Source organism: Dendropsophus ebraccatus, chromosome 2 (genome assembly GCF_027789765.1).
Source record: "Dendropsophus ebraccatus isolate aDenEbr1 chromosome 2, aDenEbr1.pat, whole genome shotgun sequence".
Lineage (NCBI taxonomy): Eukaryota > Metazoa > Chordata > Amphibia > Anura > Hylidae > Dendropsophus > Dendropsophus ebraccatus.
In genome coordinates, this window is record NC_091455.1 from 34832176 (window position 1) to 34965409 (window position 133234).

A 133234-nucleotide genomic window follows, 5' to 3' on the forward strand; every position below is an offset into this window, starting at 1 on the left:
TAGGTATATTTCCATATGAGCACACAATGAGAATTTACGATTGACTACCAAGAAACCAGGACAACGCTAAAGCAGATTACGCCTTTAATCTCCAGACAGTTTAAAATCAGCCGTGGTATATTATTGGATTAGTGTGTTGTTTATAGACAAGATCATAATATACAGACTGGTATTGTAGGTCAGGGCCGGGCAACCAGCTCACCATGGTGACTTGCAAAATCTGCCTTGGCAACTTGTTTGCCTCCCTTTTGCTTTAGCCAACCAATGCCAGAACTCAGGGCACCACTCACTTTATCAGATTTAGTCTCTTGGCAAAAGCAGATAGAGACTGGACTGGAGTAATTTATAGAGATGATCGAACAAGGCCAAAGATCAGGTTCGTACGAACCCGTACCATTGGCATTTGACTCCCGCTGTCTTCCCGTTCCCTGAGGAAGGCGGGGAAAGCCCGAGTACCGCCTGGAAAACGGATACAGCCTATGACCTAGGCTGTATACCTGTTTCTAGGCGGGACTTGTTGCTGTCTCCACCTTTCCCAAGAAATGGACAGCCAATGGTTAAGGTTCGTACCTGAACCTCGGCCCTGTTCGATCATCACTAGTAATGTATAGCAAAACTGCCAGCAGACTGCATTATGTGGGCTGGATGGGAAGAAGTTGTCCCTGCTGTCACTTGTTCCAATTTCCCTGGCAGCCCAAGGGCGTCATCCAACTTCTCCATCTGCCGGGAGTCAAACGCCAAGCGATCGGTTTCAGAGAAAATTGCCGAACCTGAACAGTCTGGCAAGTCTGCCCAACACTTGTTATCACTAGAAGGACGCATCATCTTGCAATCAATAGGAGTTCTCGGAGACTCCTAGACTTTAAAGGAAACCAATCGTGCGAAAATCGCCATTACAGACATATAAATAAATTTTGGTTTTCCGTTTCACAACATATTTTATGGAAAAATTAAGTCTGTTATTACAAAGTAAAATTGGTGTCACAAAAACAGACATATGGGTCTGTAGGTGAACAAATGAAAGTGCTGTGGCCTTTTAAACGAGAAAATAAAAAAAGCTGAAAAAGATTAAATCATTTTTTTTTCTCCCAAAGTGATATTATAATATTTTTTCCTCTATTTGATAGGGAAGAATGTTTAATACATTGAAATCATTTACTTCCATGTGATTATAGAATGTTCCACCACTGCTTTGTGTCATTTGTGAATTGTTTAGTTACTACTTAGTATAGGAAGCTATGGGACCATCCTGTGGTGTGGTGGTGTTTAGCAGGTGTTACACCCGATCCAGAGCCCAGCACACACACTTATCGTTACATGCTTATTATCGATAAGGAGAGTGACCATAGTGAAGTCCTTGCATCCAACTCTCTCTAGCATCAAAGGACAGATGCTAAAAATGATTCTTTAATCCCAATCTTTTTATTTTTTTACTGTAATTTTTTTTTTATTTTGTTTTATACATTGTTATGGGGGCTGCTATCTTACCTCTGCTGTTCTTAACAGCATTTAGTGAGATGCTTTACAGCAAAACATAGATGACAATGGTAATGTCTAAATCCCATACCGTAAAGGGACCTCGATGGGTGTGCGCTCACAGCTCTCCAGGCAAGCCCCGCCCTGGCCGGATTTCATTGGCTGCTCCACTCCTGGCTTCCTAGCAGCTAAAATCAGACCCTGCCGGAACCCCAACCCTAATCAGAACCTTTAGTGTTAGAGTTGAGGGTCGGATTAGGGTTACGTCCCCCGATTTCTCATGTGCTAACCCTCCCTACAGCCCCAACCTTAACCCTAACCTTCCTGATTAGCACAAACCCCGAGGGTTAGGGTTGTCATGTGGGCAGGGTATAGTTAAGTAGTTTGGTAGTAACCCTATTCCCACCCCCAACCCTAACCCTAAAACTTAACGACGTTAGGATTAGGGTCGGGAGTCTGACTTTGGCTGCTAGGAAGCCTGGAATGGAGCAGCCAATGAAATCCAGCCGGGGCGGGGCTTGCCTGAAGAGCTGTGTGCACGCACCCAGCGAGATCCCTTTAAGGTATAGGATTTAGTCACTACCAGATGACAATAGACATATAGTAGTGAAACATTACTGAGTGCGCTCTGTGACCTATGAAGAGGTTATTCCACAGGGAGGTCATTGGTTATTGGTTATTGTTCCGGAACCTACACAGTCACTACTCCATCCATTTTCCCTTTCTGTGGGTGGTGGTACCGATAGTCCGGATGGGTCACAGCTCCACTCCGGACCACCGTGATAAGTACCCAAGGGATCCCCCCTCACCACCTGGCAAGTCACCGACCACAGGGGAAAGGACATAGCCAGCCCCCTTGAGCTAAAAGCAGGTGTGCTGCCATACCTGTGTGCCCCACTGGCACTGGTGTCTCAACAATCTACCATCTGGCTGAGCTATATCCGACCACCCACTACATCAGTGGCGTTACACATCACCATCTGGCAAATGACCGTTCGTCCATAAGCAGGCTATACCACCACTACAACTAGGATCAGGAATCCTGGGCACTTGCCCTGCTTGCAGGTGAAAGCTGATGGAGCACGACCTCTGGGCCCATCCATGGCTCACTCACAATGGCTACACTTGTCATGCATGTGCCTGTAGTCAGCAGAGAGAGAAGCGCCTGTCCTGCCAGTGTCCTAGCAGTTTTATTATTTTTTGCTGGGTGCTCTGTCTACCTACAGGGGAACAACTAACTATTGGGGGCACCTATCTACTAGGGGCACCAGCAACCTACTAGAAGGGGCACGGGGCTATCTACTGGAGGGCATATAACTACTGGGGGCACCAGCAACCTACTAGGAGGGGCACCTGGCTACCTACTAGGAGGCATATAGCTACTGGGGGCACCAGCAACCTACTAAGGGGTACTACCCCTTGGGGGCACTTATCTACCTATGGGAGGGGCATCTGACTATCTACAGGGTGCATATACCTAATGAGGGTGCCAGCTACTTATAAGGAGGGGCACCTGGCTTCCTACTGGGGGGCACCCGACTATCTCTTTGGTGCATATACTTACCAGGGGCACCAGCAACCTACTAGGAGGGGCACCCGACTATCTCCTCGGTGCATATACCTACCAGGGGCACCAGCAACCTACTAGGAGGGGCACCCGGCTACCTTTTGGGTGCATATATTTACTGGGAGCACCGTCTATCTACTGAGGGGCACTTATATACCTATGAGGGGACACCTGGTTAACTACAGGGGGTCAACCTACCTACTGAGGGTGGTAGGGGGGCATCTGTCTGGAGCACCAAAATGCCTTGTCCTAACCCTGACAGTGAAGCCTCTTAAAAAAGACCACCCCTCCAGAAGACACTCCCCCTTTCACGGTGACCATTTTCAAGTCCCTCATACAGTATGCAAAACGACTATTTTAATGCAATACTAGGTTGTCTTTTCGAAGACGTTTCACTGTAATATATATAAGCAAGTGGACAATACCTCCACGCTTGTCTCTTCTTTCCGTTATTTTTATGCGTTTTTTTTAGGCTATACCCTTACAACGTTTGCTTTGCGGACGTCTTTTCGGAAAGAGCCACGTTTTATTAATAACAGACACAAATAATGGTTCAAAAAGACGCAAAATGACATTGTGTGAACATAGCCTTAAAGTGGGAGCCTAATTGATGACGAGGAGCGCTCTTTTAGATATGAAGCTACAGACACTGTCCAGTATGCAGCTCTTATGATATGGTCGATCATTCCTGCACTGCTGGATCTAACGCTTTTCCTTTCATTCTATCTCAGTGCAAGGTCTCCTAATCCTGAAGTGATCAGCGTGACGCACCATCATACAGCCTCCTCTCCACTAGGGGGTACTGGCACACAGCTTTCAGGGGATCCCTAGGATCTGCTAATCTCCTCTTATAGACGGTAGTGGCAGTCTGGATGGGAAAAGCCTGCAGTTGTGACCAGTGATGCTGTCTGCCTATGTAATCCTTGTCTGTGGTGCTGAAGCTTCGCCGAGCATTCCCATGCATTGAAGGAGCCTGGATATCTGCCACTCAGCAAGAAACAGCTCTCGTCTCCTGAAGACTCTACTTCCTGGCACTGAATTCTTTTCCTAAAAATCCCAAGACATGAAGATGCATTCACCATGGGCTCGATTTTACTCGAACAGCTGTTGCTTGTGTTGCCATGTCCGCACCGGAACAATTATCCTTGGTGTTTGGAACCTGGTAAGCAGCCTCTCATTTTCCTATCCCTTGAGTCGCATCATGTACCGGATGCAGATTTTGGGAATACCTGGACTATGACGAGACAAAAATGTCCTTGTATCGTCTTCAGACCCCCATCTCTATTACTCTGTTTGCGCCATCATTAGTATTTTGTATCACTTTAGTTGGTATTGTGTTGACTTTTGACATATGTTGTATATTATATTACGGTACATTATAATATCCCTCCATGTTTAAGGCGGACTGTATCTTAAATTGTCAGCCTAATAACTTAACACTGAAGGCGACTTCTTTGAGATCTAAAATTGGTGATATAGGTTGGTTATTGGTTTGTAGGCTAGATTTTCTAGGATGTTTCTAGTATAAAAGCTTAGTATGCTCTTCCACTTCAGTCAGCACAGTTGTTTACGAGCACAATCTCATATATTGTTAGTCTGTTGTGTTTTTTTTATAGAAGGCCTGTGATGGTTCTCCGTTGTCCTGTGTCCTTATTAGGGTCCTTAGATCATGCTTAGAGGGTCCCCAGAAGAAAGCAGCAATAGTTGCCGTGAGACAGTTCAAGGGGTTACTTGGGAAGGAAATATTCTTTAAGGTTTCTGTTTTGGTGCAATGACTGCTCTGGAGGCTTCTAAATGAGGCATTACATGTAGTTATTACATTACCAGCCATGACAGATTCTGAAAGAGGTTTTTAAGTACCTATTCACAGAAAAAGACCGGACACAATAGCGGTGGTCCTGACACATTCAAAGTGCTGTTAACACTCAGTAGTCAGTAGTCCTGAAACCATAGCAGTGGTCCTGACACCATCTCAGTTGTCATGACATAATCACAGTGCTATCGGCAGAAGTAGACCAGACACCATAGCAGTGGTCCTGACACCATCTCAGTTGTTATGACACAATCACAGTGCTATCGACAGAAGTAGACCAGACACCATAGCAGTGGTCCTGACACCATCTCAGTTGTCGTGACACAATCACAGTGCTATCGACAGAAGTAGACCAGATACCATAGCAGTGGTCCTGACACCATCTCAGTTGTCATGACACAATCACAGTGCTATAGACAGAAGTACACCAGATACCATAGCAGTGGTCTTGACACATTCAAATTACTGTTAACACTATCTCAGTTGTCCTGACACCATCTCAGTTGTCACGACATGATCACAGTGTCCCTGACACTATCTCAGATCTCCTGACACCATCTAAGCGGTCCAGATACCATCTCAGTTGTCATGACACAATCACAGTGCTATCGACAGAAGAAGACCAGACACCATAGCAGTGGCCCTGACACAATGAAATTGCTGTTAAAACTATCTCAGTTGTCCTGACACCATAGCAGTGGCCCTGACACCATTTCAGTTGTCACGACATGATCACAGTGCTCTTGACACTATCTCAGATCTCCTGACACCATCTAAGTGGTCCTGACACGATCTCAGTTGTCATGACATAATCACAGTGCTATTGACACTATCTTAGATATCCCGAGAGTACCATACAATTGTTCCTGATACCATCTTAGTGATCCTAACACCATCTCAGTTGTCATGACACCATGTTTCTGATCTGGACATGTAAGTGTTCGTGACAGCACCTCACTAGTTTTGACAACATATCAGTGCTCCTGACATTATCACCACGGTCCTAACACAAGCTCAATGGCCCTGACATCACCTTATGGTCTTGACACCATCTTACTGGTTCTAACACCATCTCCTGGTCCTAAAATAATTGTTTAAACACCTGTATGGGTCTCAAATATCAGTATTTTGTTTACAATTCTACAGGTCATAGGCATAGAGCACAGAGATAACTTGGACACATGGGTCCCAATATCCCCTCTGCCACAGTATTATAATTGGCATGTCTTAAGAGGGGACCCTGTTAGAACCTTCTATAAGCATTAATTTCCAAAATCTAAAATTAAAGACAATGGGGGAGATTTCTTAAACTAGTGTAAAATAAAATTGTCTTAGTTGCCCCTAGCAACCAATCAGATTCCACCTTTCATTTCATTCCTCACAGTCTCTTTGAAAAATAAAAGATGGAATCTGGTTGCCGGGGGCAACTAAGACAATTCTACTTTATACCAGTTTGATAAATCTCCCCCAATATACTTATTCGCTGCTCCTCACAGAACAAAAAAAATGTATATTTAAGTATGTACAGTATTTGACTAAAAAGTAGTTTAACCTTCTGTTCAACTGTTTCTTGGTTATATGTGTTTCTGTACTTACCAATCTGATCATGACCGGGGAGACACCCAGCTTTTCCTGCTTGCTGCCTAGTTTCACAACAATGCAAAGGACAGTTATGGATGGCTGCAGAACTGTGTGTATTTGGAGAATAGGAAAATTGGGTGACGCCCCTGAGGATGCAGAAATGAGCAGTATTGCTATATTAGCGGTCACCTAGCTCACCTAGAAATTGAGAAGTAAACAAAAACCTATCAGGCTAATATTTATGACATTTGCTTTGTCATTTCACCTTTTCACTTAGGTGAGGACTTAAAATTAACTAGTTTATCTGCTTTGGCCCTGATAGAGAACAATCTTCTGCTTTATAGCAGTAAATAAATTAGTATTTTCTTATGCAAGTCATGTACAGGGAGTACAATTATTTTATGTTCTATCACTATATATTACAGTATATGCAGCTCCATTATCATCCATGCTTCATTCATACCAGGGATCCATCTGTGCAGATAGGCAATGTCCAAGGTCCAGCCCCTCCCCCACTCGCTGAGTACTGTCCTTTAGTCATAGCTTTTGACACCTGGCCAGCCTATAATCCGAGCGCCTCACATCACCCCATGACTTGACCTACTACAGCCTAGTGCAATCTCAGTTCATCCCTACAAGGGACAGTTTTCTCTAGGGCGGATTAATCCTAAGCATCTCACATGGTCCAGGAAGTCCTTCTATATTACAAGCCTTGTAGTGACATTCTTATTGTTGAATAATACTGACGAAGGTTTAACATTATGTTTTGTATTAAATAACAATGGGATAGAAATGATAGTTAATATGCATATATTAACATACCTACTATGCCACTCTTTACTGTCATTTTCTGGTATCACATTTACATTTTAAGTGAATAGATCTGGGCTGCAATACCTGACAAATCCTGTAGTCAAGAGTGGCGCTGTTTTTGGAGAAGAAAATACTAGTTTTTTTTAGTTTTTTTCCCTCTTTTTTGCTCTTTAAAGGGAAACTCTCGTTAAGAAACTCTGGTTTGACAGTGTATAATCCTCACAATCTAAGATTGTTTGTAATAGGTTTCTATTACATGAATTGGGCCATTTTTCTGCAGCACACCCTGACTCACACCCTGAAGCTGTTGAAAATTCTCACTTCCTGGTCCACTCTGTCTCTACTCATCGGTCCTCCCCCTCCCTTTCTGAGACAGATCACATGATCTCTGTCTTTTCTGTTGTCAGGCAAGGTATAACTCCCCATCTGTAACCCCGCCCACCACTGACATCATACAGTGATCACCTGGCCAAGGGAAGGAAAACCGCAGCCTCTCCTGAGTAGTATAGCGGACAAGATACTGTTGTTTCATCTTTCTCTTTTTCTAATCTATCTATGTAGATGAATAGATAGATAGATAGATAGATAGATAGATAGATAGATAGGAGATAGGTAGATAGATAGATAGATAGATAGATAGATAGATAGATAGATAGATAGATAGGAGATAGATAGGAGATAGATAGACAGAAGCAGATTGAGCAGTGCTGGGCACATACTACAAGACAGGGCAGGTAACCAGCAGTTGGTTCTGAGGTGCAGTGCATGCTGGGAGATTAGTTTACTGTCCAAGTGCCATTATGTAAAATTGGCATCATTTGTAAAAGTTTGAATCTGGGTCTAGGAGCAGTGTAGACAAGTGGGAAAGGTGTCAATCAGTGGGTCCAACAATCAGGTGAGTGCACCTATATGCTTTATGTGCATTTTATTTTTATGGGATCATAAGAGTTCCCCTTTAAGGCCTCCTAAACACACTTTTGGAGAATTTATTAAGACCATCATAGTATGCATTGGTCATAACTTAAAGTGCATTGGGAAAAGATGTGTGAGATTTATTTAACGGTGTAAAAAAAATCAGCAAAATAAGAATGCTTTCATTAAGAGAAGTGTTAATAGGTTTTTTTTATCAAATAAAATGGAAGCATCACATCACATGATTTCAGCACCCTTTGCCTTCAAAAAAATCATTTGTCCTGGGGGACCAGGTATATCCATAAATTACACTACCAGCCCACTAATTCAGAAACTACTTACACTTACAGTAAGGTTCCTCCACCAAATATGTTTTATACCTTTTATTTTTTTATTTTTTACAAGATACAGCAACAAAAAAACTACAACATCTAAAACTAGTATTGTTCTCCTATACACTCCTACTCTCCTTCACAATGGAGTTGGCAAAATGCCTGGCTAGAGTGTACAGCAGGGGCAGGAAATCTGTTAAGGCTGTGCAGAAGACCGAATGTTGGGCTATTAAGAACAATAGAGTAGACAGTTTGCATCAGCATGATACGCCTTAGAAAGGCAGTAAAATATTTAGAATATTTCCCAATATTTGCACGATTTTTTTTAACATTTTTTGTTAATGCACATTCACCATTACTTTTGCTGCAGTACCATTTTTCCATCCAAGCTCTTCTGCATCCATACATTTAATTTCTCTAGCAGTGTCATGTGACCTCTGATCAGCCACCATTTTTTTCAGTTTTCAAACTTTGTTCTCTCCCTTTCAAATCTGCTATCAATCCCATAATGCATCAGCACCGAATCATATGGGCAGCTACAGCCAGTGCCATCTCTGCCTGCCTAAATTGTCATCAGATCCAATGTAACTGTCTGACAGAAGCTGTGTGGTCAGCATCAGTAACTCTAGACTAGAGGGATCCAATGGTTGGATGGTGTCTCTGTCCAAACCTTGATCCAGGCATCTGTGAGCTCTTGGAACCCTATAGCTTATGGTATAGCTATATGGAATACTTCATGGGAAAAAAGTAGAGAAAGTTGCTCAGTGACCTTGCTAAGTGGCAACTACTGGAGGCAAATCAATCTTAAAGGGGTACTCTGGCTAAAGGCCGTATTCAACTATTGTATTGCCCTACAAAAGTTATATAACATCTAAATATTTTTCTGTATACCAGATGCATAGTGCTATATTATCTGCACTTACCACGACCAGAACTCTTGTAGTCCATAGAAAAGTCACGCTGGTTAGTATCGAGTGCCAACTTGAGGCCTTGACGTGTCCGGTGGTCTGCTTGGTGGGCCTGGTCCTAGCGCCGTGGAATGCTAGAGGCTAGGAGGCTGCCTTTCCCCACCCTACTTCCAATGTCTTGCAAGACTTGGTAACTCGCAAGACACAGGAAGTAGGGCAGCGATAAGGCGGCCTCCTAGCCTCTTACACACCCTAAGGCTAAGACCAGGACCACCAAGCAGACGTCACACTGGACAGATCAAGGCCCCCAAGATTACTGTATTTTATGAGTACTCTTAGCCTTGCCACCTCTCAAATATTTTCGGAACTGTAAGCGTACGATCGAACACTACGGCTATCGTATGAGGAAAAAAACACACCCACAAGTGTGGCCAATGGCTGCACAATTTACTAGTGAAATTGGGGTTCAGCCTGCAAAATTGACTTCTTATTGGTCACCACCACATGTACTATAGCTTTAATGTTTTACTGTAAAAAAAATATCTAAAACACATAATAATTTTAAGGTAGGGGTATTTATTTGCAGTAAATACCCGACAAAGAAACCAGGTTCTTGGTTAATGGTGCAAAAGAGACACAGCCCTTTGGGTAGAGTCGTTGCTATAGGCTGGGATGGGACTTCTTTCTGCGGATCCCAGGTAAATGATGGACAATTACATGGACTTTCTTGCCTCCCTATTGCAGATGGGCCAGCTGTATTTATTGAGGAGGTCAACAGTTTGAGCAGGAATGGCTAGCAATGGGGAATGGACACTGAGAACACCAGAGCCTGTTTTGTTAAAGTGTCATCCTCCTGAAAAACTCAATGCTGGGAGCCAAGCAATCAGACAATCAGAAGAACAGGGAGTTCCATGTCCCCGATTTACAAGGAATGGTGGTCAGACACACCCACTATTTCTCCTTTCGGCTCTTGGTTATCTCCCTCAATTCCATAGAGTTGCATGGGGCAGCAGTGCACATGCCTGACCACTGTCCTATTCAAACAGGAGGCACGGGACCCCCATTATTAAATCATTGGGGGGAGCTCCTTATCATACTCTTCATACATATCCTGTGGATAGGTGATAAGTGTTGTTTGGGAAACATCTAATTCTGAATAAGTTAGCCATATATGTAGGAGGGGGAATATAACATTTCCAGAGAGTAAAATCTTCCTGCCTAATAGACTTCACAAGTGAGCGCTCCTTGGGTGACACTTTATCAGTATTTATGTAGAGTCGCGCCCGCTCCTATCATTACTGGATCAAGTTCTGTATTCAGTTTCTAGAATTACTGAGCAGCCATTGTTCTGATGTTGCCGTTGGCTACAGGGTATATGACATTACACTTGACCCTGTCACATTTTCTGTCTGCTATAGATTTGTCACAAAGGTATTCAGCACAGAAAACACTTATAAGATAAAGGGAATGTCAACTCTTCTTGGCCTAAAGCAAACATTTTTTGTTTGACATTTTTAGTTCTCTGTTTTTTAAACTACATTAAGAGGTTGTCCAGACAAAACTAAAGCCCCTATTACATAGGACAATCTCCTGTTAGGTCAGCACTTACTTTCTCCTCATTCCCCGGTCGCTGCCGGCGCTATCACATGCAAGTAAGCGGGACAGCAAGCGCAGGGGAAGGGGTTGTGTGGGGAGCTGCAGGGGGGGGGGGGGGGGTGTCTAAAGATCGTCTGAGGAGCCCATGGGAGAGAGTGGTGGTCTGCTGCTGCCTCTCCTGATACACCTCTGCAAACCCCCCCCCCCTTCAAGCACACCGATCTCTGGATCAGCCCCCAGCTCCTTTGTTATGAATACAGGCGTGGGTACAGCATGTGACCCGTGGCTCTATTCATTCATATGGAGCTGCCGGAAAGATCTTAGTGCTGTACTCGGCTCTCTCTGGCAGCTCCATTCCTGCTCTATGGAGCCACCAGAGAGAGCCTTTGGATAGTGGACGAGTTAATTTTGCCTGGACAGCCTCTTTAAGTACTGGGCAGAACTATGAACATGGAGTCCATATGGTCCTTATGCATCCCTGCCATATGTACTATATAGCTGTAGACAGCATATAGTCTAACATATAGCCTCTGGCTGTATCCATGTTTTCCCAGACTCCCAAGGGCTTTTCCCAGCTTCTTTAGCCACCGGTATTTAAATGCTGAACAATCGGACTCGAGCATGCTCAAGCTGTGCTCATCTCTACTAGGGACTAGGGATGGTCCGAACCTGCTTCGGTTTGGGTTCGTACGAACCCGAACTCTTGGAAATGATTCCCTCTTGTTAAATGAGGGAATTGTTAAATGACTAGAGATGAGCGAACCGGGTTCGGGTTCGAGTCCATCCGAACCCGAACGTTCGGCATCTGATTAGCGGGGGCTGCTGAACTTGGATAAAGCTCTAAGGTTGTCTGGAAAATATGGATACAGCCAATGACTATATCCATGTTTTCCACATAGCCTTAGGGCTTTATTCAACTTCAGCAGCCACCGCTAATCAGATGCCGAAAGTTCGGGTTCGGATGGACTCGAGCATGCTCCAGGTTCGCTCATCTCTATAAATGACCCATAACCTTAAAATCTTCCAATTTTCATTCTGACCACATAACCTTACAATACAGTTCTCTACAGATGACTTTCCACTAGTTACCTCCTGACCATCACAGGGAGGATTACAACAAAACGTGCGCTGGAAAATAGATAAGATGTGATCAGACCAATCACAATAAGTTTTGGCCACAGCTCCCCTCCTCATCCCTGTACAATGACCTTTGCACTGGTCACAGAGCTTGCCTAGAAAACTGTACTATAGAGGTATAATGTAAAAATTATGTGTAATATATTTTTATTAACAATCTGAACACGTAAAAAGTAATAAAATGTAAAAATACAATAAAAAAAATTTGTACTGCTGGCAATGGGGGGTCGAGACTGTAACTACCTTCTACAGGGATAAAAACTCTTACTAAAGTGGCCATACCCCTTCCACAACTGACGTTCGAACGATCGTTCAGCCATCAGTTATCTTCCCTCTCCTTACACAGGAACGTTTGGCCTGGATGAGCATTCCTGTGTCCTCTATGGGGAGGAGAGGGCTAAGCCACAGCCAGAGAGCTCTGACAGCGGCTTATTTCCCCCAGAACAAAGGGGCCAGGTGGTGATTTTTCATATTTTTCACCAAAATCATCTGTCGGTGGATGGTCGGGAACATACCAAACACCTTATACCGACGGCCAAACCTTTAGTCATATCATGTCCTATCATTGGAATAAGTTGGATGACATGAATGATTAAAATCTAATCAGGTACCATAATATGCATGAAACTTTAGTGCAAGAAAATGGCTACCAAGCATTGTCTGCCCTTTAGAACTTGTTGCAGATTTATTTTTGGATAAAGCTACGTTTTAATTATGACATTATTGATTACAGTTTTATACGTCCTAATAAGATTTAGATTCCAGTGCGCAGATCTTCCGATGGCCTGAGGTTCTCTGGCTTCGTTCACTTTGATCCCTTATTATTATTACTACGCCGATTTGTCCTGACTTGCAGTTTCATCCATACTACAGAACATGCTGATTTCCAGGAACTCAGGGCCTCTGCAATCGACTCAGACACATCTTCAGGAGATGAGATGAAGTCACCCTGGATGCTATTAAGATAATTATCTCTGTAGATACCACAACCAAATTGTTATTCTGGCAGCTCGATCTTTACCAGAAGCGTTTAAGGAACTTGCAGCATGTAATAAGTCAGTGGGTAACATTTGTTTCTGCCAGTGACTGTCTAGAATATAAAGTTTATAGCACAAGTTACAATAAATGGTTCCAGGAAGACAACTGTAAGTCTTAAAGAGTTATTGTCATTTAAATTTTTCAGAGATCAATAAATATCAATAGTACAAGTGATTTAAAAAAAAATCTGTAATAGGTTTTCCTTCTGTACTCAAAAAGCTGTTTTGCAGCTTCCTCCCCTCACTTCAGAAAAAGCAGATTTTCTGTGTCCATTATGGAGGGGGAAAGGGCCGAGGGGGATGAGTGAACATGAAAAGGAGAAAAGGCAGCTCTGCACAACACAACATCCTGCAATCTTTTCTCACCAAGTTCCCAGATCTGCATTGACCTTTCTGACCTCTGATTTCAGCATTTTTTGTGCCCATACAGCCTCCAGACTGTACAGCTGCTTGTCTCCTCTTCCTACTCACTCATCCCCCTTAGCCCCTCCCCCCTCCATAATGGACACAGCAAAACCCGTCTTCACTTTGCTTCTTTGTAATAAAGACGACGTTGCCTGATAATAAAAAGATAAGAAGGAAGGGGGGAAGGCTGCAAAACAGCTACTTTTTTGCCCAATAAAACCTATTACAAAGTTTCTTAAAATCACCTGTACTATTGATTTCTGCAAAAATATTTTAAATGACAGCTACACTTTAAATACTGTATCATAGTATCAAAACTCTTTGAAAACTGGTAATTGGTTCTGAAGCCCCCAAAATGTCAACTTAAAATAAGAAAAAACTGAAGTTAAACTAAAATAAGCACATAACTAACACAGGTAAAAGACCAGTGTATCTTCCTGATGCCAGTCATTTTGGCAAAGCAGAAAATTGCCATTTTACTATTTAGATTTTAAAATAATCTTGTAGTCCTTATTCTGGCCACTAGGCCTAAAAGCCATGTTGTCATTTGGTAATATACAGGTTTTTAGTGGTGGAGTCTACATTCATAAAGCTGTACCGTTTACGTGTCATGAGTCACTCAGCAAACATAGGAGCATGCCCACAGCAGCCCACAAGTCATGGGGGGGATGAACTGGCCAACTATTTACTTAGTGGGTGTTAAAGTCTCTATAACTAAGTTATAAGTTGCCAGAGTTGTTTTTAAAGGGACAATAACTTTTAGCAATGTTAAAATATATACACATATGGGGGGACATTTGGGAACGGTCCACCAGAGGTTTACGCCAGGGATAAGGCACAGATTGGCCCCTTCTGCCTGGCGTACACCTGCAGATAGGACCCACATTCCTGGTGATTAAATAATTAGAGTGTATATCTGTAATATTAGATTGTCTGTATATGACCCTAATATCCATAGTGTATGGAAGAGTATGAAAGCTTCTCTTTGGGTAAGACTAGGTTCACACAATGTTGCTTCATGTGTATTTTAGGGACGACTACAAGTGTAATATGCCTACAAATAATACTACCAACTAAGCCAACACTGTGCAGCCCCCTAAGCAACTGGACCAGCCCACCAACAGTGGGATTAAAGGGAACCTGTCTACTCCTGACCTGCCTGTTTTATCAAATCCTTGTATTCCCCATGAAATAACAATTCTGGAATATCTTCTTTTATAGCTCTGTGATGTGCCGTTCCTCTGTTATTCTTATTAGAAATGTATTAACCAATAACCAACTGGGTGTTACCAGTTGGGGGGCGTGTCCCTACTCTACCTGGCAATGTCAGCTCTGATTGGATAGTTTCAGACAGTGTAGGTACACGCCCCCAACTGGTAACACCCAGTTGGCTATAGAGTCATAAATTTCTAGTAAGAATAACAGCAACGGCACGTTACAGAGCTATAAGAGAAGATGAGCCAGAATTGTTATTTTATGGGCATTACATTTATTTGCTAAAGCAGACAGGTCACCGGGGGTGACAGGTTCTCTTTAATCTGCAGCATAAGCCCTGCCAGCCCACAGGCTCTGACCCTTACTAAGCACCCCCTGGGCTGTGCACCAAAGGAATAAAATGTTTTCACCAAGATACATCATAACCATTCCATTATACAATGTTGTGGGACACACTGTATGTGAAATTAGAAGAAATAAATACTTGGCCACTATCTGAACAATTATTGTATAGGGAAATTAATCGTCAATGTAACTGCAGTGATCTGTAGTGCTGACCATAGTGTCTGATGTAATTCTCTTAAACTCTGTGAAGTGACCTTTTGTCTTGTCTTGTATAACACTGAAGTTACAAAATCCTTAAGAAGATTACTGTGTGTCTCATATTTCCCACCAAGGTCTGTGTGGATAAGTCCGGATAATGTGGTAGAGAGGGATGTTAGCCACCGGTGTAAATATTGGATGTTACAAAGGACCTTTGGTTGATGACTATTCTTATATATTACATCACTTATTTCTTCGGGTTTATTTGACCCTTGTTTTCTTTTATACTTCATGTGCAGCTCAATTTAGATTTAGATATGGACTACAATGAGCCATTCCAACAACTCTACCGATCCCAACAAACCTACCAATAATGACCACCCTACTAATTCCAACCACTCTACCAATCCCTACAACCCTACCAATCTCAACTACTTTACCAATCCCAACCACTCTACCAATCCCTACCACCCTATTAATCCAAACCACTTAACCATTCCCAACCACCCTACTATTCCTAACCACTCTACTAATCCAAACCACTTTACTAATCTCAACCAGTTTACCAGTCCCAACCACTCTACCAATGCCTACCAACCTATTAATCCTAACCACTCTACCAATCCCAACCACCCTACTATTGCCAACCACTCTACTAATCCTAACCCTTTATCTATCCCAACCGCCATACTAATCCCAACCACCCTATTAATCCCAACCACTTTAACAATCCCAACCACTCTACCAATCCTACAATCCTGTTAATCCAAAGCACTCTACAAATCCCAACCTACCTACTAATCCCAGCCAATGTACCAATCCCAACCACTCTACCACCCTACTAATCCCAACCACTCTACCAACCCCAACCATTCTACCATTCCCAACCACTCTACCAATCTCAATCCTTAATGTTAAAAAGGTTATCCCATGATTAAATGGGCACTGTCATTAAAAAAAAGTGCATGATGTAGGGTGCTGGGATCTACAGGTGTTGGATGATGTAGGGTATTCGATGTTGGACATTGCTGGGGTCCGCAGGTGCTCAATAATGAAGGGTGCTGGTTGTGGGGTCTGTAGGTGTAGGATTCTGGAGGGTGATGGCTGTGGGAATATAGGGTGCTGAGGTCTGCTGGTGCTTGATGAAATAGAGTTCTAGCAGTGAAATCTGCAGATGCTGGATGATGAAGGGTGCTGGTTGTTGGGTCTACGGGTTCTGAATGGTGGAGAATGCTGTCTGTGGGATATTAGGATGGAGGATGCTGGCTGTGGGGTCTGTGGGTGCTGTTGAATTATGCTGAGGTCTGTGTTTAGAGTAATAATCCTGTATACCAAAGGGAGGGGTTACCTATGGAGCCAAAGAGAAGGTACCTGACAGCACACCTTCCAACATACAGCCGGTCATGGTGCCTGCACCCCACCACCCGGACACCACCAGCCTGTGTATCTCAGCCACACTATGTTAGGAAGAACCACTAACATTATGTATTCTGAATTTAATAGCATCTGATTCACCTTCTATATTACTATTCATACACTGCCTAATGGAGTGCTGTGTCAGCTCCGGGGCTTGGTTTGTCCTCTAGATGTCTCTTGTACCTTTTCATTTATCCTTACATCAAAGAGATAACCTATAAAAAGCAAAACCCCCGAGAGAGCTCTTGTCTTTTTTGTTTTTTTTCCCCTGTTCTAACTATGTCATTTAGTGCAGCGCAATAGAAGAACATCTTTCTGTGGATTCATTATCAATGTGACATTCTATAAAAGAGCAAAGTCATGTGTTTTGTGTATTTACCCATAAGGTAAATCTTCTGCTTATAGTTTATTTTTGTATGTTTTATAAAACAATTTGTTGTGTTCTATGGTTGGGGCTGTGATACGGGCTGGATAAAGCCACATTTGTTGGGATCACTAAGCATAACCGTTCTGGCCTTAGTGTCTGGTTTAACTCAATGGACATATGTCTTGTATCAGAGTAACTAATTCATTAACCATTTACTATAAATTCCTGGCCTTAGGATATATATACTAACATTGCAGTTGCCAAATGAGGACAAAATCATGAGCACAAGTGGTGGCCAATGGCCATATGGTTATTCCATGGGCCATTGCATGTGGTCATGGTTTTGTATACTGCAACTGCAAGGTTAGAAGCTACCCGCAGGCGAGAAGGACATTGCATTGTGTAGTGCCAAGTTGATTTTTTTTACTCTCTGATTTAAAGAAGGCTCTTGCACTTAGATGGTGCCAATGCTAGCACCATTATACTAGCTAGCAGTCTGTGTCTCTGACCTTAGACTGTCTGACCTTAGATTGTCTTATCCCTTATTTTTTTTTATGTATTTATATATATATATATATATATATATATATATATTTTTTTTTTAGAAAAAGAACATAATTATAGTATTGTACCTTTACAATTACAATTCATATAACAGCTCCCCCCAAGTCACCCACCCCCATAACTCCCCACCCGACCTAAAACCCTCCCCCATTAAGAGAGTGATGGGAGAGAGAGGGAGGGGATTTTAATAATAATAATAATAACCCCTTAGTGACCGCCGATACGGCTTTTTACGGCGGTCACTAATGGTCCTTATTCTGCTGCCATCAGCTTTTTACGGCGATGGCAGAGAATAAGGCTGCGGGGCCGGGACGGCCCCCACCCCATCCCCCCGGCTACCAGAGGTAGCTGAGGGGTTGGGGCAGTGTGTGGGGTCCGTCCCGGCCCCCCCCCCTTACCGACGATCGCCGCTATTAACGTCATAGCGGTGGCCGTCGGTAAAGAGGATTACCGGTGCTGCCGCCGCCTTTCATCTCCCCCCGCCGTGAATCTACGGCGGGGGGAGATGAAATAAATGTCCCCCAGGCCTCAGATCAGCCCCCCCTAGTAGGGCGATCACTAACCCCCCTCCCCCGGCAGCCATCATTTCCAAGATGGCCGCCGCCATCGCTGTGAACCGACTAATGTCGGTTCACAGCGATGGAAAAGTTAAAATGAATGAAAGCCCCATGCTCTCCGCCACCGGAGGTAGCGGAGAGCATGGGGCCGTCATCGGGGACCCCCCTGTTGGGTCCCGGTACAAGCGTTCAGCGCTATATACTATATACCGCTGACCGCTTGCACCATGTGCTCCCCGCACTTTTTATCCCCTGTCACCATGAATGATTGGTGACAGGGGATAAAAAGTGATGTCCCCCCACCCCCCAAGTCGCCCCCCACCCCCCCTGTCACCCCCGTCCCCCAGTCACCCCCCCCTTCCCCATATACTCACCTGATCCTGGAGCTCCTTTCTCCTCGACGTCCTGGCTGGTTATGAAGTGCGCATGCGCTTCACAACCAGCCAAGCTCTGAAAATTTAAAGTGACAGAGACCAATTTGGTCTCTGTCACTGAACTATGATTACTGTGATAGAAAATATCACAGTAATCATAGTAATACAGTGAAAATAAATATGTAAAGTACAAAAAGTGACAAACATACAAAAAAATAAAACACACACTTTTTATTATAGTAATAATTGCAGTTTACTCCCAAATTACCCCTAACCCCTCCCCAGATTACCCGTAACCACCGCACGTTGCCCGAAATCACCGCACGTTGCCCGTAACCACCGCACGTTGCCTGTAACCACTGCACGTTGCCCGTAACCACCGCACGTTGCCTGTAACCACCGCACGTTGCCCGTAACCACCGCACGTTGCCCGTAACCACCGCAAATTGCCAGAGACCCCTCCAGATTGCCCGTAACCACCCCAAATTACATGTACCAACCCCAGATTACCTATAAGCACTTCATTTCATCAGTAACAATCCCAGATTGTCTGTAACCCTTCCAGGTTGCACATAACCCCCCCAGGTTCCCCGTAATCATGCCAGATTACATGTAACCCCCCCAGATTGCACGTAACCACCGCGCGTTGCCTCTGACCACGCCACGATGCCTCTGACCACGCCACGATGCCTCTGACCACCACACGTCGCCTCTGACCACGCCACGATGCCTCTGACCACCACACGTCGCCTCTGACCACCACACGTCGCCTCTGACCACCACACGTCGCCTCTGATCACCACACGTCGCCTCTGACCACCCCAAATTGCCAATGACCCCCTCCAGATTGCGGTGCCCATGTCAGATTACAGGTACCCCTCCAGATTGCCTATAAGAACTTCAGTTTATCTGTAACCACCCCACGTTGCCTGTGACCACAGCAGGTTGCCCATAACCACCCCACGTTGCCCGTAACCACCCCACGTTGCCTGTAACCACCCCAGGTTGCCCGTGACCACCCCATGTTGTCCGTAACCACCCCAGATTAGCTGTAACCACCTCAGGTTGCCCATAACCACCCCAGGCTGTCCGTAACCACCCCACATTACCTGTAATCTAATTTTTTTTATCTTATATTAGTAACTGCGCTTTCTAATAACCATTACTAGCTGCGGTTTTGCTCCTGTAAATTGGCGCTCCTTCCCTTCTGAGCCCTGCTGTGTGCCCATACAGTGGTTTATGCCCACATATGAGGTACTGTTGTACTCAGGAGAACCTGCGTTACAGATTTTGGGGTACGTTTTCTCTCCTGTTCCTCGTCAAATTGAGAAATTTCAAACTAAACCAACATATTATTGGAAAAATTCGAGTTTTTCATTTTTACTGGCCAATTTTGAATACTTTCCTCTAATACCTGTGGGGTAAAAATGGTCACCACACCCCAAGATGAATTCTTTGAGGGGTGCACTTTCCAAAATGGGGTGACTTTTGGGGGGAATCTATTCTGCTGACACTACAGGGGCTCTGCAAATGCACCTGGCGCTCAGAAACTTCTTCAGAAAAATCTGCACTAAAAATGCTAATTGGCGCTCCTTCCCTTCTGAGCCCGGCTGTGTGCCCATGCAGTGGTTTATGCCCACATATGGGGTACCATTCTACTCAGGAGAACCTGCTTTACATATATTGGGGTGACATTTCTCTCCTGTTCCTCGTGAAATTGAGAAATTTCAAACTAAAGGAACATATTATTGGAAAAATTCGAGTTTTTCATTTTTACTGTCTACTTTTGAATACTTTCCTCAAAAACCTGTGGGGTCAAAATGCTCACCACACCCCAAAATAAATTCTTTGAGGGGTGCACTTTCCAAAATGGAGTGACTAATTGGGAGATTTTACTCTGCGGACACTACAGGGGCACTGCAAACGCACCTGTCGCTTGGAAACTTCTGCAGCAAAATCTGCATTGAAAAAGCTAATTGGCGCTCCTTCCCTTCTGAGCCCTCCTGTGTGCCCATTCAGTGGTTTACGCCCACATATGGGACACCATTGTACTCAGGAAAACCTGCGTTACAAATTTTGGGGTACTTTTTTCCTCTTGTTCCTCGTGAAATTGAGAAATTTCAAACTAAACGAACATATTATTGGAAGAATTCGAGTTTTTCATTTTTACTGTCTTCTTTTGAATACTTTCCTGTAATACCTGTGGGGTCAAAATGGTCACCACACACCAAGATGTATTCTTTGAGGGGTGCACTTTCCAAAATGGGGTGACTTATGGGGGGTTTTCTCTCTGCTGACACTACAGGGGCACTGCAAACGCACCTGGCGCTCAGAAACTTCTGCAGCAAAATTTGCATTGGAAAAGCTAATTGGCGCTCCCTTCCTTCTGAGCCCTGCTGTGTGCCCATACAGTGGTTTACGCCCACATATGGGGTACCGTTGTACTCAAGAGAACCTGCATTACAAATTTTGGGGTACTTTTTCTCTCATATTCCTTTTGAAAATGAGAAACTTTAATCTAAACGTATATATTATTGGAAAATTAAAATTTTCCATTTTTTTTACTGTTTAATTGTGAATACTTTCCTCCAGCCCCTGTAGGGTTAAAATGCTCATTATACCCCTAGATTAATTCTTTTAGGTGTGTAGTTTCCAAAATGGGGTCACTTATGGGGGTTTTCAGGATACCAGACTTCTAAATCCATTTAAAAAAATAACTGGTCCCTAAAAAAATCAGTTTCACAAAAATGTGATAATTTGCTGATAAATTTCTAAGCCCCATAACACCCTAAAAAAGTAAAATATGTTTACCAAATTATGCCAGAATAAAGAAGACATATTGGTAATGTGATTTAGTAACTAATTTATGTGCTACGACTTTCTTTTTTTAGAAGCAGAAAATTTCAAAGTTCATAAAATGCAATTTTTTTTTAATTTTTCATGATATTTTGATGTTTTTCACAAAAAACACACAAAGTAGTGACCAAATTTTGCCATTAACATAAAGTGCCATATGTGACGAAAAAACAATCTCAGAATCGCTAGCATACGTTAAAGCATCACTGAGCTATAAGAGTATAAAGTGAGACAGGTCAGATTTTGAAAAATTAGCCTGGTCATTAAGGCCCAAACTAGCTGCAGCACGAAGGGGATAATAATAATAATAATAATAATAATAATAATAATAATAATAATAATATTATTATTATTATTATTATTATTATTATTATTATTATTATTATATATCTATAACTAGACACCAGAATACAGAACAGTTTCAGAGCTGTTCTTCTGTATCAAGCCAAGCCCCCATATAGAGTCAAACACTTTTAGTCCTCTCTTCTTATTCTTCTTATTCTTATAGTGTAAAAAACTAATAACCTGTAACCCCATCTATAACATCTAACCTTATTAATGGCTGAATGGATCATATTATCTTTGGCATTAGTGGAATCAAATTATTATCATCCAAGATATATCTACACTGTATTCCAGTCTCATTCTCTTCTCCACTCTCATATTGAGTATAGGGCTGAACTCTCACCTAGTAATTTCTTGACCTCCAAAATGGTGGATGACTGGAAGTCCTAATATGGTCGTGTCTAAATGGTCACGTGGGTAATGTATGGATCATAGTGAGATATAGCTACGTGTCCAGCTTGACCAATCCACTTGGAGCTTTGCCAGTATACCATTTTTGGGATATAAGTTGTACTGGGTGTAACCATATTTGGGCATAAGTGTATATATTTTCCCGGTCAGGAGAGTATATAGACTTAGAAGGTTAGTTGGTTGGGTGGTCTTTTGGTATACCATCTTTCAAGAGAAGCCTCCACGCACATCTGGGGTTTGTTAGCCCCCACCTCAGGAATTCACCCAAGGAAGTTCTTTGTTCTCTAGCCAAATCTTCAGTCACCAATGATCATCCCCATCATTTTTGGGACTCTGAGACTTGAACCACAGAGACATTCTAAGACATTTGTAAGACTATTGCCTTATTTCTCTTATGATTGGTATCCTGCTTATATGATATTTGTACCTCTTTTGGTGAAGAATTAAACCCACCATATTTTTACCAACAAGTTTTCTTCTGCCGTCTTGGATCATTCAAATTTCCCTCCAAAGCACACTTTTCCTTTTTTTTTTAAACCTCATCCTTATTACATATAGTAACTCTCCACATTAATCATAATTTTCCTAAGTAAGTTTAAAGGAGAAGTCCGGCGAAAATTTTTATTAAAGTATTGTATTGCCTCCCAAAAGTTATACAAATCCCCAATATACACTTATTACTGGAAATGCTTATTAAGTTTTTTTTCCCTGCACTTACTACTGCATCAAGGCTTCACTTCCTGGATAAAATGGTGATGTCACTTCCTGGATAAAATAGTGATGTCACGACCTGACTCCCAGAGCTGTGCGGGCTGTGGCTGCTGGAGAGGATGATGGCAGGGGGATGCTCAGTGTCCCTCCAGTGCCCTGTGTCCCTCAGTGTCCCCCTGCCATCATCCTCTCCAACAGCCACAGCCCGCACAGCTCTGGGAGTCCGGTCGTGACATCACCATTTTATCCAGTAAGTGATATCCCCATGTTATCCAGGAAGTGACATCACCATGTTATCCAGGAAGTGAAGCCTTGATGCAGTAGTTAGTGCAGGGGAAAAACACTTCATGTGCATTTCATGTAATAAGTAAATATTGGTGATTTGTATAACTTTTGGGGGGCAATACAATACTATATTAAAAAAAAAAATTCGGACTTCTCCTTTAACCATTGTTCTACAGAAGGGGGGATGGTTTTATCCAATTTTATAATATTAATAATCTTGCTGTCTTGTCCCTTATTTTTTGGAACATATTGTTGGCACATTTATGACTAAATGCTGTCACCTAAGCGTTGGTTATGCTTCCATGTTGTTAGAAATTGTCAACCAAGACAACCTCTGCCATCCTCCAGTTTTCTGCCATGTCGATGAACCAGCCAAAAGACTGCTCACATCTTATGGGGTAGTGCCTTCTGCTTTGTTTAATTCACTAAGGGTCCCCATACACTCATTGATGACTTCAGCAGGGTCACCCAACTTTCTAAAATTTCTAGTGGCCTCCCAGCTTTTTAGGAGCCTGGGAACTCCTCTTTGTACCAGAGAATAAAAACATTTTTCTTCGCAATGAAAGCAAATACAGATATATGAAAGGTTCAATGTGTTTCCTTGACCTTACAACTATCTTACAGTGTCAGCAGTTGTTTGAAATATAAATTGCAGAGGACAGATTCCCTTTAAGCCTTAAAATAGCCACTTTGCACGTGAGATTTATTTTTTATCATAAGCCGCAGCTTATACATTGGTTATAATTTTAATAAAAAACATAATAATTTTAGTACTTTTCTGATATTACCATAATTTATCGAATACCAAAAAAATTAAAGTATACCTCCATCCAGAGGTGATCGGGTACAGCCGCGATAATGGGTGGTCTAGGTGTCTAGGCCACTGTATGAAGCTGAGCACCCCTGGGTGACAACTATTAGCAGTAACAACCAAATTTCTCGTAAGGCATCATCCATATATTTTTCTTTATTTTTCATCGTGTGAACATACCCTAAGCCAATCCTGCTCGCAACAGCACTCTAGTACAAAGACTGGAAGAATCCAATCACTCGTAGTTAATTCCTATTGATATGAAATGATAGTCATAAATAACTAGTAAATATCATTTGTGCTGTCCTTGTTCTATTCACACATTCTAGACAGTTTTTCATTAGCAGTAAGTACCCATTGGCCGTCAGTGCAGTTCCATTAGAGCCGCTGAACACAATTTAATGCACACTCCTCATTAACAAAGCCGGGAAACTGTAAATCATACTTACTGCAAGTTCCTGAAACCTACATTTATAAAGAAGGGTGAAGGTGATAAATTTCTGTGCGTGTGAATGAGATTCAGATCTACGCTATAAAAAGCTCCGAGCCATCTTTTTGTAGAATGGATGTACTGGAAAGCCATTAAAGTCAAAAGAATCCCTTTTAGCTGAAAACACAGAATTGTCCTGAGGTGGTTTTGAAGGGATGGGCAAGGTGGTAAGGGTCAGTGCTAGTGTGTGGCTTGTATTGAAGTAACAGGGACCCCCTGTTACCACTAAAATGTCTTCATATGTGGCAAAAAGGCCTTTGGGAGATCTGCATCTCTGCAATCGAACTGAATCCAACATGAGGCAAGATGAGTTTCTTGCCTCAGGTGGCAGAAAGCGTATTAGTATGTTGGTCTGGTCCACATACTAATAGGTGGTGAGAACCTGCACAATGTGTGTCTTCTTTCAACCATACTATGTTGAGGGTGGTTAAGAGTATAGTGTTACCTAGCAGCCCTACAATATGTCCTCATTTTTACCCTTACTCTTTGCCTACCTCCCGCCCATCCTCTACCATGGGTCTCCAAACTGCGCCCCTCCAACTGTTGCAAAACCACAATTCCCATCATGCCCTGTCAGCTAAAGCTTTGGGTTTGGCAGTTCAGGCATGATGGGAAATATAGTATTGCAACAACTGAGGAGCCGCAGTTTGGTCTAAACCCACCACAGTCACCAGGGGGACCCTGCTGAATCAGGGCCCTTAGCACTGACCATCCAAAAACTAACGCGTTACCTAAGCCCATCAGTATTTCACTCTTGTTCCAGATATTTCGGTGTTGCGGCATATTTGTCCTTTAACGGCAGAAATTCTTTTGTTGTTTGTCATTTATGGGATGAGCAGTTTGTTTACAGGCTCCGCAAGTGAGATTAATGCTCCTGACTCATGAGGAAGGTGACGGTTCAGCTTTTCTTAGTATCTCTGGATGGTCTTGTCTCACCTGCCTGTAAACACATTCTGGGCTCAATTAACTGCAGCTAATGGTGCGATGCTTCATACTGATGTGAAGCTGCTGACAGGAGCAATGCTTCACCATCAGACTTCTTTATAAGATATATGTATATATGTATATATATATATGTATATATATATATATATATATATATATATATATATATATAACATCTATCTATGTCTCTTTCTTTCTTTTTTTTAACCAAATAATAATATAAGTGAAATACTTTGCCATAAACCAACCTTACTATGCTTTTTACAAAAAATTTGGATTTGTCCACAATTTTTGTGACTGACTTAATGTAAATTGCTGACAGGAGCAGGGACTCCTTTCAAAGACAAGGGTACCTGCCTTGGTACATTTAGAGGCAAGGCACACTTTGTCTTGCTGCTCAGCATGTGTATATGATTTGAGATGCCAAAAGATGAATGGTGATGCTCAATGTTAAATTTGCTGAGTAAGCAACAGGGGCAGAGACATCTGCCATTTGATAGAAGTCCCTGCTCCTGTACATACTTTCCTTGGCACTCTGCACTATTGGATGGTTTGTCACTCTATTAACATTCACTGGCAAATGTATGTGTCTGGCAAAAGGTGAACAGTCTAGCGAATGTTAACTAAGCAACAAGGCATGTAGTGTGTGTCTCACAGCTAATTGTACATTAGTTGTTACTCTTACCGTTTGACAAGAGTTCCTATACCTGCATGAATCATAAATATAACCCTAAATTTAACTAAACACCTATATTAAAATCAAACTTCTGACCAAAGATTAGATCCCTATGTTAATTTCAAACTCCAGACCAGAGCAATAACTTAGGGCCCTTTTACACAGCCCTATGCAAAGCCATTTGTGGCCACAGACGCACGCCAATCAGCGAGATCTACGCTTATTTGCAGTGCCAATCAAGCCGGACTGCACGATCGATCCCTCTATCATTTGTGCGGCCATTAACATTCATTCTGAGTTTTAGCCGGAGTGCCCCTTTAATGACATGAATATTATCTGTGGCCCACTCCTCTCAGTGCTTCGTCAGAACATGTTTCATCCATAACCCTTATTGCCCTATACAATGTATAATGTTTACACTGCAGGCTAAGTCCACATCTGCATTAGAGCTCCTTTCGCTGGGAAAGAAAACACTATCTTACTTAGAGATGAGCGAGTAATGAAATATTCGACTTTCGAGAATTCGAATCGAATAGGCACCGATATTCGACTATTCGAACGAGTATTCAATCCCATTATAGTCTATGGGGGAAAAAAATCGCGGCACTTGGAAATCAAATGAAACCTCCCTAAACGATGCAAACACCTCCGGAATGACACTGGGACATTAGGGGGAGCATGCCTGGGTTCACCCAACATCCCAAAATCGCAGTATAATGCCACTCTCGACAGTTGCAAAGGAAATATTTGCGAACGCTTTACGAACATTTATGGCAATGTTCACACATTTCGTTCGTATTTCTTGCGCAGTGTTACATAAATAATTCCAATGTGCGTCCGCAGAGCGTCATGTTATTTGCGCGTATCACACGTAATGCTGTACGAACGTTACTGGAACAGTATGTATGACGTGCCTTTTTTTGGGCTACTGAAACAATATGTATCACGTGCCTTTTACTGGGCAACTGAAACAGTATATATCAGGTGCCCTTAGTGGGCTACTGGAACAGTATGTATAACGTTAACGTGCCCTTAGTGGTGTTAAACAGGGACACTATAAGTCACTTGTACACACAGGGTACTAGAATGAATACACCTGCTGATGCTGTTGTTATATCATCTATGTCTTAGCACTGAGAAGAGCTTTGGATTCAGAGATGACTTTTTCGCTGGATCTTAGCCCTGAAAAGGACTTTTGGGTTCTGTAGTAATCCTGCCTAACCAAAACTACTACTAAACTACTAAAACCTATGTCTCCCTGCTGCAAGATCTCTCCCTGACTAGGTTGAAAGCGCATCTGCGTTTAAGAGAGGCGGGAGCCAAGTATATTAAGATTCGAGGTCATGTGGTTCAGCCATCCAATGAGGGTAGACGCCGTTTTCGCGCTGTGTGTGTACTCCCAGGGTCCCTCACGGCCTCCCTGCATGGTCATTGGATTATAAAAAGCGCTAACTGCGATGGGAGGGCTTTCGAATGTTTCCTGCGCATTCGCCTCACTACTCGATTGAATTCGAATCTTTCGAATACCGCAATATTCAATCGAATACCTACTCAATCTAATCATATTCGCTCATCTCTAATCTAACTGAAAAATATTTCAGCAAGAACGTACTGTATGTATGTCTTATGGGGATAGGGGGGCGCTAACATCCAGCTTTAGTTTTCTTCATTCATTGTTATAATTGAGTAACTGAATAATAATGTCATAATTAAAAACAAATCACATGATGACTCTGCTAGATTGTAAGCATCCCTCCTGTATCTGTAGTTACTAGTGGTCTCTATCTTATATTTTATATCTTATATCTATCATATATCTTATAACCATCTTTGTATTTGTATCTGTTGCAATGCACTCATCTAGTGCATTAGTGCATTAGTCCCTCTACCTCAGGGATAGGGAACCAGTTGTTGCAAAACTACAACTCCCATCATGAACCTTGAAGGGCCAAAGTTCCATACCCCTGCTTTAGCTGTTTCAAAACTACAACTCCCATCATGAACCTTGGAGGGCCAAAGTTCCATACCCCTGCTTTAGCTGTTTCAAAACTACAATTCCCATCATGCCCGGCAGGGCTGAAGGTTCCCCATGCCTGATGTACTTGGCTCCTATTGTGGATTCTATAACTTTGTTTGGGCCCTGACATCCTCTCTCCTTTGCAGTTCTGCGCATTATGCTGACTTTGCTAAATTCAAAAATAACAAGAACAATGAAATATATTTAAGCACTTGGTTCGGATTTTCTTCTTCTTGCCCCGCTGAGTCCACAATGTCCTCTTTAGGTCTCAAACCTCTGAAATTATTTATAGCTTAATTCTCTGAAATGTCCGAACCATGAAGATGTTTATCTTGTTTTATAATCTGAAAGAGGATTAATAATCTGGATTGGAAAGGTGACCTCTGTGGGGCTGGTTACATGCATCTCTCTGGAGGCTGGCCAAGTTTATCATGAGACGCTATGGTGCATTATACCTGGCTATTACATGATGCGTACAGTAGAATGATGGATACTGAATAGGAATGGATGGCTCTGACAGTCACTTATTATTTATATAGGTTACATTATTTCAATATTTTTCACTTCTAAGCATTTTTTTTCATTATGATACCGAGCCTCCTGATTCATGAATATAAAGTCAGAACAAGAGTGAAGACTGACACTTAGGCCCAATTACAACTCTGTGTCCCATACGGAGCTGTAATAAGGCCTCCATAGTAGTATAAACTGTCTTACTTCATATGGAGTTCCAAATTAAAAAAAAGAAAATTGAAGCGTGCTCCTTTAGTTGTTATATTAAGGCCTCGTTCACACGCTATATACTTTCAATAAATAACGGTCTTTGTTGCAGATGATTCCTATGGAATCCTGGCCGAAGTGTAAACACTCTGGCTGGGATTCCATGCGGCTGCACAGAAAACTGACATGTCAATAGCGGCTGCACCAAATTGACTGTGCAGACAATGTAAAGTGTGGCTCTGGCCGCACTTTACATTGTCTCCTATGGTTAATTGGAAAGCGGGCACACCTAAATGTCTTGTATTCCAATTCAAAAGAAGTGATGTTCACCCGGCCTATACTGCAGTAAACTTCGCAGACAACGGCTGTCATATAGCGTCTGAACATGGCCTTACAGAGCAATTCTCCCCTCCTGCATTACTTCTATGGGGAAATCCCACCCACCTAGGCACCTATCAGTACAATGTATGGTGGCACATGGAATCCCTTGGCTTTATAGTATGAAACCACAAGGAACTCTGCAGCCACCTGCACAAGGATTTCAACATTATCCCATAGGATGGGTTATAACTAGCTGTTTGATGGGAATGGAGGTCCTTGTCACCTGAGTGAATGGAGCAGCAATGTGCATACTCAACCACCACTCTATTCAATGTCCATGGGACTAGTGGCCATAACTGTTAGAAAACGCTTGGACGTTCAATAGGGTGTGAAGGGAGTGGTAGTTGAGCATAGGTGCTGCCACTCCCTTAAAGGGGTACTTCAGAGACAATATTTTTCTTTCAAATCAACTGGTTTCAGAAAGTTATGTAGATTTTCAATTTAGATCTATTTAAAAATCACAGGTCTTCCCATACTAATTAGCTGCTGTATGTCCTGCAGCCAGGTGTTTTTTTGTTTTGTTTTTTCAGTCTGACACAGTACTCTCTGCTGTCCGATACAGAAACTGTCCAGAGCAGTAGCAAATCCCCATAAAAAACCTCTTCTGCTCTGCAAAGTTCCTGTCTCGGTCAGGGGTGGCAGCAGAGAGCACTGTGTCAGACTGGAAAGAATACACCACTTTCTGCAGGGCATAAAGCAGCTGATAAGTACTGGAAGACTTGAGATTTTAATTACAAATCTATATAACTTTCTGAAACCAGTTGATTTGAAAGAGAATAAAAATTCACTGGTGTACCCCTTTAATTCAGAGGACCATTTACCTCCATTCTTGGGATCAGGGAGGTCCCAGGAGTCGGACCCCCACCAATTAGGTAGTTATCCTCTATCCTATGAATTCTAGATGACTTTTAATCTTGGGATAGCCCCTTTAACTACCTATACAGGTTGCAGAAATCGAAGTTGCACCCAGGACCCTCCGTTTGACGAAGCCCAAGAACCCTTTGCCCCTCGTAAGTGTGAACTGTACTATAAATTATATGTGTGTTGCCGGGCCCTGCTCCAGATTTTGCATTGGGGTCCAGTAGATTCTAGTCACTTCTCTGCTCCTGCACTGCAATGAATTGAGCTCCAACAGAGGCAGATAAACAGGACGAGGCACCGAGCGAATGAATTATACCCCACTGAGGACAATGTAATGACTTCATTAGTTGTTGTCAACCATTATCTGACCCCATGTAGGATGGCGGATCTATTTAGAAACAACATAAATAATAGAGATATTGGTCACTGGTTCATAAGATAAAACTCTACCATCCCAAGTGTATATTATAACGCTTCACGTTTTATCCTTTACAGATAATAAATTCTGTGGTCCTTCTTATTCTATTGAGTGCCCTTGCTAACCCGGACCTGTACCACCTACCAAACAGTGAACTGAGGAATGACTTTGACTTCATGGATGATGCCAGTGAGTAAATGGCTCTTGTCTGCCGGCTGCTTAGTGATGGCGGCTTCTAATGTTTATGTTTGTCAGAAAGAGTATATGATAAGGATTACCTTGGGATCAGGGGTGTAACTACCACTACAGCAGCCATAGCGGCTGCTATGGGGCCCGCCGCATCAGGGGGCCCCATGGCCTGCTCCTGCAATACACTGGGCCCCCTGAGCCGTCATCATTTGCAGCATCGGGTGGCCCTGTTGGTCTCCTCGGTTTTGCAAATGTCCCTTTAACTGCAAGCACTCCTGACCAGAGCTAGCAGTTATGTAGTTATGACTTCACTTGACCGTTAAGTGGTCAGTCGGGGGGAGGGGGGCAATCAAAAGTTTGCTATGGGGCCCAGCCATGTCTAGTTACGCCCCTGCTTGGGATCACATTGTACTTAGACAGTACATCCAAGGTGTTTGTCATGATGCTAATTTCGGAACCTTTTTTTTTTAATGGACCAAATATAGTCTAGTAGTGTCTACATTAAGTAGTTTCTTCAATGTATTCCTCCATTTTTGAGGACCCAAAAGTGTCTGGTTGTATTTTAAGTCCTACAAAGTAAAAACATACATTTGGCAATTGACCAAACAGAGTTACTAGTAGAGTCAGAGGTGCGCTCACAAGCATAGGATCCGCTGGAGATCTGCTGCAGATCCTGTACGTGTGAACGTACCCTTAAAGGGGTTGTCCAGCGAAAATCTTTTTCTTTCAAATCAACTGGTGTCAGTAACTTATTTAGATTTGTAATTTACTTCTATTAAAAAATCTCAAGTCTTCCCTTACTTATCAGCTGCTGTATGTCCTGCAGGGAATTTTGTTTTATTTTCAGTCTGACACAATGCTCTCTGCTGACATTTCTGGCAGAGACAGGAACTCTGAATCCCCATAGAAAACCTCTCCTGCTCTGGACAGTTCCTGTCAGCAGATGTCAGCAGAGAGCACTGTGTCAGACTGAATATAAAACACTTCCTGCAGGACATACAGCAGCTAATAAGTATGGGAAGACTTGAGATTTTTTTTAATAGAAGTAAATTACAAATCTATATAACTTTCTGACACCAGTTGATTTGAAAGAAAAAGATTTTCGCTGGAAAACCCCTTAGATGGGTCACTGAGACTTTATAATAGACCGTCACTTGACCATAGGTCAATTAACCACCCTGATGCTATTTTCACACAACATCCAAAAGTGACTTTAGCTTTCGCTGTCCAGGGAGATTTATCAAACATGGTGTAAAGTGAAACTGACTCAGTTGCCCCTAGCAACCAATCAGATTCCACCTTTCATTTTCCAAAGAGTCTGTGAGGAATGAAAGGTGGAATCTGATTGGTTGCTAGGGGCAACTGAGCCAGTCTCACTTTACACCAAGTTTGATAAATCTCCTCCATAGTCCTTTGGTCTCCATATATAAGAAAGCATTGCTTCTAGGGCATAACATCCCCTATGTACCCCAACCAATGGAGTCTGTGCACAGTACCTGCTTCATGCTTGACCTGACCTCTTATTTTCTTGTTCTTTTTCAGACATGTGCATTGCTACTTCCATTTCCCTCTTAATGATTCTTATCTGTGCAATGGCCACATACGGTGCCTACAAGGTAAATAAAGAGTCTTGCTTTACCAGTGTACTGCTGTGAGCTTTCCTTCTTTCCTTCTTCAGGATAGTGTCTTTGGCACTGTTAGGGTCCTATTACATGGAGCGATTTTTAACGATTAACAACTAACGATAAATGATTTTAAACAATTAACGATAATTTTAGGTTCAGATCTAAATCAACGATCAACGACATACGAACGATTTTTTGATCGTTGCCTGCAATTACACAGAGCGATTATCGTTTAAGTTCGAACGATATGACAATTTTTCGCACGATAATCGTCCCGTGTAATAGGGCCCTTAAAGCGATACTATCATACAGTATAAAAACTATTTGACCTGTCTTACTTTTGATTCTCTCATATCTTTAAGCATAGCTGGAAGAAGTACACGACAGCGCGCTTCACTCTCAGCTCAACTCTTAGTCCACCTTATTGGGCTCCATTGTTATGGGGCCCGTCTTCTGTAATCAGTTGGAATGAGTGGTGAGCCAGGGAGTGAAGCATGCTGCCACGTGCTTCTTCTATGTGCAATATATATACTGATTGGAGGGTGTCTCAGCATTAACACCCAAACCAATCTCAATTTTAGAAGTGTTTGTGCAGCATGTTAAAAGTTTATTTATACAACACTAACACTTTAAAGGGGTATTCCACTTAACTTTTGATATGTTGCTGCCCCTGGTAAGATTAAGGCCCCATTCACACGTCCGTGTCAGTTTTTACTGTCAGGAAATCCTGATCAGGAGACCTCAAATGTCATCAGGAAAGTATCAGGATTTCCTGACAGTAATCCGTTACCATCAGGAAAACATCAGGAAACCATCAGGAAAAACCTTCAGGATTTCCTGATGAGATAATATAGTCTAGTATGCCATCATAAATCACAGGTACCCACACTGTCCGGGACGAGTTCGAGGCGGGGTGCTGTCTGGAACGGGGCGGTTGCTGATCGGGCGGCTGGTAGCAGAGCGATTGGGCGGCTGCTTTGCATCAGGAAGGTGCCCGTGATTCCGACGCTCCCGTAGACTTCTATGGGGGCGTCCGGGCCGGAATTCCGGATAATAATAGGACATGTCCTATTTTTTCCAGATCTATTTTCCGGAACGGACACCCTTCCGGAAAAATCCGGAAGGGTGTCGGTGACCAATTAAAGTGTATGGGTCCGGAAATCCGTCCAGATTTCCTGATAGGAAATCCGGATGTTTTTTCCGGACGTGTGAAGTGGGCCTAACAATTCCTTTCATATTTGTTATTATCTATTTATTCTTCTTCCCCCAGTTCTGAGCTGATGCTTTCTGCTGAAGACACAAAAATCTGTGTCAGAGCTTTTCTGTCTGTCTCCCCCTCCTCCTCCCTCCCTTCTGACACGGCTGATGTTAACAAGTCCCTGGCAGACTATATCTGCAACATTGTAGCTTCTTTGTAATGCTGGGAGGGGTATTCTGAGGTCAAGTTGCTGATGAACTCACTGTGATTAACAAAGAAGCAGTACAAGGAAGCCACAATGTTGCATATAAAGCTAGTCAGGGACTTGTTTACATCAGCTGTCTCAGAAGGGAGGGGGTGGAGGAGGAGACCGAGAAAAGCTCTCACACTGTTTTTTGTGAGTTCAGCAGAAAGCAGCGTCTCAGAATTGGGGAAAGGAGACTGAATAGATAATAACAAGTATGGGATGAATTGTTAGTCTCACCATGAAAGTGATGACAGATTCCCTTTAATAAAACCTATACAACTACAGTACATGGCTGGTGGCAATGCAGTGAATACATCAATTATAATAAAAGCGTCTGGTTATAACTGTCTCTCTCTAGCCACAGTCTAAATATATATATTTGTATATATATTATACTTTAACCACTTTCTTTTTTATTCCCTGTAGCAACATGCGGCTTGGATTATCCCATTTTTTTGCTACCAAATATTTGACTTTGCTCTCAATTCCCTGGTTGCTGTGAGCGTGCTTGTCTACCCAAACACAATTCAAGACTACCTGCGACAACTGGTAAGTATGTCACCTTCTGTACACTTTCTTCTTTGGTAACATTTCCCAGTGTACAGTAGAATATAACCATTGGGCTCTGTTTAGAAGGTTAAAGTATTCCTATCAATGCATACAGTAAATACTGCATACTCTGTTTCTTGACTGCTAGATCAGACTACATAGAGAGCTTTTTTGTAGTCTGTAACCATGGAGACGTGGATGTGTAAACCTTCCTTTCCGGTAAAATACAGTCTTAGTTTTGCAAAGCTGAGTAAAAGTCGAAGTCCTCCAGTGGTTCCAGATGCTTTATTGAGTACCTGAGCATAGGAGAACGTGATATACATATTTTCTTTACTTTTTTTTAAGTTTTCAATGCTTATATCAACATTCCTGGTCGTCCTACAGCAGCACTGAATGGGTTAAAGTTTCCTTCTAGAAAAGAGGCAGAAGACATGTTAATTAGCATAGATTAGTTTAAACAGCACCACATGTATTAAGGCTGGCAGGAAGAACCCAACACTTGAGTTTTTTTCTTCTGCAAAAATAGAGGTAGTTGACAATTGTGTTCCACTTTGAAAAAAGTGGGAAGTTTTTTATTTTTTTATTTTTATTTGTTTTTTGCTTATGTGTGGTCTTCCTTACCAGTGGTAACCTGTTATGGGGTCGCCTAGGTCTGGGCCTTGGAGCAGTGAGTATCCTGCCAGCCTTTCCCGTCCCTGCCTCACATGAGATAGTTAACAGCATCATGATTATAAAGAATAGTAAAGGTCTGCTACACCTAACCCCTACGAATGGAGTCCACCCCCTTCGAGTGCACCATTTGTCATTTATAGCACCTTATCTCACCCAAAGTGTATGATCTGAAAGTAAGCTGTCTCACTAGGACACTAATATAATTATTCCAACGGCCATCCAGCGATACGAGCCTATGTCAGACTTCTTGATTCGGGACTACTGCTAAATACATCTAGGTGAGCTGCCTGCGCTGGGCCCGGCGCAGGCAACCTCACTAGGCTCCATATACACACAATTTTTATTTTATCTTATAGATTTTATCCATTTTTATCTTTATACTAGTTAGGCATTTATATGTGATTTTTATGTATTTCCTATGCATATAGACTGCTTTCTACTATTAGGTTTACCTTACTAGGTTTTTTACAGCGATGACCTACTATCAATATGATATATAGATTCAAGCAATAAATGTTGACGTACAATTTATACAGGTGCACAAATCATATGTCTTTACAGTGTTTGTAACACACCACCTGCTTCTAGAGAGCCCTCTATATTGGTACAGCATCATGATTATGCAGTTAGACGGTGGTATCCGTCTAAGGCTCTGACCAGGCTTATACGTGCGACCACTAGGCGTCTCCCTTTCTGTCAAACTGTGGTCCATGCTCCGTGACAATATTTAGTCTTTTCCCTGTTAAAAAAAGAGACCAAACACAAGAAGGCCCAGTCCTTTTCACGCTCATGCAAGAAAAGACACCTGTTCATTGTGCAGGTTGTATATCAACTGAGGGCAATTAACTTAATTAACTTAATTATACTTAATGCTGCGTTTACACGAAAACGATAATTGGCTCGATCGTACGATTAACGATGTTGGAGTAACAATTTTTTTTCGTAACGATCATCTTTAGATGGTACAATATATCGTACGGAACATTTGTTTTGCGATCGTTTAAGTCTATCTCACACATTGGTTAAATCGGCGAACGACTGTTCACACGGAACGATCTGGGAATTTTTTGCGAACGATCGACGATTTGAGAACATGAGAACAAAGATCAAAATTAAATTTCTCGCTCGTCGTTTGATCGTTTGCTGCGTTTACACGTACGATTATTGTCCGAATTTGATCGTTATCGCGCAAATTTGCACGATAATTGTTACGTGTAAACGCTCCATTTCAGGAGACAATGCTCTTTGTTATGCAACAGTTCAATCAATATAATGTCACTGTGTGGTTACAGAGGTTTTGGTGCTGTGTGATAGGAGAGCTGACCATACAATGCGAGCACCCCCAGGATTCTCTGCTACTAAATGTGATCATGCAGCAGCTGTACACATGCGCAGTGAAGACTTGTCCCACTCCGTGCATGCTCAGGAATAGCTGTAAATCAATACCTTGCCATGCCTGTGAGCGCGGAAAGCACTGGGACTTTCGACACAGAGGGAATATGGACCACCATTTGAAAGGAAGGGAGACACCTAGTGGCCATATGTAAAACATTGATTTAAACATACAAAACTTAAAAAAATAAATAAAGAGAGTATATTGCAAAACTGCTCGCGATCACAACCCCTGTTGTTTGCCAAAAGTTTTGAGTCAAACATATCAGATTGCTTTTCAATTCAACCAAAATCAGCAGGTTCGGCCAATTTACTATGAGAGCATGCTGGGAGTTTTTGTAGCCTCACAACGGCTGGAGAGCCACATGCTACAGATCCCTCCATTTAGCCGTGAAATGTTTCCTCTGTTGCCGGAATTCTTCTTTATGGGTATAAACCCACACACCGTATATGCAGCGTATTTACTGCTGCGATACGCAGCAAACTCGCAGATTAGATCTAAATAACTGAACACAGCATCAAATCTGTACCAACAAATCTGCTGTGTATTTGTTGCGTATCTGCTGCGTATACGGTGTGTGGGTTTATACCCTATACCAAACACAAGGCAATGCACGCTTTTAGCTGTGGTGACCTTTATGACCAGGCATCACGTGGTCATGTACAGTTAGGCTACAAACCCACTTGGCGGGTCTGCAGCGAGTCCCCTTGCTGCGTATTTGCAGCGAGACTCGCTGCAGATCCCGACCCTATACTTTTAATGGCAGACAAACACGCAGCAGGGATGTACATCCCTGCTGCGAGTTTGTCTGCAGCCCACCCCATTAACCCCGCCGGAGCTGATACTTCACCTGATCCCGGCTCCGGCGGTTCCCGTTGTCTTCAGCAAGCCGGAGCGGGGACCAGGTGAAGTATATGCTCCAGCCAGCCGCCCGCAGCCCCGGCCGCCCGGCCGCCCGATCGCCCCCCCCCCCCCCCCGCAGCACCGATCGCACGCCCTCCCGCAGCACCGATCGCACGCCCCCCCGCAGCACCGATCGCTTGCACGCCCCGCCCCCCCCCAATGGGGCCCCGGCCGTTTGATCCCCCCCTGGCAGCACCGATCGCCCCCCTGCAGCCCCGGCCGCCCGATCGCCCCCCCTGCAGCCCCGGCCGCCCGATCGCCCGATCGCCCCCCCCCCCCCGCAGCACCAATCGCTCGCACGTTCGGTGCTGCCGGGGGGCGATCGAGCGGCCGGGGCTGCGGGGGGGGCGTGCAAGCGATCGGTGCTGAGGGGGGGCGTGCGATCAGTGCTGCGGGGGGGCGTGCGATCGGTGCTGCGGGGGGGCGATCGGGCGGCCAGGGCTGCGGGCGGCTGGCTGGAGCATATACTTCACCTGGTCCCCGCTCCGGCTTGCTCAAGACATCGGGAACCGCCGGAGCCGGAATCAGGTGAAGTATCAGCTCCAGCGGGGTTAATGGGGTGGGCTGCAGACAAACTCGTGTTTGTCTGCCATTAAAAGTATAGGGCCGGGATCTACAGCGAGTCTCGCTGCAAATACGCAGCAAGGGGACTCGCTGCAGACCCGCCAAGTGGGTTTGTAGCCTTAGCCTGACAGTCACTTAACCTTGAAACACGTCTCCATAACATGACTTGTAGGTTAAAAGTCATAGTCCGTCTTATAGACCATGACGGATGTGAACGCTCTGCGGTTTAGCAGAGCTGCAAGAATCTGATTTTATTGCTATTTTTGCAATGAGTTTTTGTTTAATTCATTTAGCGGTGGATGTGGGCCAGCATTCTCTTCTGCAGAGTCTGGATGACATAAATTGTGTTGGGCTAAGGTTTGGGGATCCTGCCAAGCAAGGCTTTTAATATCTCCTAGAAAACGCCCAGTCTCCTTCTGCTTCATCTAGAAGTGGTAGCGAAGAACCATTATTATGTCGCTGAAGCCGTCTCGTGTGTCACCTGGTGTTCTCCAACTATTAGTTTTTAATAAACTTGTTTATCAAAGGCATCTTTCTAGGAATAGGAGGGCAAATTTTATTTCAAGGGATTATTTGAGATTAGAAACAGCTCCACTCGTGTCTAATGGCTGTGTCTGGTACTGCAGATCAGACACAACCCATACACAAGGCTGGTGAGGTGAAGAAAACTTTTTTCCGTATGTTATAAAACTCAATTACCCCTATGTTTAGAGGCTCTTCTAATGCTGCGTTTACACAGAACAATTATCGTTCGGATTGTCGCAATAACGATCGCATTTGAGTGATAAACGTTCCGTGTAAACACAGCAAACGATCAAGCAACGAGCGAGAAATTGTTCATTTTGATCTTTCAACATGTTCTCAAATCGTCGTTCGCTAAAATTTTGCAGATCACTTCGTGTAATCAGTCTTTCAAAGATTCACCCTACGTGAAAGATGGGCTTAAGCAATCTTAAAAACGATCGCAATAACGATTTTTCTTACGAATTTTCTAACGATTTATTAGTCTAAACGCTAATCATTATAAAAACCAAATCGTTGCTTCAACATTGTTAAACGATCGATTGGGCGAATTATCGCTTTGTGTAAACGCAGCATAAAAAAAAGGTATTGTCCAAATTAGAGAACCTCCTTAAAGGGAATGCGTCGACAAAAAAATCTTTTGTTTAAGTTTTTATGTTAAATTCTTTTTTTTTTTTTTAGATTTTTATGATGTTTTTCTAGTTTTTCAGTTTACCGTCTGTATTATAATAAAATCTGGCCACTATTAAAATAAAATAATAAAATAAAATATTCTGGCCACTAAGCCTAACAGTTAGCTGAGACTTCCTGTTCTGTAGAGAAAACTTCACCAGTGTGTTCCTTATCATCACAAACAGGACTACAGTAAAAGGTGAGACCAGTATATAGAAACAGTAACACAGGATCCACCAGTTCACAATAGCTGAAGCTTAGAGCTCAGCCACCCCTTCCCTGCTCGATGACCTCTACACAGGTCACAGAGCATGCCCAGAAAACTCATGCATGCCTTTAAATGCTGTTAACAGATCCGAACAGACCAGAAACTGCTGATCTTTGCATACAGCAGTTTCCATGCAGTTTTGTGAGCATTATACATCTACACACCTGCACTTAATTGTTGAGAGGAGAGCTATCTGTCTTGTTGAAAAAAATCTAGGTAAAACTTTTCCTCTAAGTAATAAAAAAAAAAAATGGGCAATTAGTTTTATCTGCATCGGGCAGCCGCTATTTTAAAATGTGCGCTAAAAAGTGTTTTGTTTTTTTAAATGGAACATAGGTGGTTAGAATGATAAATCTGCATTAAAATTAAAGGGGTGCTCTAATTTCAGCTCAGTGCTTGGCAATGAAACCCCATAGAGAATGAATGGAGTGTAAGCTATGAACATGCAAGGCAAAATTTCCATGTGTTCTATGGAACGTCAGGGATTCAAGCAGTCCAACCCCCACCAATCTGTTAGTTATGCCCTACCCTGTAGCTAAGGGATGTCTTGCTGCTATGGGAACTCTCCTACTCCTACTTAAAGGGGTATTCTGGTCAGATAAAATACATATTGAATCATCTCCCCTCCTGGAGACTAACAATTCATTCAATACTTGTTATTATCTTTTCAGTCTTCTTCCCCCAGTTCTGAGCTGCTGCTTTCTGCTGAAGACACAAAAATCTGTGTGTGAGCTTTTCTCTCCGTCTTTGCTCTTATCTCCATCCTCCCCTCCCCCTCTTCCATCCTTCCCCCCCTCTTCCATGATGATTCATGTAAATAGCCTCCCTGGTCGGCTGTCTCTGTACTCTGTAATGCACGGAGGGTTAATCTGAGGTCAAGTTGCTGGTGACAGCTTGCCAGGGACACTGTTTACATCAGCCGTCTCGGAAGGGAGGGAGGAGGAGGGGGAGACTATGTGAACAGCTCACACACAGTTTTGTCTGCCTTCAACACAAAGCAGCAGCTCAGAACTGGGGAAAGAAGACTGAAAAGATAATAACAAGTATGGAACGAATTGTTATCTTCCAGGAGGTTGGATGATTCAATATGTATTTTACCTGACTAAAATACTCCTTTAAAGTGACACTGTCACCCCTTTTTGCATTATGACTTCTCTTCACAGGTGTAATAGGTAAATTTAGCATTTTTCACACCTTATTTTATATTATACGTCATGGTGCTTTTACCAGTAAAAAGTCATCTTTTATCAACTGCAGATTGTGCCACCTCAGTGGGGCTTCTCAACCAAAGTGCCACTTAGCCCTACCCACAACTTTGACATAGACCTGCCCCTCTGTGACATCATAGCAATCTAGGCCCCACCCCTTTGATGGCCATTGGAACGTGCCGACCTTAAGGTCTAGACCACACACCCCTTTAGGTCGGACCATACCAATGGCCATCAAGGGGGTGGGGCGGATGGGGTCACGGAGGCCTGTGGTGGTGATGTGGGTGGGGCTAAGTGGCACTGTGGCCGTGAAGCCCCGCCCAGGTGGCACAATCTGCAGATGATAAAAAATCACTTGTTACTGGAACAAGCACCATGACGTATGATATAAAATAAGGTATGAAAACTGCTAAATTTATACTTTACACCGGTGTAGAGCAGTCAAAAAAGGGGTGACAGTGTCACTTTAAGGGCTTGCTCTCTCAGTCAACATAACAATATCATTGTCCCTATGAACTCTGCTGCCCATTTGCAATATCTGTTATTAGACTCAGAATGGAATCTTAGGGCATAAAGTTAATCTTTGGAGCCGACGTCCAATGTGTGGTCTATCTATGGCGTAATTTGAATTTTTCCGCAATGGTGAAAACAGATGTTCCAACCTACTCACAAGGAAATGCAGCCCGAGTTATTACTGGCATATAAACCAACAATGCTACGCAAATGTTTTTATAGCCAAGAAGACAGCTTATGTTCTGGCTTGGCTACTTAATATGGACATGTACATGTCATACAACACAATGACTTCTCACCTCAAAGTGTAGCCTGACTCTATCATGGTTTATACACTATAGTTTCAATAAACTGCATTAGAGATGAGCGAGTAGTGAAATATTCGACTTTCGAGAATTCGAATCGAATAGGCACCGATATTCGACTATTCGAACGAATATTCGATCCCATTATAGCCTATGGGAAAAAAAATCGAGGCACTTGGAAATCCAAATTCGACCACTTCGGTCACCAAGTCCCCCATAAAACCTCCCTAAATGATGCGAACACCTCCGGAATGACACTGGAACATTAGGGGGGCATGCCTGGGTGCACTCAACACCCCAAAATCGCAGTTTAATGCCACTTTCCGCAGTTGCGAAGGAAAAATATTTGTTCACACATTTCCTTCGTATTTCGTGCGCAGCGTTACATACACGATTCCAATGTGCATCCGTAGAGCGTCACGTTATTCACGCGTATCACGCATTACGCTGTACGAACGCTAGGCCGCAGAAGACCAGAGATTAGGCAACTGGCACTATAGGTATCACTTGCCTTTTACTGGGCAACCGGCACAATAGGTATCACTTGCCTTTTACTGGGCAACTGGCACAATAGGTATCATGTGCCTTATACCTGGCAACTGGCACAATATGTATAACGTTTACGTGCCCTTAGTGGGCTAAACCAGAGACACTATAAGTCACTTGTACACACAGGGTACTGGAATGAATACACCTGCTGATGCTGATGCTGCTGTTATATCATCTATTTCTTAGCACTGAGAAGGGCTTTTGATTCAGAGATGACTTTTTTGCTTGATCTTAGCCATGAAAAGGACTTTTGGGTTCTGTAGTAATCCTGCCTAACCAAAACTACTACTAAAACCTATCTCTCCCTGCTCGAAGAACTCTCCCCGACTAGGTTAAAAGCGCATCTGAGAGGTGGAAGTCAATTATTAAATATTCAAGGTCATGTGGTTCAGCCACCCAATGAGGGTAGACGCCGTTTTCACGCTGCGTGCGTACTCCCAGGGTCCCTCACCGCCTCCCTGCATGGTGATTGGATTTAAAAAAGCGCCAAGTGCGATGGGAGGGCTTTTAAATGTTTCCCGCGTATTCGTCACACTACTCGATTGTATTTGAATCTTTCGAATACCGCAATATTCGATCGAATACCTACTCAATCGAATCGTATTCGCTCATCTCTTAACTGCATAAATAAATAGCACAAGCAAATATTATGACATTTCTAGAGTATGTTACCATATTAAAAATGCTCTTTTACCCTTTTATCACCCTACATTTCTTGACAGAGGAGACAGACAGAGATCAGCTTACTGAAGGATCAGATTACATGCTCACGGCTGTATCTGCCAATAGGCACCCAAGAGCCAGTGCTTAGGGTGGCAGTATTGAGGGGGCAGCACTTAAGTGAATACATTTTTTTAATGTAGCTCCAACACCATGCTCTTTCAACCCCTCCCCCCTTTGGTTGAATCGACATGTGTAACGCTGCTGGACTATACTCACCAGAAGCAGTGCCATCCAGGTCCTCCACCTGTTTACCACCACTGTCCTGTCCGCTCCTCTGCTGTACTATATACTCGTCCTGGGGCTGCTTGTGCCTTCCGGTGTTTTCTACCTCCTTCTCCAAAAATGACACCTCTTGCCACTAGGGTGCGCATACGGCCACCTGCTCTGGATTTATAGGAGCAGCTACTGCCATCTGCCAATCCAGAGCCATCTGCACCTTGCACCTATTTAAACTAGGTCCGCCTGGCCCTCCGTACCTGAGCATTGTTGTATTCCTGCATATATAACAAAGGTGTCTGCTTGCTGTTTCTGCTAAACTCCTCTGTATTCTGACCTGTTCCTGTTCCAAGTGTCTAGAGCTACAGCTCTATAATGTCCTTTTTTCTGCTACCAGGTCTTAAGGCGTGATATATATATACAGTATATATATAGGAAAACTCTTTTACGTGTGTGTGTGCAGTGTATGGGAGACACCATAGATGTTGTCTACCCCACTAGCTTAAGGTCAACTGACCATTAGAGATGAACGATGCAGAGGGGAAAACTGATGAAAAATGTGTGTAACATCCAGAACTAGTACAACTACTTGTGTACGCACACAACAGCCTATCCTGAGTTACCTAAAATGACCGCTACAACAATTACCCTCCATAGCATTGTCCCCTGATATCAGTACTCATATAACATGCAGTGTATCACAGATATAAAGCACCTGGACTTTTCGCTTTTTATTCTTGAATTCCCTTAAGTGTAATCCAATGTAATTTTTCTCTTCGAATATTGAGTTTTCTCCAACAGTAACATTGTCTCTCCGCCACGGTTTATACTTAGATGACATCACCAGGTCACATGACCAGGGTGTGACTGAGACATACTGTACTTGGCTGAAGAAAACAGCAGATCCTGGCAATTTTTTTTTCCCCCTTTAAGTGACCGAAAAAACCTCCAAGGTATTTCTGCACACCATCTGAAGGACGAGGAGGAGAAAGGGAAAAAAAAAAAAAAAGCGAAGACTGTGAAAGTGTTTTCCTCACCAGCTGTTCCTTTCTGATGATGTTCCTGTCTCGCTAATGAATTGTTCTCCCAAGTCTTCGAAAGAGCATCTGCAGATTGTGGCGGCCAGTAACCGTACATAATAGCGGTAGATAGTCTGGGCCGTCCAGGCAATGTGATCTTCTTGGCTGTTCTTCCGATACTACTCTAGAGTGTTGGCGCAGATCAGTGCAGCAATAACATAATTGTAGCTGAAGCTTTACTGCTTAGCTTGCAGAGTCCTAGAGGAAACACCATAGACCGGATAAATTCTGAATCATATTGTGGTTTTTTCATTCTTTGCATCTGAGAAATATAATTCCAGTGAGAAAAAAAAAAGTTTTAATATCATCAATGTCAAGGTCAAGCGACCCTCTGATAAGTTCTTTCTTCAGTTGTACCCTAAGGCAATATTAAAGGGGTTATCCAGTGCTACGAAAACATGGCCACTTTCTTTCAGAGACAACACGACTCTTGTCTCCAGTTCAGGTGCAGTTTGCAATTAAGCTTCATTCACTTCAATGGAACTGAGCAGCAAAACTCCACCCCAAGCTGGAGACAAGAATGGGTCTGTCTCTGGAGAAAAGTGGCCATGTTTTTGTAGCGCTGGATAACCCCTTTAACGTTTCAACAGATATTTGTTCACTCACTGTAAGCCTTTTAACTAACAGACTACACTTGCCTCCTGGAGACGATAGATTATATTACGCTGATGGCTGTAATAGACAGGTAACTGTGGAAAGTCAGGTACAAATAAAGAAGTCATTTGCTAATGTCTAGTGGAATAGAGGAGGAGTGAGTGTTTAATTGTGATATTTAATTCCTATAAATAACTTATATAGCCCGCTAGAGGGCGCCACAGCAGCGGTGTAGGAGAAAAGCCACTGGCAAGACTCACAAAGCCAGTATGCATGTATGAGGAGGATAAGTCTTCTGGGCATGTGCAGGATTTTACTGAGGCGTGGTTACAGTAGTGCTGCCAGGACTACATAGGGTTAGGTGCCCACCCCATTAACTAGTTATATATATATACTGCTCCGACCGTCCCTCGTGCCGGCCGCCCTCTGCCGCGTCATCAGCTGCTCAGCCGCGATTGGCTGAGCATAATTGTGCTCAGCCAATTGCGGCTGAGCAGCTGATGACGCGGCAGAGAGCGGCCGGCACGAGGGACGGTCGGAGCGGTCCAAGGAACTAAGCTCCCAGGTAAAAAATATGCTTTATCCTGACAAGACTAATCCAAACTAATACAATATAATTCACCCTGAATCCCCTATAAATCCCTGGTGGTGCACCTACAGAGGAGGGAGGCGCAACTTGCCTGGGTAAGCACTGCTTTTCAACTACATCTGTATCTTCAGGACACGAATGCAGTTGAAAAGTGTGAAGGAACCTATACTACATAGGATTTGTAGAAACCCATTTCAGGTCCTTTTAAGTGCGTTTTAATGCTGTAATGATATTCCAAGGCATTGCCGCAATGAACTATGCCATATGACTTGCTTTGTTAGCTCACAATCTCTACAGTAGAAGAGGGACACACTGGTTTAATTTGAATGTGAAAACATATACAAGACATGTACATGTTTTCTTGTTATTTTCTTTTTGATTTTATATTTATACACCTGTGTTACAGTGTGTAGCATCTGAATTTATGTCATGACCTGCAGTTGGAAAATACTTACCGTCTCATAATTATGCAAATGTAAGATATGTTTCCAATGTTCCAAGAAGTTGGATGCAGCCCTACGAAGTCCTGGAAAAAATGGATCATAGTCATAGGCCATAGGCTGTATCCACGTTTTTAAAGGCTCTTTAGGTCTGCATCCATCTTCAGCCACTGGTGATCAAATGTTGCATGCTCAGGATTAGTCATAAACCCCCCAAAACTATGTGGTAAAAATTTCAAATGGGTGCCCAGTCCTAACATTTTTTACAGTAATTTTTTTTATCATTGTATTTTGTAGGTTTTTATGTACCGTATTATGTCTTTCTACTTCATATCTTTACCTATGCTCAGAGTTTTTGTGCATCGGGTAATTGTCAGATGATATCATAGATCAGGCCTGCGCATAGGCGTACTAATAACTGCAACTGATGAGTCGCCCATTCATTGTCTGCTTGGCCGAGTCTCTTGAATAAAGGCCAAAAAGTGACATAGTTTCCTGCATTGGACAAAATGTAATTATTCGGATTGGACTAATACAAAAGTTTGTTCTTAGTTGTGGAAAGGGCACCTACAAGGACTGCACTATAAACAGCGATATATATACATAATGTGCCCAAACAGCTAAACCTATAGATGCCAAAAGGGCTAATGTGTATCTACTTAGACGAGAAGGACGGGTGGATTGGGAAGGTGGGGGGCGGTACAGTCAGCTCATAATAATAAACTCCGACCCATTAATCAGCTGATCTGAAAAGCTGCATCTGGCCCTGCAGACAAAATGGAGTACTAACCACTTGTTGTTCAGATTAATACCTGATTATTAGAACATAAATGCAATGGCCTGCTGGTCCTCCATTGTGGTTTAGGGGGCACTGCTGAATCCTAGAGGCGAGGTAACCAGACAATAGGACAACCCTTGTCTATGCTGTGGACTTCTTCAGTCAGGACAGTCACCCCCTAAGGAAAGGCTGAGGGACTGATCCCCAGTTAGGCGAAGATTCTAACAGCTGAGGCACCTTACTGACACACGCTCCTCCACTTGGGGATAGTCTTCAGTGGGAGCGCAACCTAGAGACAAAGGCCTAGGACTCGTACTACCTCACATGGCGGTCTCCGATATTGTGTAGGCAGAAGGCAGTCAGATATCAAAGCTATATCTAAATGTGAGTAAGAGAAGTTCAAGAAATTATGCTTTCTACGCACATCCCGGCAGAGTACTATTACTTATTAGACAAGGGCTCCTACCCAGCATCTCAGCGCCCCGGGCATCCAGTCTGCAGGCATCATATAATAGAGCAGGAGCTGAGCAGATTGATATATGTTTTTTGGGGGAAAAGTTCCAAGATAACTTTATTTATTCATGTAAATCTTTGCTCATTCAGGGCTAAGTAGTCACGTGGGCGGTGCTACTCAGTGATTGACATCTGTGATCTGTGTATAAGTATACATATAGTTCATGTATAAATGAATATGACTTCCTATTTGTATTTCTCTTCTGGTCCTTGTTCTAGTTATTAGCTGGAATGATGAGGCTTGTAGAGAGGCCCTTTATCATAATGTTACCCGCACTGCCTTTATCTTACACTGACAGGTCCACTATAAGGCGTCAGCCCTGAATGTCTCTATAGAGCGCAGCTCTCGAGGCTTAAAAGCTTTTATTCTACATAAATGTAATAAGAGTGAACATGTCCCATAACTCTGCTTTCCTAATATAATTCTGGCCTCTAACAGACCTTTACAGCATTAATGTCTTATACTGTGAAGGATCGCAGCTGGAAACACTCTTCTCAGCAAGGATGCTTGACACATGCAATTTATTACCGTGTGTTTTCTGATGGACCCCGCTCTAACTGCATTGTGTTTATCTTCCAGCCATCCAATTTTCCTTACAAGGAGGAGATCCTTTCGGTAAATCCCACATGCCTTGTTGTGATCATTCTCTTCTTTATTAGTGTCATCTTGGCTTTTAAGGTAAGTGTTGATGGTCGTGCTGTGCTATAGAGGACAGCTGGGGTCTAAATGCAGGGGGTTTTCTTATTATATATCAGCTACGGGTGTTGCTATTTGTTACACCTTTCATAAAAGCCTTTACTTATTGTATGCATGTGGTGATTAAGGTAATGATAAAGGTTCGCCACTAGATGTCACTGTATTAGGTATGTGTATTCAGATGCTGCACGGCTGAAGTATGTAAAAGGTTATTGTTTATTTGTGTGTCACTTGGATCTGTGAACCTATAGGAATCTTCTCTTCTTCTGTCCTAATATCTCTCACTTTACTTCTTCTAATGCACTCTTTACCCACTCACAGCGCACTTTAGATCGGTGGAGGAAGTGTATAGGTCTTTTGTGTTGGACATTGTAGAGGAAGGACACAAGCTAGAAAGCTCTCTACAGTGGTCCCTCTGTGGTCTGCCAGGTCTCCCTTCCTTGAAGAGCAGTCTTAGTCAGATCCCCGTATGGGTGGGAAGCAAGACAAGACACAGCTAACAGTTTCTTTTCAGTAACGCTACATGACACTATGCAGTGTTAAACCCTCACAGGAGAGAACAAGTCAGAGACAACCCCAACCCACGCTGTCAGTGCAGGACAATATCCACAGACAGCAGTAAGCAAGGAACTGATCCGGATAGAGCAAAGTTGCTAAGGCCTAGGAACTCTATCTACCATACCCTGTCAAAGTGAAGCTGTATAACTTGCTGCACACAAGTACCTTTCAAGTAAAAATGAGATTATTTGTGATAAAGAGACTTTGTGATTCTTCTCCTCACACGACAGTGTACACTACAGCCTTGGGACATTTCCCCTTTCTGTGGGTGGCAGTTCCGATAGTCCGGGAGGGTCACTACACCACTTTGGCCAACCGTGATATCATCCCAAGGGACCCGGTAGCAACCCAATAGGCACTGGCGTCCCAACATAACATCTTAAGGCCCGGCTGTATCTCGGCCAACCATCACCGGAGTAGCGCCACACTTCACCACCTAGCATGTGACCGGCCGATCCTGCAACACAACATCCCAGGGGGTCACCACACTAGCAATTCTTTAATTTCTTTTTACACTTAGGCTGGGTTTACACTGTGTTTTTGCAGTCTATTTAACATATCTCTTTTATGTGGGGGGGGGGGGGATGTATGCAAATGTGTTTCCATTATAAATTTAAAAAAAACAATCAAAACAGAGCTGTTTTTTTAGTGTACACAAAAACATGGTTGACCACGTGGATCAAGTGGACTGCAGTGTGGACCCAGACTCTCTGCATTTATCACAATATATTGATATGAATTTGAGGATCTTTCCTTTGGGGCTCCCCCATACTAAAAAGAGCAAAGAGCTTAGTCAAGAACAATCAGGGGTGGTAGACCATCAATAGGGGATGATAACCACCTCACTCCCATAACAATACTGATAAATAAGAATGATTATGAATAAGACTAAGGCCCCCTTCACACTTCCGTGCCCGTTTGTACAGTCAGGAAACACTGATCAGGAAGCCTTTCAGGAGACTTTAGGAAACCATCAGTGTTGGAGAAGGAAAAAAAACAAAAAACATATTGACCTGCTGCAGGAGAGAGCAGCTACTTGTGGCTGAAGGCATGATTCTGCTTCTGCCCATAAGAGTGATTGACAGGGTAGGGAGCCCCCCGGCCCTGTCAAACAAAACACAACATTTAACTATGTGCACTCCTTTAGGAGCGCATTCAGTTAAAAGGCCAGCGGCACTGGCCTAGGTTGCCAAGCAAAGCATCCCTAATTTCGGAAAGTTTCTTGATGCACATCCGGAGCTGTCCAGAATTCCGGATAGGGTTCTATTGGGCATCCGTGCCAGAATTCTGGACAATTATAGAACATGTCCTATAATTTCCTGGCCTATTTTCTGGCATGGACACCCTTTAGGAAAAATCCTTAATGGTGTCCATGCCCTATATAACCCTATGGGTACGGAAATCTATCCAGAATGCAAAATGAATCAACTGTCTAAGTAGTCTTCATAATAAATTCCCCACTAATTTCCTATGATAAATTCATCAGCCATCAGACGGACTTTCTGCAGTCAGCGATATAAATAGCTGCAGGGAGCTGGAAGAAATTGCACGCCAGTTAACGGGGGGAGAGAATCCCTGGAGCACAGCTCACATAGCTGTAAATGGAGAGTAGATGCAAGGCAACCTGCAGGGGAGAATCATATAGACCAGGCATGTCAAACTCTGGCTCGGGGGCCAAATCCACCCCTCAGTGCCATTATTTTTGGTCCGCAGAGGAAATAAATTGTTTTCCTAGATTTGGCCCATTGATAGGACAGTGCAGCTAATTATAATATGGGTGGTCCAGAAGGCCGCTTGGGCCACCTAAATTACAATCTTTTGCAGGATGCATCCAGCGCAGGCAGCATGTTTGACCATGCTTCAGGTGTCAGGAAGCAGCCAGGTGCATCCTGCAGGTCCAGCCCATTAACCTACAGAGGAGAAGCAAACCACTATGTGGGGCACTAATAGTTGGAGTGGTTACCATGTGGGGCACTATTAAGGTAGTTAACAACTGTCTGGGGCACTATTTTATGGGACACCAATATGGAAGTACCTACTGCATAGGGGAAATAATGGGGTGCAGGTGTTAATACACCACTGGAGACCATGTCACTTTTGTACATACCGTCCATGGCACTGCCTGCCATAGAGGAGCTAGATTAATAAACCACAAACCATCCCCATAGGACCCTGGTACATGCAGCAGTGCCAGTGCTAGGAAAGCCACGCCCTGCTCTGCCAGTGCCAGGAATGCCGCACGCTGCTCTGACAGTGCCAGGAACGCAACACGCAGGCTTCAATAAATATCAAGGTTGGCCGTTCACTTTGTCCAATATTTTAATTTTGGCCCACTGTCTGTTTGAGTTTGACACCCCTGATAAAGTGCAGTATCACACATTAAACTGTAGAGGCAGTGGCAGCAAATCTAAGCAAAAACTTTAATAAAGACCTATAATGAAAAAAAAAATTCACCATAATAAGTACAAAACAAGAATACAAGTGCTTTTCAAGGGGGCCCCATAACTTTTCTAAAAGTAAAAAATGTATGGTATGGCTAAAATGTATTCTGTTAATTTTCAGTCATTATGCAAAATCTACTAAAGAAAACTCCCCCCCCCCCCCTGTGTTATTGGCCCAGATTACATCTTGAACCGTGATTTTATTCATTTCTATGAAAGTTTGGACGCAGTCCTGAGGTTATACATCTGTTCAGGCAACACTTGTATAAACACTTTTATGGCACAGTTCTTGACTTGGCGCTCCCTTCATGAGTCCTCAAAGTAATCTCACCATGTTATGGCTCTGTTAGCTTTTCTATCACATACATTTTAAAATGAATTCCCATGATGTATTAGAACCCGTGAATACAAACCATAACCAGATGAAGCTTTGTATGTAGGGTTTGTATATTACTTCCCCTTTTATTTTCCCCATTTTGCCATTGGATGTACTGGGGGTGAGACTGCTGGAGCTCTAAGCAGTCCCCACAATAAGGTTAGCTATTCCCCATTACTGTTGCAAGTTTTTAGTGGCTAGAGTACCTCTTTACAACTGACCAGTGGAAGGTTTCCATGTGTTAGTTTGGCTTCTTCTAAAGTTCATAACTAGTGGACTGAGGGTAGTATACCATGGGCAGACCTGAACCTGATGTGAGTGCTAATAAATTAAACCAAAGCTTGTTTAAAGTGAATGTACCATCAGTACATTCCATTTAAGCATTACCCATGGATAGAACGGTGCCGGCACTGGGAAGCTGGTGCCGCTGTTCTTTTTTTGAACCGCGGCTCATTGAGTCTAATGGAGCCGCGTCATAGAGGAGCAGGGGTTTCCTCCCACTGGGGGCAGGCCGGCCTGCCTCCAGTGCTTCACCCCTGGACGGTGCCCGGGAATAGAACAGCGCTGTACACGAGAACCGGGACTTGGTTAAAAAAAAGACCGCAGCAACGCCTTCCCCGCGCCGGCGCCGTTCTATCCATGTGCAAAGCTTAGAGCAAATGTAATGATGGTACATTCGCTTTAAGGAGCCTGTTACATGGCTCCATTGTCATATGGGTAGGACTACACATTGATGTTTCCCTTCCATAAGTGTCTGCCGCACAGATCCTATTACAAGGGGAAACAATTGTTTTTAAACTAACTTTTAAGATGGAATAAGCCAATAAAGGAGCACTTGCCTGTTTGGCTAATAATCCTCCAATGTCTGTAATCAGGTATTTAATCTATTCTGTAATAGTTTTAAAGGGAATGTATAATGGTATACCTTTCAAATCTTGCTATTGGAAATCACATTCTATTGTGCAGTATGCTGACATTTTCTGCCTTCTGCACTTCATTTGGTAATTTTGCTGTATAGACTGGGGCAAAATGAGCAGAGTCATTTTTTTAAATTAGGTTTGAGGGTTAATAATGGCTCTGCCGTACTTCTATAGCTACACAGTATACTGTACACACAGATAAAGCTCTGTATGCTGTTCACCTGTCAGCCATTGATCTCAGAGGAAGTGGTTGTACTTTCTGGGGATGTTGTAGACTACATTTCTCAGCTTTAGTCTGACATTTCATCATTCTGACATTTAGTCCTGCATCTAGTTAACCGAACTAAAATATAATAAGTGAAACATCCCCTTTAAGTAATAATTGAAGCACCAGAGTCCTGCATCTAGTTAACCCAAATAAAATGTAATAAGTGAAACATCCCCTTCCCACATATTGATGGAAGCACCAGGGTCGGCAATATAACCTCCTCTTCTTAGCTAATAATTTTAGAGTGGCCTAATGCACTTAGATGTAAGACAGTATGACTGATGCCTCCAGCATGGTACAGATGCAGTGACATCAGGTTGTGTATTGCCCTAATTGTATACATATCCAGAGGAAGCTGAGGCTTTATATAATTCCTAGGTAGACGCTGCCAGTTTTGTAATAATATCATGTGTATCTGTGAACCGTATCATCCAATCAGACTTGTGTTTGTCCCTAGGCTTACTTGATCAGCTGCGTCTGGAACTGCTATCGGTACATCAACAACCGTAACTCCTCAGATGTCCTCGTCTATGTAACCACCAATGATACTACAGTAAGTCTGGGCTTTCTTTTCTCGAAATTTTTATAAGATGTCTACAGGACTATTGTGAATGGAAACCCTCAATAGCTTCATAAAAGAGTGATAATAGATATCCTTGGTGTGTTATTACGCATGTGTAAAATACTACCATGAGCTGAAGAACTCATCACCAGACCCGAATGTTTGTGTAAGTACTGACACCTAAATGAGTATTTTCCACACTGCCTGTGAATGACCCTGTGTGAATATAGTCAGTGCGAGGAGGGGGGCATCTGTCACATATATAGCACAATAAAAACAGGCCATACAACAATAATTTCAAGCCTGTTTATAAGGGCTATTCTGACGGACAGGGCTGGCCTTTAAGGTGCCCTGTGCATAACTATCCTCTGGTGTATGTATAGCTCCACAAGACTTGGAATCCATCTTGTATGTCCCATTACTCTATTTCCTGAATTTCCAATTTTGGTGGTAAGCTCATAGAGATATCAGCTAAGACGATATAAGGACACAACACGTTATAATCAGGTATCAAATGGTCACAATTTTATTTAAAATCAAATGACAATAAAAATGGCACATCCCTGACTCACAAAGAGTCACCCTTCAGCACTCAGGCAAGGAAAAAACCCCTGTGGAAGAAACCTTGAGGGAGCCATGGCTGCCCCTCCCCTGGGCTTAGGGGGTAATTCCAATATAACATAGTTTAAGAATTTATACATTATATGATTTACAGACAATAACAACAAAAAATGACAATAAATACATTACACCTGAAGTGAGAGAGATCTGACTGCCATATCTGTCACCTTATGGCTGGGTGGAAGTAGCTTTTCTCCCTTACAGATTCAGGTCCACCTCTCAAGAAGGCAGAGACTCGGTTAAAGGGGTTGTCTATAAAAGACACCCCCCCCCCATCCCCTGCTAGAACCTCCAAATTGCACCAAGGGTCGGGAAGAGTAAAGTTGTCAAGCTCAAGGTCCTCTGGCGCATCCAAGATGGCACTGATCCAGGCAGGGTGCCTTTCTTTTATGGAACCTTCTTTACGACATAGGCGATTGTCCTCACAGGTCACGGTTGCCATGGTGACTACAGGTGCCCATAGTGATCTGATGTATTAACCCTTTAATGACTGGTGACCAAGCAGCTTATGGTTAGGACACTAAGAACACTAAATAATCAGAGCTTAGAGATGACATGTACAGGTAGTTGTAGATGTGATATATACCCCAGACCGGCCATGTAACCAGAACATAGGGACACATATGGTCACTACACTGCACTAACACAACCTGCACACGTCCTACAACCGCTCTGTAACTGTCAGTGACTGCACTACATACAGCCTCTGTGGTTGTCATGGTGATGCTGCCACAATTCAACATGGCCGCTTTTCGCCCTTCAGGACTGTGTACTGTAAGCGCTGCCCTTACATGAGATGGTGGAAGCATGGCAGATAGATAGATAGATAGATAGATAGATAGATAGATATCATAAGCACAGATAAAACAGACAAAAAAGGGGGGGAATACTCCCACTAAACATATAATCACAGATTGATACCCTAAATAAAATTCAGTTTTTAATCAATCTAGTAGGAGCACTTGACCCTAAACGCCCCTGTTGTGGGTGCACCCAAACCAGCCCTCCTCGATAGCAGGATGGACACCCTAAAAAGGGCGACCCCAACCCCATTTTATCCCTCTTAAAAAGGGACTCACTAGGGCTGCTTCCAACTTCTTCAGCCACTGGGAGTCAAATGCTGAACATTTGGATTGTGACAAACTAGAACATTCTGCAAATTCGTTCATCCCTACACGTGTTTCATCTAAAAGACTCATCAGGGGATGAGATACAAGCCATCTCAGGGTAACAAACGTGTGGAAACAGTAAAGTGCATAAGCGGCCCAGCAGTGGCTGTGGATACAAACAAGTGGCGGTAGAGTGGTTCAAGGACAGCGTATGACCTCTGGGGTCTCCACAGATTTAGGACAATGAAGTGGTGTATTGCTGTGCCCCATTCACTGTTTTATGCCCACTAGGCTGTGCAGGGAACCTATTCAGATGCATGGCGGTAATGCTTGGGATCTGTGGAATTGGGATCCCTAATATGTCCATGTATATGAGCCCTTAGTGATAAAAGTGTATTTTTCTGAACCTTACTATATGTATTCCAAACATGGCCAGTATCTCACATTGTTGTTAGCTAGAAATGTCTTGTAAATGACAAGTGAAGTGCAAGAAAGTGATCTAATTTTAGTAGACTATGACATCATGCCGCGGCTTCTCTGCGAATGGCTTCCATCTAATCAAAGCTCTGTACAAGCCAGCGCTCCTGGTCTGCCTGAAAATTAAAGACTGTGTATTTTCCATCAAGCACAAATGCATTATTCAGAAGTGGATTCAATTTCATTAATGTAACAGAGCGTTCCTGGGAGAGAAGCCCTCTGCGGAATCATTAGCCTTTTGTATATAGACGCTGTATAACACATCTCATGTTATTCCTGCCGCCGCCGCAGCTCTTTTCACTTTTTTCTTTTCTCAATATTCTAAAATCTAATTTCTTATTGTTAGTTTTATCATGGATCATGTTAATCTAATTATAACTATTAATGAATATTTAAAGGGGTGGATCACCATAGACACACTGATGAGCCAGACGGATATCTCCAACATCTTTCACCTTACGTGATGGTTTCTTCTTCAGGGTTACAAGTAGGGGTCCTAAGTGCAAAGGTCCTCTCCCTACAACAACCATATACGGTACCTAAACTGGAAGCCCCCTTAGCAGCTATTTGGAGTAGGAGGAGGGCATCACAGATCCAGGTACCGATACAAGCAGAATAATTTTACTGGCATATACTGGTACTGGTACAGTCCTTGGTCTAGTTCCTATCTTTTGCACACAGGGCACTGAGCTGAATTTGTAATAGTAATAGTAAAGTATTAGGCTATGTTCACACTACGTAAGAGACCGACCGGTCTCTGGACGGATCATCTCGGCCAGTACTTAAGTACCATCCGGATGATCTTTCCAGCCGCAGAGCTCTGATGCGGGCGCATCAGCGCGCACCCGCATCAGAGCTTCCCATAGCCCACAGTGAGCTGAGTCGGAGTCGCTCGCTTCACTGTGTGAACTGAATTCCGGCCGCAGAAAACTGACATGTCAGTTATTTGCGGCCCCGTATGGGATCTCTGGCCGTAGCATATACGATGTGAATACACTGCGGCCGGGATCCCATTGAAAGTAAGGCATTGTTCCACCGCGCCAAAAGTTCGGCCGTTGTTGCCATTGGCAACAACGGCCATACTTTTACGTAGTGTGAACATAGCCTAACACTGTATGTATACAATGTATAAAACATATATACCATGTCACACACTAAGGACCTGAGGCTCAGCATTGCATCCATAACTGATTGCACCTTAACTCTTCTCTAGTCTAGATAATACAAAAGATGTCCTTGTGCTACTCTATTCTACCCTAGAAGCAATGTCCTCAATATGACAGCTTAAGTGCCTATTTTACAAGCATTATCACAGAGACCTCATAAACAGTGACATTGTTGACCCCCATAAACAACTCAAAACGCCCCCTATAAATAGTAGTGCCCAAGACTTTCCCTATATAAGGAAACACAGAAACAAGCTGGGGGTATAAGCAACTATAATGGAGGAAATTTCCTTAAGGATTTTAAAGTGTTTTTTTTTGGGTTTTTTTAACACGGCTAGGGCACCACCCCTGTCCTGAGGTTCTGTTTGGTATTACAATTCAGCTCCATTCACTTGAGTGGAACTGAGCTGCAAAACCGTACCCAAACTGAGGACAGGAGATGGGCTGTTTCTGTAAAGAAGAGGCGGGGATAGGAATCGATGCTGCTATAAGTGGTTAGGCCAAAAGGCAAAGTCATCGGAGCACCTTTGGCCCAAACTGTCAATCAATTAGAATGTCCCACCTATCTAGTAAGTGGGAACAAATGAAGGATTTCATGGGGAGTAAATGTCAGGTGGGAAAACCCATTTAAGACTAGCATTTCTTATAAGGAAGATGTAAGATTTTCCAAACTTTGTGCATCTGTAGCTCCGCCCACATGACTACTTAGTCCAGAATAAGCAGAAGTTTACGTGAATAAATGACAACTTATTCTAGAACTTTTCCCACAAATCTATGTATCAATCTGCTCAACTGTTACTGCTCTATAACATGATGCTGGGAGATTGGGCTACAATTTTAACATTACCTTTAGGCTATGTTCAGGGCTGTATTAACAGCTGCTGCTGCCCTAGGCACTAAACCTAAAGACGCCCCATCTTCACGCACCTATTGGTGATGCCAGACCTGACCAATACCACCATACCCCCCACCCCCCCTGGAAAAGACACCAGATTTACTGGCAAGTCTGAAGGGAGGAGGGAAACTAAAAAAATAAAACCAAAAAAAATATTTTTTTCTGTCCCCCTGCTCCCTGGTGCTGCCCCCCTGCAAGGTGCTGCCCTAGGCACCGGACCACGGGTGCCTAGTGGTAAATACAGCCCTGGCTATGTTCACTTAAATACCGGCCGGATGAATTTTCGGCTGCAGAGCTCTGATGCGGGCGCATCAGCGCATGCCCGCATCAGAGCTTCCCATAGCCCACAGTGAAGCGAGCGGCCGGAGCCGCTCACTTCACTGTGTGAACTGACAGGTCTTTCTGCGGCCGTAATTCACTTTATTCCGGCCGCAGAACTGACATGTCAGTTGTTTGCGGCGGCGTATGGGATCCCTGCCGGAGCGCACACGATGCGTGTACACTCCGGCCGGGATCCCATAGAACAACAGGCATTGTTCCACAGCGGTAAAAATACGTCCGTTGTTGCAATCGACAACAACGGTCGTACTTTTACGTAGTGGGAACATAGCCTTAAGTTGCAAAACTTGCTAGTACTCAAACCATGTTTTTCTTGTCACCTACTGATTTATCCAGTTGATTTCAGACATCAATATCCATCTCTATATAACTTAGCATGGGCACTGAAATGTGAACTATTCCGCCCATTAGAATGAGAAGCTCATCATAAACATTTAGAATTTTAGAAAAATGTGTAAGATGATCAGGGCCGTAAAAACGAAAATGCTCAGGCTATTGTGAAGTGTAGTAATGGGTATGTGAACTGCTTGTGAAGTCTCATATAGTCCTGATAAGTGAGTCACACTGACCTGAGGAGCCTTACAGTTGGTGAAACACGCCGGGCTCCAACACATGTTATTTACCCACTGGTACTGATTCAGGGACGCTCTGTCCAAGTGCAGCCAAGGATATCATGACTAACCTCAGTGGGAAGACCTAATTCCTGTCTAAAGACTATACTATGCTGTGACTATTTGGCCCCCTACGAGAGAGAGGTAAAGGAAGTGTTGTCATCAATCCCAAAACACATAAACTACAATGGAAAAGTTATTTCTGGTCATTGCTTAGTAGCAGTAGCTTGCAAAATGCCATTCATGTTGATGTAATCCCAAGAAAGGGCTCATTTAGGTAGAAGGTCTGTCCTGTCTAGGTATTAAATTTATAGCTAGTGACCAGTCACATAAAGAGACAGAAATTTAGGAAGAATAAACACATGAGCAAAGCAAAAAAAAAAGAAAAAAAAAGTAATTCCCAAATAGGAGGATCATGTCTGTAGGGAAATAAGGTAAAATGCAACCCAGCCAGTGTCCAAGAGAACGTATAGATGGGTCATTCCAATATCAATCACTATTACATGTTACTAATATTATACACTACAATTTTGTAAAAATACAAACAACAACCCCCATCTATGGGCCTTTAAACTGCAAGGCAACTAGAGATGAGCACAACTGGAACATGCTCAAGTCCAATCGTTTACATACTGGTGGCTAAAGAAGTTGGAAGCAACCATTGGCCATAGGCTGTATTCATGTTTTCCCAGACTTTCTAGGGCACCATCCAACTTCTTCAGCCACCGGTAACCCAATGCCAAACGATTGACCATGCTTGAGTTGCACTCATCTCTTGTCACTACCCTGGTGATCCACTCATACCACAGAGGGAAACTTTGGATTGCCAACTACTGTAGTACTGTAGAAGTCGTGTAGGTCCTTCCCTGGAGGGATACCTGGCTAGTCTTGTGTTTTGAGACTTGTAACTGAGGGTCCTCTGACCTTTTTGGATACTTATGTTTCCCAGGGGGCAATGCACCTGGGATATCACTGTATTAACCGCTTTAACCAGTAGCCGACAGTGTCTTCTTTGGCTGGTCTCCCTGAGATCAGTGATCTGATGGTCCACTAGACATTGCTCCTTCCTAGCCAGAATCCTGCTCCACACTGACGAGTGGCAACTCTCCAAAACAGCTGTCTGTGGATGGAAACCTGTCCTTGGTATTTCCCTGGTCATATGGTCAGACTTGTAATTGAGTTGGATATTGACTGAAGGGGCCACTTAATATGGTGGTTTAAGTGGTCTCCTTACAGAAGCCACCCCTCTGCTAGGTCCTTCCCTGGAGGGATATCCAGCTAGTCCTGTGTTTTGAGACTCATAACTGAGGCTTTGCAGACCTTTTTGCATATTGACAACTACTGTAGTATAACAGTCAAACACGTGCACCAGATGAAGTGCTACTTTTTCCAGTAGTTCTCTGCTCTGGCTCATAGTAAATGGTCCAAGTCAAATAGCACCCTCTCTAAGGACATATGGAAGTATGTTTTACTTATAACATTTCTTACCTGAGGAAACAGAATTTATTGGTCTATGAATATATATTAACATAAGGGAGCAGACTTAAGGCCCTATTACACAAAGCGATTATCGTCCATATTCGACCGATATCGGCAATTACAGCCGATAATCACCTAGTGTCATAGAAGACAACGATCAGCCGACATGCACGATGCACATGTTGAAACGTCAACAATGAGGATAGCAGTGGTCTGCTGCCATCACCCCATGTAACAGGAGCAGCGGCAGCAGACCACCGCTATCTTCTATGGGTCTAGCGATCACCTCGGCAGTCCCCCCGCAGCTCCCCCATGCTCTTACCCGCTTGCTGCCGACGCGTGTAATAGCGCCGTCAATATGCGGGGAACGAGGAGCAAGCGAGTGCTGACCTGACAGGTCGGCGTTCGTTTGCTCCTCTGAATCGCCCCATGTAATAAGAGCTTTAGATTTTACTTGATGAGAGTTATAAGGTAGACAAACCGCACTTAAACATCTTTCTTGTTCTTTTAAAGGGGTTATCCAGCGTTAGAAAAACATGACCACTTTCTTCCAGAGACAGCACCACTCTTGTCTCCAGTTTTAGTGCGGTTTGCAATTAAGCTCCATTCACTTCAATGGAACTGAGTTGCAAAACCTGCACCCAAACTGGAGACAAGAGTGGTGCTGTGTCTGTAGGAAAGTGGCCATGTTTTTCTAATGCTGGATAACCCCTTTAAGTAAATTTCGACAAGGAACACCTTTCAAGATGTTTATGTTGGAGTTCCCTGTATAGAGAATCCTCCTACACACTAATTTTGCTTGAGATGAGCGAATCTCAAGCACGCTAAGGCTACATTCAGACGTCCGTAAATTTGCGGACCTTATGGACAGGAAAAGAATGCAATGGGTTCTTTTACCGCCAGGCATGATGTCTCAATATCATGCCGGCAGCGAGGAGACTCTTTGAAGCGCCGCGGCTCTGTCATTACTAGAATCACACACAGCTTATAAAAACATGCCCGCTTTCCTCCAGAAACAGCGCCTCTCCTGTTCTCAGTTTCGGTGCCGGTCTTGCTGCTCACTTCCATTGAAGTGAATGGAACTTAATTGTAATCCAACAGAACCTGGGGACAGGGGTGGTGCTGTTTTTTCAAGAAAGAAGCTATGTTTTTTTAATCCTGGATCCTATAAGAACTTTCTTTTTAACTAGAGATATTTATCGTGCAACTTTTTAATATATATGGAGTGAGATGGTCCAGAAATTGCTCAGATTAATGACAGTCCAGAGCCAGAACTTGTCCCTATGATATTACTCATAAATTTACCCAGGATTTCAGTTTAGTCAGCATCTCAGAGGACTGTGCTTGCGTTATTAACCCCTAATGGTGTTTTCTACTTTAACAAACATCCAGGGGGGGGGGGGGAAACGGAACTTATGAATCAACACAGCAGCTAACACAGTGTAATACAAATGGCGTCCCCCCACGTCTGACTTATACTCCCCAATGTATTATAAGCTCCTATCGAATGAACCTGGCGCATCCTATAGTGAGAGATTGATCATGTAGACACATTGCTGGAAAATCTCAGCAATAGTGATGGGGTTTTGCAGGCGGCAGCTGTGTCCTTCCTTGAAGTTTCCACATTAGTCAGAATATGTCTATATTGCAGACAGCACACTCTACTCTCTGCAATACAAGCAGCTCTTCGGAGAGGCAATAAAAGTCATAGAATAGAACATTGTATATCTAGCTACAGTTAGAGGGCCAAAGAGGGACATTTGTGATAATGACATCTGTCTACAGAATGTATCAACCATGTACAGGGACTGCGCTCTTAACCATACAATGAAACATAAAATAATTGCTTGGACAAAAATATTAAAGGGGTACTCCGGCAAAAAAAGATATTGGCTTTTTTTTTTCTTTTTTTTTTAGAAAGTTTTACAGATTTGTAAATTAGATTGAACCACAAAGCTCAGCAAGCCCTAAAAGATCACTGAACTATTAGGCAATGCAATGATATCAATATCCAGAAGTGATAACATATACCATGTTCTGATGTATATATGTATATATCTTCATAACTTCTGGCTATTGATATCATTGCATTGCCTAATAGTTCTGTGATCTTTTAGGGCTTGCTGAGCTTTGTGGTTCGATCTCGGTTTTGTAATCATTAATGAGACAGGGTATATGAAATTAATTACATAGCGCATATAACATTGTTACACAGGTAACTGATTCCCTGACCTGCAGCTGTTGAGACAATGATAGTTTTAATAACAATCATTAACCTTTTAGCAGCGCTTCTTGTTCCCTATCTATATTGTAAGATTTGTAAAGTACTTTTATTAAAACATTTAAAATCTTCCAGTATTTATCAGCTGCTGTATGTCCTGCAGGAAGGGGATGTGGTCTTTCCAGTCTGACACAGTGCTCTCTGCTGCCACCTCTGTTTGTGACATGAACTGTCAAACAGTAGAGGTTTTCTGTGAGGATTTGCTACTACTTAGGATAGTTCCTTACATGGACAGAGGTGGCAGCAGAGAGCACTGTGTCAGACTGGAAAAAGTACACCACTTCCTGTATGCCCTGCATACAAGAACTATTAAGAAATGTGTCATTTTTTTACCCACTCTGACAAAGGGCTCTTCTGCAACCCCTGTCCATGTCAGGAACTGTCCAGAGCAGTAGCAAATCCCCATAGAAAACCTCTCCTGCTCTGGACAGTTCCTGACATAGACAGAGGTGGCAGCAAAGAGCACTGTGTCAGACTGGAAAAAAACACCACATTTCTAAATGGTCCCTATTAAAAATCTTCTATCATGTAGAGCATGGGTCTCCAAACTGCGGCCCTCCAGCTGTTGCGAAACCACAACTCCCATCATGCCTGGACAGCAAAAGCTTTGGATTTGGCTGTCCAGGCATGATAGGAATTGTAGTTTTGCAACAGCTGGAGGGCCGCAGTTTGGAGACCCATGATGTAGAGTCTGTGCAACTCTTGTACATAGCTGACTGTCCTGCTACTTATGAAACAGATATCACAGCACTATGGATGTGTGGCTGTCCGTGTGCTCCATGTCACTCCTCTTTTATAAACAATAATCTTTTTATTTATTTTTTTAGGTCCTCCTACCTCACTACGAAGAAAACGTGGCTGGAGCCTCTAAGGAACCTCCTCCCCCATACGTTTCTGCCTGATGACAGTCATAGCATCCGACATCAGAATGAATATTCACACAGCAGCTTTCAACATGGCCGGGGCAATAGTACATTTCATTCAAAGGATATACCCTACTGAACAGCAGCACTACCAAATATATTGTCAGTTAGCATAATATAGGGCAGCTGTACTCAGCTCACAAGGAAGACAGACAGACCTCCTCAAGTCTTGTAAGAGCGGAGCCCAGTACATCTCCCCCAGTATTTTACCTTGGCTTCGTACTGTGAAACCTCTTGAGACGTGTGTATTGTGCAATCTGTATACTGTAGCCTCTGTATCCTTACCTACTGGTTATGCCCAAAACAGCACTTACTGGTCTCATTGCTTTTTAATAGAGGAATAAGATGTTGATATTGTATATAGGATACAACACAGTGTTCTACGTCCACTGTATTTTTGTCTATTCACATTTACACTGTTCTAGTTAGTAACATTTAGATGACATATAGCTAATAAAATATACTAGTAATTATAATCAGGGTGCATGACTTAACACAGAGCTTTCTATTGTAAAGAAAACAATGATCAGTTATATCTTTTGAGATAAACTATAAACATTATCCTACATACATTATGCCTGCCATATTTAAAGGGGGTCTCCAGTTTTAGGCAAATTAAGCTTTTTCTTTGTTGTGAAATAGGAAGAGCTGCACCTTACTAATATCCTTTACTATTATACAAAGATTAAGTGTCATTGACGTAAAATTGGAAACCCCCTTTAAATAAACAATTGGTGAAAACTGCATGTTTAGTTTAAGGAAAAATCTAATTGGTTTGCATGCCCATTCCTGTAACTCAGATGACTGTTTACAGTGTAGTGAAAAGTTGTTGATAAAGTTGTTTCTAAAATTGCTTTTTTTACAGTGTGATAGATATAAAACAGAATTTACATAAATGTCTACGAGACGTATAAGAGGAAGTCATTAGTGTAAATAGGTTTGAAGGGAACAACCACTGGATAACATGATAGATAGATAGATAGATAGATAGATAGATAGATAGATAGATAGATAGATAGATAGATAGATAGATAGATAGATAATTATTTTCCCCTTAAATGAAAAAAAAAGTCCTTAAAGAAGTGTCCAGGCCACAAACAGTTATGCATAGTTACTATTGTAGCTAACCTCCATTTATCTCATAGATATGTTTGGTTTTGGAATATTACGCATCATGTTATAATCCCTCTAAGGGTCCTTTTACACTTGCAGATCTTAGGCCATCAGTAAGATCAGTGCTTGCTTGAATCGCTTTTACACAGCATAAATAATCGAGCGACCACAAACGATCCCTGCATCCTTCTTGTGGCAATTTAAACTCATTGCTATCGAACTGTACCTCCTATTGCTATTGCATCTCTGGGGTTTCTTTTGTATTTATATACACTAATAGCCTTGAGTGGACAATCCCTTTAAGTTAGCTTTAAAATGTCACTGTTATAGAGACAAGTTAAAGGGGTACTCCGGCCCGGGGTTAATTTTAAGCTATGGCCGGCGAGAGGGTGGTTATAGACGGTGGCGGTCACTTACCTCCCCAGTTCCAGCGCCGGGTCCCGGATCGCGTCGCCCCGTACACCCAACCCGCGGCCGCCTCCTTGTGTGAGCTCTGGCAGCTCAGCCATTCAGCAGCTGAGTTCCACTGCCCACCCACTGACAGAACCAGTCAGGAGAAGTGCTCTGCTAAGTCTATGGTGTGAGACCAAGTGCTTCTCCCTGCTCCTTCTAGCAATCTGTGACGGTATCAGCACCCAGACCCCAACCAATCAATTTTTTGACATGTTTCTATGGCATGTCAAAAAAATTTTTTAACTTCTGATTCTGGGGGGTAAAAAAAAACAAACAATAACGCCACACAAATATTGCCCCCCATCTGTCCCAGGTTGCAGGTATATGCAGTTTTTCCATTCAGCAGCCAAAGATTGCTGCATGACAGTCATAAAGTATCATTAATAGCCACAATATTGGTTAACATAGGGATGTTATCATCATATAGGGTCTTCTACTAGACCTTTGGCTCTCTGTTGCAATACTGTATCAGAGCCTGGGCCCACAGGAACATTTTCCAGTACTGCGGTGAGCCAGTCCAATCCTATACAATACTCAGCTTCATTAAAGTTTCTCATCTGCTTTGCTTATATACAGAATTACACATGTCAATTTGTTTTTCTAACTTTCAAAACATTTACACTATTGACAAAACTTTTATTTAATTTATTATTTATAAAAGTTAGAATTTTTTTTAAAAAAAGAGAGAAAAAATTCCATTCATCCAGGACCAGCTGCTCTAGAATTCCTGACCACACAGCAGTAAGCAAGATAGTCGCTAGATTGGATTTTCAGGGAAATCAGCCAATGTTCCAGAAATTATCCTGCCGTGGTAACTGGTTAGACGTCTTGGCAGACGCTATCTGCTGACATATCGCACGGTAATGATCTGTTTAGTAGAAGGGTCTGAAGGCAGAGTAAAGAGATCTTGTGTAAGTCCTCGAGACCTGCTCTACCTGCAGTCTAACACATACCCTGCTAAGCTGCCTATGCCCCAGGGCCACCACTAGCGGTTTAGCTTTCAATAATCGGACACCATGATATAAAAAAAAAAAGTGGAGTTTTCGATTTCGATAGAAATAAGAGCTAAAACATATGCTTATGATTATGATTTTATTTAACAGAACTGGATTTTAAGGTGGCTTGATGTGACCAATACCTATACAGGATGAATTGTGTAGACCAAGGCCGTTACTGAAATTGTGAAGGATTTCACTGAATCGGTTCCACCAGTCTGTCTTGCGATCTGTATAATTTTCTGCAGTGTTTGGTTTTTGATATGTATTTCCATGTTTTATCTCCCCCATTATGTCTGCAGAACATTGTACCAACATTTCCCTTTATTCTAATAGATGTATGAAATAAAGGCAGATTTATATAAAGAATATCTTTATTCATCTTTTTTCACCATTATTTTACCCAAATGACATTCGGGTTGTTCCTAATTTTTCCTTGGTGAAATAAACATGAAGTTGTGTAAGAGTGGACATTGACAGTTATCATGTTATTCTAATACCAATCATTACAACTACACCACTTAGACCACTTAGACCAACAAGGCCATATGACAAGACCCACTTCATTGGAAAGTCCGGTATCTTAGAAAACTGTTCTTCCTATTTTGTGGGGGTGCACATTTCGGCAGAATCAGCCACCAATGCTTGTGTGTTGTGGTTTTCTGTTTTTCCTCCTGATTGTAGATGTCAGGGTAATAAGGGATCAGCAGGTTAAAAGTCAACGTGCCCAAAAGATATGCCAAAAGTCAACATGTTAAAAGTCAACATGTCCCGAAGATGTGCCAATGCCAAAGGGCCCTTTACACAAGGGATGGGGAATCTTTGGCTCCCCAGCTGTTGCTTTAGCTTTGGCCGTCCAGGCATGATGGGAATTACAGTTGTGCAACAGCCAGAGGACCAAATATTTCCCATCCCTGCTTAACACCTTCATTAGCTAGTTATCTCCTTTGTTTTCCCCCGTACACGTAAATATTGGGAAGGGCCGAAAGTTCATGTGTAAAACTAAGCTAGACAGCTCTAGTGCTCGCTAATACCTCCAAGGAAAAATGGGTCAAGCAGTGAAAATCTATTATGCCCGACTCTTTATCTTCACTTACATCATCTGTCAATGGAGAATCAGGAGGCCCTCGTACACCTTATGTTGTTGGCCAAACCTGCCATTACCTGTGGATTTGGACAACTTTAGCATAAAGTGTGTGGACATCATTAGGGCCTTACTTCATGCACCAATGCACATGTATGAGCCTATCCGGGGAGGGCCACACAGACGAATGTTGGCTCATTCCTCCGTCCCTTCCATCACTCATTGGTCACTTCCCCATAGACATGGGGAGACGTGTGACCCTTGAAACATGATTTTTTAGCAGGTAAGAATGAAACGATCAGCTGATGAACAAGCATTTGCTCATTTGTTTCTGATTGCTGGCCTTATTACACAGGTGATATCAGTCTGCTGGGCCAGTGATCTCTCTAAGTAATAGGGTCATAAGGTGGACCATACACATTAGGCATTAGCTATCACTCTTGACCGCCCCCCCCCCCCCCCCATACACATGCATAATCAACCATGGTGGCAACTTATCTTTACCTTACGCAAGTACGATCCAACTGATTCCCCTCCATACATCTTAGATAATAACCCGCCAATATTAGTGGGCTCCACCAATATTTCATGTATTAAGTATACTGTAGGTATCCTTATTCTCTTCTCTTTCTTGAAATAAACAAGTGTGAATGTGAATGTTCACAGAAGAGTTAAAGAAATAGCTGTCAGCTGGAGTTCAGTGTTATTATGCAAGATTATGCAAACTGGCACCTCAGAAGACGACGCTCAAGAAAAATGTGCGGCTTTATACCAGACATAAAAAATAGCTTTGCAGCACATTAACAATGAATGGTAAATATTACTCCCCAGTGACACAACTGCCCCCTCTCCTCCCTGCGAGGCCAGTGCAAGTTATTTTAGTGCCCCAAGCAGGTAAAACATTTGGTGCCCCCTTCCAAAGGCCATTGACATTCAAGATCCACCAGTGGCATTGCAAGGCCAGGAAAACAATTTTTTCCCATCAGACTTGCGTTCCCTTCCACTTCCCTAGGATGGTGCCTACCCTGTCTCACCTTTATCTTTGCCTTGTCTCCCAGGACAGCCAGATTCACCTGTGCAATGCCATAATACTGTCTCACATCCAAACAATACATCGAGGGTTGGGTGACTCCTCACTCCTCATCCTACAAAGCTAAAGGCCCTATTACACGGAGCGATTATTGGCCATATTTGGCCGATTATCGGCCATTACGGTTGATAATCGCTTTGTGTAATAGAAGGCAACGATCAGCCGACATGCACAATGTAATAGGAGCAGGGGCCACTATCTCCTATGGGCTCCCCAGAGCTCCCTGCCTGCTCAATGTCACCCGATAACTATAGCGATGGTCAGCTGGCCGTAGTTCCAGGTAATAGGAGCGTCAGCAGCAGACCCCTACTCTCTCCTTTGGGCCCATCCTTAGATTGTAAGAGCACCAACAGCGAGTGAGGAACGAGGAGCGAGCGAGCACTAACCTGACAAATCGGCGCTGAAATATCGGGCCGTCTAATACAGCCCTAATAACAATAAAGGTTTTCTGTCCAACCCTACCTTAATCCCCTCCAATCCTACCATTGTGTTATATAGCTCACCTATTGTACTCCAAACAATTCCCCACAAGACTCATTTTCCATCAAACATCTACTTATGCCTCAATTACCGCCATAATAAACTCTAGACACTGCTCCTGGGGGCCACACAGTCTTGCTGATAGCCCCCAACAGCCATCTAAGCCAGTTTGTCATGCGTAACAAGTAATGGGGACAGATATCATCTGACATGACACTATCTATAGAGATGGAAATGCCTTGAACTCCTAATCGCACGTCATAAAATCTATTTCTCGTTGTGAATCACTTCATATTTCTATTGATTCCCGTTGGTTTTTGTCTCAATCCTTTCAAGCTCTGTACAGCTGTATTGATCTTCACAAGGTTATATATCAATGTGTTTCGGGTTTGCTTGCACAGCCTCTGACTAGCGTACATCCGTTTTTATGTTTTTCTCAAGAGTCATCTAATCCAGAAATCTGTATTTGTGTTGCTATGACACAGCTCGGCAATCTCTGGATATAGCCGTGCCCGCAGAGCAGTTAAAGGCAACAGGAATGAATCGCTCTTCACCACTTTAGATTAAAAAAAAAAAACACTGAAGAAAGAGGAAACACCAAAATATAACCGAGTATAATGTGTTGTATGTATCCACATTTCTGCAATATTAGATGTTGGATTGGGACCAAATGGGTTAATATTTGCAGTGAGTGTCACCCAGAAGGGGAAGTTACCCAATTGTGGACAGTTGTTTGGGGGTCATTGCCCCTTGTTAGAACAGTGCAGGTTGCTGGCTGGCTGCAGAGAGGCCTTTTAGCACCCTGCCCTGTAATGACAATGGCCATTAACCCCAAAGCAGCTGTTTTTGGCTTGGCTTATTAAAGGGGAAGAGGTGGGTGAAAACAATTACATCCACTTACCTCACCGTCTCCAGCACTGCATCCAGCTGCTCCAGTCTCCGGACACTTTCTGGTCTGAGATGGGACTTAAAGGGTTATTCCCCCCAAAATCTTTTTTACAACAGGTAATAGCCCACTATAGCTTCACATATTAGTCAAAGCAAGTTATTATATGTTTTTTAGTTGTTTTGAATCCCTTTGAATGCAAAAAATGAGCTAAACACAGTCCACTCCGACACCGATCCTTTCACCTGGCCCCCAACCTCAGTGTCGGGATCACATGTCCTCCATCTCTTCAATGGGTCGGGATAGCGATTATAACCCTGCCCACTGAGGAGAGGGAGGACGCCTGACCAATCAGTGTGCCTGCTACAATGTACACCCTCTGTGTGCACACACTCTCCCCCTGACCTCTTCCCCCACTGCCCACAGCATCTCCTGCCTGCCCTCGCCACTCTCACAGCATCGCCTGCCTGCCCTCTCCCCCCGGACCTCATCCCCTCCGCCCCCAGCATCTCCGACTGCCCTCTCCCCCGGGACACCATCCCCCGCTGCCCGCAACATCCCTATCCTCTCCCCCCGGACACCATCCCCCGCTGCCCGCAGCAATCTGGACCCAACATTTTTTTTAGCTCTTGGGGGAAATACTCCTTTAAGAAGTGATGTCTAAGGCTACTCAGCCATTCAGTAGCAGAGGTGGGACCACAATACAGTGGCTGAAAGGCTGAGCGGGCCTGCCCACATCATGTCTCAAGTGCCATCTCAGTCCAGGAATCGTCCAGGAGCAGCTGGAGGCGGAGAGGTAAGTGGATGTAATTGTTTTCACCTCCCTGGCGAATGTACTCCAAAGAATACCACTTCCTGCAGGACATACAGCAGTTGATAAGTACTGGAAGACTTGAGATTTTTAATAGAAGTAAATTAGAAATCTCTGGCGTTTTCTGGCACCATTTTATTTGAAAGAATTTTTTTTTTTTTTTTTTGCTGGACTACCCCTTTCACAACTGTCATTTGTTCCATTTGTCTAGTACTATTTTTTTAAGAAGTAAAAACCACATGCCGACATTCTTATATAATGAAATTTAAAGGAGGAAAATACTTCTTCAGAGCACAGTCCGCAGTGGAAAGATTTGTGGCTCATATAACAGCACCCGCAGTGGTTAAACCTTCACCGAGCTCAGTAGAAAGCCATTTAAACGATTAATTCACAGATCACAGTGTGAACTTTCTATGCCCTGTGACATGGGGAAGACAGCTCCTCCGTGCAACCGAATATTTTCCGTAGTAGAGATGCGCTCAGTGCACATCTCAATGGATCTATTGACACGTCACTGTGTGCCTATTGTTATTTCACAAAGACTTTTTTCTTTTTCTACCATGTACAGTAACTCCCACACATGCAAAATGCAACCTTAAAATGTTGTGCCCTTTCCACCATGACTGCCCATGATACCAGCTATGGCAAGGGGTTCCTTAAATAAAATAAAACTATATTGAATTCAAATCAGCACAAGAATAGTTAAATCGCACATTGAGGGAAAAGTGTCATCCAAAAAATTACTTCCTGTTTAAATAATGTTTTTATGTTAAACTTTTTTTTTTTTTATTTGATGTCATTTTTTCTAATTTTTCATTTTTCTCTCTATATTATAAAATAATCCTGATATCTTGCAGTTTTCATTATCACCACTAGGTCTAGTTGAAACAGGAAGTTAAGACTTCCTGTTGTGTCTGTGGTGATAAGAGGAGGCTGCTGCAAAGTGATCTATACAACATTGCAGCGACATGTGACACCAGGAGAAAATCTTGTATTGAACTGAAGTTCTTACCAGTAAACCAAGTTATCCTAGTTAAGTCATTGGACTCTGGTCAATTATTTCTTGCACCTGCACCTATGCACCTGTTCACACTTGAGGTATCTAAACCTCAAGAGATCCAAGCATAGAAACAAGCAAACCGGCAACCAACTACTCCATATACTCGGCAAAGCGCCTTAGTCGGACACTACGGGATACCTTAAGCACATATGAACAGGGGTGCACCTCTCAGGAAAAATGTGGCATAAGTGGCAAAATCCAAAGGAAAAAAGAGAATAGAGAGGGCACTCACCATAAAATTCTTCTTTATTCAGTCCAAAAACATAAAAACAGGCAGAGTGTGTAGCAGTCGGCGAGGACGCCTAACAATCACAGGAGGGGTGTGACAGCCGTTTCACGCGTGCATGCGCGCATCATCAGACACTCCTTCACTCCCTCACCTGTGTCCATAAGAAGCTTACCGGCGCAGGTGTAAGGGGCGTAACAGAATAAATTAAAATAATATATATTAAAACCAAGTTACAGTGAAGTTTCCAGATTCCTGCAACGAAGAAGAGAGAGAAAAAAGCAGCAGAAAGAAAAAAATAATAGTAATATCAGTTTCACAAAAACATACTTAAATCAATCCGTTCATTAAGTCCACATCCACTTTGTGCGTTTGTTTTTAAGATAATCTTGGCTTCTTTTTGTAAAAGTTTTTTATTTGTGTCCACACCATCACTATGAAAGACACGTTGCAAGCCCATGAACCTGAGATGTTTAATGTCACCTCCATGAATTTCATTCATATGTTCAATAAGTTTCGGTACACCTTTTTTTTGTCTTAAGGGAACGAACATGTCCATAGAATCTTCTGTTTAGTGGGCGGATTGTCTTCCCGATATAGAATAATCCACAACTACAGGTAAGTGCATACACTACATTCCTTGTTTTACAACAAATTAAGTCAGAGACCTGGAACGTCACGCCACCCAACTGTATTGTTTTACCAGCATGAAAATAGCTACACCAATTGCAGTTTCCACATTTCACATTCCCTACAACGGGCGAGTTAGTTAGCCAAGATTTTTCTACTACTCTTTTAGGTTCTTTAAATTTACTACTGACTAGAGAATCTTTAAGATTTTTACATCGGTGAAAAGAAATTAATGGTTGTGAGGAAAAATATTTAGTAAGGATAGGTGTCAGGATATATAGGACCAGCAAGACAAAGAACAGGTGCAGCCCTAACACTAGCACCCGCCCCGCTGCATCTGCCTACTTGACACAGCAGTCCTAGCGACAGCGGACAACTTGTCGGCGGTCCCTACCCTATATAGTGTGAACACAAAACAACAGACAGGACAAACGCAACACAGTACAGAAAGGTCAGAGGTCCAAGTCAGCAACAGGAGGGCTGCGCAGTACAAAACGTAATCCAGGAGAATAGTCAAGTCCAAAAGCCAAAGGTCTGGTAACCAAAAATACAATGCAGGGAAAACAGCTAGATCAAGGAACACTATAGAATAGGCTCTATCTCAGGCAAGGAACATGAGACAAGTGAGGATACTTATGCACCCTGTAGTCCCAGCCCCTGACATGATTGGGGCTGAGGCTCTAGGTCCTGCCCAGATACAGACAGCTAACTGGTAAGTCAGCTGTCAGTCAATAATCAGTGAACACTCAAAACACCTATGCTGATCAGCCAGAGAGTGAAACACTGGGCTCTGCTACCACATGGAATAGCAGAGCAGAGCAAAACCTGAGGAGCAGTCTGGCTGCTATGGACGCTGGGCCAGAGGCATGGTCCGAGTCCTAACAGAACCCCCCCCCCCTCTGAGGAGGGGCCTCCGGACCCTCACGAGGATCTCCAGGCTTGGTAGGATGTGACAAGTGGAATCTCCTAACCAAGCTGGGAGCGTGGAGGTCTCGAGCGGTCACCCAAGTACGTTCTTCTGGGCCGTAACCCCTCCAGTGTACTAGATACTGTAAGGAGTTACGAACTCTTCTGGAGTCCAGGATTGGCTCCACCTCGAATTCCAACTCTCCCTGTACAACCACTGGAGGGGGTGGAGGACAAGAGACCGCTGGCAGAATATACCTCTTAAGCAGACTCTTATGGAACACAGGGTGAATTTTAAGAGAACGAGGCAATTGTAATCTAAAGGAAACAGGATTTATGACCTCAGTGATGGAAAAGGGTCCTATAAAACGAGGAGCAAGCTTAGCGGAGGGTACTCGGAGACGTAGGTTCTTTGTGGATAACCAGACTTTATCACCCACTACGTAGTCAGGGCCAGGGCGACGTTTATGGTTGGCGTATTTTACTTGTTTCTGTTGAGCATTTTGCAGAGTCACCAGACTCTGTGCCCAAACTGTGCACAGTTGTTTAGTTAGCTCACTAACTGATGAAAATTGTACTTCTTGGTTAGGTACAGCAGAGAACTTAGGATGATAACCGTAATTGCAGAAAAAGGGGGACAGTTGTGTCGAAGCATTAACATGATTATTGAGGGCAAATTCTGCCATTGGTAGGAATTCAGACCATCTCTCCTGGTTGTCAGCAACATAGCACCTTAAATACTGCTCTAGAGACTGATTTAAACGTTCGGTTTGCCCGTTGGTCTCGGGATGAAAAGCAGAGGAGAAAGACAACGAGGTACCCAATTGGCTGCAGAACGCCCTCCAGAACTTCAACACAAACTGAACCCCTCTGTCCGACACAATATTCGTGGGTATGCCATGTAGGCGAAGGACATGTCGAATAAACAAACTTGCAAGGGTTTTAGCGTTGGGCAGTTTTTTCAACGCTACCAGATGGCACATCTTGCTAAACCTGTCCACAATTACCCAGACCACAGTCTTCCCCTGGGAGGAGGGAAGGTCGGTAATAAAATCCATGGACAAGTGAGACCAGGGTCTTCTAGGCAGAGGGAGAGGTTGGAGAAGACCCTCTGGCAATGATCTAGGGGTCTTGGCCCGAGCACAGGTCTCACATGCTTTCACAAATTCCTGCACATCTTTCTTCCAGGAAGGCCACCAGCATGAATGAGACAACAAATAAGAGGTACCTGCTATACCAGGGTGACCAGCCAAGGCAGAGGAGTGAATTTCATCTAACACTTTTAACCTAAGATGCAGCGGTACAAACAGTTTTTCAGGAGGTAAATTCGCAGGCGCAGTATTTTGAGATCTCAAAATTAAAGACTTTAAGTCCACGGACATATTAGCTACTACCACGCCTGGTGGCAGAATACTTTCGGGTTCCAGCTCTGGTACTTCATTGACACCAAAGCTTCTGGACAAGGCATCGGCTTTTACATTCTTAGCCCCTGGGCGGTAGGTAACAATAAAATTAAACCTAGTAAAAAACAATGCCCAACGTGCTTGACGAGGGTTTAGCCTTTTTGCCTTGTCCAAATACAAAAGGTTTTTATGATCCGTCAGAACCGTAACCTGATGTCTGGCTCCCTCCAGAAAGTGTCTCCACTCCTCGAAAGCCCACTTTATGGCCTGCAGCTCCCGGTTCCCAATATCATAATTAACCTCGGAGGTGGAGAACTTTCTGGAGAAATATGCCACTGGTCTTAAATTAGTATAGGGTTCTTTACCTTGAGACAACACTGCCCCAACACCAGCCTCAGAAGCATCAACCTCTACTACAAATGGAGACTCTAAATCTGGGTGCACCAATACAGGAGCGCAAGAAAAGCTTTTTTTTAACTGTACAAAGGCCTGTTCGGCTTCTGGCGACCAAGAGGTTGGGTCTACCCCCTTTTTAGTCAATTCAGTCAGAGGCTTAACAACAAGGGAGAAATTCTTAATAAATTTCCTATAAAAATTGGCAAACCCCAAAAATCTTTGGACTTCTTTTAGAGTTGTGGGTTTAACCCATTCAAGCACAGCTGAAACCTTTTTGGGGTCCATCTGCACTGAATTGGGAGTCAGAATGTACCCAAGAAACCCAACCTCTTTGACACCAAACAAGCATTTAGAAAATTTAGCACAGAGAGAATTTTTTGGTAACTTGGACAACACCTCACGTACATGTTTTTGATGAGACTCCCAGTCCGGGGAGAAAATGAGGATGTCGTCCAGATAAATAACCACATATCGGCCAAACAGATCACGAAAAATATAATTTACGAACCGCTGGAAGACGGCAGGAGCATTGCTTAGACCGAAGGGCATTACCAAATACTCAAAATGCCCTTCGGGAGTATTGAACGCTGTTTTCCACTCATCCCCCTCTCTAACCCGGATCAGATTGTAGGCGCCCCGAAGGTCAATTTTAGAGAACCATTGGGCACCTACTACCTGATTGAGAAGATCCGGGATTAGAGGAAGTGGATGCTGGTCCTTGATGGTGATTTTGTTGAGTTCACGGTAGTCTATACAGGGTCGTAGACCACCATCTTTTTTTTCAACAAAAAAGAATCCAGCACCCATAGGAGATACAGACGGACGGATGTGACCTTTTTTTAAACTTTCCTGTATGTACAAGCGCATCGATTCTCGCTCTGGGGGCGAAAGGTTAAAAATACGGCCTTTAGGAAACCTTGCCCCAGGTACGAGGTCGATGGCACAGTCATACGGGCGATGGGGAGGCAGGGCGTCAGCAATTGCCTCGTCAAAGACGTCACTGAAATCAGAAATGTATCCAGGCAAGGTAATACCATCATTAACCAGACAAACAGGCGGATCCACTGGACTTAGGTGAGAACCACAAGAACTGCCCCACTTAATGAGTTCAGTGGTTCTCCAGTTGAACACTGGATTATGAAGGCGCAACCAGGGCAACCCCAGGATGAGGTCTGACGCTAACCCATCCATAACAAAAAAAGACATAATTTCATGATGCAGACATCCTACCCTCAAGGTAACATCGGATGTGCGGAACTTAATCCTCCCTTCTCTCAAGGGGGTGGAGTCAGCTCCAGAAACAAGAAATGGAGAATATAACGGGATTAACTCGAGACCTAGAGACACAGCAACAGAAGTTCGTATAAAACTTAATGCGGAACCCGAATCAGCCATAGCGCTTCCTGAAAAAGAATTGTCACAACAAAACAAGGTAATAGGTAACAAAAATCTATCAACTGATTGCAGAGGTACCTGGGTGCCTGAGTGACCCTCCGGACGATCACTCAGGCACTGGCGTTTCCCCGACTGCTGGTTAGGCTTCGAGGGACAATCCCTTATGAAGTGGCCAGTTTTCCCACAATATAGGCACAGGGATTTTTCCAAACGGATCTTCCGGCGGGCAGCGGCCGAGGTGGACCCCAACATCATAGGCTCCTCATCTGGCAAAGGTGGAGGAGAAGACACAGGAGTCCTGGGAAGGGTCAGGGAAGGCCTGGCTAACTGACTTTGGCATGGTACCACAGTCGTCACCCCCTGCTTTTCCCGCCGTCTCTCTCTCAGACGTCTGTCTATGGAAATTGCAAGTGTCATTAGGTCACTAAGGGAGTCGGGGGTAGTGTGACTAACCATGGCATCCTTTATCGCTTCTGACAACCCCTGGCGATAAAGGGTCAAGGCATGTTGAACCGTCAAGATCGCTGGCGTGGGTAAAGGCCTGAGATAATGTCAGGATATATAGGACCAGCAAGACAAAGGACAGGTGCAGCCCTAACACTGGCACCCGCCCCGCTGCATCTGCCTACTTGCCACAGCAGTCCTAGCGACAGCGGACAACTTGTCGGCGGTCCCTACCCTATATAGTGTGAACACAAAACAACAGACAGGACAAACGCAACACAGTACAGAAAGGTCAGAGGTCCAAGTCAGCAACAGGAGGGCTGCGCAGTACAAAACGTAATCCAGGAGAATAGTCAAGTCCAAAAGCCAAAGGTCTGGTAACCAAAAATACAATGCAGGGAAAACAGCTAGATCAAGGAACACTATGAAATAGGCTCTATCTCAGGCAAGGAACATGAGACAAGTGAGGATACTTATGCACCCTGTAGTCCCAGCCCCTGACATGATTGGGGCTGAGGCTCCAGGTCCTGCCCAGATACAGACAGCTAACTGGTAAGTCAGCTGTCAGTCAATAATCAGTGAACACTCAAAACACCTATGCTGATCAGCCAGAGAGTGAAACACTGGGCTCTGCTACCACATGGAATAGCAGAGCAGAGCAAAACCTGAGAAGCAGTCTGGCTGCTATGGACGCCGGGCCAGAGGCATGGTCCGAGTCCTAACAATAGGATCTTGGGTGATCAGAAACCAGTTATTTTTAATAATAGAACGTATGGAATCAGCCATAGGACTAAATTTAAAGGAAAAAGTGAATCGTGTGATATCAGAAGAACTATATGTGACGTTAGTACTTTTTTTCCTCTTTTGGAGAAGTGCAGTACATGAAGCTCTAAAAGCTTTATCACGGGCGATTTCCAGATCTTTAATAGGATAGCCTCTAGCCCTAAGACGCGAGACCAGTTCATCGGCCTGTGTGAGGTAAGTGCTGTCAGTACTATTAATGCGTCTAATACGCAAAAATTGTCCATAAGGGACCGCTTTCTTTGTGTGCATGGGATGGTAACTCTGATAATGAAGAAAGGCATTAGTAGACGTGGGTTTTCTGAAACAGGTGGTGTGAATAGTGCCATTAGACAGGCATACCAGTACATCAAGAAACTCTATTTGGTGGGGGTCAGTTTTATACGTGAAAGTCATGTTCATAGAATTAGAATTTAAATATTGTACGAAATCATAAAAAGTGTCAGCAGTACCCTCCCACAAAACAAAAACGTCATCCACAAATCTAAAGTAGCCTTTGATAGCTACTTCAAGAAAATCAGAGAAGTGCCTGATTTTCCGGGGCTGGGTTCCAACACCACTCCTGGCCACCAGGAAAAGTGGCCAAGTGACCCTACGCCCATGCAGCAGCCGCAAAAACACATAGCTACCCAGGCATACAGCACACATTCGTCTCAAGGGGACAGACTCTGTCTATTGTTGTCTATGTCCATGAGTCTCGCTGTAAAGCATGTCACTAAATGCTGTTAAAAACAGCTCAGGCAAGATGGCAAGCCCCATAGCAATGTACAAAATGTGAAATAAATAAATAAAAAACCACTATAGTCAGAAAATAGAAACAGATTAGAATAAAAGAACAACTTTTGGTATCTGACTCTAATCCGTAAAGGAAAATCTAGGTGACATATTCCCTTTAAATTAAACAACTACTGTATGTACTATTCACATGTGACTATAATCTTTGTCTTCCTACATAGTACAGGGGGTATATAGGCCCCATTAGGCACAAGGACTGGACTACCTCTCGTACGCTTCAGGGCTTGTTATTTAGTAAAGGCAATAAAGCAGTTCTGGTAGAAGAGATTATTATTATGAAGCGGCCGTCATCATCTTCCCTTTTATAGTATCGGTGTGATGTCTAGGCAATTATTTTTGACATATCGTAACCGAATCCACCGCTCACAACCCTTGAAGAAGTAACTTTGTGCACAGTAATAAACCTGCCACCATTAATTTCATGAAGCAGAACAAACAATGCATTGTGTTTCTGGAAAACAGTTTTCAGAGCATTAATTTTATCTCTGGAAATGGAGAGGAAGGGGACGGGCTGGGTGCTGGAACAGCCTGGTCTGTAGAATGAAGAAAACGCCATTGTGTATTATTCATGGCAATTTCAGATGGGAGCGAAGGAAACTTGCCAGCATGCACATTATTATCTAGTGAGATTGCCCCAACCATAGGAACATGGTGCATAATGATAATGATAGAGTAGCTGGCAGGGGTGATTCTAGCCTCTCTGCTGCCCGAGGCGAACCATAGGATGACGCCCCCCCCCCCCCGTCAATCCGCCCACATTATAATCCAATACTGACCCCCCCCCCCCCCCCCCCCAATGCTGTCCCCAGTAAACATGACGTTTGGTCCCTTGCTGCACAGAGGATGTCAGGAGAGGAGGGGGCTGATCTTATAGGGGAGGTCACAGCAGCACAGAGAAGGTCAGGAGAGAAGGGTGCTAATCCTATAGGAGAAGTCCCAGCAGCACAGAGGATGTCAGGAGAGGAGGGTGCTGATCTTTTAGGAGATGGTCCCCCTTTCCCGCCCCTTATAGATGGTCCCCTCTCCCTTATAGATGGTCCCCCTCTCCCACCCCCCTTATAGATGGTCCCCCTTTCCCCCCTTCCTTATAGATTGTCCCCCTCTCCCCCCTCCCTTATAGATGGTCCCCCTCTCCCCCCTTCCTTATAGATGGTCCCCATCTCCCCCCTCCCTTATAGATGGTCCCCCTCTCCCCCCTCCCTTATAGATGGTCCCCCTCTCCCCCCTCCCTTATAGATGGTCCCCCTCTCCCCCCTCCCTTATAGATGGTCCCCCTCTTCCCCCCCCTTATAGATGGTCCCCCTCTCCCCCCCCCCCTTATAGATGGTCCCCCTCTCCCCCCCCCTTATAGATGGTCCCCCTCTTCCCCCCCCCCTTATAGATGGTCCCCCTCTTCCCCCCCTATAGATGGTCCCCCTCTTCCCCCCCCCTTATAGATGGTCCCCCTCTTCCCCCCCCTATAGATGGTCCCCCTCTTCCCTCTCGCCCTTATAGATGGTTCCCCTCTTTCCCCCCCCCCGTTTTAGATGGTCCCCCTCTCCCCCCCCCTTATAGATGGTCCCCCTCTTCCCTCTCCCCCTAATAGATGGTCCCCCTCTCCCCCCCCCCCTTATAGATGGTCCCCCTCTTCCCTCTCCCCCCTTATAGATGGTTCCCCTCTTCCCCCCCCTATAGATGGTCCCCCTCTTTTCCCCCCTTATAGATGGTCCCCCTCTTCCCTCTCCCACTTATAGATGGTCCCCCTCTTTCTCCCCCTTATAGATGGTCCCCCTCTTTTTTCCCCCTTATAGATGGTCCCCCTCTTCCCCCCCCCTTATAGATGGTCCCCCTCTTCCCTCTCCCCCCTTATAGATGGTCCCCCTCTTCCCCCCCCTTATAGATGGTCCCCCTCTTTCCCCCCTCCCTTATAGATGGTCCCCCTCTTCCCCCCCCCCCTTATAGATGGTCCCCCTCTCCCCCCCTTATAGATGGTCCCCCTCTTCCCCCCCCCCCCCCCTTATAGATGGTCCCCCTCTTTCCCCTCCCCTTATAGCCCTGTGGCTGTGACTTCCGGCGCACGGGGAGCTTTCTGATGCGCTCGCTGCTGGGGACAGGACGGGACACCTCCGGCAGCCTCGCATCACCCGGGGGACTAAGGCTGTGTGGAATGCATGTATCGGCGTCCCCCCGCGCCCGGACAGTATCTGTAATTAGATGCTGGGAGCGGGGGAGACTGTACTCATAAGCACCGCGCGGCTGATTCAGTACAGCGTGGCGCTTATGCATACAGTCTCCCCCGCTCCCAGCATCTAATTACAGATGCTGTCTGGGCGAGGGGGGACTCCGGTACATGCATTCCGGGAATTAGTGGCAGATTATAATGTGGGCGGCCGGGCATGGGCCCCCCGGAGCCTCGGGCCCCGGGCGGCCGCCCAAACCGCCCATATTATAATCCGCTATTTGCCGCCCCCATGATGACGGCTGGTGGCGCTGCCTGAGGCAGACGACTCAGGTCGCCTCATCATTGCGGCGCCACTGGTAGCTGGAGTCCTGCACAAATGCATAGACTATATATATGCAGGGACAAGGGGGGGGGGCAGGTATTATGCAGCTGGGCAGGTTGATTTAGTAGTACCAAGCTAGGCACTTCTTACGGTGGCCAGAGAATCATGTTAGGGCAATAAACAATTCACTATTAAGGTATCTCTGAAATACAATAGACGTTTAATAATACACAGCTGGCTTTGCTGGAATGTAGAGAAAGATAAGGGTTGCTACATTCAGACACAGCGCGGTCGCAGGGATACATATAGATAAGAGTTGTTACAGTCTCTGTATACTATACACACTTGTAATAGAATAGACCTCGACAAGAATCACTTGGAATAGCCTTGACTTGATGTAGTTGTAGTTAGGAGGTTGGAGCTGTTAGAGAAGAGTACTGCATCCATGGGAAATGAGATCTGCCTAAGCTATCCTGTGGGCACCGAGTGACACAAGATCAGGGATTACAGGCCCACTGAGAAGGTAGAGCTAGCCATTGGGGGTACCCCTTAGGAACCTAGTGGGTTAGCAATAGAGACTCAGTCTTTGCACTTAGCTTGACTACTGACTTGTATGATACCTCAATATACTTGTATAGGCTTCAGAGGTAGAAGATATAGCTTTCCAGCGTGAAAAGGTCTAGTCCCAGTTTTCACTGCAGTCCCTTTTGAGGTGCTCTAGCCGAACATGGCTAGGGTGTCATAATGCAGTAAGAATAAGAAAAATTTTCCCAACAGGGTCCTGGCCCAGGGCCAGGGCCTGGAAGAATCTCTCAGCATACACTGACTGAATCAGTAGACATCAATAATCACCATTGAACTGAAACTGAACTCTTAGACAGTGGCATGAGTCATATGATCAATAGAGACATCAGTTAACCCTTTTTACAATTTACCTTCAGCTGTGCAGACATAAGGTGCAAATCATAGTGACACCTGGTGGCAGGAGCAGCATTATATGGGCCTTCAGCCTTGGAGACTATAACACATAGTACAGTACAGACCTATACATGCTGCCAAAATAGCAGTGGACACCCGCTCTGGGACACTGCAGTGTCACGGCCGTGGTGGCGTCCCGTGCTCCGGACCGCCGCCGCGACCTCTCCATGCAGCTGCCGGGGTCCATGTACAGGGACCCGGCGCTGCTACTAGTTCGGCCCCGGGGGGCGCCTAACCTCGCCCCGCTCCCGTCATCCGCTGTGCCGACCGGCGCTCGCGTTCCCGCCTCCTAGGGCGCGCGCGCGCCGGCTGTCTCAGATTTAAAGGGCCAGTCCGTCCCTTATTGGAAGGTGCTCTAATCACTTCCTATAAATTCCAGCCCTGCCCCTCTACAGGTGTTGGAGCCTCTACTTGCTTCCCTTAGCGTTTGGCCCAGCTCCCTGTTGTTCCTGATTCCTGTCCGCTACCTGGTCCCTAGTCCTTGTTCCTGGTTCCTGCTCCTCTGTTTCTCTATTGCTCCTGTGTTCAGCCTGTCACCTGCGGTTACGCCTACAGACCTCTGCTATCACCATCTCCTGCCTACTGCTCCTGCCACGCCTCGCCTGCCGTCACTAGCAACCAAGCCAGGGGTAGCGACCTGGGGGTCGCCTGCCGCAGCAAGTCCATCCCGCCTTGCGGCGGGCTCTGGTGAAAACCAGCGGCCCCTTAGACTCCGCACCCTGGTGAGGTTAGTGCCATCGCTGGTGACGGTCCAGTGGATCCACTACTCCAGGCGTTACAGTAGGCTCCAACCATGGATCCCGGCGAGGTGCCTGATATCCGTGACGTAGCCCGTGTGGTCGCCCAACAGGCGCAACAAATCCAGCAACAGTCGCAGCAGATCCAGCAACTCACTGCCGCCTTACAGCAGCATACCACAGCCCAGCGCACACCACCTCCTGCTGCTTTTTCTACACTTCGACTGGCTCTCCCAAGCAAATACTCTGGTGACTCCAAGTTGTGCAGAGGATTCCTGACTCAATGCACCATGCATATTGAACTTTTAAGTAGTCAGTTTTCCACCGAGCGCTCTAAAGTGGCTTTCATCATCAGCCTATTGGAGGGTAGAGCTCTAGCTTGGGCCACGCCGCTATGGGACCGAGATGACCCTGCTGCTGCCAATCTCCGAACCTTCCTAGTCAAGTTTCGCTCTGTCTTTGAGGAACCTGCCTGTGCCTCTTCAGCTGAAACTGCTCTCCTCAACCTCTCTCAAGGGAGCTCCTCTGTTGGTGACTACGCCATCCAGTTCCGCACCCTGGCGGCAGAATTAGACTGGAATGAGGCCGCTCTAATAGCCACCTTCAAGAAGGGCCTGTCCAGTCGGGTGAGAGACGTGCTTTCCGCACGAGACCTACCTACCTCCCTGAACGAACTCATCCTACTGGCCACCAGGGTCGATACTCGTTTTTCTGAGAGAGAGGAGGAGGTCTGGCATGAACGGCGACTAAGCCTGTCCTGTCGCCATCACCAGCTGGCGCCGGTCTTCCAGAATCCTGACGTTCCGGTGTCCCAGTCGACTCCTGAGATTCCTATGCAGGTGGAACGTGCTCACCTGACGCCTGATGAAAGAATTCTTAGTCTGGAGCTGAATCTCTGCCTCTACTGCGGTGGTTCGGATCACTTTCGGCTGAGATGTCCCCAACGTTCTCAAGCGTCCGGGAAACGCCAGCACCTAGGTCCGGTGGGAGAGGTCTCCCTAAGTGTGAATGCCACCTCTCCAAAGTTGTCTGTGCCAGTCTCCATCCAGACACCCTCAGGACAAACTCACCAGACTACTGCCTTTCTCGATTCTGGGTCAGCAGGCAGTTTTATTGCAGCTACATTGGTCCAGAGATGGCGGCTACCCGTGACCCAACTAGCCAGACCCCTGACTATCTCCTTGGTCACGGGCGAGATTCTTACCGACCATGTGCACTACCAGACCGCACCTCTAGTCCTCCAGGTGGGCACTTCACATCAGGAAAAGATCTCCTTCTACGTCCTGCCCCATTCTTCTTCCACCATCCTCCTGGGACTCCCTTGGCTGCAATTACATGCTCCTAAGCTGGACTGGGGAAACGGGAAGATTCTTAGTTGGGGTCAGGACTGTTTCAACCAGTGTCTGAGGTCACCTCAGCCCAAGTACTCTATGTTGTCACCCGACCCCGCCAAGCCTCTATCCAGCCTACCGGCGGAATACCAAGACTTGCCCGATGCCTTCTCTGCCACGGAGGCGGACTCTCTACCACCTCATCGGGCGTACGATTGTTCCATAGACCTCCTTCCTGGAACTTCTCCTCCACAAGGCGGGTGTACCCTCTCTCGGTACCCAAGACTGAGGCCATGTCCTCTTACATCCGGGAGAACTTACAGAAGGGTTTCATCCGCAAATCCACATCCCCTCGCCACATAGGGATGGACTTCATCACTGATCTGCCTCCATCTGCAGGCAAGAAAGAGGGGGAGGCCAAAGGGGGGGGGTACTGTCACGGCCGCGGCGGCGTCCCGTGCTCCGGACTGCCGCCGCGACCTCTCCATGCAGCTGCCGGGGTCCATGTACAGGGACCCGGCGCTGCTACTAGTTCGGCCCCGGGGGGCGGCTTATCTCACCCCGCTCGCTCCCGTCATCCGCTGTGCCGGCCGGCGCGCACGTCCCCGCCTCCTAGGGCGCGCGCGCGCCGGCTGTCTCAGATTTAAAGGGCCAGTCCGTCCCTTATTGGAAGGTGCTCTAATCACTTCCTATAAATTCCAGCCCTGCCCCTCTACAGGTGTTGGAGCCTCTACTTGCTTCCCTTAGCGTTTGGCCCAGCTCCCTGTTGTTCCTGATTCCTGTCCGCTACCTGGTCCCTAGCCCTTGTTCCTGATTCCTGTCCGCTACCTGGTCCCTAGTCCTTGTTCCTGATCCCTGTCCGCTACCTGGTCCCTAGTCCTTGTTCCTGGTTCCTGCTCCTCTGTTTCTCTATTGCTCCTGTGTTCAGCCTGTCACCTGCGGTCACGCCTACAGACCTCTGCTATCACCATCTCCTGCCTACTGCTCCTGCCACGCCTCGCCTGCCGTCACTAGCAACCAAGCCAGGGGTAGCGACCTGGGGGTCGCCTGCCGCAGCAAGTCCATCCCGCCTTGCGGCGGGCTCTGGTGAAAACCAGCGGCCCCTTAGACTCCGCTCTCTGGTGAGGTTAGTGCCACCGCTAGTGACGGTCCAGTGGATCCACTACTCCAGGCGTTACATGCAGATAGTGTGTACATACAGTGGTCATGTGACCTCATCATGTCCCTGTTATAATGGATCCTACACTGTAGAGATATAGTGCCATTATCTATTTTATAATACAGTCACATGACAAATCTATGGGAACGATGTATGAATTCCTTTATAGATATAGTTCTGTGTAAAGCAAGAAAATGTCACCATCAAACTGGTTGAATGATTTCTTTAAAGCAAATCTGTTAGCTGTATATCATGCTAAGAGCCGCCGACGTGGGCAGACATAAAATAAATTATACCTGTCTATTAGCTGATGGTTGTTTGCAAAGTTATAAAATCATGTGTTCCTTCTAAGCTTAAAAGTCATAGAGGCTGGGCTGAGCTGCAGCATGCATACTCTCTGCCAAAGTAGTCATGATAAACTCACCGAACATGGAAAAATTGTTTGTTACTCCAACCCCAACCATTGTGCAACAATTACAAGGATTTCTATATACGTAGATATGTGTAACCACTTGCAACTTTCTTCTTTACAAGAAAGATTAAGGTTGCAGGACCTTCAGGATAACCTGCTTCATAGCCAAAATGGCTGTACTGCCCTCACCTTACATTGCATATACTGCAAATCCTTGTTCACCAACTATGTGCATGTAATATGTCATGCCATCACAGAGGTTATTCAGTGAAAATATTTTCTTTCAAATCAACTGGTTTCAGAAATGTATACAGATTTGTAAATTACTTCTATTTAAAAATCTCAAGCCAGACTTATCAGCTGCTGTATGTCCTGCAGGAAGTGGTGTTTTGTTTTCAGTCTGACACAGTGCTCTCTGCTGCCACCTCTGTCCTAGACAGGAACTGTTCAGAGCAGTAGCAAATACCCATAGAAAACTTCTCCTGCTCTGGACAGTTCCTGTCTCGGACAAAGAGGTCAGCAGAGAGCACTGTGTCAGACTGAAAAGAAAATCTTTCCTGCAGGACATACAGTAGCTGGTAAGTATGGGAAGACTTGAGATTTTTAAATAGAAGTAAATTACAAATCTGTATAACTTTCTGAAGCCATTGGATTTAAAAGAAAAAGAATAACTGTCATTAAATACTAACACATAAAGGGCACCTCTAGTGGTAGAACTGGGTAGAGCAGCTATTGAGAATTGGAAGTCACCTCATCTCCTTTCCCATATATTGTAAACTGTTCCATTCTATGAAATCCATTTTCTGAAGTTAGGTTAAATTGTAACAAATATATACAGGATAACAATAGTGAAGTATATAGTGCAAACTTCTTTACCATGCACCAACCTATCCGCGCAGATTTAGTTTCACTGGCGGAGCTTGGGTTCTCTGTGTAATCTTGCACCCGATGTTTTATGTAATACAAGTATGGCCTGTCTCATGTAATGGACACCACATACAAGAGGCTGCCATTAAGCCAATTATATGTATGGGATTGGTGTGGTATATCACACTAGTTAAAGGGACATGTAATAATAATGAATTCCTTAGTTCAGGGAGTACGATGTTATCTGAGTTTATAATCCTTTTTCGCTCATTGGCCGCTATTTACAGTCCAGGTTACACTTGGACTGATGCAGTTTGTGCATTTCATTGATTTTAGAAGTAAATGAGGACACACCAGGGGATAGAATTCAATACATTACCAATGTAAACAGCAAAGTAGAATCATGGAATCAATAGTAAGTGTATAGAAAGTCACTCTAAGTATAGTATATACTAAAAATCCACCACCAATCTACTATATATAGAGCAGTTTTTTTTATAATTCAGCAGAGGGCAGATATAGTTCAATGATGATATCGCGGCTGTTCATAAAGAAATGTAGTTCTAAAGAATTGGTGATACCAGGAGCATCGATTTTAAAAGGAAATTTATCACCTAGGTTATTTTTACTAATCAGACCTAGAAAGTGAAACGTTTTTTTTTTTTGTAATGTGTTTCTATTTCGTCATTGTAGTTTGTTTTATTTATTTATGTTTTTTTGTACGTTATTATGGGGGCAACCATCTTGCCTGACCTGTTTTAACAGGATTTAAAGATATGCTTTACAGCACACCCCATCAGCGTTAGGTGACAACAGACAAGGCTTGTCACATTCATATGAGAAAGGTTTCTGGGCATGCTCAGTGACCTTTATAGAGGCCATCCTATAGGAAAGGGGATGCTGAGCAATAGCAATTTTATGCACTTTTACATACTGGTATCACCTCTCACTGTTCTCTTGTGCGTGATGATAAGGAGGACACTACGGGAAATGATCTGTACAGAACAGGAAGGGGGCAGCATGAAAAATTTAAGTAATATTTTAAATAATTATATAGATAGTGAAATTTGTAAAAACATCTCTAAAATTCCTAGAATATATGTTTAAAATATATTTTCCGATGACCCATTCCCTTTAAGCCCTTGAGCCCACTGTGTTATCCAAATATGTGGGGATGAAGTACTATACCACTTCTTCACACGTATCCCTCACCATGATAGCTGCCTGCAAAAAAAATCTAATTCCAGTGGGGTAACCCATGAGTGCTTGTTTTTACTTGCAAGGGTTAGGTGTTGCAGCACTTGTCACATCACTTGGAGTGGTATATGCCCTCCCTGGATCCCAACATACGCCTGTTAAAGTTACAGTCCCTGTGTTGTTGTGGTGTGGGGGTGCAAACAGGATAACGCTTTACTTGTAACTCTCTTAAATGTACAGTACATGGAATACAATGTTTTTGTACCAAAGATGCAATAGCGGTAGCTGGAGAGTTGGCTAGACAAAATCCCTTTAACACTTGAAATACTTGAATCACTGCTGCAAGCAGGTATACTGAGTCCTAGGGAGAATCTGGAGTTTAGCCAAGTCTTTTAGAGGAGATTACTGAATTAGTTTAGACATGACTTGGGAGTTAGGGAGGCTACCATGAGGTGGTGGTCCAATCCAAATAGTATTGTACTCTTCTTAGGGGCCTCTAGCCACTTTGGAGTTTGTGATAATATACTTGAAGAACAACCTGTATTCACGGCTTTGATTAATCTGCCTATTGCTGGTCAAGGGCACTGAGTGACATGGAGTACAGACCCTACTTAGGGGGAGACAGCCTTTGGGGTTCCTTGTTAGGTGAGTTGCAGTGGGGTAAATTGGCTTCAGCTGTTCTTTTCCAGACCTTTGACCTGAGTAAAGCTCCTGGTGAATGTTGCAGGGCTTTGAAGAGAAGTAGAAGGATACCCCCTTAGGCTATGTTCACACTACGTATATGTCCGGCCGCATATTTTTCGTGGCCGGACATATACGTGTAAAACTCTGGCCGGGATTTACGCAAGTTGCGGCCGGCTACGTACGGTCCGCAAACTTACACCCGTAAGCTACGTACGCTTCCCGAGCGGCGTACGTAGCGATCTGACAGCGGTCTTTTACTTGGATATCTTCGGCTAGCCCCGGACATCCCACAGAACCTTTTGGATCGGCAAATCAAAGTGTAAAAATGAAGATATCACCACTCCATACGGGACCGCATGTGACGCTACGGGCATAAGTTACAGCATTTCGGTCCCGAAACAATGGTCTGGTTCATTTTTTTACGGTGCCGCATACGATCCGGGCGTAAGTTTGTACATAGTGTGAACTGTGCAGCCGTAGATCGTATACTTTCCATTGTACGCAAACTACGTAGAACTCTGGCCGCTTATTCACGGAGCGCGCTACGGCCGGAAACTTACTTAGTGTGAACATAGCCCTAGTGTGGATAGGATTAATCCCTTGGTAGCTTCACCAGAGGAGTACTAGCTAGACATGTCTAGGATGCAGGTAAACATGATGGAGAATAGCTCACAGGAACAGTGGTGTAACCCACTATCGGGCCCTGGCCAGCTGGCCAGGCCCAGGAAAGTCTCTCAGCAGGATTCACTTACTCTGACTAGACTAACTGGAACTTACTAGATCAGAATCCCATGGCCCACTCCACCTCTACTTATAGACCTTCTTGAGGCTGCTGATTGGTGGAGAGGACATGGAGAGACAGGAAAAGTAACATGTTTGGGTGACCATTTCATGGATTAGATAGAAAGTCAACCCCTAAGCTGGTGGCAAACAGAAGAGACATGTGACTTGGTACATACACCATTAACCCTTTAGAATAAGCAATACATGGAGACATCTAGTGGTCAAAATGCAGTACTTCATGATTCCATCCACAGAATACCCAAATACATGTATACCTGCAGTGCTGACTCACATATACACAGAACCAGCAGTGACACATGGGTTCTGGGACACTGCATCAGAGTTGTTGTTTTTTTATTTTTGGTCAGCTTGAATAAAAAACATGGATTAAAAGTCAATCAACTAGCGAAATTTAAAATGGTGGTAGTAAAAAATACAATTCACCCTATAAAACGCAAGCTTTCACAAAGCTCTGTAACCTTAAATAAATTATAATAATGAAGTTATAGGAGTCAATATATGGCAATGTAAACCATTTTTTACAGTTTAATTTTTTTATTATTTTTTTTTAAAGCAAAACATAACCAAAGCTATGTAGATTTTTGATCCACAGAATAAAGGTAACACATAATTTTTATGATTTATGAGTAAAAGTTGTAAAAACTAACCCCCCACATAATAGCAGAGTTATGGAGTTTTCCCCTTCACTCCTCAAATTTTTTTTGTTGGTTGTGCAATACAAGATTAAGTAAAATGACGGCTTCTATTAAAAAGTACAACTTGTCCCACACAAAAAGTCTTCATATGGTTCTGTTAACAAAAATAAAAAAGTTTTGACTCTTAGAAGACAAAGAGGAAAAATAAAAACATGTGGGACATTTATTAAGGCTGCAGGCCGGGTGTACACTGGAGAGAAAGCGCAGATTTGCCCCTTCTTCTTGGCGTACACCTGCCATATGCCCGATGGGTGTCAGGAGGGGTGTGACAAGGGGACATGACCTCCTCCGGCGCCTAATTTACCAAATAACGCCGTTTAAATAATGGCAATTATAACGTCATCATAAAACAACAGCTGTCATTTTGCCTCAAAATGACTGCCGTAAAAAAGAGCCATCAAATGCAAAAAAAAAGACATAGTGGAAACATAACCCTATAATGCAAATCAACTGATCATGTGCAGCCATTACACAATAGGGAATGCTGGGAGATTTCACCTCTGAGGCTCAGACATTTAGCTTGAGCCATGTGGAATATTTGGTATCTAGGATACACTTCTCTCATTTCCTGTGCAGTATGGCTACTGGCCCCAGTCGCTTGGACTGAGCGGTAAGATCTTCCTTCTGGCCGGTCTTCACATAGCTGGAACATGATGAGATTAGATGCACAAAATACTGGACTGAGACAAAAAGGATCTTCTTAATATACTGACAAGGCCCAGGGTGCTTAGCTGTATTGAGCGCTGTCATCTCGTAAGGCCAAGTGGTTGAGCTCATCTAAGTCTCCTGTGCCCAGATCTTACAGTGAATCTCGACTTTTATTCTGTATTTTTTAAGCCCAAAATAGTGTGCCGATTCATTTCTGATCGATCTTTGTAGCATAGTTTTGTTTTTTACAGAAAGAAAACATTGAGTTCAATGTAAGGCTATGTTCACATTTGGTAAGAGACCGGTCATTCCATGACTTGGCCGGGTCACGGAACGTCCGGTCTCAGAAAAGATACTCCCGGCCGGTACTGCAGTACTGGACAGATGATCTTAAACGCCGGTGAGTTTTGATGCGGGCTCATCCGTGCGTACCCGCATCAGAACTCCCCACTGCACACAATAGAGCGTGCAGCCGGAGTCGCACGCTCAATTGTGTGAACTGATATGTCAGTTTCTCGCTGCGCCACTAGGGATACACTAGTATACACTATACTATGTGTATACACTCCGGCCGGGATTCCCTCAGCCTGCAGCACTACGAAAATACCGCAGAAGTCACTGCCATTGTAACAACGGCTGTGATTTCTGCAGAACTTAAGTAGTGTGAACATAGCCTAAAGCAGTATCCGTTATGTCCTGTGCTTCGTCGCAAGGATTTTAGGCTCCATTCACATAGCGACAGGCCCTGATCTGTATATCGCTGTGTGGCAGTGATTGATCACAGCAGGCGATCAGGTTAGATAGCCCTGCAGTTTCCAACACAAACATTGGTGGCAGCAGAGAGTCTGGAATTATTGTTTTTTAAGGGGTTATCCAGCGCTACAAAAACATGGCCACTTTTTCCCCCTCTCTTGTCTACAGGTTGGGTGGGGTTTGGAACTCAGTTCCATTGAAGTAAATGGAGCTTAATTGCAAACCACACCTAACTTGGAGACAAGAGAGGGGGAAAAGTGGCCATGTTCTTGTAGCGCCGGATAACCCCTTTAAAATCTGGCAGGGGGAATTTGATCAGGAGTAGGAACTTACCTCTCCCCGTGCCTGCAGGGAGCGACGGGACCTGCCTCGCGACACCCACTGGGCTCCAGGATCTCCGACACTGACATGTCAAGACCCGGCTGATGAACTGGCCACTCGGCCAGTCAGTGACTGGGGCAGGACACCGCTGCACTACCTGATTGGATGAGCGGCCAGTCCATCAGCCGGGACAAGCATTTTCCCCCAAGTCGTGTCATCATCAGCCTTCTGGTGCGGGCCCCAAGGCCAGTCCCACCACTCATCACGGGCACATGGAGATGTAAATTCATAATCCTGATCAAATTTCCTCTGCCCCTGCCGGCTGACTGATTTTAAAAACAGCTGAACTTCTCCTTTAACAGAAGTGGCTATATAAAGAAATAAAATTTTACATTTATGCTAATTATGTTATATTACAAACTTAAAGCAATGTGTTAGAGGGTGCCTTCACACCTACCGGATCCACAGCTGATTTTCATGCTGCGAGTTTGGGTCCCAATGGGTCCCATACACGCAGCGGATCCGCTGCCTGCATGGGACCCGGCCCCTTTAACCCCTGCGCCGCCGCCGGCCGCCCGCAGCTTACAGCCCCGGCCCCCTTAAACCCCCGCACCACCCGCACGCCCGATCGCATACATCACCTGCTGAAGCCGTGGCTGTGTGATGGGCAGCGAGGGGAGCATCACACAGCCACAGCCCGAGCAGGTGATGTATGCTCGAGGCCGGAGCTGCGATCGGGCGTGCGGGGGGGTCAGGGCGGCAATCAGGCATGCGGGGGGCCAGGGCGGCGATCGGGCGTGCAGGGGTTTAAGGGGGCCGGGGCTGTTAGCTGCGGGCGGCTGGCGGCGGCGCAGGGGTTAAAGGGGCTGGGTCCCATGCAGGCAGCGGATCTGCTGCGTGTATGGGACCCATTGAGATTCACAGTACAGGATCCGCAGCTGATTTCGCTGCCAACTCGCAGCATGAAAATCAGCTGCGGATCCGGTAGGTGTGAACGCACCCAGAATGTGTATAGGGTGGGCCCCAATTTTCTATGACCTTCCCTAATTTTTCTCTTGAATTTTTCAATAAGGTTTAAAGTTATTTGCTTCCATGGCTTGTTGCATAACCAGTGTCTGATTTATGTGACTATTGGCTATAAATTTTGTCCTCCTGGTCCTGTAATTTCAATTATTTCTGTGATAATCGTTGAGAGACTTGTTCCTCGAGGAAGGCATTCCCGCTGTTTAGTTGGCCTATGTACAAAATCCGCTTGCTCTTCTCCAAATAATGTAACGTAAATAAGTAGGATGAACTCAACTGACCCGCACATCCTAAACCGTGTATAACGTCAGCCAGGGAAAAAAATCCTAAATGCTAAAAAAGCCAAACCACAAGCATTTAGATTTACACAAACCCATCGTAATACTGACTCTACATAACAAAGCTTGTTTTTTGTGTAATTTTTTTATACATCATCGCAAAATGTTAAATAAAAAGAATAGACTAAGGGAAAACTTGGGTTACGTAAGAGCTAAACAAGGCATAACCTAGACATCTTTCTTTGAATGGACAACCCCTTTAAAAGATGAATACCAGACCCCATTCTTCCCACACTAAATCTGCAGTAGAAGTGTCATGTCTAGAAATGAGCGAAATTACAGTAAATTTGGCCAAACCCAATCCTGATCGCTTGGCCATTGATTAACACTGCCTGATAGAGATGGATACAACAAGTCAGCTAGAATATAGAGCGGGGAAAAATCAACGTTCTTGTAATATGGTCCCAGCTTAAGGGGTGGTGGGCATAACTTCATGCATTTGCAGGAATTCATCTGTATCGTCCATGTCGGGGGCATTAGAGGTTGAGACTGGAAATCCTAAACACACCAATTCTTATGTGGGTGAAATTCCATGTTTCTTGGCAAACAATCCTAACTGTGCAAATCCCTAGATCGCTGCATGAAACAAGGTTTTATTTTTTGGCCATACGTAATCCTCTAGTAATTTCACACATTATAAAATGATGAGGGTGTTAAACATCTGCTCTCTAGAATAATCCATACCGTATAATGTCCATGTCTAAGGTCGTGCAGACTGAATAATGGTATACTTAAAGGGGCTGAGTACTTTGTTTTACCAAATGTATTTGAATAGACCGTATCAGTGCTATCCCTTTTTTCATTTTTCCCCGGTTCTCCTTGTCCACGTCTGTTCACATTGCTGTTTGTTGGCATGGGAATAGCAACATACTGTTCTGTGCATGACCTCCACTCTGTTGAATATGGTCTGAGGGTATGTGCACACTACAGAATCCCAGTAGAATACGCGCTGCAGATTCCGCAGCTTGCATCCGCTCACAGCCACCGACATCTCCGCTGGTCCCATAGGCTTCATTCTATGGTTTGTCATATTCCAGTGTCCGCACAAAGAATGAACCCGCTCATTCTTCGGGCAGACGGCGTAATCTGGCAAACCATAGAATAAAGCCTATGGTAGCTGCGGAGATGCGCGCAGCCACCAGCATCCATGAGCGGGTGCGAGCTGCAGAATCTGCGACAGGTGTTCCGCCGGGATTCCGTAGTGTGCAAATACTCTTAGGCCATGTTCACTCTGAAAAGATCATCCCGGCCAGTAATGCAGATTTTTTCGGCCGCAGGGTTCTGATGCGGACGCATCCGTGTGCGCCTGCATCAGAACTCCCCACAGCACACCATGAAGCTTGCGGCCGCAGCCGCTCGCTTCATAGTGTGCACTGACATGGTTTTCTACGGCACCGTGAGGGATTCTGGCCGGAGCGTATACTATGTGTATACGCTCCGGCCAGGATCTCATAGAAGGCTGGGCAACCTATCTATTCGTAAAAAATCGGCAACATCGGCTGTACCTTTACGAAAAGATACGTTTTGTGAACATAGCCTAATATGGGGTGATCACTACTTATCAATGGTGTCAGGGAGAAAGGTAACTCTACTTCTATAGAAATAGACCTGGCTCTCTAGTTCCATCTATTAGAGGTATCAATTCCTGAAGCTACTTCCAATAGGGGGCAATACAGAGCCAGCTTCCTGTGCATACAGTACTTTTTCCCAGTGTGGCATTGACACATTACGTCTTCAGATCTATTTCATTAGCCTCCAATGCAAAGATAAGCTAGTAACATCATAAAGGCAATGGGTTTGCGTCGCCATCTTATCTACAGTTGATTTCACTCATTTATTGCAAATGGACACATAAAACACACAGACTGGATATCTGACTATAAGCTGATATCAGGATCTAATGTGATCATATACTCTTAAACAATGAAACTAAGCCAAGAAGGACAAGCCAAAAGGAAGCAGCAAGATCTGCAAAGGATCACATATTCCAGCTCCTTAGGGCCCTATTCCACAGTAACGATAATCGGCCGGATCGGCCCCATTTGGCCCGATTCGGCCGATTATCGTTCGGTGAAATAGAGAGAACGTTCAGCCGATGATCGTGTCATCGGCTGATCGTTCATTTAGGGCCAGACCTAAAACCATCGTTCCCCCACCGCGCATCGCTACGGTTGAATAGCGGTGCGCGGCGGGCGACCGATGATTTGACAGCAGCAGCATCATCATACATGACCTGTCCAGGCTTCTCCGCACTGTCTTCATCCCCGGGTCCCGCGCTCTCTATCTTCTGAATGGCCGGTCAGCTGACGGAGCGCTCAGCCAATCACAGGCCGGGACCGCCGCGCCCTGTGATTGGCTGAGTGTGGCCTGTCAGCTGACCGGCCATTCAGAAGATAGAGTGCGCGGGACCCGGGGATGAAGACAGCGCGGAGGAGAAGACCTGCAGGTAATATATAATGCTGCAAGGGCTGCAAGGACATCGGTAACAATGTCCTTGCAGCCCTCGCTCAACGATCATCGGGCCGTGGAATAGGCCCAGTAAACGAGCGTCGATCTAGCAGATCGCAGCTCGTTTACATCGTTGATCGGCCCTCCTCGGCCCATGGAATAAGACCCTTACTCTAATCTGTGGCATGTAGAAGGGGCATCTGCATAAAAGCTCAGGAGTCAGATCAGTCAGTACAGGATGATTGTGCCATGTCACCTGTTCATCGATGTACAAGTCATAACCATCTCCCGCAAACTGAGATGGACAGAAGAACCTAGAACTGAGAGACCTTGGTTTATCAGGCTGGTAGACAACTACCAGCAAAGGATATGTTCACACTACGGAATCCACACAGAAACTTCAAGCGGATTCTGCTAGGGCGCCTCCACTTGGCATCCACCCGGTCCATAGACTCAATGATATTTGCCGTCAGATTCCGCTGTTCGCCCAAAGCATTGACATGGGAATTCTATGGGCGGAGAGCAGAAGCAGCTGCCGAATATCATGGATGACTATCTTTGTTACACACAGAGAATTTCAAACCTAGAATAATGCAAAGTAAAGGTAAAAGTATTCAGATATGGGTTCTCTAAACCAGAAAAAAAAACCTTCACATTATTATTGCCCTTGCTGCCTGGGACCTAAATCATGACCATATGTCTTTACATGGTGAGTTTGTAAAATAAAGACGTAAGCTGATCCCATTCACCGACTTGCATCTTTGATTTGATAATGAAAAGAAATTTGGTTATATTCATAAACCCAGTGCTGGCGGCCTGCTGTATCCATGTATAGTCATACGCTTGTGTTCAGCTGCATAAATCAGTGATCCGAGGCCCAAATGAGAAGGAGTATGTGCACCACATGTGCTGGTGTGGAGCCTCTTTGTGTCCAAGCAACCATCATATTATGATCATTCATTACTTGTAAAAGGCTAAGCAAATCCAACATACAGTATCCTATGAGACATTGTAAAGCCAGGGCACAAATGTATATGAGGTCATTTAGAGAGAACTCTGGGAAGAAAGAAGAAAACATTAGCCTTGTATATACTGTGTTTATTCCCTTTATGCTTTTAGGCAGTGGCAACTGGAAATGGCCTGGACCGCTTCTTGGTAGCAGGTGGTCATCTGGGCAGTAGCCTCTGACCACATTTCCTTGGGGGTCTGGAGAACCCCAGGAGAGGAATAAAAGCACCCAGTATTATTTACAGGCATATGATTATATAATTTTATATGATGATATATAAGATCATAAGTGGGAACTGTATATCTGTATTATGAGAGCTCTTTAGAGGGTGGACACTTATCCCCTATGCATAGGACTGTACTCAGCTAGCTTCGGAAATCCTACAAGACTGGAGCAGAAGAGTATGTGGTTGGTGCTCCATTCAGATAGGAGCTTTAGGAGTCCTGTTTTCAAGATGATTTCTAATGGTCTGACTCCCTGGCAACAGACACTTAGATGTAAAAATATCCATGGTGGCAGAACCACTTTGAAGAAGTATATATATATATATATATATATATATATATATATATATATTTTTTTTTTTACATATATATATATATATATTTATTTGTATGCCTCACTGTTTTTACAAAATTCCATGCAAAAGAAATATGTTAATTAATTAATTGTGCATTGGGGGCGTTCCTCATTTACCAGCGCACACTGTTCCGCCCACCTATGTTCACGCATACTTATGCATATTCAGGTATGATTAAGCAGCTGGTGTCCTGTATGGATGGTCGTGTGCATGCGCAGTAAAGAGGCCAGCCTACTTATGCTTACCTGAATATGCATAACTAGGCATCTACGTAGTTAAGCATACCCCAGGTTTGCGTAGTTATGCATACCCCAGTTACGCATACCCCAGTCACTTTTCCATCTTTTCTATAGCCTCCTTTCAGGGAGGAATACATGATGCTATCAGTGTTTGCCCTATGTTCATTGATACAAAAAGCTTTGTTATTATGCCGTGGTCAAGAACCGCTAGTGTTCAAAACACATCCCAGTGGTGGGGCCCCATAAAATCCAAAAATAATCTGATGATGTCAATTATGGAAATACCCTTTAAGAAGGGCTTTGCAATCCTTGTTATAGTTGTGTGAGACACTTCTTCAGTATTCTTATTATTTTATATAGCTTTATTAAGTAGCTTCTTTGGCAAAGCAATTTTTTATGATCACAAGCAGAGACCTGTCAGGTCAAGGTAATGAATACAACTTTCCTCATTACTGCAATAATGTGCTTTTATTCTATGTACTGTATGTATGTATATAGAGGGACTGAAAAGTTTAGGCAATTGGACTATGAAATATTATATGTAATTTATGTGTATTTGGCAGAGGAGACAAGTGTTTCCCTACTGGTCCTTTTTGTCATGTAAGAGAAAATGTTTACACAGCAGACAGAGTTTTAGCAATCTCCTGCCCCGGTGATTTTCCCATACATTACTCTGCCATACTTATATATTCACTATTGTTTCAATTAACTTCCCTCCATGTCATCGTCTATGTCAATTCTAACATACTTGTAAATTGATTCATTTACCAAAAATGACTTCATGCTCATGAAAAAGGCTCTAAAATGTGCTGTCCACTGCCTGTTGTTGGGCTCTTTCCAGGGGCGGACCAGACTGCATAGGGCCCTTGTGCAGAAAATTTGCCTGGACCCCCCCCCCCCCATAAGCAAACCATGCTACCACATTCCTGGCTGCCCCCTACCCCCACACACTACCCACCCTGACTGCCCCCCATCCCCACACACAATACCCATCCTGGCTGCCCCCCATCCCAACACACATTACCCATCCTGGTTGCCCCCCATCCCCACACACACGACCCATCCTGGCTGCCCCCCATCCCAACACACAATACCCATCCTGGTTGCCCCCCCATGCCAACACACAATATACATCCTGGCTACCCCCCATCCCCACTGCACTTTTGTGGCATATGGGGCTAATTCATGAATTGTATAGTGCCGACCCCTATATCTATTATAGACTGGTTTAATAGAGAAGTGCAGTTGTGGTGTCCCTCCACGGGTGTTGCTCGTACTTACACCCTTTGCAAAAGCCTGTACTTGATGAAGTGGTGATGAAGTAGTGATAAAGTTTTGCCACAAGGTGTCGCTATTGTAAGTGTATATACCTAGTTGATGCACAGCTGCAGAACTGTAACAGTTATTGTATGTCACATGGATCTGTAGACCAATGAGCATGTTCTCTTCTTCTGTCCTATAACTTCTCTCTTCACTTCTTCTGTATGCATTCTTCACCCATTCACAGCACACCTTATAGGGGCTGTTGATAGGAAGTCACATGGGTAGAGGAAGTTTAGAGGCAGTCCTAGTCAGGATCCTGTGCAGTAAGGAAGCAAGACAGGACAGTCCCAGCAGCAGACTAGTTGGGCCCTGGCCCTCTGCCAGGTCCCCAGTCTCAGTGTGAAGAGGTCTTTTGTCACTAGACTCTGTAGAGACAAGATGCAATCAACCTTTTCTTCTTCAGTAACTCCACTCGACTCTATGCAGTGTTAAACCCTTCCTTAGAGAGGACAAGTCAAAGACAACCGCAACCCATGCTGTGGACTAAGAGAGTCACAGAGCAGGACAGTATCCACAGACAGCAGTAAGCTAGGAACTGATCCGGACAGAGAAAAGCCTAGGCAATAAGCGGTAGGCCTAGGAAATCTATCTCGCAGCGCGGTTGTCAGCAGGAAACCCTCAGCATTCCGCTCATTCCAGGTAACAAGTTCTTGGCCTTGTGTCACCCTCTAGGACGGGTCCCCCAAATCTAGTGGGCATAAGGTGGTGTGAAGACTAACAAGTCAATACACGGGCACAAGTATTCTCTTCTTCTTCTAAGTATTCTTCTACCTCATCCTCCAACATCCCGGCAGAGCACAGCACTACTTGGGTTGAGTCTCTCACAACATCCTCCTCTCTGCTACTCTTCTGTGCTGTGTTCTTTTCCGACACCTAAGAAACATGCAACTCTTAGGGTCCATTTACACAGAAAGATTATGTGACAGATTCTCTGCCAAAGATATGAATCCAAAGCCAGATACAGACTATAAACAGAGATCAGGTCATAAAGGAAAGCCTGAGATTTCTCCTCTTTTTAAATCCATTCCTGGTTTTGGCTTCAAATCTTTGGCAGATAATCTGTCAGATAATCATTCTGTGTAAATGGACCCTTAGTAAATCCATTAGACTGAATGGGGGCTTTATATGAGACCATGCCCCCCCCCCCTTCTGTTTTAGGATAATGAGTTGTATATGGTTTAGATTATACTGTAGTTGGTATAATTACCATTTCATTTATTTTTATAACAGTGGAATGCATATTCTCTTTACATTGTTCACCGTTAACCACTAATCACACGTCCGCTCTATAGGATGCATTGTTACAATTTCGGGGATGCCAAATACGTGAGATCAGCTTCTCATGAATAGTAGAAGACTTAGTGAGCGCAGCTGACCCCGGCCTGTTTACTTACTACAGTACATATTCTTTAACTTTATTTGTAGTCTTAGTGGGGGACTTATACTTTTTACTTTGAACTGCAATGTAATAGAATTTCTGTCTATTAGAACACATTATTGCTTGTTCACAATGCGCAGGCATCTATTAGGGTAAATCTATCAGGTTATACTGCCGGTGAGGTCTGGGGTCCCTCTGATCTTGGTTTTCACTATGGAAATATGGTTGCCATCCCCTCACTAGTAATTGCATGGACATAGCTGCCCAGGATCCCAATGACGCATGAGTAGAGCAATGTGTGGGAGCTCCATCCCATTATTTTGTAGTAAAGGTATAATGCTGAAGATTAAATTTTAAAAAAATTACAGGCCTTTGAATGCTCTCACACTGCAATACAGTGGTGTCTTGGATTACGAGCACAATTAGTTCCGGGACCGCGCTTGTAATCCAAATCCACTCTTAAACCAAAGCAAATTTTCCCATAAGAAATTATAGAAATGCAGACAATTAGTTCCACACCCCAAAAATAATGATTTATTATTCTGAATAACATGTAAAACAGATGAAACAAACATTCAGAAACAGCAGAATCTGTCATATTATAAGTTACTGTAGAGTAATGTAGAGGATGGGAAACACAAGGGCTGACAGAGACTGCAGGGAGCATGAAGGAATGAGCAGGACAGATGTGAGCACAGTATAGCAGCACTCTCTGTCTGGGGAGAGAGGGGTTACAGCTATGGAGAGATTACCTCCACAGTCCTGTCCCCTGATGTGAGCCCCAGCCTGAAGTGGATCTGCTATGATTTGGAAGGTGAAAAAGACTTCCTAGGTCAGAGTACAGGGCTGTAGATCCCGCTATGCAGACCATGCCCCTCCCCCACCCCTCTCCCACTAAGTACAGGGAGCTCTTACACCAAAGCAATGCTCTTAAACCAAGTCACAATTTTGAAAACTTTGAGCTCTTAAACCAAGTTACTCTTAAACCAAGGTACCACTGTACCAGACACTGGACAAATGTGGCGCTGTGATTTTGTTCCTTTTCTCAAAGGGACTTTCTGATTGGTGAGGTTCTATCACCTGGTGGTCCGAGCCATTAGTAAACAGCTCCATGTATTGTGTAGTGGTCATGCTGGGTTACTGCAACTCAGCTCCCATTAAAGTGAATGAAGTAGAATCTAAATGTAAAGACTTATGCTGCGTTTACACGTAACGATTATTGGCCCGATCGTACGATTAGCGATGTCGGATTTACGATTTTTTTTTAATAACGATCAGCGTTTAGATGGTACGATATATCGTACGAATATTCGCACTGCGATCGTTTTGCGATCGTTTAAGCCTATCTCACACATTGGTTAAATCGGCGAACGACTGTTCACACGGAACGATGTGCGAATTTTTTGCGTACGATGAACGACGATTTGCTGACCTGATGAAAGATCACGATGTACGATTTATCGTGCGTCGTTCGATCGTTCGCTGCGTTTACACATACGATTATCGTTCGAATTCGACCGTTATCGCGCAAATTCGCACGATAATCGTTACGTGTAAACGCAGCATAACAGGGGTACTCCGGTCAAAATCTTTTTCTTTCAAAGCTTTTAGAAAGTTATATAGATTAGTAATTGACCTCTATTTAAAAAGCTCAAGTTTTCCAGTATTTATCAGCTGCTGTAAGTTCTGCAGGAAGTAATGTATTCTTTCCAGTCTGGAACAGTGCCACCTCTGTCCATGTCAGGAACTGTCCAGAGCAGGAGACGTTTTCTATGGGGATTTGCTGTCGCTCTGGACAGTTCCTGGCATGGACAGAGGTGGCAGCAGAGAGCACTGTGTCAGACTGTAAAGAATATACCACTTCCTGCAGAACATACAGCAGCTGATAAGTACTGGAAGACTTAAGATTTTTAAATAGAAGACAATTATAAATCTGTATAACTTTTTAACACTAGTTGACTTGAAAGGAAAAAAATTAAGCCTTAAATTAAAAAAAATAAAATAAATGTCTGTCATGACGACTGATGGTTCAGTAATAGAAATGCAGTGTTCTTTGGTTTAGGAACATATTTCAGATACTTAATGTACTTTTAATGGTTGTTTCTTTGTGGAATGAGTCTGGTTCATCTCTCCCCCAGATATCATTTTACAATGGACAGATACTTAGAACACAGCTCAGCAGATTTGAACTTTTTTGTGCAATAAATGTTTCAGAGATATACAGTATATCAGAGGACAAAGTAGTTTTTGTAGCATTGTCTACAAGTTACACTGATGTCACACTTAAATCACTAGAAACATGGCATGCTTATGGCATATGAGAGGCCACTAAATTTATTTAACGCCATTGAGGGATATGGTTTATTTACTGAAGGTTATACTTGGCACTGTCCACTTTAAAGCTTATACTCATCTGCCCCTAATCCCCTGCCAGTGTCAGTCCCTTCTGTCAGCTCTTCCTGTTCTTCATCCACACACATAGGAAATGAGGTGGATGACCGCTGCTGTAACCAACACAGTCAGGGAATTGGCCAAGGTAAATGAAATCCATTCCTAGCAATAAAAGTCACATGGCTAAAAGTCACATGACCCTAACAGCAATTCCTACAACGGTGACAATTAAATTTAATTATGATTTTAGCAAAGTTGCCTTGACTTTTTCTTTCTCATGGGAAAACATTGGGGTTGCACATGTGTTACGGTAATGTCACAATTTTACTGTGACCTCGTGTTGTCACGAAGCCCGGGCCTCACATGTTCTAAATTCAAGGCTATATCTACAATGGGGCCGCGACAGCTACAATGGATCCGTTATTGTACCAAGTCCAACAAATCCAGATGGAGCCCATTGACATAAACCAGGTTTCCGTCAAAGTTCTGATAAACGTTATGGCAAGAACAGGGCTGCGAACTACGTTATTCTTGGCATTGAAAATACAAGTTACCCCTATTGGAAAGTGTGTAATACAAGCGTGAATAGAGTCTACAGGAAGTCGAAAAGTCTCATTTTCCTTTATTTCTTTGAATGATAGGAGCAGCTTTTCTCAATAAGCTTTAGAACTCACACACATGGCCATATTATAGCTTCATAAAACCTCCAATATGGCACCAGTACAAGTCTATGAGCTTTTACCGTACCCTTGTATGTCTTTTATATTTTATGGAGCCACGTGGTCAGTTTCCATATGAATCCAAAATAAAAAAAATAGAGGCATATATCATCTCAACAACATCTATGCTTCAAGGTACAAGATGTCCTCCATTATCAGGTGTTCATAAATCTAATATAGTCTTTTTGTTTTTAAAGGAGAAGTCTGGTGGATTATAAAACCCGGCAGCAGTCAGGGGAAGGGGAGAAATTGATAACAAGTACTAACTTACCTCTCCCCGTGCCCATGGTGTGCAGCAGGACCGGCCGCCGGAAGGCATTTTCCCCTGAGTTGTGATGACATCATGACTTGGGGGAAAAGGCCTGATGGACTGGCCACTAGGCCAATCAGTAGGGATGGTCCGAACCCTCCGAGGTTCGGGTTCATATGAACCCGAACGCTTGGCATCAGATTCCCGCTGTCTTCCCGCTCCATGGAGCGGGTGGATACAGCAGGAGGACCGCCTGGAAAACTGGGATACAGCCTATGGCTATTGTTGTATCCCAGTTTTCCAGGCGGTCCTCCCGCTGGATCCGCCCGCTGCACGGAGCGGGCAGACAGCGGGAATCAGAAGCGAGAGTTCGGGTTCGTACGAACCCAAACCGAACTCGGTTCGGACCATCCCTACCAATCAGTGACTGGAGTAGCTTCCCGCCCCAGTAACTGACTGGCTGAGCGGCCAGTCCATCGGCCGGGTCATGACATGTCACCTCCAGAGGTCCCGGAACCGGGAGAAGTAAGTTAATACTTTCCCGCCTGCCGGCTGCCAGATTTTATAATCCACTGGACTTTTCCTTCAAAGGGGAAAAGTGATCCCAAATGAACATGCATCTCCAGAATGAATAGCGCAGTTAGATACAGCGCTCATGTGAGGCCACCACACCATTTAGTCTCTATGGCACTTCTAAACAAAATTGTCCTCCGTTCTTCAACTGGTAAGGGTCCTAACAATTGGACCACCATTGATTAGCTAGTTATTTTTTAATATCATGTGGAAAACATGGAATTTTGTGATGATCTCTTTAAGAGGGTTGTCCAGAATAGATTAAAATTTTCTCAAGGGACATAAAAATAATAAGATGCTATACTCACCACCACTGGTCCCCCACAGTTGCTCAGTCCTCCACTGGTCTACTCTTTTGAGTTCTGCACTATCCTGTCCCCTCAGGACCAACCAATCAGTGGCCACAGCAGTGTACGGCATCAGTCAGTGATTGACTGAAAACCCAGAAGAAGAACAGACTAGTAAGGTGGTGTGGCAGCTGCAAGGAACAGGAGAAGGTGAGTATAGCATCTTTACTATTTTTATACAACCTCCAGTGCTGGGGATGTTTTTTTGTTTTACCTGGACAAGCCCTTTCAGTGCTAATAAGAACTTTCATATCAATGTATTCATTTCTACAAGAGCAGAAGATTTTTTTTTGTTCTATCACATATAATGACTGGCAGTTACCGATCCTTGTGGAGTTGTCCACATGGCATGGAAACTTTAGCTATAATTTGCATCTGTAACTATAAGCACTAGAGTGAAATAACTTGGAAATTTACAAAAAAAGTTGTGCAACTCGTCAAAAAGTTTGTAAACTCTGAGCAGTACAAACCAAGACAAGAAGTTCCCACAAGGAATCTGATTCCCATCCCTCATCGCTATGATAATCCCTCCGGTTGCTGATTCAGCTGCAGTGAGTACCAGCACTTGGAGGGATGTATTTCATTAATTATACATGTCAGAATTAAATAAAAAGCAGACAGAATTCATTTTACTCACATCACTGAACCCGCTGGTTATTAACCAACATCTTCCCTGACAGCTCGCTGACATGTCCCAGCAAAGAGTTCTCTTCATAAACAAGAAGTTGTGAAATAAGGGTCTGCGGGATCGGTTCTGACTTCTTCCCTCCAATGTTTTTACCAAAAAATGTGATTACATCTAGCACACCTCCATAATAAGGCATGCAATGGTATACATAAAGAGGAATGCCTCCTAAGGCTAAGTTCACATGCAGTAACGTATCTTTTCTGTAAATCACGGCCGTTGTTGCAAATTGCAACAACGGCCGTGATTGGTAGAAAAGAAACATTGCACTGAAGTAAGAGGGAATCTCGGCCAGAGTGTACACACTTAGGGGGACATTTATTAAGTCCAGCTTTTTCTGCGCTGGACTTAAAAATGTCCCCGCAGCTCCGGCACTACGGAGATTTATGTAGAGGCAGACTGCTGAGATCTGGAGTAGGTTTTCTGCGTATCTTTAAGAGAAAACAATAATGAATCGCACGGATTAATGAGTCCGCGCCCCCCCCCCCCGTTCCGCCCCCTACCTCCACACCTCCCCCCCCCCCCCGCGCTTACCCGACGGAAAGTGCCCATTTGCAAATATTTCGTTTGCAAATTGGCCATTTGCAAATAAAATCAAATGGTGGGCAAATGGTGGGCATTTTCCGCCAAAAAAAAACTAATTTTGCCGCTTGATACATGTCCCACATAGTATACACTTCGGCTGGCATTCTTAGTGGCAGCACAGAAAATTGACATGTCCAGTTTGTGTGGCCGCTATTCATTAAATAGCGGCTGCATAGAACTGACAGTTTACACAATGGAAAGTGTGGCTCCAGCCGCACTTTCCATTGTTGGCTTTGGTAAATTGGGATGCAGGCTCACATGGATGTGCCCGTATCCCAATTAAGCACAAATGAAGTTCATCCAGCCTGTACTGCAGTACCGGCCGGGATGATCTTCACTGACATTGGCCGTTCTGTGACACGGCCAGGTCACAGAACGGCCAGTGTCATACTCTGTGAGAACCATCCATGTCTCCAGGACTCCCTAGGACTGCATCCAACTTCTTCAGCCACTGATATTCATATGCTGAATGAGTCTGACTTGAGCATGACCGAGTTGCGCTCATCTCTACCTACAAACAATTGTTTTTGTTTTTTTTATTGTTTTGTTTTTTTAACTTGTGCTGCATTTTTTTTAGGCCAGTGGCAATTTTTTTGAAAGACAGAATACTCTAGGTATGAAGCTTTTTCACACAGTTTGTGATGCTTTTTCACACAGTTTGTGATTTTATTTTAAACACCACTGCATGGGCATGTCAGTGAGCTACTCAGACCTTCAACTGGGAAGGAACAACCTAGCCGGGGGAGGTCTTGAGTTAAGGAAACCACCTTCCAACAAGCCACAGTCGAGAATGACAGGGTTTGGGAAATACCCAAGCAAGGTATCCATCCACAGACAGCTGTTTTGGGGCATTTGCCCCTCATCAGTGTGGAGCAGGATTCAGGCTAGTGGGAGCAATGCCTAGTAAATGCATTCAAGAAAATGATGGCTGACCTCACTGACGTTGAAAAATACGGATGGTGTCACGGCAGTATTTTTGCATATTTGTCTTTTCCAGGGAGGCAATGATCACTGATATTGAGAAACATGTGATGGTGTCTCTGTGTTGTGTTTCATCTGCCTGAAGTCAACCATCATTATTTTGAACATACCCTCTCACTGACATCTACACCTGCTTTGAGCTGGCTCAGACATTTACTACAATTTATGGCTGCTTGCGGGCTTAAATAGTAGCACCTTTGGTGCAGGGGAGGCCACGCCCCCTTTCGCGACATGGCGCTCCTCCACCCACTTGCAAATGCAGTAAAAACACAAAAATGTGGGTAAAGTAGAAGAAAAATGTAGGGGTAAGATGAAAGAATACATACATACTCACTCCCTGCTCACTCTCAATCCTGAGTAAAAATATGCGTTCATATTTATGTGGGTTTCTTTTCTTGCGCAGACCTGGAAGTGTGATGCACTATACTTACGGAATCACTGTCAACCCCGGCCTCCATCTTGGGACGATAACGTCATCTTCAGGAGGTCGGTCTGACTCAGGGGCGTAACTAGAAATGGCTGGGCCCCATAGCAAACTTTTGATTGGGGTCCCCCCGCCCCCCCCCTCCCCTCTCGATCGACCACTATGCCATCAACACACTCAGCTCTACACAGGTCCTCTACACCATATAAATTACAGTACAGTTACATCAGGTGACTTACAGGAGACGTCTTCTCTGATCGGAGTTCTTCCCTTTTCATTTTCTTTTCCATCTGTCCTGGGCCGTTATGAGAACTTCTCCGGGCCACGAATCCACAGAATCTGCCAGACAGACATATTAGGCTCCACACTCTGTCACCATCCTCATCTCTAACAACTGCACATCTGTATTGGCCCCTCTACACCCACATTTAGTGGGTAGGCTGACTCTATGTGATCCCATTTTAGTATATGGCCCTCCTCTCTGTCGCCCCTCCTTATAGATAGCTTCCTTATGTTGCCCCCCTCCGCTGTCCCCCTTATAGATGCCCCCCCATGTTGTCTCCTTATAGATGGTCCCCTATGTTGCCCCCCCTATAGATGGCCCCCTCTTCCCCTATATTGTCCCCTTATAGATGGCCCCCTTTCCCCCTTTATTGTCCTCTTATAGATGTTCCCCTCTCCCCCAATGTTGTACGTTTATATCCCCCTCTCCCCCTATGTTGTCCCCCTCTCCCCCTATGTTCTCCCCTTATAGATGGCCTGCTCTCCCCCTATGGTGTCCCCCCCTTATAGATGGCCCTCTCCCCCCCCCCCTTCCTTACAGATGTCCCCCTCCCCCCCTTCCTTATAGATGGTCTCTCTCTCCCCCCTCCCTTATAGATGCCCCCCTCTCCCCCCCTTCCTTATAGATGCCCCCCTCTCTATAAGGAAGGGGGGGAGAAGAGGAGGGGGCATCTATAAGGAAGGGGGGAGGGGAGAAGAGAAGGGGGCATGGGCATCTATAAGGAAGGGGGGAGGAGAGAAGGGGGCATCTATAAGGAAGGGGGGGAGAAGAGGAGGGGGCATCTATAAGGAAGGGGGGGAGAAGAGGAGGGGGCATCTATAAGGAAGGGGGGAGAAGAGGAGGGGGCATCTATAAGGAAGGGGGGAGAAGAGAAGGGGGCATCTATAAGGAAGGGGGGGAGAGGGGGGCATCTATAAGGAAGGGGGGGAGAGGGGGGCATCTATAAGGATGCCCCCCTCTCCCCCCTTCCTTATAGATGCCCCCCTCTCCCCCCCTTCCTTATAGATGCCCCCCTCTCCCCCCCTTCCTTATAGATGCCCCCTTCTCTTCTCCCCCCTTCCTTATAGATGCCCCCTCCTCTTCTCCCCCCTTCCTTATAGATGCCCCCTCCTCTTCTCCCCCCCTTCCTTATAGATGCCCCCTCCTCTTCTCCCCCCCTTCCTTATAGATGCCCCCCTCTCCCCCCTTCCTTATAGATGCCCCCCTCTCCCCCCCTTCCTTATAGATGCCCCCCTCTCCCCCCCTTCCTTATAGATGCCCCCTTCTCTTCTCCCCCCTTCCTTATAGATGCCCCCTCCTCTTCTCCCCCCTTCCTTATAGATGCCCCCTCCTCTTCTCCCCCCCTTCCTTATAGATGCCCCCTCCTCTTCTCCCCCCCTTCCTTATAGATGCCCCCTTCTCTCCTCCCCCCTTCCTTATAGATGCCCATGCCCCCTTCTCTTCTCCCCTCCCCCCTTCCTTATAGATGCCCCCTCCTCTTCTCCCCCCCTTCCTTATAGATGCCTCCTTCTCCCCCCCCCCCGTATAGATGCTCCCTTCTCTTCTCCCCCCTTCCTTATAGATGCCCCCTCCTCTTCTCCCCCCTTCCTTATAGATGCCCCCTCCTCTTCTCCCCCCCTTCCTTATAGATGCCCCCCTCTCCCCCCTTCCTTATAGATGCCCCCCTCTCCCCCCCTTCCTTATAGATGCCCCCCTCTCCCCCCCTTCCTTATAGATGCCCCCTTCTCTTCTCCCCCCTTCCTTATAGATGCCCCCTCCTCTTCTCCCCCCTTCCTTATAGATGCCCCCTCCTCTTCTCCCCCCCTTCCTTATATATGCCCCCTCCTCTTCTCCCCCCCTTCCTTATAGATGCCCCCTTCTCTCCTCCCCCCTTCCTTATAGATGCCCATGCCCCCTTCTCTTCTCCCCTCCCCCCTTCCTTATAGATGCCCCCTCCTCTTCTCCCCCCCTTCCTTATAGATGCCTCCTTCTCCCCCCCCCCCCGTATAGATGCTCCCTTCTCTTCTCCCCCCTTCCTTATAGATGCCCCCTCCTCTTCTCCCCCCTTCCTTATAGATGCCCCCTCCTCTTCTCCCCCCCTTCCTTATAGATGCCCATGCCCCCTTCTCTTCTCCCCTCCCCCCTTCCTTATAGATGCCCCCTTCTCCCCCCCCTTATAGATGCCCCCTTCTCTTTTCCCCCCTTCCTTATAGATGCCCCCTCCTCTTCTCCCCCCTTCCTTATAGATGCCCCTCCTCTTCTCCCCCCTTCCTTATAGATGCCCCCTCCTCTTCTCCCCCCCTTCCTTATAGATGCCCATGCCCCCTTCTCTTCTCCCCTCCCCCCTTCCTTATAGATGCCCCCTTCTCTTCTCCCCTCCCCCCTTCCTTATAGATGCCCCCTTCTCTTCTCCCCCCTTCCTTATAGATGCCCCCTCCTCTTCTCCCCCCTTCCTTATAGATGCCCCCTCCTCTTCTCCCCCCCTTCCTTATAGATGCCCATGCCCCCTTCTCTTCTCCCCTCCCCCCTTCCTTATAGATGCCCCCTTCTCCCCCCCCCTTATAGATGCCCCCTTCTCTTCTCCCCCCTTCCTTATAGATGCCCCCTCCTCTTCTCCCCCCTTCCTTATAGATGCCCCCTCCTCTTCTCCCCCCCTTCCTTATAGATGCCCATGCCCCCTTCTCTTCTCCCCTCCCCCCTTCCTTATAGATGCCCCCTCCTCTTCTCCCCCCCTTCCTTATAGATGCCCCCTTCTCTCCTCCCCCCTTCCTTATAGATGCCCCCTTCTCCCCCCCTTATAGATGCCCCCTTCTCTTCTCCCCCCTTCCTTATAGATGCCCCCTTCTCTTCTCCCCTCCCCCCTTCCTTATAGATGCCCCCTCCTCTTCTCCCCCCCCCTTCCTTATAGATGCCCCCTTCTCTCCTCCCCCCTTCCTTACAGATGCCCCCTTCTCTCCTCCCCCCTTCCTTATAGATGCCCCCTTCTCCCCCCTTCCTTATAGATGCCCCCTTCTCCCCCCCCCCTTATAGATGCCCCCTTCTCTTCTCCCCTCCCCCCTTCCTTATAGATGCCCCCTCCTCTTCTCCCCCCCCTTCCTTATAGATGCCCCCTTCTCCCCCCCCTTATAGATGCCCCCTTCTCTTCTCCCCCCTTCCTTATAGATGCCCCCTCCTCTTCTCCCCCCCTTCCTTATAGATGCCCATGCCCCCTTCTCTTCTCCCCTCCCCCTTCCTTATAGATGCCCCCTCCTCTTCCCCCCCCCCTTCCTTATAGATGCCCCCTCCTCTTCCCCCCCCCCCTTCCTTATAGATGCCCCCTCCTCTCCCCCCCCCCCTTCCTTATAGATGCCCCCTCCTCTTCCCCCCCCCCCTTCCTTATAGATGCCCCCTTCTCTCCTCCCCCCTTCCTTATAGATGCCCCCTTCTCTCCCCCCCTTCCTTATAGATGCCCCCTTCTCCCCCCCCCCCCCCCCCGAGAAAAGCAAGTTTAAAAAAAAGAAAAAAACTCACCTAACAACACGCTCCCCCGTCGAGCCTTCTTCCTGTCACCCCCTGTCTGATGCGCGGCTGCCGTCTGATGCCGCGTCCTAGCCCCGGTAGCGCGCGTATCATAGAGTTCTGTGTGGGCCTGTAGCCGCGACTTCCGGCACACGTCTCTGTGCCGGAAGTCGGGGCCGCAGCACAAGCCCACACAGAACTCTATGATACGCGCGCTGCCGGGGCTAGGACGCGGCATCAGACGGCAGCCGCGCATCAGACGGTGGGTGACAGGAGCGCTGTGGACCGGTCCCGTGCTCCTCCTGGCCCAGTGACTCCTTTTCCCTATGGTTGGGGAAAGGAGTCTCCGGGTCGGGAGGAGCACGGGACCGGCCCCCGGCTACAGCACCCGGGAGGCATGCTCAGCCGCCGGGTGCTGCAGGATATGTCAGCTCCAGGGGCCCGCGTCACGGGCCCCTGATGCGGCGGGGCCCCGTAGCAGCCGCTACGGCTGCTACGGCGGTAGTTCCGCCAGTGTTCTGACTGCTCCAGCCATCCCTCATGCCGGCCCTGCTCCAGCGCGTCAACAGGTGCTCAGCCGCAATTAGCTGAGTATAACAGAGCTCAGGGATTTGTTACTATTACTTATTTATTACTATTTTACTATTACTATTATTTATTACTATTATTACTATTTATTACTTATAACTATTTATTACATGGCATTTATTACTATTTATTTATTACTAGTGACTACCACAAGGTTTGCTCCTGGAGTGGGTTAGTGATCAGCACCTTATCAGCACAGTGTGTAATACCACACACAGCCTGAGGACAAGAGTGGGGCTATTTTGTGAAGAAAGCAGCCATGTTTCTCTAATACTGGTTATCCCCTTTAAATGCTATGCGCCACATGTCTATTAGCAGTATATCGACTCTTTCCAAGTGTCGTCCTGGCTTCGGACAACACATTTTTTCGGCCGTTGTGCCCAGAAAAATATAAATAAATAATTGATTAGTAAAGCCAGGAATTTTAAAGGCTTCTGAAGATATCATAGGCGATGTTCTGCTTCCAGAGTATTCAGGAAATATGTAACACCCTGTCTGCTGCCAATGTTTGTTAACCATTTTATTCTGTGATAATATCAGACCATTAATACCTAATCTGTAGTAGTCGATATATTATACCTCAGTATTATAAGGTGAGCATCCAGCATTAGAGATGAGCGCAACCCCAGCATGCTCCAGGCCGATCGTTCAGTATTTGACTACCAGTGGCTGAAGAAGTTGGACGCAGCCCTAAGGAGTCCGGGAAGCCATGGATACAGCCATAGACCATGTTCACACAACGCATGGCCATTGTTGGCGATTAAAAATTGTGTTGCATAGAACTCACACAGAGGCAGACTTATCAAACATGGTGTAAAGTTGAATTGTCTTAGTTGCCCCTAGCAACCAATCAGATTCCACCTTTCATTCCTAACAGATGCTTTTAAAAATGGAAGGTGGAATCTAATTGGTTGCTAGGGGCAACTAAGACCATTCTACTTTACACTAGTTTGATAAATATACCCTACAGTTTATTGAGCAACGGACGTTGCTCGCTACGACCGCAGAAATAATAGGCAAGTCAATTACTTCCAGCCATAGTGCATTGAAATCAATGCAGTTTTCAGTGCAACAAAGCGCGTTGTTCATGCACTTTGAGAACACGACCATAGGCTGTATGCTGAATGCTGAACTCCAGGCATTATGATTCATTATGATGCCGGGAGCTCCAAAACTGTTTAAATCTTTTCGCGCTACAGTACTGACAGTATCTTCCGTGCACAGACCATACTCACAGAACATGTGACTGCCCCCTTAAAGTCATAGGTATGTCTACTATAAAAATGTACCGTAAAATGCAGAACATCAGAACAATATTCTAGGTACTAATCTCAATTTATGGCGCTGTAATACATTCTCCCACTCCGGTACTAACAATGTCATCATTCTAAGGAAAATACGACGCAAGAAATACCAGCTAAAGCTTTTTTCCTATAAAGAGAAATCCCCATGCTGATTCTAAATGGTGTCATGACATATAACATCTATGCATATTATTACTCCACCCTGTCATACTGGACTGGAATATAGCAGTACACCAGTACAAGGCACTACAGCATGTGATATACAGCTGGATGTATAATACCTCGTACACTAATAAACACAGGGGAAGGAAGAAAAATGTTTTGTTTTCTTTTACATTTTTTGCATTTTTACCTAAATACATCTAATATAATTGTTTACTTACTTACAAAGAAGCCAAAGTGGCACCAAAAAACTTCATTTCATCCTACATAAAAGGTTTAATAAGCTTCAATAAGGAAACTATAAGTTATGGCTGCTGTGATACTGGGAGGCAAAAAATTGGTGCAGTATGAGTTTAGAGAGAAGGACACAGCTGAGTGCTTCTCTCCCCGCTCTCCGTACACACGACTAAGACAGTCTCTTACATTTGAATATTATACATAGGGGGAAATTTATCAACCCTCTACACCACTTGGCATTAAAAACTTTCGAACTTCCGGTTCCGGCGCCGCCATGTGAGGCTGTGTGGAGAGGGAGCTCCGCGCCTTCACCCCGAACATCAGCTGAGATCCCCCCCTTACCACGGCCGCATGCGCTGCACCCCGTAGGGTGGAAGAACCGGACCACAGGCAGACAAGCGGGAGGTCAGTCCAGCGACCGGAACACACACCGAGGCCGGCGCCTCCAGCAGTGAGGAGCTCCCATAAGGACCCGGCGCCATCTTGCCAGCAGCCACGCTCCCTCCACACACAGGAGCCGGGCAGAGAGAGAGGCAGAGAGGCAGCACAGGAGGCAGGGCCAGAAGGAGAGCAGTGAGGTACTCGGTGGGGAACCGATAACCCCCCGCACAGACAGTATAACGGGCCCGGGTGGCCATATCAGCCCCCTCACATTATACCCACACACGGAAGCCACGTGCGGCTAAAGACGCGGGACGCCATTATCTGCTACATACAGTACGCCTGCCTCACTATGCCCTGTCATAGTGACAGTAGCAGCTAGTGCCCAGAGACATTACCAGCTACCCTCCCGTTCATAGCAGCACACATTATACCGGGCATAAGCCGTCAGCTTCATATACCAGCCTACATATCTGCAGCTCTGTTCTGCCTCTGTCTCATAAGATTCTTAACCATCCACATCTATTTATGTGTGCAGGAGACACTGGTAATCATTAATGGATACCTATCTGGTCAAAATGGGAAAGACTAAAAACAAGGGGGTAAAATCCGCGAAACTGACAACAACCCCCCCAGATCTTCCTATGGATGACGTGGCATCTAATTCCAGCCTTCCTGATGCGCTGGGTCCTCCACCCCCCCAATGCACCCAAGAGGGAGAACACGTTCTCCAGGACGCATCCATAGACTACAGACGTCTGGCGGAGGCGGTGGCTCGCCATCTTGCACCTGACATACAAGAGACGTTGGCAAACACGGTCGCCCGCTCGTTCCAACAATTGCAGCAAAAAGTGGCACAACATGATGAACGCATCGATGATTTAGACCAAAGACTGCTCTCCCTGGAGAACGATATGGATTCTTCCTATACAGGGCTCCGAGAGTTACAGCGTGAAAATGGAAAGTTGTGGGATCGGGTGGAGGACCTGGAGAACCGATCGAGGCGCAATAATTTGCGCATAGTGGGCATTCCGGAGGCGGTGCCACAGAAAGACTTGCGCCAATTATGCGAGTCTGAATTGCCTGATCTGCTCCGCATCTCTAGACTGTGTAAGGTGGAAAGAGCACACCGCATAGGACCTGATCTCCGCTCGGCAGACGACATGGACAAAAAACAGACTCCCACTAATCTCCGCCCACGACAAGTAATCGTGCGTTATCTGGATTATACGGATAAAACGGCGATCCTGAGAGCATTTAAACAACAAAACCAACCTGTCCTATACAAAGGATACAAACTGCTAATTTTTGCTGACTATTCTGCAGAAGTCTCAAGAAAGAGGAAGTTGTTCTCCCCCCTGTGCTCAATCCTTCACAACAAACAGTTGAAATTTGCATTGATGTATCCGGCGACACTGAAGGTTTTTCATCCAGATGGGATTACAATGACTTTTCAGGATCCTCAGGTAGCTGCAGACACCTTGGGATTTGATCCCTCCCCCTCCGTGAATAACCCAAGTGACTTCTCCAGGTCAAACGGCAAAGGAACACGTAGATCGTCCTGGGACCAGCAGGATTTGGGTCAGGGAACGGCCCCATCATTATCACCTCTGGCACCAAAGACCCAACGCCGCAGAGGCCTGAGGAGGGCCAGATCAACAGTTGATCTTTCTTCAGGGAAGGAGGAGGGATGACCAAATGAAGATATCATGACTCTCCATACACCCACAGGGGATCAGCATTGATTCATTATCCTACTATTTGGGGAGGGGGGACACACGTAACGTATGTGGTGTCAATAGCTACTCTCTGTATCTATTATATGTTGCTTAATCTGATTTTACCCTTACAGCTTACCAAACCGCTTCCAGAGGGGTGAAGAGCGTTCCCTATATCTGATAAGTGTAAGAAGGTTAGCGTAATGCCAGGACTCTGGTTGTTCTGGAGTTACCTCCACAGGCCCAGTCCGGGTTCTTTACCGGGCATGGTGGAAAAAAGGAAGTCATTTAGACGATGTTATGTTTTGGTTTTCTTGTTTGCCACGGTTTTCTGTTGGGGGGGGCGGGGGGGGGGGAACTTCCACAGATGCAGGATTCTTTCTTTTACACAACTTAAATTGCCTTTATGCGGGTTACGACTTGGAATGTAAAGGGACTACGCTCACCACAAAAGCGGCTAATGGTACTTAGGCATTTAAAACGTCTCAAATGTGATATTGCTCTATTGCAGGAAACGCATCTGGAGGAGGCGGACTTTATTCGTATGCAGAGACTCTGGGTTGGCAAAGTGGTGGGATCTCCGGCAGTCCGGGGTAAGGCAGGTACCCTAATCCTCATACACAGACGCCTCGCCTCACTTGTTACCAACGCCCTACACGACACTGAGGGGAGGGTGGCAAGCCTTGTTCTCAAAGGAACCCCTCATTCATTTAGCATTTATAGCATATATGCTCCAAACACGGGACAGCAGGCCTTTCTAGACTCCCTGAGGGACACCTTATTGAATGATACGATCCCCATGAAAATAGTAGGGGGAGACCTTAATGTTGTATCTAATACCTTGGAAGACAGGCGCTCTGTGGCCCCGACTACAATAGGCGCTAGTGGAAGGGACACCCCCCTACCTACGTTTCTGATGGCCTCGGGACTAACGGACATATGGAGATATAGGAACCCCGAAGGTAGGGAATATACCCACTTCTCAGCGGTACATCATTCGTGGTCCCGTATTGACTATATGTTGCTGTCGAAGCCCCTATTATCACACGTCACGAATGTAGATATAGGCGATCTACTGATTTCTGATCACTCTCCAGTGCTTGTGGACATACGTCCAGCCCATACTTGGGGTACTGACTTCCTTTGGCGCTTTCCTACCCAGCTGGCAACGGATGACTCCTTTCTGGAGTTGTTGAGGGGCTGGTGGCTTGAATACCAGACCCACAACTCGGAGCAGTTGCAAAATCCGCAGCTGTATTGGAGCGCGGCGAAGGCGGTGTTGAGGGGACAAATAATCTCCTACATGGCTAAAAGAAAAAAGGAAATCGTGACACAACTAGAACTTAAGGGGACTGCCTTGCGTGCGGCCTACACTAACTTCCAGTCTTCCCCTTCAGACACTACCAGACAAGCATGGCAGACAGTAAAGAGGGAATATGAATACTGGTTGGGAACAAGGGAATCATGGTATCTGTCCCGCCAAGAAGCGAGACTGTTCCGCTTTGGCAATAAGTCAGGCAAGCTCCTGGCCAATTTGGCCAGGGGCAAGCATCCCTTATCCACTATAACACAACTGCGTAGCCCCTCGGGATCCTTGGTCTCCCGGCCGGACCAAATTAACACCTTACTGAGAGATTTTTATGCCCAGCTGTATTCAGGAGGGACGGGAGGGAAAGGATCATGTCCCTTTCCTTGGGACGACATAGACTTGCCCATTTTAACACCGGACAATAGAGACATGTTGAACGCCCCCTTCACTGAAGGGGAAGTCGCGGCGGCCATCAAGACATTACCAAACAATAAGGCCCCTGGCCCGGATGGGTGCACAGGGGAATTCTTTAAGGCACTCGTTGACCAAATCACACCTACCCTTACAACACTATATAACAGCTACTTAGCGGGTGATAGGATTCCAGGGGAAGTTAACACAGCCTACATTAAGGTGTTACCAAAGCCAGGAAAAGACCTTACGAGCCCGACAGCGTACCGCCCGATCTCCCTGATCAATGTTGATTTAAAGCTAGTGTCTAAATTGCTGGCGAACAGACTTGCTACTCTTTTACCGCACCTCATCGCCTCATCCCAGGTCGGCTTTGTTCAGGGAAGATCGGCGGTTGCTAATATAAGAAAAGTGCTAGCGGTGTTGCATAATGTACGTACTAAACCGGCCTCCCACCCCTCCCCAGCCCTCCTCACATTAGATGCCGAGAAAGCGTTCGATAGCGTGGACTGGGGATGGCTGGGAACGGTACTTGATCGAATGGGCTTCACAGGGACATTTAGGACTTTCTTAGGGGGTTTATATTCTGAACCGCAAGCTAGGGTACATACCTCAGGGTTTCTGTCAAAGCCATTTCCCCTACAGAGGGGGACTCGCAAAGGGTGTCCTTTGTCGCCCTTGCTGTTTAATATATCACTGGAACCCTTCCTCCGATGGATTGAGAATAGTAAGGTCCAAGGCATTAGGGTGGGGCGAGTGACAACTAAAATAACAGCATTCGCTGATGATCTGATGTTGCTCCTGGCCTCTCCAGTGAATGACTTGCCGATCTTTTACAATATGCTAAACCAATTTGGCAATTACTCGGGGTTTAAGGTGAATCTCTCCAAAAGTGAATTGCTGGACATATCGGCCTCGCAATCTTTACGCTCTCAGTTACCTCAAGACACACCGATAAAAGCCACTTCTAAGCCGATCAAATATCTAGGCATACATATTGGTCGCACCCCAGAAACACTTTACCATTTAAACTATCCCCCACTGATTCACAAAATCCTTTCAGAATTGAGGCGTTGGGAACAATTACCATTATCATTCCTGGGCAAATGCCACCTGATTTGCATGTTCAGTTTTTCGAAATTATTATACCCGCTCCAAACCATCCCACTGCTGTTACGCCACCAAGATGTTGCCAAGATACAGTCCGCCTTCTCCAAATATATATGGTCTGGGAAGAGGCCTAGGATAGCCATGGCCAAGCTCCAACTGCCCCGGGAGAGGGGGGGAATAAACTTTCCTGATCTGAGAAGATATAATATGGCATGCCTCCTACGGCACTGTATAGATTGGATTCAGGGGTCTAACTTTTATTCTAATTGGGCTTTGGAGGCGGGGTTGGCATACCCTTGGTCCCTGTCCGCTTTACTACATACCAAATATGCTGCCCTACCCCCGGAGGTCAAACATAACCTGTTTCTAAAGGATACCATAGCAACATGGAAAATAGTGCGGAAAATGTACGGCTTACCCCAATCACTCTCCAGATACCTTTCTTTATGGGGCCACCCAGAATTCCCTCAGGGAAAGAACAACCCGATGTTCCAAAAGTGGAGAGCTGCGGGGATCCTTACCATGCAACAGTTGTTTCATACTCAGGAGAGGAGGCTTCTCACTTTCCCGGAGCTATGTGGGAGGTTCTCGTTGCCTCCATCTCAGTTCTTGGCTTATTCTCAACTGATGGGGTTTTTGACCTCACGCCTAAAAAATCTAGCACCTCTGACCAAACTGACTGAGATGGACGCAATGATTACTGCCCCACCCTCTAACCCATCTCTGTCATATTTATACCGTAAACTAGGCGACAGATCTAGTGACTCACTAGGTGCCAACATGTTTAATAAATGGGCCACCATATTTGATGATATAGATCTGCCCCAAAAAATCTTATCGGGTTGGGCCACGGTACGGCGGGCCGTACCCAATGAGAAGTGGAGAGAATCGCAGTATAGACTCATACACAGAGCCATCTATGGTTTTAACATTCCTCCCCATCCTTTGGCCCCAGACAGACTTTTAGCCTGTCCTAAGTGCCACCAACCGGCAACAGACCTAACACATGGCATATGGTCATGTTCCCACACCTGTAACTTTTGGTCCCACTTGGTAAAGATAGTACAGGCCAAGTGGAAACTGAAGCTTCCTATGTCGCCACAGCTTCTTCTCTTCCATTCGGCTCCGGAGTCCATGCATATTCCATTGGCCCTCCATGCATTGCTATTGGTGGCCAAACGGTGTATACTGAGAGCGTGGCTTCAGCCAGTCATGCCTTCTATGACAGAGGTATTTTTACAGATGAAACACTTCTTATTTATGGACAGGATAGAATGCGAAACTCTTAAGGAAAAGAGCACGATAGGATTCTTTAAGAAATGGAGAAGTTTTATTGAGCTCTTTTATACCGATATGGAAATTAAGGATCTCATGAAGGTTTTTAGAGGGACCAAGTGGTACCTGACTTCTGATATTGCTGGGACGTTGGGTCGTTTAAAAGCTTAATGGTCTGATACCCGATTATGTACAACACTCATTGTAATACTTTTGCATTGTTCTTTTTGATTCTAGGGACCTGCATCTGTGGAAGGGGGAGGGTAAGGGGGGAGTTAGGGGGGCAGGGTTTAGTTTGTTTATAGAAGGAATACGGTTGGATATTTTGTATGCTAGACCTAATGTTCTTATTCACTACCACACTGATTGTTCTGGGACATGAATATGCGCTATATGTGATTCTTTTCTTTATGGACACGACACCTGAGGTGTCCTCTCTTTACGATGTAAGCTATTATATGTTAAAACAATAAAAAAAGTTTGAAAAAAAAAAAAAAAACTTTCATGAGTAAGAGCTATAAGGGTACCAACAGACAGGACGTATATGCAGCGAGTTTCTTGCTGCGTATACGCAGTGAAACCCGCTGCGGATCCCGTCCCTGTGTAGTCAAAAGCAGGGATGAACATCCCTGCTGCGAGTTTGTCTGCAGCCCGCCCTTTTAACCCCCCGGCCGCCGGAGCGTATACTTTACCTGATCCCGGCTCCGGCGGTTCCCAATGTCTTCAGCAAGCCGGAGCGGGGACCAGGTAAAGTATATGCTCCAGCCAGCCGCCGCCCGCAGCCTCCTTAACACATCTGGCAGCCCCAATCGTCCCCACGGCCGTCCAATCGCCCCCATCGGGGGCCATCGGGGCTGCCGGGGGGGCGATCAGGGCTGCCGGGCGGGAGATCGGGGCTGCCGGGGGGGGGGGGCGATCAGGGCTGCCGGGCGGATGATCGGGGCTGCCGGGGCTGCAGGATGTGTTAAGGAGGCTGTGGGTGGCGGCTGGCTGGAGCATATACTTTACCTGGTTCCCGCTCCGGCTTGCTGAAGACATCGGGAACTGTCGAAGCCGGGATCAGGTAAAGTATACTCTCCGGCGGCCGGGGGGTTAAAAGGGCGGGCTGCAGACAAACTCGCAGCAGGGATGTTCATCCCTGTTGCGATTTTGCCTGCCATTGACTACACAGGGACGGGATGCGCAGCGAGTTTTACTGCATATACGGACCAAGAAACTCGCTGCATATACGTCCTGTGTGTTTGTACCCTAAAACCTCATTAGACGTCAGTTTCTTCCTGCACTCCTCTATATGCCATGTGCCTGTCTATTACTGCCGCATGCGCTTTTGCTTGAATTTGAATAAAGTTATTACGTTTACACTTAGTTTTTGCTGGTACCCCAGAATTCTTTTAATATAAAATAATTACAAGAAGATACCTAAAAACATTTAGGCTGAATGTGAACTCAAGCTAAGGACTTGAGTTACCTTTCAGAAGGGAGGAGAGACAGGGATTTGGATCAAAAGTGAGAGCTAGAGGTAAAATTGCTCATCTCTAGTTCTAACTCATCAACTTTACAGGATACCCATTATAAAATGTTTAAATGTCATCAGCTTGGATCAGTGGGATCTGGGTGCTGAGACCCCCAATGATTGCTAAAACAAAAGGGGCAAACGCACAAAGACTTGCTGTGCACCATTGGTTCTGCTTAGAGATGAGCGAACCTGGAGCATGCTCGAGTCGATCCGAACCCGAACTTTCGGCATTTGATTAGCGGTTGCTGCTGAAGTTGGATAAAGCCCTAAGGCTATGTGGAAATCATGGATATAGTCATTGGCTGTATCCATGTTTTCCAGACAACCTTAGAGCTTTATCCAAGTTCAGCAGCCACAGTCAATCAAATACTGAATGATCGGGTTCGGATGGACTTGAACCCAAACCCGGTTCACTCATCTCTAGTTCTGATCAGGGTTCTTGGACAGGCATGTCTGCAGATTTATTTATGAGATTGGTAAGGGATTCTGCTCTTTTGCTTTAGAGATTGTGGAGGTCTTGGCAGCAGACCCCCGCTGATCAAAACGTATATGTCACTATGAGGATGGGCATTATTATCACTATAAAAATGGCAATACTAGAAGTAGCAGTAGTAGTACTAGGAGAGATAGAAGTAGGAGTAGTAGAGGATGTATTAGTAGTAGAGATGAGCGAACCGGGTTTGGGTTCGAGTCCATCCGAACCCGAACGTTCGGCATTTGATTAGCGGTGGCTGCTGAACTTGGATAAAGCTCTAAGGTTGTCTGGAAAACATGGATACAGCCAATGACTATATCCATGTTTTCCACATAGCCTTAGGGCTTTATCCAACTCCAGCAGCCACCGCTAATCAGATGCCGAAAGTTCGGGTTCGGATCGACTCGAGTATGCTGGAGGTTCGCTCATCTCTAATTAGTAGTAGTAGTAAAGGCATAGCAGTTGTAATATAAGTAGTATAGGCAGAACAGTAGTAGTACTAGCAGCACTATACATAGTAGTAGCAGTAGTATAGACATAGTAGTAGTTGTAGTACCAGCAGTAATAGACATAGTAGAAGTAGTAGTATAGGCATAGCAGTAGTAGTACTAGCAGTAATAGACATAGTAGTAGAAGTAGTATAGGCATAGCAGTAGTTGTAGTATTAGCAGTGATAGACATAGTAGTAGTTGTAGTACTAGCAGTAATAGACATAGTAGTAGAAGTAGTAGTATAGGCATAGCAGTAGTAGTACTAGCAGTACTATACACAGTAGTAGTAGTAGTAGTAGTAGTAGTAGTAGTAGTAGTAGTAGTAGTAGTAGTAGTAGTAGTAGTAGTATAGGCATAGCAGTAGTTGTATTAGCAGTAATAGACATAGTAGTAGAAGTAGTATAGGAATAGCAGTAGTTGTATTAGCAGTAATAGACATAGTAGTAGAAGTAGTATAGGCATAGCAGTAGTTTTAGTACCAGCAGTAATAGACATAGTAGTATAGGCATAGCAGTAGTTGTAGTACCAGCAGTAATAGACATAGTAGTAGAAGTAGTATAGGAATAGCAGTAGTTGTATTAGCAGTAATAGACATAGTAGTAGTAGTATAGGCATAGCAGTAGTTGTATTAGCAGTAATAGACATAGTAGTATAGGCATAGCAGTAGTAGTACCAGCAGTAATAGACATAGTAGTAGAAGTAGTATAGGAATAGCAGTAGTTGTATTAGCAGTAATAGACATAGTAGTAGTAGTATAGGCATAGCAGTAGTTGTAGTACCAGCAGTAATAGACATAGTAGTAGAAGTATAGACATAGTAGTAGTTGTAGTACTAGCAGTAATAGACATAGTAGTAGAAGTAGTATAGTTATAGCAGTAGCAGTAATAGTAGAATATGTGGTAATACAGTTTAGTTAGTAGTACTAGTGTTAGTAGAAGTACTCTTAAAAAAAACATACAACACAAAGTAATACAGTCCTGATGTGAGAAAATAACAATAATGACACCAACAAAGCTTCTGCTCCTTCTCCTCCATCCTCTGACCGCTATAACAGTCCCAATCCTTATACTAGTGATGTAACCAGAACACTCAGCATCTGTTACACTGTACAAGTCTCTTCTCCATCCAGCAGACAGGGAGAAGAACACAAGAACTCTGCACTGATTTCCTCCAAGGTAACAGTCTCCTGTCTCTTCTCCTCCAGATGTGCTCAGAGATCAGCCAGCCTGACTGCCCACATCCCCGGGCTCAGCCTGCCGCTGTGTATCCCAGCTCTGGCTGTGTGCCGTGCTCTGTGTGCTCTGTGTGCCGTGCTCTGTGAGCCCTAAGCGCCCGGTGCAGGGGAGGGGCGGGTCTTTCCATGCCTGATGTATGTTCCCAGGGGGGGGGCTCTTCCTCCGTGTGGTCACTGGCCGGGACGGCTATGTGTGTGTGAGGATCCGCTCTGACAGCTGAGTCTCCTTCTTCCGCAGCAGCAGGTAAGATCCGGGCGATTAATCCGCTGTCCGCGCAATATCCGCGGGTGCGTACCGCCGCGCGCATGGTGTGTACTGTTACCTGCAGACACCGGGTTAGCGGAGATTATCTGTAGAGTAAATTATAGGTGCTTTACACTGTGCAAAAGTTTCCAAACTAGCATGTAAATGTGAAGGTATGTTAGAGAATACTGCCAGCTGTATCTACCATACTTATAATTTAGTGGGGTCTGCAACTAGTAGCTAACTTTACAGCAACTCCCAGCATGTCCTGATGGAGTATACAAGTACTGGGCAAACTACAGGCAGTGCACTACTGAGAAAGTACAAGAAAGAAATGGATAATACTCTGTATAGACTGATGCAGCAGAGCTGAGGTTGTCACTTGCACAGACTGCTATGATATCAGTTTGATATGTATGATATGGTATGGTATGTGTTACTTTGCCTCTGAATGCACTGAAAGCTACTCTATATTACTTGCCAATTGAGCTCTGTATTCCCAAATGGCAAGGAGCCTTATACCTGCCAGCTCCCAAATGGTTAACACTTCTAGAGGATGGCAAATAGGATTCTGCATAACTGCTGGACTATATATATGATTGGATATACTTCTATACTTTATTGGTTATATGCATGCTATGTTACATGCATTGTGTTATAGTTATATGTGGCCTTGTCATATACAGTATTCCTAATTTATTGGGGGGAAATGGTTTTCTGTGTAAATGGAGCACATGTAATACAGCAAAATACCTGTAATGGATGGGGGCGCTCATAGCAGAATGGGGTTTTCTAGCATATCAGCCTTCTGCATAGACTGGGACATTGGTGACAATGGAAAAGTTTGGAGGACACTTCTTAATATGTCCCATGGTTCTGCACATGATTGTCAGATTCATTTCTTGGATACAGATGAGCTTCAGACCTCCATGTAAGAGGCTGCCAATATATCCAAGTTTGTTTCAGTGTCTGAGCTTGGATGGGGATGTGTTGGAGAGGGTTGGGAGACGCTTTGGCATGGCTCCACCTGAATCCGCCTACAGGAAAAAAAAAAGAAATCTTTCCATTACTCTTCGAAGCAGTGAAGAGTGTTGGGATGACAGAAGCTGTGCGCAGCATTATGTAACCGCAGCTCCTCGCATAGGTTCACCATGTAAACAGTCACCGCATTCACCAGAAGAGTCAGTAAGTCCCCTCCTTGTTCTACTTATTGTTTAGTTTGGACCTGGCTCTATGGAGGTTCTGCCATGTGGATTGCAGGAGAAAGCAAAAATTAGCGCCGGAGCTATAGTTCAGTCTTGTAGATAATGCTGCAGTGATGGATATATACAGTGTATATGTCACCACTGGAGGGTATATTCAGGGTATTTGCCAGGATTAAAGTGGACTCCAGCAAAAATCTTTTTCTTTCAAATCATAAAGTTATATAGATTTGTAATTTACTTCTAATAAAAAAATTTCAAGTCTTACAGTACTTTTCAGCTGCTGTATGTTCTGCAGGAAGTGGTGTTATTTTTTTCAGTCTGACACAATGCTCTTTGCTGCCACCTCTGTCCATGACAGGAACTGTCCAGAGAAGTAGCAAATCCCCATGGAAAACCTCTCTTGCTTTGGACAGTTCCTGACATGGACAGAGGTGGCAGCAGAGAGCACTGTGTCAGACTGAAAAGAATACACCACTTCCTGCAGGACATACAGCAGCTGATAAGTATTGAAAGACGGGAAATTTTTTAATAGAAGTAAATTATAAATCTATGTAACTTTCTAAAACCAGTTGATTGAAATAAAAAAGTTTTTAATAAGATTAAGTTGACTTATGGTGTTGGTCTTGCAGTTGTTCCACTGTACTATCTTATACCAAAACTGAAATTTTGAATGCATAGGATATGGCTGGAGCAATGTCTCCAACTTGGTAGACATGGTGGAACCCAGCAAAGCCCGACAAAGAGCATGTTGTGTATGATGCTCTAGCTGCCCCCCACACAGCCGGTATATACTTGATCTCTTATCTGGACAGTCAAATGCCTGATCATTTATCAGCCGGAGCTCCTGGATACACTTTCTCACTTATCCAGAAGCTTGCTCACTCAACCATAAACCCACTCATGCACACTTATGGTCATGAACTCATTTGCCCACTCATGCAGATAGGCATCCATTCATGCACTAATTCAGGAATGGATTTCCACTAATACGCACAGTCATCAATTCCAGCATCTACTAATACACCAAGACATAAACCTATTCTATAACAATGCACACTGCAGAAATCCATCCATGTGCTCACTCTTCGGAGTGTCCCTGATATGCCGTAGATAGTCCCTACCAATAGTGTCCTAGGACGGGCAAACAGGAAACCAGCAATTGATGCACATAGGGATGGAAGGGTGGACTGTCTGGTCTGATCTTACAGATGATCTACTGTAGCACGCACTGCTGAAGAGTGGGGCCACTGGTCAGAGTGCCCATGCTGAGCCTTGTCCGCTGCAGAAAGGGCAAGTGAGCATCATGGAGCAATGGATATACGAACAGATTTTCTTTTACATAATTTGGGTTATACTTACCAGGAGAAGAGATCGCACCAGGATGCACTATGGGAAGAAGAACAGCTGTCTGAGGCAACGTAATGCTGCACCTTCAGCCACCGGTAATCAAATGCCGCAAGATTATCTTGAGATGCTCAAGGTTCGCTCATCTCTAGTCCTTGCATTGGGTGGATGATATTGTAAAATGTACCACCTACCTAATCCTTGTACAAACCAAGCACCCCCATCAAGGCAGCGGGATTCCCTAATGGCAGTGGCCACTTTCTGCAGGATAATGCCCAGGCCAATACAGCAAAATATGGATTAAGGATATGCTAGAAATACAAGTCTGACCCATAGAGACTGGACCACACATCTTACAGGATTTCAAGGATCCACTGTTATCTTCTTGGTGCTATATATCACAGGACATCTTCAGTGGTCTGGTGGAATCCACGCCCAACAGGCAATAACCATGTTAATGTCACCAGGGGATCTACATAATATTAGGCAGGCTTATTGTTATGGCTTATCAGTATATATACAGCTGCTCATACATATAGATAAACACCCCTGTATTCAGTAACACATATGGGCCCGCACCTATGCTTTTACCATTACTCAGATATTCACCAGTTTAGACGAATGTCTTGATAATATTATATGTAAATTTTCTCTTCTCCATCAGCAAGAAAATAATAATAATATTTATTTGAATAGCAACAACAAATTCCGCGCTTTTTTTAATATTTAAGTACAAAACAGGTAACATTTATAATACATTATACAATAAATAGAATAAAATATGATGCAAACAGTTAGAGACCTGTTCACAAGAGCTTACAAATTAGGATGACTGGAGGTGACACAAGAGGCAGTAAGTGCATTATTTTGCCAATGTTCCAGTCATTGTACATAGTCGCAAAGTGCCTATAGGTGATTGGGCGAGCCAGTCACACGCCATTATCTTGTTTCAGGAAGATGGTACATGCCACCAAGGAGGATATAGAGTGGATGGAGAAGGGATAGCAGAGAGGAAGAGGAAGACGAGAGGAAGAAGACAAGTGCCTCTGGTACAACATATTGGAGACAGCTAGCCTAGATCACTGTTTATTCCATGGGTCTCCAAACTGCGGCCCTCCAGCTGTTGCAATACTACATTTCCCATCACGCCTGCACAGTCAAATCCAAAGCTTTTGCTGTCCGGGCATGATGGGAATTGTGGTTTTACAAAATTGGCTATAATTCCTAATGATGTTTCATGGCTTTTAAAGGTATTGGACAATTACACATAGGGAAGCTTCCTCCAATAGGTGGCGCCACAGACAGTTTCTTCTTTCTGGAAGACAGGTGATTTGCATACCTTTTCCCAGGGATTATTGTCTGTAAGACGCTCTACAATAGCTGGTGATCTCCACAAAGAAAAACAAGTATAGTATATAGTAATAGTATAATGCCTGATATCCGGGAATGATCTGCATGTGTAAACCTAGACTTACGTCAGTTCACATTAAAGAGGATGTATCCTCAGGTACATCCTCTTTAATCTGACCCACAGATCGAACGGCGCTTTCACAGGGAAGCCGGTGCCGCGGTCCGTTTTTGGCGCCGTTCTATCCACTGGTCCCAGGCCGATGCTGAAGCACAGGAGGCAGGCCGGCCGCCCCGAGTGGGAGGGAATTCCCTCCCCTCTATGATGCAGCTCCATTGATTCTAAAGGGCCCCATGGATAGAACGGCACCGTACACGGGAACCTGGGCAGCGGTTCCAAAAACAGACCGCGGAACCGGGTTCCCCGTGACGCCGCCGTTCGATCCGTGGGTCAGATTAAAGAGGATATACATCCTCTTTAAGTTGTAGCTATAAGGTATAGGTAGTCTGACAGTTTGGGTATTCAAGCCAATGGGTCACAATCCCAACTCCTAGTACTAAACAGAGTTGAAGCATTGGCCACTAATAGAGTGACAGCGTGGTGGGTACTGTGATAGTGACTGTTATAAGGACACTGGTTGACACTGTTATTGGGACACTATTGTAGAGACACTATAAGCCCTTGACCTCTCAGACACTCTTCAAGACCAGCCCTGCTATAATGTAATATTTGCTTTATTTTATTGACATGGTAAACACATATATTTACCCTAAACCACCACCATCACTACCAACTTGCATTTACTCAGCTGGACACAAAGTTAATAAAGACTGAAATAAGGGTCAAAGGTCAAACTTCTGCCTATGGAGACTGATTTTTACTCTCTAAATGGACACCTACATTTCTGCCCACCATTTATTAAAAGGGTTGGCTGGTTTAGCAGATCAGACCCCCAACTGACTTACCTATAAAAGAGTGAAAAAAAAAAAAAACAGGCTGCCATGGGACAATCCCTTTGAGGTCAAAGCTGCTTAAAAGGTTTTTCCGGGTCAGATTTGTTTTACAAATGAGTCTGGGTGCTGCAGAAATTTAAAAAGAGACAGACCATACTCACTTGTCCCAATTCCCCTTCCACTACCATTTTGACAATGCCTGCTTCTTATGGTGTCCTGTCCACCAAGAACTGTCCACTCATCCAGTCACTAGTTGTGGTGTTGACGCACCTCGGCCAATGATTCAGTAACTGCATAACTGGGACATCATGGGAAGCAGGCAGAAGCAGAAAGATCCAAGAACCAGGTGCTATCGGAGTAACATCGGTGGGAGATTGGGACAGGTGAGTATGAGTAATTTTTTGTGTTCCTGAAAAACTACTTTAAGGGTAGCTGCACACACACTGCATCGCAGCGGATTTTCTGCTGCGGATCCGCAGCAGATCCACAGCAGATTTGATCTAAATAACTGAAGACAGCATCAAATCTGCTGCGAATCCTGTACGTGTGAACGCACCCTAAAGGGGTACTCCCATCTGGACAAGTTATGTCACAGCCACAGTATCCTCAACATAGGGCATAACTGATTGATCGTGAGGATGTCACTCACTAAGGTCTCCCCTGAACTCAAAAAGAGGGATCCAAAAATCTGAGCTGCAGGCTTCCCCATTAATTTTATACAGAGCTGACAAAGGTAGCCGAAAACTGCTTACATCTATCTCCGTTGACTCCATAGAGAATGCATAGAGTGACAGGGGTTAGCAGGGGTTTCGGGTCTCTGTACTTGAGATCTTAGGGGACCCCAGTAGTCTTATCCTGTGTATACTGTGGATTGGGCATAACTTGTTGACATGGGAACACCCCTTTAATAAGATTCAATGGATAAAAACCATGGGGGAGATTTTTCAAACATGGTGTAAAGTGAGACTGGCTCAGTTGCCCCTAGCAACCAATCAGATTCCACCTTTCATTCCTCACAGACTCTTTGGGAAATGAAAGGTGGAATCTGATTGGTTGCTAGGGGCAACTGAGCCAGTTTCACTTTACACCATGTTTGATAAATCTCCCCCTATATCTATATTTTAAGTGTTTTTCCATCAATCAATCATGTATCACGTGGATTAATGGCAGTACGGTTGGCGTGCCCTCCATAAAACTCGCTATATAGACGATGTTTTTTAGAGTGAAGCAATGACTGTGAAGTACCTAAGAGGAAGGTATTCATCACCTCTGCCTGTAGGAAACCACATTATAACACTGGGTATATTAATAGACATCCATTAAATATCCAGGCCCCGCAGGTACAGAGGGTGCTGACTTGACTCTTTGAAAGTAGATGTACATGGACATGTGTGGATCGCATTTTTCATTAATAAATCACAGAAGGAAGGCCAGAAACTTTATCCAGGTGCCCGAAAGCCTAATGCAGAAACCAGCTGATGAGCGGAGACTTGTGCCAGATTACCATATAGTGACCGGATGAAGGACTAGAAGCCCCCGCACCAACCACACCTTCCTCAGCAGCCTCGAAAGCTTAATGTCTCCAGACACCATGCTGAAAGTGAAGTTGTGTTACCACTCCTTGGGAATTTATTGCAATGCCATGTATTCGGAAAAATAATTTCGCCAAATAATTCAGGGAAACGTCCACGGCCAAAGTTGATTCAAGTTTAACTATCCGAGACTCGGAGAACTGCTGCTTTAATAGGACCATTAAAATAGACAAATGTTGATCTCTTTATATGGTTTGTAATCTGAGAAGGTTTTTCCTTAAAGTGCTTCCAAGAGAAAGTCATCAGTCTGGAAAGGCTTCTCATAAATATCTTCAAGTGTAACTTAGTTAAGTGTAAAATATATTTAAAAAAAAAAAGTTATTTTATACGTCTTATACCCGGGGCAAGTCGGTCTGCTCAGTCCTCATCATAGCGTCAGTACTCGGACGTCTGCTAGAATCTTCCAGAGGTAATGGCTCCAACATCTGTACAGATTGTCCTGTGTTGTTATAATGAACGGTACAGTAGCCCTTCTTCCGTCCCCCTCTAAGGCAACATTCACATGTTGCAGTTTCTCTGTCAGATGTGCAGTGTTAGGGTGGTAGTACACGGAACGATTATCGTTTGAGAAATCGGTAAATCGTTTGGATTTGAGCGATAATCGTTTAGTGTAATAGCAGACCGATTAAAAGACCAACGAGAAATTGTTGGTCGTTTAATAGAATTTGGACCTATTTTTATCGTTGATCTTTTGCAAACTGTTCGTATGTAATAAGACGTCGTTCGCAGTAGCAGCGAACCCAGTGGCGACGACAGGACGAACGCAATAACGTTCATAAGTAACGATCATCGTTCCGTGTAACTGAGTAAACGATTTCAGGTAGTTCGCCATAGCGGTCGTTTGAGTTAGTTTATCGTTAATCGAAAAATCGTTTTGTGTAATAGTACCCTTAGGGTAGCTTAACACGTACCGCATTGCAGCGGATTTTCCGCAGCAGATTTGACAGTGCAGATATAATTCATTTAGTCAAATCACTCCATTGTCAATCGTCATATGATTCAAATTGGATATGTAAGGCTGGGTTTACACTCCGGCGCAGGAGAAAATCGCTGGAGGGAAACGCTTCTTTGAACTGATCCCATTGTTTTCAATAGGATAGTTCAAAGCATGCGGTGGACACGCTGTGCAGCAGGACTTATCTTGCAGTGTCCTGTATTCAAAGCTATGGAGTGCCATAGGCTTCCGACGTATGCATATATGCACCAACCGGCTTTTGCCCTCGGCACTCCAAGGAAATAAGTGCCCAACGGTATTGTGTGTTATTAACCCCCTATTACCCTTGTGATCCCGGCCTTACAGCAGAGTAGCCCGTGGCAGGAGGGGCAGCCCACTGGCTCCTCTCTACATCCTATAGGAGATGGCCCCATGTCCTGCTGCCCACAGTAAAGGACTCCATGAGTTGTCCCCCCCCTATAGTAGTTTACCTGCTCTGGTGCTGCCTTCTATAGTAGCTGACCCTATAGTAGATGGCCCCCTATGAGGTGTACCCCTCAAGTAGATTGTCTCCTGTGCTGCTGCCCCCATATGGCCCCCTGTAATGCTGACAACTGATGGAATAAACTTATGGTAACTGATGGTTTTTATTGAAAAAAGGATAGAAGACCTGATGACAACTGATGCCTTTTGTGGTCAGTTTCTTACAAAAAAAAACGAAACAGATGCAACTTATGGCTATGTTCACACACAGTAAGAGACTGGCCGTTTTGTGACCCAGCCGGGTCATGGAACAACCGGTCTCTGAAAAGATCATCGCTCTATACTGTGCACTGACAGGTTTTCTGCGGCCGCTATTCACTGAAAAACGGTCACAGAAAACTGACATGTCAGTTTTCTATGGCGCCGCAAGGGATACCGGCCGGAGCGTATACTATGTGTATACGCTCCAGCCGGGATCCCATAAAAGGCAAGGCAACCTATATTTTCGTAAAAAGTACGGCCGTTGTTGCTAATTGCTCACCTTCATCTTCAGCTCCCTATGCGCTATAGGGACATAACAGTGGGTTAGATGCTTCTAACCTGCCCATAGTCTCCCTTTTAAGCCTATATACTATACTCAGAAGAGGTGACACTTTCTACAATATAAAAAAGTTGAGAAACTTAGTAAATACATTGCAATACTTTTTTAGTAGTGAGTTTTGTAGGGTCCATAAGCGAAATTTGGGGGGTGCAGGGGGGGCAGTGGCTCCTGGGCCCACACTGGCAGGGGCCCACTGAGGTCTCAGAGGCTTAATGCTGTCTGCAAAAGCTATTTCTTTTGCAGACAGCCTGCAGAGCGATGAGGAAGGACCTGTGGTGATGTCATAAGGGCAGGCTCGGACTGGGCCACCGGGGGGCCGGGGAAACCCCCGGTGGGCCCCGAGCTGGAGTGGGCCCCCCCGCTCCTAGGGGGGCCGGGGGCCGCGCCTCCCTTTTTAACTGGAAGCGATCGCAACAATCGCTTCCAGTTAAATGTAATGAAGTGTTCTGATTGACAAAGCGGGAAGCCGTAGGCTTCCCGCCCTGTCAATCACTCTTGTGACCGCAAGCAGAGATTTGCTTGCGATCACAAGAGTGTCGCAAGCTCCGTTGCGAAGTGCCGCCAGCGCCATCACTGACCTCAGTGTGCGCCGCGGCGGCTAGGACTTCCGGGTCATGGAGCGCATACCGGAAGTCCCAGCCACCGCGGCGCACACTGAGGTCAGTGATGGCGCTGGCGGCACTTCGCAACGGAGCTGCTCACCTGTCAGGAGAAGAGAGAAGAGGAGGCCGGCGTCCGACGGGGGATCGTGTGGTTAGGTGAGTAGTCTTGTGTTTTTTTTTGTTTTTTTTTTATCAGAGGGGGTAAGATAAGGGTGGGGGCTGTATACAGGGGAGGACAACATAGGGGGGCTGTATACAGGGGGGAGGACAACATAAGGGGGGCTGTATACAGGGGAGGACAACATAGGGGGGCTGTATACAGGGGAGGACAACATAAGGGGGGCTATATACAGGGGGAGGACAACGTAAGGGGGGCTATATACAGGGGAAGGACAACATAGGGGGGCTATATACAGGGGGAGGACAATATAAGGGGGGCTATATACAGGGGGAGGACAATATAAGGGGGGCTGTATACAGGGGGAGGACAACATAAGGGGGGCTATATACAGGGGGAGGATAACATAAGGGGGTCTGTATACAGGGGGAGGATAACATAAGGGGGGCTATATACAGGGGGAGGACAACATAAGGGGGCTGTATACAGGGGGAGGACAACATAAGGGGGGCTATATACAGGGGGAGGACAATATAAGGGGGGCTGTATACAGGGGGAGGACAACATTAGGGGGGCTGTATACAGGGGGAGGATAACATAAGGGGGTCTGTATACAGGGGGAGGATAACATAAGGGGGGCTATATACAGGGGGAGGACAACATAAGGGGGCTGTATACAGGGGGAGGACAACATAGGGGGGGTATATACAGGGGGAGGACAACATTAGGGGGGCTGTATACAGGGGGAGGATAACATAAGGGGGTCTGTATACAGGGGGAGGACAACATAAGGGGGGCTATATACAGGGGGAGGACAACATAAGGGGGCTGTATACAGGGGGAGGACAACATAGGGGGGGTATATACAGGGGGAGGACAACATAAGGGGCTATATACAGGGGGAGGACAACATAAGGGGGGCTATATACAGGGGGAGGACAACATAAGGGGGGCTATATACAGGGGAAGGACAACATAGGGGGGCTATATACAGGGGGAGGACAACATAAGGGGGGCTATATACAGGGGGAGGACAACATAAGGGGGGCTGTATACAGGGGGAGGATAACATAAGGGGGTCTGTATACAGGGGGAGGACAACATAAGGGGGGCTATATACAGGGGGAGGACAATATAAGGGGGGCTATATACAGGGGGAGGACAACATAAGGGGGGCTGTATACAGGGGGAGGACAACATAAGGGGGGCTATATATGTTGTCCTCCCCCTGTATATAGCCCCCCTTATGTTGTCCTCCCCCTGTATACAGCCCCCCTTATGTTGTCCTCCCCCTGTATATAGCCCCCCTTATATTGTCCTCCCCCTGTATATAGCCCCCCTTATGTTGTCCTCCCCCTGTATACAGACCCCCTTATGTTATCCTCCCCCTGTATACAGCCCCCCTTATGTTGTCCTCCCCCTGTATATAGCCCCCCTTATATTGTCCTCCCCCTGTATATAGCCCCCCTATGTTGTCCTTCCCCTGTATATAGCCCCCCTTATGTTGTCCTCCCCCTGTATATAGCCCCCCTTATGTTGTCCTCCCCCTGTATATAGCCCCTTATGTTGTCCTCCCCCTGTATATACCCCCCCTATGTTGTCCTCCCCCTGTATACAGCCCCCTTATGTTGTCCTCCCCCTGTATATAGCCCCCCTTATGTTGTCCTCCCCCTGTAAGGGGGGCTATATACAGGGGGAGGACAACATAAGGGGGGCTGTATACAGGGGGAGGACAACATAGGGGGGCTATATACAGGGGGAGGACAACATAAGGGGGGCTGTATACAGGGGGAGGACAACATAAGGGGGGCTATATACAGGGGGAGGACAACATAAGGGGGGCTATATACAGGGGGAGGACAACATAGGGGGGGTATATACAGGGGGAGGACAACATAAGGGGGGCTATATACAGGGGGAGGACAACATAAGGGGGG

The 133234-nt window shown here is 44.9% G+C and overlaps 2 protein-coding genes across 2 annotated transcripts in view; both read left to right on the forward strand.

Moving 5' to 3' along the window:
- Positions 1-4070: 4070 nt before the first annotated feature.
- LAPTM4B (lysosomal protein transmembrane 4 beta) lies at positions 4071-65437 on the forward strand. The gene is made up of 7 exons (XM_069959880.1): positions 4071-4205; positions 30618-30729; positions 32272-32345; positions 34226-34348; positions 47430-47528; positions 52567-52662; positions 62477-65437. Exons 1-7 carry the CDS (start codon positions 4107-4109, stop codon positions 62549-62551), a joined length of 678 nt encoding a protein of 225 aa, XP_069815981.1. The 5' UTR covers positions 4071-4106; the 3' UTR covers positions 62552-65437.
- Positions 65438-121850: 56413 nt separating this feature from the next.
- Positions 121851-133234, forward strand: part of MATN2 (matrilin 2) — a 76705-nt gene continuing 65321 nt past the window's right edge. Inside the window, 1 exon segment of the mRNA XM_069957322.1 lies at positions 121851-122117. The gene's annotated coding sequence lies outside the window, so the exon portion shown is untranslated.

What these genes read in the sequence shown, in the direction of transcription:
- LAPTM4B (XM_069959880.1), top strand. Translation starts at nt 4,107, where the DNA reads ATGAAGATGCATTCACCATGGGCTCGATTTTACTCGAACAGCTGTTGC. An exon ending in TGACTTCATGGATGATGCCA is followed by an intron (nt 30,730 to 32,271) that starts GTGAGTAAATGG and finishes GTTCTTTTTCAG; the next exon opens with ACATGTGCATTGCTACTTCC. An exon ending in TAACCACCAATGATACTACA is followed by an intron (nt 52,663 to 62,476) that starts GTAAGTCTGGGC and finishes TTATTTTTTTAG; the next exon opens with GTCCTCCTACCTCACTACGA.